Source organism: Vipera berus, assembly GCF_964194415.1.
Source record: "Vipera berus genome assembly, chromosome: 2".
In the NCBI taxonomy this organism is placed as follows: Eukaryota; Metazoa; Chordata; class Lepidosauria; order Squamata; family Viperidae; genus Vipera; species Vipera berus.
Genome location: NC_138203.1, coordinates 267,104,322 through 267,248,500, shown reverse-complemented (window position 1 = coordinate 267,248,500; position 144,179 = coordinate 267,104,322). Strand labels below are relative to the sequence as shown.

The following is a 144,179-nucleotide window of genomic DNA, read 5'->3' as shown; positions in this document are numbered from 1 at the left end:
TAATATGTACAATTATAAATTTACCCCTTTCTCTAAAATTACATCAGAACTCTCTTCTTTCTATAATTTAACCCAGACATGTCAAACACAAGGCCCGGGGGCAGCATCTGGCCCGCGAAGTGGTTTCATGTGGCCCGTGAAGCCATCCTGGAAACAGTGAGGGAACGGCCCCCACTGCCTTGGCCCTGGCCCAGAGACCCTCCTTCTGCCAGAGACCCTCAGATCTGTCCCACTCCTGCCCAGGCCCCCATAGGCACCCTTGATGCGAACGATGTAGAGCTGGCCACACCCACCCAGTAGGCCACACCCACCCAGGCCACACCCACCCGGCCCCCTGAGGGCAACCTCAATGCTGATGCGGCCCTCAATGAAATTGAGTTTGACATCCCTGATTTAACCTATCTAATCATCAAAACTACAAATCATAAGAGATTTTTTTTCTGTTTTATGCAAAAAGTCCAGATCTGCAGAGTACTTTTAATTATGTTGGATTAAAGGAACAAGCATATTGCTTTGTTCAATCAATCTATGCAATTCTTCTCTCTCTTTTTTTTCAATTGTTCATTTTTTCCCCTTTTCTTCTGTGGTGGTGGCATCTAATGTGGACACTGATCCTAAAGGTGGAGGGGAGAGAAACAAGTTCTCCATGGTCCCCCTTCCAAAGAAATCCCCCTGCTCCTCCCTTTTTATTCTCTTCCACTCAACCTTTCTTTTCAATTAGATCAGGGGTGTCAAACTCAATTTCATTGAGGGCCGCATCAGCATGCGGTTGCCCTCAGGGGGCCGGGTGGGTATGGCCAGGGTGGGTGTGGCCTACTGGGTGGGTATGGCCTACTGGGTGGGCGTGGCTAGAGTGCGTATGGCCTACTGGGTGGGCGTGGCCAGCTCTACATCGTTCGCATCAAGGGTGCCTATGGGGGCCTGGGCAGGAGTGGGACAGATCTGAGGGTCTCTGGCAGAAGGAGGGTCTCTGGGCCAGGGCCAAGGCAGTGGGGGCCGTTCCCTCACTGTTTCCAGGATGGCTTCGCGGGCCACATGAAACCACTTCGTGGGCCAAATCTGGCCCCCGGGCCTTGTGTTTGACATGTCTGGAATAGATACACTTTTAAACAATTTGCTGAGCTGCATTTTTCAACACCTCCAATTTTTAAAGGACAATCCTAGAACGTGGAGTCTATTAAATGAAAGCGTACCTGGTGGTTGTGGTGGGGGGTGGGGGTGGCTTAGTTTCCCATTTTGTTAATTTAATTTTTTTTTAAGTAAGATGAGATGGGAAAGTTGATAGGCACCAATTGGATGGACTGGCATTTACCAGTCCTATTCTTAGAACGGGCGAAGAACTTAGTATTTACTGCTCTTCTCTGCTGCCTGCAGATCCAATATAAACTTTCTGGAAACTAATCAAGGAGAGAAGCAAACTAGAAGTAAGCAGAAATTTCCTGACATTGAGAACAATTAACCAGTGGAACAACTTGCCTTCAGAGGTTTTGGGTGCTCCGACACTGAAGGTTTTTAAGAAGAGATTGGACAGCCATTTCTCTGAAATGGTATAGGATCTCCTGCTTGAGCAAGGGGTTGGACTAGAAGACCTCCAAGGTCCCTCCCAGCTCTGTTATTTTGTTATTCTCCACTGTGGGCTCCATTAATAATGCATGGATTTAAGACCTGCATAGTCTTAAAGAAACGTCCCCAAAGTGACTCCCTCGGGGTGGAAAACACCAGGACTCTTTCTCTCCAGAAGAAGATCCTGCTGGCTTTGCATGAAGTTTGGAACTCAGCTCATCTGGAAGGTGACAGAGAGGTAAACGGTGCCAATGAAGGAGAATATTTGTAGCTCAAGGTTGAAATGAGGGGTCCTTGGTGCTCTCTGAGCTTGTTTTCTTGCAAACGTTTCATTACCCTAACTAGGTAACATCATCAGTGCTAGTAAGGCATGCTGTTTGCTGTCAGTTTATATTCTCGTGTCTTGCCTATCTGGGTGGGTGGGTGGGGTGGGTGGTCTTAGGGATTCTTTGGTCAGGCTGTTTACTAATGGCTCTTTGCTAGTTTCTTGATTGGGTTATTTCTTAGTTGACTGTTGGTCTGAAGGTGACCTTGGAGTTAATCTATGCTGATCTGACTGCTGATTACTGGTGGGGAGGTGCCGGAGTCTTTTGCTCTTTTGGGCTGGTTGATTGTTTCTTTTGCATAGTCTATAGACGTTGTTAATATCTATGTGTCTATTGATGGCTGATTTGCCAGAGTGCCAGGCTTCGAGAAATTTCCTGGCGTTTTTGGATTTGACCTGGTCTAGGACTGTCACATTTTCCCAATTGAAACCATGGTTAAATCTGTCTATATGTTGTGAAATTAAAGAATTTTCGTCATGCCTTTTGACTGCCAGTTGGTGTTCATGGATGCGCTCTGCCAGCCTTCTGCCCGTTTGTCCTACGTAGTGGTTGTTGCAGTTCTTACATTGCATGTTGTAGATGACTCTTTTTTTTTCTTCTGGGGTTGCTGGGTCTTTTGGTTTGCTTAGGATGTTCTGAAGGGCTTTTGTTGGCTTGTGTGTTACGCTGATTCCGTGTGGTTATAGCACTCTGCCATTTCTGACATGTTCTTGATGTGTGGCAGTGTAATTCTTTTTACGGTTTGTGTGGGTTGTACTGCATTGGGTTGAGGGGGTCAGGGACTTTTGATGAAGTTGCGTGGGTATCCATTTTATTTATTATTTATTTATTTATTTGATTTGTATACCGCCCTTCTCCCCAAGGACTCAGGGCGGTGAACAGGGACATAAATACCAAAATGCACAAATACAGAAATTGAAAACAAATTAAACCCTAGTGCCCAAATGCAGAAGACAAATTACATTAAAACAATAATTAAAACGAAACCCGTCAGACCAGACTGGATTGCTCAAACAGATAGGTTTTTAGGTCGCGTCGGAAGGAGCGAAGGTCGGGAGCCATCCGGAGCTCAACCGGTAAACCGTTCCACAGGTCAGGCGCACCCACAGAGAACACCCTCCCCCTGGGAGCCACCAGACGGCATTCTCCGAACGGCGGCACCCTGAGGAGGCCCTCTCTGTGGGAGCGCACTGGGCGGAGGGAAGTTGACGCCGGCAGCAGGTGATCCCTAAGGTACTCCGGACCCATGCCATGTAGGGCTTTGAAAACCATTACCAGAACCTTGAATTTTGTTGGAATATGTTATATAGATGTTCTATTTCCTTTTTCTGCTGTTCTGGGTTACTGCAGTGTGTATGGACTCATTTAAATAAAGGCCTTACAAAGCTTCTTTTGTGGACGCTTGGGTTGTTGCTTTGGCAGTGGAGCACCTGGTTGGTATGGGTGGTTTTTCTGTAGACTTGCATTTCTAGTTTGCCATTGTGGTCTCTGCTGATCAAAAGATGGCACAAACTCATTGGAATGTGAGTAGGTTTCTGTCAATGTGCGTTCCTAGGCTAGACGTCAGAATTCCTGGCCGGAAAAGTTAAAGCCCTAATCCATTTATAGATTTCACTTTAAATCATGCTTCCCATCTGTCTCAATTCAAGCAATAACCTCTCCTCTCTTTCTCCAAATGAGCATGTCTGCAAGGCAGTTGATACTGAGATGCAGTTTTAAAGCAATTGCTTTAATTCAATCCTATGATAAAGGAAGTATGAAAAAAGGGAAATACAGAGATGGGAAAGCAGCATGTGGTTGGCACAGAAAGGAAGTGGACAGCCTCCTCACTAAGACTCTCCAAAAATAGGAATCTTCCATCAAAACGCTTTTCATTTTAAAGGGCAACATATGCATTTCAGTCTTTTGACCAGAAACTAAATGATTATAAGAAAACAGAAATGTATTGAGGAACAAAGTGCTTGGCCTGAATGTAAACTCAGATCAGGTCTCCACTTGTCCATTATCATACCAAAATGTTCTCTGGCAACTACTTTGCTTTGTCTCAATAACAGAATAACTAAGTTGGAAGGGACCTTGGAGGTTGAAATGTCGCGTGGTCACACAGAGAGACGGACACTTGAGCTGGGTAGTACTTCTTTATTGGATCAGGAATGAAGCTGGGGCAAAGGGGTTACCTGGCGTCTCTTTATACCTGCCCAGGTGAATCGCGACCAATAGATTCAAATCTGGGCTTCCCGCCAGTGCAGGTGGCCAATGGATTTAAACCCTGGCTTCCCGCCAGAGCTGACCATGCCCTGGGGCTGTCAACGACTTGCTCTATTCAGGTTTTCCCGCCAAAAGCGGTTGTAGCCTGGAGCTGTCCAGCCCCCTACTGTGCTGACATTCCGTGTATGCTTAAAGAGCATACACTACAGAGGTCTTCTAGCCCATCCCCTGTTCAAGCAGGAGACCCTGTACAATTTCAGACAAAGGGTTGTCAATCTCTTCTTAAAAACTTCTGGTGTTGGAGCACCCACAACTTCTGAAGGCAACTTGCTCCACTGGTTCATTGTTCTAACTGTCAGGAAATTTCTCTTTAGTTCCAGATTGCTTCTCTCTTTGGTCAGTTTCCATCCGTTGCTTCTTGTCCTGCCTTCAGGTGCTTTGGAGAATAGGTTGACCTATTTTCATCCCCCTATGAGATAGGCTTAAGTTATTCTTAGCTGTACTAGTGTTAAAATAATATTTCCCCTATTATTCCAGCATCCAATGACAACTGCCAGGTATGTAAAATCTATTATAATTTGCCACTCATTAGATGTAGTCTCCATGTTACAACTGTTTATTTAACGGTGGTTCAAAGTTACGTTGGTCTTTTAAAAAGGGAATTGTGACCTGTACTCTTACTTGACCATTGTACCACCCCCATAGTCAGGTGATCACAATTCAGGCACTTGGCAGCCAGCTTGCATTTAGAACAGTTTGCAGTGTCCTGTGGTCACATGAACATGATTTGCAGCCTTTTTTTTGCTAATATCCAGTAAAAAATGCCCATGGGGGAATTTGATTTACCTAATGACTGCAGTGATTCATTAATGACGTCTGTATAAATCATCATAAAATTGGGACCAATTTTACTTACAACAATGACTTACAACAGAAATTCTGGTCCCATTGTTGATCATAAGTTGGGGACTGCCAGTTTGTCAGAGGCAAAGTTGGGTGATCAATAGTGGGTGGGATCAGAACAGCGCTTGTTGGTCATTTCAGGTTAATCCAAACACAGCTATTCACTCAAGGAAGGGTAAATAGCACATAAACTCAGCAGCAGCTAAAGGTCAGAATCAGAAAATGTATAGCAAAATGCATCTTGTGATAAATTACATCTTTACACCTGCTGCATTTATTTTATCTAAGACCTATGCTGCCTACTATGCTCTGTAGCTCAAACCATAAAACCCATTATCTTCATCTCATGGCAAGCGTCCACTGAAAATTAACTTGAATTTATTTCATATGTGTTTAGAAACTCTACATTAGGATTAAGGCAAAGTTTCTCAACCTTGGGCATTTGAAGAAGTGTGGGTAGTTGAAGTCCACATCTCTTCAAGAGACCGAGGTTGCGAAACATTGGGTTAAGGTATTCAATCAGAAAATTCTGAGTTTTCACCCAAAATTATGTTGATCACTCCTTCCTTAAAAAAACAAAACTTTTATAAAAATGGTAAAATCATTCTAACGTTAAATCCATTAAACACAGTGTAAGAAGACAAAAAACATACCAAAATCTGAGAAGACTATATAATGTTTGTTAGGAAGAAGATAAGGTTCCCTCATCTGGTTGCTTAAGAAGAAATCTCTGGAGCTCTGTATCTATTACATGAACAACATCAGTTCAGCCCTAGCAGGCTCTCCTTGGACCTCTACTGTTCATACTGTGTCAAAGTTAAGATAGGAATTTTTATACTGGGCACACATTTGCAACAGTTTTCATATTTCTCTTAAAGTTTTTTTAAATGTTCAAATAGCACAAATACTATAGAGAAAATATTACAGAAAAAAGGAAAGTCTTTGATGCAGAGATATTGCAATCTAAATTGGCTCATTAATGTACTGCTCCATTTTCAGTGAAATTATGAAGAATTCTCAATAGATAATTACTGGTAGTTTCATTTGTATACATTCATAATTTACAAGATTGGCTTTCTTCCCAACAGTAGAAGATTCACTGAAAAACCCTTCACCATTGAATCTGTTCTGAAACTATTTGTTGTTGTTGTTAGTTGCGAAGTCGTGTCCGACCCATCGCGACCCTATGGACAATGTTCCTCCAGGCCTTCCTGTCCTCTACCATCTTCTGGAGTCCATTTAAGCTCACACCTACTGCTTCAGTGACTCCATCCAGCCACCTCATTCTCTGTCGTCCCCTTCTTCTATTGCCCTCAATCTTTCCCAGCATTAGGCTCTTCTCCAGTGAGTCCTTCCTCCTCATTAGGTGGCCAAAGTATTTGAGTTTTAGCTTCAGGATCTGGCCTTCTAAAGAGCAGTCAGGGTTGATCTCCTCTAGGACTGACCGGTTTGATCGCCTTGCAGTCCAAGGGACTCGCAGGAGTCTTCTCCAGCACCAGAGTTCAAAGGCCTCAATTCTTTTGCGCTCAGCCTTTCTTATGGTCCAACTTTCACTGCCATACATTGCAACTGGGAAGACCATAGCCTTGACTATACGCACTTTTGTTGACAGGGTGATGTCTCTGCTTTTTAGTGTGCTCTCTAGATTTGCCATGGCTTTCCTCCCTAGGAGCAAGCGTCTTTTAATTTCTTGACTACAGTCCCCATCTGCAGTGATCTTGGAGCCCAGGAAAATAAAATCTGTCACTACCTCCATTTCTTCCCCATCTATTTGCCAGGAATTGAGAGGGCCGGATGCCATGATCTTAGTTTTCTTAATGTTTAGTTTCAACCCAACTTTTGCACTCTCCTTCTTCACTCGCAACAAGAGACTCTTCAGTTCCTCTTCACTTTCTGCCATTAGAGTGGTATCATCTGCATATCTTAGGTTGTTGATATTTCTTCCAGCAATCTTAATTCCAACTTTTGATTCATCTAGCCCTGCCTTTCTCATGATGTGCTCTGCATATAAGTTAAATAGGCAAGGCGACAGTATACAGCCTTGCCGGACTCCTTTCCCAATTTGGAACCAATCAGTGGTTCCGTGTCCAGTTCTCACTGTTGCTTCTTGGCCCGCATATAGGTTTCTCAAGAGACAAATAAGATGTTCTGGTACTCCCATCTCTTTAAGAACTTGCCACAGTTTGTTATGATCCACACAATCAAAGGCTTTAGCATAGTCAATGAAGCAGAAGTAGATGTTTTTCTGGAACTCTCTAGCTTTTTCCATGATCCAGCGTATGTTGGCAATTTGATCTCTAGTTCCTCTGCCTCTTCGAAATCCTGCCTGTACTTCTGGTAGTTCTCGATCCACATACTGCTGGAGTCTAGCTTGTAGGATTTTAAGCATAACTTTACTAGCATGAGAAATGAGTGCAATGGTGCGATAGTTTGAACATTCTTTGGCACTGCCTTTCTTTGGAATTGGAATGTAAACTGATCTTTTCCAATCCTGTGGCCACTGTTGAGTTTTCCAAATTTGCTGGCAAATTGAGTGTAGCACTTTTACTGCATCGTCTTTTAAGATTTTGAATAGCTCAGCTGGAATACTGTCACCTCCACTAGCTTTGTTGTTGCTCAGCTTTTCTAAGGCCCACTTCACTTCACATTCTAGGATGTCTGGCTCGAGGTCAGTGACCACCTCATTGTGATTATCAGGGACGTTAAGCTCATTCTTGTATAGTTCTTCTGTGTAATTTTGCCATCTCTTCTTAATCTCTTCTGCCTCTGTTAGGTCCCTGCCATTTTGGTCCTTTATCATGCCCATTTTTGCATTGAACGTTCCCTTCATCTCTCCAATTTTCTTGAAAAGATCTCTGGTCCTCCCTATTCTATTGTTTTCTTCTATTTCTTTGCACTGTTCATTTAAGAAGGCATTCTTATCTCTTCTAGCTATTCTCTGGAATTCTGCATTCAATTGGGCGTATCTTTCTTTTTCTCCCTTGCCTTTTGCTTCCCTCCTTTCCTCAGCTATTTGCAAAGCTTCCTCAGACAGCCATTTTGCTTTCTTGCATTTCTTTTTCTTTGGGATGGTTTTGGTTGCTACCTCTTGTACAATGTTGCGAACCTCTGTCCATAGTTCTTCAGGCACCCTGTCTATCAGATCTAATTCCTTAAATCTATTTGTCACCTCTACTGTATATTCAACAGGGATATGATTTAATTCATACCTGACTGGCCTGGTGCTTTTCCCTACTTTCTTCAGTTTAAGCCTAAACTTTGCAACAAGAAGCTCATGGTCTGAGGCACAGTCAGCTCCTGGTCTTGTTTTTACTGACTGTATAGAGCTTCTCCATCTTTGGCTGCAGAGCATATAGTCAATCTGATTTCTGTGTTGACCGTCTGGTGATGTCCATGTGTAGAGCCGTCTCTTGGGTTGTTGGAAAAGAGTGTTTGCTATGACCATCGTATTCTCTTGACAAAATTCTATCAGCCTGTGCCCTGCTTCATTTTGTACTCCAAGGCCAAACTTGCCTGTTATTCCGGTTATCTTTTGGCTTCCTACTTTAGCATTCCAATCCCCCATGATGATAAGGACATCATTTTTTGGTGTTAGTTCTATAAGGTGCTGTAGGGCTTCATAGAACCGGTCAATTTCATCCTCTTCAGCACCGGTGGTTGGGGCATAGACTTGGACTACTGTGATATTGAATGGTTTGCCTTGGATTCGAACTGAGATCATTCTGTCATTTTGAGGATTGTATCCCAGTATTGCTTTTCCTACTCTTTTATTGACTATGAAGGCTACTCCATTTCTTCTGAGGGATTCTTGCCCGCAGTAGTATACCTGATGGTCATCTGAATTAAATTCACCCATTCCTGTCCATTTTAGTTCGCTGATACCTAAGATGTCGATGTTCAGTCTTGTCATCTCTTGTTTGACCATGTCCAGCTTGCCTTGATTCATGGATCTTACATTCCAGGTTCCTATGGAGAAAAAATCTTTACAGCATCGGACTTTCCTTTCACCACCAGACATATCCACAGCTGAGCGTCCTTTCGGCTTTGGCCCAGTCGCTTCATTCTTTCTGGCGCTACTAGTACTAGCCCTCTGCTCTTCCCCAGTAGCATATTGGACGCCTTCCGACCTGAGGGGCTCATCTTCCAGCGTCATATCGTTTTGCCTTTTGGTACTGTCCATAGGGTTTTCATGGCAAAGATACTGGAGTGGGTTGCCATTTCCTTCTCCAGTGGATCACGTTTTGTCAGAACTCTCTGCTATGACCTGTCCGTCTTGGGTGGCCCTGCACGGCATAGCTCATAGCTTCATTGAATTACGCAAGCCCCTTCACCACGACAAGGCTTTTCATCATTAGATGCTCTTTGGCATTCAGATAAAGCTACAATACAAGCATTTAACACTTGGAAAGGAAGATACAGCCCACTATCCCTCCAAGATGGAGAAGATCTGCACAGCTATTATTTACTTTCTTTTAATGCTCAAGTAGCTTGGCAAGAAGGACACCAAAACATTGCAAAAGACCAGTATACCGAAGATGATCAACTTGATTTCATTGAAACCTCCTAGTAATTCTCTGTCTAGGAAAGCCACAGTGAAACAGATGGCTGTTCGAATGCCCATGTAACCAAGAGCGCTGTAAAACATGGATAGACCCTTTATTGCATTGCAGTATCAACTGTCCAGTCTGGGAATAGTGAGGGTGATAGTTCACAGAGTATATTGAAGTATATTGAAGATGCAGATAGTAGAGTCCTCAGTCTGTTAATATTTTGTCTATAGGTCTGAGACAATAAAGACCCTTGGTTTTGAGTGTAATGGAGGAGAAATTCCACTCCAAGCCATGCACATGAATAACAAAGTCACAGAGTGCAATAGCTGTAAAGTCGCGTGCTTCACATAGAGACGGACACAGAGCTGGGGTAAAGATGAGTTTATTCTGAACAGAACGAACTGGGGAAACAGGGGAGCCTGGCGTCTATTTGTACCTGCCCAGGTGGATGGCATCCAATCAGTTCAAACCTGGGCTTCCTGCCAGTGCAGGTGACAATGGGTGTAGATCCTGGCTTCCCACCAGGCTGACCTTGCCCCTCTGCTGATCTGCACCATCAGCCTCCTGCTGTGCTGTCCTTTGTGTATGCTGGGAGGCATACACTGCAATAGCCATTGGCAAATTCTTCCCCAACCATGTCTTCAATCTGTTTCCTGGCTTTGTAGCTATGAATGTCAACATTACAGCCAGAGTTTTGGCCAGCATAGCAGAGAGATAAACTGAAATGATGATGCTAAAGGCAAATCACTGTCTGAGGTTGGTCAGTGTAGAAAGGAAGATAAGAGGGAAAGCAGGAGGAAGTAGGTTAGCTTCCAGTTGTTGCTTTCGCCAATGGTGTATGTAGGAATTTGATGAAGATTCTCAAAATCAGAAATGTAAGTTGACTTTAGCACAGGTCATAGAAACATGAAGCGATTCCCAGAAGTTCTTCATAAGCTAGGAAGACCATAATCTTGGGGATACATTGATCTCTACTGCTTCTTTAATTTAGAGCACACATGACAGCACTCATGCTTTAGAGCACTCATGACAGTCAACTGCATCTGAAATGTCCAATGGATTTAATATGTCCAGTTTCTTTTTAAAAAAATTCAGGACTGAAATTCCAAGGAAATACTAAGATATCAGTCCTTCATAACTGGCATGTCCACCTTCAAAACCTCATAAGCATTGCAAAATCAGCCTGTAGTTACCTTACATCTGCCAATCTCAAAATTTTGGGAGCACTGAGAGAACATTGTGAGCCAATCAATGTACTTCCCTCTGACCAAATGGATAGTAGAAGGAATATCCTTCCATCAATTCTCTGTCCGGATTCGAAGCTATGCTCTCTTTCCTCTTTTTAACATGTTCACATGGAATGTACATATATAAAGTGTGATGGAGTTTTGATTGCCCCATCATTTTCAATCTGTTAAAATAGATCTTGATGGCCAACAATATGGCAAAGTTATGAGAGAAGTTCCTTTCCAGTAACCTAGAAAGAAATCTCAGTCAATTACCAGCCAACCTGACGTTATTTCCTAGTCTTATTTTTTTTTTGTGCTCTAAAAATATCAGTAAATGTCATGAAAGTTTCACTCGATTCATTCTTTGGGGAGCATATTCCAGTACTTTAAAAATATACACTTTTTAAAAGTAAGATTTAAACTGAAAGGTTTATACATCCTCTCCATGACCAGGTTTTCTTTGTTACCTTCTGGGAGGAGGCTTCATGGTATCGGAAACAGAACAACTAGATTCTGTAATAGCTTTGTATCCTATATTATTGTTGAAAGAAAAAGCAGGGGCTCGCTTTCCAGCTGGGAGATCACACCATGAAGAGAGGGGGGGAAGAAACCCCAAAGCACTGCCGCCATTTGAAATAGATGAGACGAAGCCAGCTACTCGAGCGGAGATCTTTATTTGCAGAAGTGAAGTAGCACTCAGCAGTTTGGTTCTGGGTCAACTGAACAACCAACTGGGTGAGTGGAAGGGTTCTTATATGGTTCTGTGGTTTTGAAGTTTGGGGTTTGTGCAATATGGCCTTTGTGTTCTAAAAGAGTGCTGGGTAACTTCTATTGTGGCTGATGGTCACGTCCTGTGTTGGATTTTGGGTGAGGGGTTCTAATTCTGTCATTCTGCTTTTGTTACTTGTCCAAATCTTGCTGCAAGGGGTTTTGAAAGAATTAGTTTTGAATGGGTTTCTGCCGGTATTATTTGTTTCCTTATGAATGGGGCCGTTCAGGCCGCTTTTAATAAGCTTGTTATCTCTTTAAGTAAGGGCAGGCTGTCTGCGGTTAGTGTTTTATTACAGTGTCTGGTTGAAATATGAGCCCTAGGCAGTTTCTATTAGTGGTTTGGCTTTTCTTTCTCTGGAGGCTTTTCCCTTTTGGTTGATTTTTATAGGAAATATGGGAGGGGGAAATATTGGGGGGGGGTTGTAAATACTTCTTTCAGTATCAACCTTGTTAATTCTCAATACTCTTTTTTCTGCTTTGTATTCAAAATGGACTGTGGTTTTGTGTGTATGCATGTATGTATACAACACACGTAAATATCTGTGTATGGATATATATATATTATTTTAAGAGCGGGTATCAGAATTTCATTTTTTAAATATGTGCCAGTGTTAAAACTGAAAAAGTGACAATGAAGGTTATCTTATCTTATCTAAGTGCAATCAAGTCTTTAATCCATAGAGTGAATGGGCCTATACATTTATCTTTCGAATGCTGCAGTATCATCTTTTAGCTATAATAAAGGCATATAGAATCCCTTTACACTATTCTTTTGTCAAATTCCAAGTACTACATACTTAGTACTACATTCTAGGAATATAGTTAAGCACATGCACTTTATTGTACTAAATCCAAGCTCCATGCCAAATTATGCCCTTTGTGAACCCAGCAATGTTTACCAGATACCTTACAATGAGGCGGCAGAAATTCTTTATCCATTAATGCTGCTATGAAGTTACTTATTCAAGAATTCGTTTAAGCTTTTTAATCCTAATATGCGCCTGTTAAATCATAGTTTTAATTCAGGGCTTTTTTGGTACATTGGCACCTGGCAGGTGGTACACGAGCCTGCCTAGCCTACACAAGAGTAGCAGGGGAGAGAATGAGCTAAAGCTGTGCAGTGCAGGACTTGCCATGAGAGAGGAGCTGCATTAAAGGAGGCAGTTTTGGCTGGAAAGGGAGAGAAAAAAGAGACTCCAGAGAAAGAGACAGACGAGAAAAGGCTTTTGTCGGAGAAGCGGTAAGGAGAAAGAGAGCAGGGTGGAGTCTTTCCGGGAGAAGTGTGTGAGAGAGACAGAGGAAAGGCTTTCTGGAACAATGTGTGTGTGTGAGAGAGAGAGGAAAGGCTTTCTGGGAGAATGTGTGTGTGTTTGTGAGAGAGAGAGAAGAAAGGCTTTCTGGGAGTGTGTGTGAGAGAGTCAGAGGAAAGACTTTGTGGGAGAATGTGTGTGAGAGGCAGAGGAAAGTCTTTCTGGGAGAATGTGTTTGTGTGTGAGAGAGAGAGGAAAGGCTTTCTGGAAGAAGGTGTGTGTGTGAGAGAGAGGAAAGTTTTCCTGGGAGAATGTGTGTGACAGAGTCAGAGGAAAGACTTTCTGGGAGAATGTGTGTGTGAGAGAGAAAGAGGAAAGGCTTTCTGGGAGAGGGTGTGTGTGAGAGAGAGGAAAGGCTTTCTGGAAGAAGGTGTGTGTGTGAGAGAGAGGAAAGTTTTCCTGGGAGAATGTGTGTGACAGAGTCAGAGGAAAGACTTTCTGGGAGAATGTGTGTGTGAGAGAGAAAGAGGAAAGGCTTTCTGGGAGAAGGTGTGTGTGAGAGAGAGAGGAAAGGCTTTGTGGAAGAAGGTGTGTGTGTGTGAGAGGGAGGAAAGTTTTCCTGGGAGAATGTGTGTGACAGAGTCAAAGGAAAGGCTTTCTGGGAGAATGTGTGTGTGAGAGAGAGGTGGGGGCTTTTGCGAGCAAAGGGTGAAAGAAAAAAGGAAAAAAGTGAGAGGGAGAAGGAAAAAAGAAAAGGCATTGACTTTCTCTGTTGCACTAGAAGGAAGCATTAACATTAAACCTCAGATTTTTACTTTTCCATAATATTATAAACTAGCCATTTCTATAAGAACAAATGAATCTAACAGTAAAACCCAAAATTCCCCCCTCCCTTTTTTTTAGTCTTCCAGTTTTTGACACCTTGCTAAGCATTGGTGGTATTCAAATATTGTCATGTCCTAAAAGTGGTACAATCTCTGAAAAGGTTGAAAAGCCCTATTTTAATTGATTGTGAACATGATGTTTCTATGGAAAAGAAGAGGAAATTCCCTTAACTCAGCTCAATAAAACTCTACCTTTTTGTCAATTTGCTTCAACACGTAACTATATGAATTAATAGATTGATTAACTATTGATTTAGATCTTGCCCTGCTGTCCATTGGACTAATAAGCTAATAGACTTTCAGAGCTACTAGTAGTACAGAAATCCAATGCAAAATTATTTCCAGGCACTCACCAAGTCCAACTTCATGATCATCTAAATGGTGCCATCTGCTGGCTATCACCAAAAAGTTTTACTACATGTTTCCAATCTTGTCAATTTCCAAGAAATTTACATCAATGTCCTACATTGGCTATGGAATTCTAGGACTGACACTCCATAATGCTGAACCATCAGTGAAATTGCCAAGAATCAGAAACAGTACTCTAAATTAAGCTATGAAAAACAGAATCAAGTATGAGTTTTTGGAAAAGGAGAACCACGAGGGTTTTGTGTGTTAAAAAAAATTATAGATGGTTGATGTTGCCCTGTACACCGCCCTGAGTCCTTCGGGAGAAGGGCGGTATAAAAAAAAATTAATAAATAAAATAAATAAATGTTATGTATTGATGTAAATTACTTGGGAATAGTTATAAATATACAACTGCCGTGTATGTTTAAACTCCAGACTGCCTGTCTGCAGAATTGTAAGCTTGTGTTTTGGGCGGGAATAACTGCTTTAATTCCATTGGCCGCCACCTATCAGCGGTCCGTATAAATTGAAGTTAAGTGGCTGTTAGGGCTGCTTCTGTGTTAACCTAATAAAAGTGTTGTTACTTTCACCTTTGCCTCGTCAATGCCTCAAAGATCCCAGAACATAACAGTAGCGACAAAGGCTAAGGAAGAAAGAGCCAAGAGTCACTAGGGGTAAGACCAGGCATCAGTGCCCTGGTAGGAACCACATTCCCCTCTCTGCCTACCAGCAAGCCACGCTGGAGGCACCCACATCCTAAGGGACCCGTCCCTAGGATCAACACAGAAGCCCTTAGCAGCACAAGGCATTGAGAGGTCAGTAACAACTAACCATGGCCAAGGTTGGCAAGCTGTTGGAGTTTGATGTGTCCTGAGCTTAATTACTGTCTGGTTCTGCCAGGTTGTTGTTCCTGATAGCTAACTTTTTGGCTGTGATGAGACTTACAATTGGTAGCTGTTCTGGTGTTATTGTAAAATGCAGTCCTTTGGATAAAAAGTTCTTTCTGTTTGAGTAAGCTGTCATACACCAAGAGAGATCTTACCAGCAGTTATAGCAAAAAGGTCATTGATTGCCTGCAACAACTACTGAAGGACAACGCCAATGACAAGGCACAATACTACCACCTTTACCTTTAGGAGGTCACTCCATGCATATAGGGATTCCCGAAAATCCACAAACAGAAAACTCCACTCAGACCAACAGTCACTGGCATGAACTTAGTTACCTAGAAAATTGTAAGACATCCACCCACTTTATTAGCTCCTTTTGGCCAGCAACACCACCTATCACTTCAACAATTCACAGCAAAGTTCAAAAACTAAAAATGGATCCTGATGAAACACTAATTTCTTATGATGCCACTTCACTTTTCACCTGTATTCCAACAGGCCCATGTACCAAGTCAGTCAAGTTTTGTTGTTGTTGCGACCAATGGATCTACAACCATCTCCATCAAAATGCAGATATGCCTCCGATCCTGCATTTGATGGCACAAGATGGCATTCGTTGGTCCAAAAAGCAGTCCCTGCTCCTGTGGGAATAATGTTAGAAAGATGATGATGATGATGATGATGATGATGATGATGATGATGATGATGATGATGATGATTTTTGCAGTTGGCGCACAAAATATTATTACCAATCCTGAGTATCTTCATATTCCCCTTCAGAAAAAATGGTATGTACCTGCCAGTTCTAGAAACAACAGCTCAAATAACAATAATTTGGATAATTACAAGGAAGATATAATGTTTTACAAACTTTTAACAGCTGAAAGAGTGGTGCGGGAGAAAACATGTTTGCAAACACCTCCTTGAATTCTCTTATGCTCCACTGGGAGGCACCAAAGGGGTTGTAACTTAGACTTTCCTAGCCAGATAATAAAGTTTTCGGACAAACCCAAATTATGGCTTTTTAGTGTTTGTTTCTACATTTTCTCAAGGAATACTACCCCATCTGTACCCTCTTCCTCACAGCGCTGTTCTTATGGAGAATTTCCTAATTGCATAAAGAACACCACTTCCTCTCAGCCTTGTTCTGTGAGACTAGACCTCACATAAGCCGCTGTGAGGTACACAATAAATGTACGTGTTATACTTTTTCATTTCTGCTAAAGGAATAGGCATATAGAGGCACTTAGCTAAGATACTTTTAAGAAAGGAAATGTAGTAATATGGAGGAATAGAGAGAAACTATATACACTGAAAGGGACACGGTGGCTCAGTGGGTTAGGACGTTGAGCTTGTCGATCAGATGGTTGGCAGTTTGGCGGGTCGAATCCCGAGTGCCGCGTAGCAGAGTGAGTGCCTGTTACTCGTCCCAGCTTCTGCCAACCTAGCAGTTCGAAAGCACGTAAAAATGCAAGTAGAAAAATAGGAACCACTACGGTGGGAAGGTAACAGCGTTCCGTGCGCCTTTGGCATCTAGTCATGCCGGCCACATGACCACGGAGACGTCCTCGGACAAGCGCTGGCTCTTCAGCTTTGAAACAGAGATGAGCACCGGCCCCTAGAGTTGGAAACAACTAGCACGCAAGTGCGGGGGAACCTTTACCTTTACCTTATATACACTGACTTAAAGGATATTTTTAGAGTAGTGCTGATGAGAGCAGGACACCTCCTCCTCACTCCAAAGAGAAAATGCCTTGGGAAATACAGGAAGAACCCAATACAAACTAGTCTGACTCAGGGGCAGCCTGAGGATAACACACACTGGCTACAAAGTATGACGTCTAAACCACAGGAATGCAGAACCTGCTAACAGCAATTAGGATTGGCAGGATTAGAATAGAGACACTAAAAGGTACACAACGAGAAAATAATCACAGGGGATCCCTCCTGGAGCAAAAATTAACACTTTTTTAAACAGAATTGATAAAGAAATTAACCCAACAATAGACACTGACCAACAAATCAGAAAAGACAAATTTTAAACTCACCAATCAGAAATGACAATTTTGGAAACCATGAAAGGGTGTAACAACTCACGTTTGGAGACCATTCTGTCTAGCTAGCCAGGGATTCGTGCTGAATTGTCACTCAACGTTAATCTCCATGATTAAACCTCTCTTTCCAGTAGCTGGCTTCATGTTCTATTCGTTCTCCTCTGCACCGCTTGTGAGAATCCTGTCTGGAAGAGCCAGAACAGGGGAAGTTCTTCCCAACAGTGAATACTATTGTAGAATAGCATATAGCTTATAAATAACACATTATTCATTTTATATAAGGTTTATTTTTTTTGATAAAAACTGCCTAGAGTTAGTATTTTAAAGTATAACTATGAACCAAAGTGCAGCCATGTTTAACCGAAGCATGGACTCTGCTACACACAGCTTCTAGATGAAAAGCGGGCACTCTTATAGATAAACAAGGCACCTAAACCCTTTAGAGTTGCAGTTATCCAGCTTGGGTAACAGTTCACCTTGTAGATAAAACTACACCCTTAGTTAGCAGGATGTTACAAATCATGCCAGAGATAAGGAAGGGGAGATAAGACAGGAACAAAAGTGGCTTTGGATCTAATAATTGGAGGGTTTGATAATTGTAATGGTTGCTGGCAGTCGGAAAGCATGTGACCAATTCAAACCTATCAACTGGGTTTTAATTGGAAGGATGTGGTGTGATGCACGGGACAGGGTATAAAAGTCAATGCTGAAATTCATTCAGTGTGGCCCTTTATTTGCATATACAAGGGTACACCAGCTTTTGCAAAAGCCTTAATAAAACCTGTTTTGTTTTCCAACACCCCTGGAGTTGAATTTTTATTCCAGAAGCTGTGAATGCTCCAACACTGGAAGTTTTCAAGAAGAGACTGGACGGCCATTTGTCTGAAATGGTATAGGGTTTCCTGTCTGAGCAGGGGGCTGGACTAGATGACCTCCACATTCCCTTCCATCATCATCATCATCATCATCATCATCATCATCATCATCATCATCATCATTATTATTGTTGTTGTTGTTGTTGTTGTCGTTGTCATTGCCAACAGAAAAGGGCCTACTCTGGACCCTGTCAATCAAGGAATTATGGCTGGTGGGGTCCAGGAGAAGAGCTTTTTCTTCCATGGCCCTTGCCCTTTGGAACATCTTGCATCCAGAAGTGAGATCTGCCCCCACTTCATCCTCCTTCAGGAAATGCCTTAAAACATGGCTATGCTGATTGGTCTGGGGCTCTGAAGTGAAGGACGACACACATACCCTCCCCAGATAGAAGAAGAAGCCTTGAGGCAGGAAAAATAATTAAGTCACAAAATAATTAAATCACAACAGTTTAATCCTTTTAAAAATAGCACACAAACCTTATCTGACTCATTCCCAGAACTTATAACCTTAGCCCAAGTGCAAACACTGAATATCACTCATCTTGGCTTCTTGCCATTAAAGACTTATTTCCAGCAGCTCTGCTTCTATTCTATTATTCTTCAAAGTGCTGATCGTTGCGTCCTGGCTGGAAGAATCCTCACTGGGGGTGGGGGTGGGGCAGTTTCCTTTCCACAGTCTGGTGACCATGAAGGGAATCCCAGCTAATCCCAGCCAGTGGACCAGGCCCAAAGAGCCACCACCCTGCCAGTGACACATGCTTTTGTCTGTGGGAAGGGACTCCATGGACCCTGCCCGGTAGGCAACAGTTATTAAAGGGAGTTTTTGAGTCTTGCACTCAACAGTTGTCTGGAAAGAAGGTAAGTACCACCTAAATTACCTTCTTTAGGGATTAGTAAAGGTAAAGGTTCCCCGCACATGCGTGCTAGTCGTGCTTGTCCGAGGACGTCTCCGTGGTCATGTGGCCGGCATGTTGTTGTTGTTAGCTGCGAAGTCGTGTCCGACCCATCGCGACCCTATGGACAACATTCCTCCAGGCCTTCCTGTCCTCTGGCCGGCATGACTAGACGCCAAAGGCGCAAGGAACGCTGTTACCTTCCCACCGTAGTGGTCCCTATTTTTCTACTTGCATTTTTACGTGCTTTCGAACTGCTAGGTTGGCAGAAGCTGGGACGAGTAACAGGCGCTCACTCTGCTACACGGCACTCGGGATTCGACCCGCCAAACTGCCGACCTTCTGATCGACAAGCTCAGCGTCCTAACCCACTGAGCCACCGCGTCCCTTCTTTAGGGATTAGAAAGTGAGAATTGTCATGTGCATGCGTGTATGTATGGCATCCGCCTCTGGCAACAGCTGGATCCCACTCCCTCCGTGTTTTCGCTAGCCACCCCCTGGCCTGCTGCTAGCATATCAAAACCCACGGCTGGCAGGACCTGGAAAAGAAAAAAGAGAGAGTGTGGGACCTTCTGTGAATAGGGAAAGGAGCTGAGTGGGCAGCGAAAGTGTCAAAGGAAATTTTAAAAAAAGAGGGTTTTTTTACTGGTAGACCAGGACCTCCCATCAGAAATTAATAAGCAAAGCCCTGAAGAGGAGGGGGTCTATACCTCTGGGAAGCAAGCGAAGGTCCTCCTGGACTTTAGTGAGTCCAAAAACTGAGGCAGGAAAAGGAAAAGGCCAGAGAAGGAGGTTCCCATACTCACTGCAGGGAGCATCTGGAGTCCTCCCGGACCCCTTTTTGGTCCAAAGATTGATGGCGGAGTTCCTTTGGAGGAGGGGGTCTGTACTCTGTAAAGGGAAGCAGAGTCCTCCCAGACTCTTTTTTGGTCTGAAAACTGAGACGGGACAAAGGGCTTCACTAGGAAGCCCAAAATTTGCTGGGACCCGGTGAAAAGTGAATCCTCACATCGGGAATAGGGAAGCATCGGAAGCTTCCCTAGTTGCAGGGTCATGGTAGGCTCCCCATTGGAAGACTTGGCTACAGTAATGCCTGGGAGAGGAGGAAATTGCCTATCCAGGCAGGTATGAAAAAGAAAAATGTGAAAATTTGTGTAAGAGATGGGCTTTGCTTAGAGATGAGCATGGGAACCAAATTTGGCCAGAGAGTGGTACTTTTTAAATATCAGACTCTAAAAGCACTTAGGATGAGACTGAAGCTGATCCACATACCTTACTGGTATAGCTGGGGTGAACTTTCCAGGTCTAAGGACCCAGTTATAAATAAAACCAAAAAGGAACCTGAAACCCAGATATCTTCAAATGACCCAGAACTAAAAATTGCCTTCAGCAAACCAGCCCTCCCACGCATTCCCCCTTAAATACAGTTCAGGGCGTGGCCTCTCTGTGCCTCCTTCCGAGGTGCCCCATTGCCTTCCTCTGTTTACTCCTGACTGACTGCCTCCTGCGTCGGGCGTCCTTGAACAGGGCCAGCTGTGGGTCATCTTCATCCACGCTGTCAGGCTCACACGGCTGGGTCTGCATCGTGACCAGATGAGAGGAGCCTTGCTGGGGGCTCTCATCAAGCTGTCCAATCCCCTCAGCAAGCTCTTCAACACCCCCCTCCTCCTCCTCTGAGTCGTCCGACCCAACTGCCGAACCCACAGGCTGACCCTGAATCACAACAGATACTAAGTTAAGGGAGTTTCCATTCACAGCCTCATATTCCAATATTTTTGATTAGACATGAAATACAATAATAGTATGTATGTACCGCAGGTGGCAGCTATAACTCAAACAGCTATCTGCATCACACTGACAGGATGCCACGTGCCTAAGGTCTAAGAATGCCACCACCTAACTAACACTGAACTAGCCTGCAATAACACTGGAGCCATCACCTTTTCATACAGCCATATGATGCTTCCTTCAGGATGATTTTTGCTGTGTGGCTTGACGGCTTACTCCTACCTATTGGCAAACTCCACAGGGGGCTCTCGCACATTAGGACGATTTCCCATGCTAATGCCCTCCATGCAGCAATGACAAAAAGGGAGTTTCCACACATTGACTCCTGAGTCACCCTCCTTGGCAAGGCTGAATACGTTGCATTGGCTGTTTCTCTAGTGGGCGTGCTGGGGCTAGTAGCCCAAAATTCTAGCAACATAGCTTGGCATGCACCCTAGCTAAATGTCTAAGTACCAATTCCCATACTCTGGGTGCTTTAAATAAAGAAATAAGGCAAGTAAGAGAAGTAACACCTGAGAACAGGGCAGCTATAAATTACCTCTTGCTGAGTCATAACCTTGGCTGCAAGGAGTTCCAAGGACTTTGTTGTTTCAACTTCACAGACGAATCTGGCCTAATTGAGCAAGATATCAAACACTTAAAAGAACTAGCACAAGACATTGGGCATAACCAACCTTCCTGGGACTAATCATGGCTTTTTCCATGGCTGCCAGATTTTCATTGGCTACAAATCCTCAATGGAACTATAGTCACAGTCACAATGGCGGGGCTCATTATTTACTGTTTCTGCCAGTGCCATGCTTTAAATCAGGGTTCTTCAAACTTGGCCCTTTTATGACTTGTGGACTTCAACTCCCAGAATTCCTCAGCCAGTGTTTATGGCTGAGGAATTCTGGGAGTTGAAGTCCACAAGTCATAAAAGGGCCAAGTTTGAAGACCCCTGTTTTAAATATCAAAGAAACTGCATTACAAGAACCAGCAAACAGGCCAACAAGGCTTCTCTAAGGATGAACCAAATTGACAGCCACTATCAAGTTTGCACTCCACCTGTTGTACTAATTACCGAATCATCTCTAATAGTACAAAATGAGGGATTGAAGAAAGACACCCCCCCTCCCCAGATAGAAGAAGAAACCCCTATGACACTTAATCACAAAATTGAATGGGAAGACTTTGTCTAACAACAAATGGGCAGGTAAAACAGGCAACATGCTAGTCACTGCAACAGAACTTGACACTGTTCCTTCAATGAGCAGATAACGACCTGCTGAAAAAAAAATTCTGAGGCTGAGTCAACCTTTTTCTTCCTCCTGTCTGAGGAAGCTGTAAATCTTTCCTCTCTGACCATTGGACAAGGAAACTGATTCTAACTCCTCCTCCTCAATGAGTTAAACTTACTTAAGCACAACAGCATCCTCTTAATCTGTCATTGGAACCCTTGTTTAAGATTTAGTTTTTCCTCTCTGCTCTAGATAATTTACAGAACCACAGATAGTCAAACATGGTGAATCCTTGCATTGTCAACCGTGGTCATGTTGTCACTGCTGTTGTTGCTGCTCTTGCTTCTGCTGTTCTTGTATTTTGCATTGGTAAGTAATCCAAAAGGGGATGCGGTGGCTCAAAGGGGACGTGGTGGCTAGGTGGGTTAGGATGCTGAGCTTGTCAATCAGAAGATCGGCAGTTTGGCGGGTCGAATCCCGAGTGCCGCGTGACAGAGTGAGCGCCTGTTACTCATCCCAGCTTCTGCCAACCTAGCAGTTCGAAAGCACGTAAAACTGCAAGTAGAAAAATAGGGACCACTCCGGTGGGAAGGTAACAGCGTTCCATGCGCCTTTGGCGTCTAGTTATGCCGGCCACATGACCACGGAGACGTCCTCGGACAAGCGCTGGCTCTTCGGCTTTGAAACGGAGATGAGCACCAGCCCCTGGAGTTGGAAACAATTAGCACGCATGTGTGGGGGAACCTTTACCTAAGTTATCCAAACTTTATTATTGCAGGCTAGCTTTCATTTTTTGGTGAGGTTTTTTTTTCCATTCCTATCCTTTTTTCCTTTTCTGGGGGATGGCAGCAACCAGGATAGTGAAGAGATTGCACTGGCCCTGGAGATCCTCCCTCAGCCACAGAAGCTCCTTGGATGGTTTTGGCCTTTTGACTTCTCTCTCAGCCCAGCCTACCTCGCAGGGTTATTGTGGAGAGAAATGGGGCCATAACTAGCTAAAGGAAAAGGAGCAAATAAATCTAACAGATAAATCAATGCATAGGGGTCTCCCCCTCCTTTATTTCATTTGCACAACAGCCATTGAGGAAGTCTCCAGAGGGAAGGAGGGAGAACAAGAGATTGATAGGCCCCATCCAGATCCAGCATTACAGTGTGCTTGCTGTTCACAAATGCTGAGAATGTTGGCATTGCCCCCACCCCAATTCTGCGACAGGAAGTGCAAGACTTGGTGGAGCAGTGGGCTAATGCCTCCTTAAGTAACACCAGCTGCCTGCAATTAGTGCAGGTTCGCATCCCACCAGGCTCAAGGTTGACTCAGCCTTCCATCCTTCCCAGGTAGGTAAAATGAGGACCCAGATTGTTGGGGGCAATTAAGCTGACTTTGTAATAATGCCGCTTGGGGGGGGGGGCGAAAGCCCTAATAAGCAGGCATATACATAGAATGAAGGCTACTGCTAAGCTTGTAAGCCGCCCTGAGTCATCGGAGAAGGGCGGGATATAAATGGAAATAAAAAAAGACCTTATTAAAAAAAAAATCAAAAATTCTCCTTCCCTCTCCATTCCAAAGGAGACAGAAACAGAGAAGGAAGGTCTTGCCTTTTCCATATATGAGACATGATCCGGTAGTTTTCCCATCATCTTATTATCCATTGCAGCTTTTAATCCCCTGTTCCAAAAGATCAGTATGGTCCTTAGCCAATGAGAGCCGGTACATTTCTGCTCTAGAAGTGCAGATTTCCAGCTTTTCCTTATTACAGATAGTCTTTGACTTATGACCGGTTGCTTAGCGACCATTTGAGGTTATGACGGACCTCCCAAGGGCTAAGTACGACTCGGATTCGAAGTTACAATGGCTGTTCCCCCAAGGTCTCGTGATTGAATTTGGGGCAGCTGGCAATTGGCTTGTATTTGTATCTATTTGCAATGCCCTGCAATCACATGAATAAAATTTACAAGTTTTTTTTTTGCTGGAAACCAATGTTCACTTTGTTTCTGGTAAAAAAAAAACAACCCCAAACCACTCATTGGGGAAAATGGATTTGCTTTACGACCTTGCTTTATGACCACTTAACTTAACGACTTAACTTAACTTAACGACTGTTGCAAAAAAAGGTTGTAAGTTCAGGTTAATCGTATGATGCCTCAACTTACGACCTACTGACTTACATCAGACTTCTGACTTACATCAGAAATTGCAGGCTTCATTACAGTCACATTTAATTCCTCATGCACATTTGTGACTAATTAACTGAGGAGAGTCTTTGTTAGATAATAATCTTTTTTCCCTCTTAGTATCCTGGGTAAATAAGGCAACCTTAAGCATAGAAGAATGTAAATTGCTGTTGGCACCCTCTCAGCATGGGAAACGCCCGTGCCTGCCTGCCTGGATTGGACACCAGATGAAATGTTTCTTCTTCTCAGATGAAGAAAGAAACTGGACTGCTAGTCAAGACTTTTGCTCTTTGTACAATGCCTCTCTGGCCATTATTGAAAAGGAAGAACTGGTAAGAAGTGAAAATATCCTACTGTATTGGTGAGAGATTCAGGACGGCCCTGCTTTCATGTAGGGTCCACCCACATCAATTCTAAAAGGTTAAAACATATGTACACTTGGCAGTCTATAAATATTTCAGAGTGGTTTAATGTTTACCGTTCATTCTCTCAAAAGGATTTTGTGCAGCGTTACAAAGGCAGCACTCCCCACTGGATTGGCCTCAAACGAGATCCAGACCAAGCCTGGAAATGGATCAATGGAAATGCTTCAACGTGAGTCGTCCTTTCTCTCTTATGTCTTCACTTGAGGAGTAGTGAGATGGGCAGCATATAAATTTCATTAATTAATTAAATAAACTCTATAGCAGCCGAATGCTGAAAAGTGGCATGCGGTTTATTGATCATCCAGTGCCATCCTGTTTCTTGCATCAAGCACAAATGCAGTGCGTAGTTTCATGAATGCCAACTTTGTGTCTAAAACTGTGGAATTTGGAGAATGGAAGCAAGCCAATGTGGTGCAGTGGTTAAGTTTTTTGTTTTAAAGAAAATTTTATTAAATATACATTTAAAAACAAAAGTGGAGATGATTCAACTTCCCTAGCTACAACACTACTATTAGTATTATCTTATGTTACAGAAAGAAGTAACAAAAACCTAAAATACAGTCTATAACAGGACAGAGTATAACAAACTGTACATATAACATCTGTCGGTTTTTTTAGTAAACTGTCATTCAGTCCTCAGCGTTATATTTACATATCTTTCAGTTATGTCCATTATATAGATGCTAATAAGAAATCCTTACATTATCAACCAATAGATGTTCATCTCAGCAATCCTCCTTAACTCTAACCAATTGTACAAATTTTGCCAAATTTCATAATAATCCATTTCATTCTTATTTTTGATCTCTAGGGTTAACCTGTCCCTTTCAGCGCAGGATAAAATTTTATCTATAATTTCTTCTTCAGTGGGTGTTTCCTTTCTTTTCCATTTTTGGGCATATGCCAGTCTTGCTGCAGTTAAGATATGTACTAATAAGTAGAGAGATGCTTTACTGAGATTATCGTTAATAATCCCTAATAAAAAGATTTCTGGTTTTAAATCAATTTTTTGTCGTAATATTTCTTCCAACCAATTTTTTATCCGCTGCCAAAAATTTTGCGCTTCTGAGCATTCCCACCACATATGATAGTCCCTGGAAGCCTTCTGTATTTCCAGCACATTGGTGAGATATCTTTTTGTATATATTTTATTAAAAAAATTTAACATAACATTTGTTGTTGTTAGCTGTGAACTCGTGTCCGACCCATTGCGACCCTATGGACAATGTTCCTCCAGGCCTTCCTGTCCTCTACCATCTTCTGGAGTCCATTTAAGCTCACGCCTACTGCTTCAGTGACTCCATCCAGCCACCTCATCCTCTGTCGTCCCCTTCTTCTCTTGCCCTCAACCTTTCCCAGCATGAGGCTCTTCTCCAGTGAGTCCTTCCTTCTCATTAGGTGGCCAAAGTATTTGAGTTTCAACTTCAGGATCTGGCCTTCTAAAGAGCAGGCAGGGTTGATCTCCTCTAGGACTGACCGGTTTGGACGCCTTACAGTCCAAGGGACTCGCAGGAGTCTTCTCCAGCACCATAGTTCAAAGGCCTCAATTCTTTGGCGCTCAGCCCTTATGGTCCAACTTTCACAGCCATACATTGCAACTGGAAAGACCACCTTTATTGTCACACATTTATTGTCATTTTTTAACATGAATCTCTGATTCATTTATACGTGTCCCTCTGATCATTTTGCTGACCTTTTCCATATCCTAGTACAGGGGTAGGCAACCTTGGCTCTTTTATGACTCGTGGACTTCAACTCCCAGAATTCTTGAGCCAGCATGGCTGGCTCAGGAATTCTGGGAGTTGAAGTCCACGAGTCATAAAAAAGCCAAGGTTGCCTACCCCTGTCCTCGTAGAATATGAAATATTTCAATTGCAACTGCATCATTGCTACCTATGGAGGCGTCGTAGCCCCTCGCAGTGCCTTCATAATGTCTTGGGGGCAGAGGACTTCCCTTTCCATTGATCAAGCTCTTTCCAGTGACTTTCAAGAGACCATTTTTTACAACTTTTCATGTCAACGAAACCACTGGTGTTTCTTATCTATTTATCAGTGATGGGCAAAGTCCTCTATAGGACAGAAAAGTAGGGTTAATTTTGAATATGAGGATTGGCGGTCTCCATTTGCAGTAGCTTAAAGGTAAAGGTAAAGGTTCCCCCGCACATGCGTGCTAGTCGTTTCCAACTCTAGGGGCATCATCTCCATTTCAAAGCCGAAGAGCCAGCGCTTGTCCGAGGACGTCTCCGTGGTCATGTGGCCGGCATGACTAGACGCCAAAGGCGCACGGAACGCTGTTACCTTCCCACCGTAGTGGTCCCTATTTTTCTACTTGCATTTTTACGTGCTTTCGAACTGCTAGGTTGGCAGAAGCTGGGACGAGTAACAGGCGCTCACTCTGTTACGCGGCACTTGGTATTTGGCCCGCCAAACTGCGGACCTTCTGATCGACAAGCTCAGTGTCCTAACCCACTTGAGCCACCGCGTCCCTCCCTATTTCTATCCCATAAGGTAAAAGGTAAAGGTTCCCCCGCACATGCGTGCTAGTCGTTTCCGACTCTAGGGGTCGGTGCTCATCTCCGTTTCAAAGCCGAAGAGCCAGCGCTTGTCCGAGGACATGTCCGTGGTCATGTGGCCGGCATGACTAGACGCCAAAGGCGCACGGAACGCTGTTACCTTCCCACCGTAGTGGTCCCTATTTTTCTACTTGCATTTTTACGTGCTTTCGAACTGCTAGGTTGGCAGAAGCTGGGACGAGTAACAGGCGCTCACTCTGTTACGCGGCACTCGGGATTCGACCCGCCAAACTGCCGACCTTCCGATCGACAAGCTCAGCGTCCTAACCCACTGAGCCACCGCGTCCCTCTTCTATCCCATAGTAATTGCCAATTATCTAAGTCAATATTATAACCAAAATTTTTACTCCAGGTTAACATTGTTTTTTTTACCTGTTCTTCTAACAAATCCTGTTCTAATAAATACTGATATATCTTTTTTATCATTCGATCTTCTGTTCCTAGAAGAATTTTGTCTAATTGTGTATGTTCTAATTTTATCCCTGGTTCTTTTTTATCTTTTCTGTATCGTGACTGTATTTGGCAGTATGCCCACCATTCCAACTCTACACCATCTTCTGATAATCTTTTTCTTGTTTTCAGGTCTCCATTTTCGTCTAAGAGATCTTTATATGTAATTACACTTCCTAGATTTATAAATTTGGGGTGCATAAAAATCTCTAATATAGATAGCGAATTGGGAATTTCTATATAGTTAAATTTTTTAATTTTTATCCACACATCTAATAGTGCTCGTCTAATATGATGATTCTGAAAGTACTGATGAGCCCTATATTTTCCATCCCACATTATAGCATGCCACCCAATTTGCATGTCATGACCTTCTAATGCTAGTAGTCTTCTGTTCCTTAAATGTATCCAATCCTTTATCCATACCGTTATTGCTGCTTGATAATATTTTTCCCAATCTGGGAGGCCGAGCCCTCTTTCCTTTGCATCCTGTAATAATTTTAACTTGATTCTCAGTTTTCTACCTTGCCAGATAAATTTAGATGTAATTCTATTTAAATTTTCAAAAAAATCCTTACCTAATTTAATTGGCACACATTGGAATAAAAAGAGTAATTTGGGCAGTATATTCATCTTGATTGTCGCTATTCTTCCCATAAAAGAGAGCTGCAAGTTTTTCCATCTATCTACTATAATTTGGTCCATTAACTTATTATAATTTTCTCTTTTAAGTGTAATACATCTTGCTGATAGTTGGATCCCCAAGTACTTTACTCTTTTAGATGTCTGGATGTTAATTTTTTCTACTAGCTCAGTTTCTTGTAAGTTGGACATATTTTTAACTAGCATTTTAGTTTCTTTGTTGATTTTTAATCCTGCAACATCTCCATAATTTTCCAACACCTGTAATAATCTTGTTCCAGATTCTAAAGGGTCTTCCAGAATGAAAACTAAATCATCCGCATAAGCCTGTAATTTAAATATCTCTTTTCTGATTTCTAATCCTTTAATCATTTTATCTTTTCGGATTATTCTTGTGAGTGCTTCTAAAGAAAGAATGAATAATAAAGGAGACAGTGGACAGCCTTGTCTGGAACCTTTTTGTATTTGAATGCTATTTGTTAATTCTCCGTTTATGATTACTTTTGCCTCTTGCTTGGAATAGATTGCTTTAAACATATTTATAAATTTTTCTCCAAATTCCATCTGTTTGAGTTGAGTCAACATAAAATTTCATTTGACATTATCAAACGCTTTCTGAGCATCAACAAAAATTAATCCTCATGATTTCTCAACATAACCTCTTGCATGGATTGTAATATTGCTTGTATGTCTTTAAGTGAGCTTGCTCTCTCCCGCGGCATCATCTCCTCTATAGATCTTTGCCCTGCTGGGCTTAATTCTGCTGATGAGGCTTGGGTCATCTGCCTTCTTTCAGTCCCAACTCTTGTGAGATTTGGGGTGCTTGTCATCTTTCTAAATGACATCAGCCAACCCTCCCACTTATACACAATCTTTGTCTTTCCCTCCACCACACCTGGGGAATTTATCGTTCTTCCAAGGTTATAATCACTAGTGCCTTATATCTTAACAATACTAGATTTTGTTGCTAACACAATATCCAACCTATTACACCTATTACACTAACGCTTCTAACTTGTTGGAGTAGACTAGACAAACCCAGTTTAAGTGGCCTTTCAGCCACAAAAGGTCCCTGGGGATTATGGGCCGGTCCTTCTTTCTCAGCTGCAAAGCCAGTGTGGTTTGGTGGTAAAGTTGTCCACTAAGAGAATGGAGGCCCAGGTTAAAGTCCCCTCTGAATCATGGAAGATCTCTTGGTGACTTTGGGCCAGATCCTCTCTCAGCCCTACTTGCCTCATGTGTTAGAGGAGGAGCTGTGAGAATCGGTTTGGTGTAGCAATTAAGGCAGCAGGCTAGAAATGGGGAGACTGACCTCAAAAGTGCTTTTCAAAAGGCAACTGGACTTCTTGGAAACATTTCACTTCTCATCCAAGAAGTTTCTTCAGTTCTAGGTTGAAGCTCTTCACCATTGTTGCCCTTATGTTGCAGGTGGAAGGTCCTCGGTGATGGAGGGAATTGTGCCTTTCTGAATGACGAAGGCGGAGCAAGCTCTTCCATGTGCCGTACACTCCATCACTGGATATGCAGCAAACCTGATGAATTCACAAGTCCAAAGATAGCTTGAAGGTATATGGCTTCCAATCTAATCAACTAGAAATATCTCATAATATTGGGCCTTATATGCAGAGAAGGATACATTATTTCTGCTTTGCACACTATAATCCTAGCATATCTACTAGGCATATGATTTTCTTAACTTTTCCTCTCGCTGGTCAGCAATCAAATCCTAGATTGCCTGAGATCTTGTTTGAATAAATAAGGGCCACTGGAGTCAGGATGTAGTGTGAAAAAGATGATGGCTTGAAAATATAAAATAATGAAGAATATAAAATAAGGGATCTTTCCAATAGGAAAGGTTCCCCTTTAAATCCTAGAGGTGCAGCAGCAAAAGCTATAACTCAGGGATCTTCAAACTTGGCCCTTTTATGACTTGTGGACTTCAACTGCCAGAATTCCTCAGCCAGGCATGCTGGCTGAGGAATTCTGGGAGTTGAAGTCCACAAATCATAAAAGGGCCAAGTTTAAAGACCCCTGCTATAACTTCTACAGGTAAGGAACACTGTTTCATAAGAAAAGGCCTCAGTATTTTCCAGACCAGGTCAGCCAGGAATTGATCAAATTAAGCAGAAACAAGTCACCAAAAGTTAGAATTGATTAAATTACCCACAGGATTGTTTAAGCTCCCCCTCTCTTTGCCAGTTTCATTGAGAAACTGACAAATGTAGCAGGAAACTCCTCACAATAATACATTAATGTTTCACACTTGTAATAAATAAGTTTAAGTTTAAGTTTAAGTTTTATTTAATTTGTATACCGCCCTTCTCCTTGGTAGGGACTCAGGGCGGTTCACAGGGCATATATAAAAAAGACAATACAAAAATTAAAAAAGATTAAACCCATGCCCAATTAAAACAGTAATACAAATCTAAAACAACAAATTAAAACCCATAATCCCCCGTCAGGCCAGACCAGCCATTTCAAATAGGTGGGTCTTCAGGCCACGACGGAAAGTTCGGAGGTCTGATGCCGTCCGGAGCTCTACCGGCAGTTGGTTCCATAATGCCGGAGCGCCCACAGAGAAGGCCCTCCCCCTGGGGGCCACCAGTCGGCATTCCTTGACTGGCGGCACCCTGAGGAGGCCCTCTCTGTGGGAACGCACAGGGCGGAGGGGAGTTGATGCCGGCAGCAGGTGGTCCCTGAGGTATCCCGGACCCATGCCATGTAGGGACTTAAAGATCGTAACCAAAACCTTGAACCTCACCCGAAAGACAACTGGTAACCAATGCAGCTCGCGGAGCAAAGGTGTAACATGGGAGTACCGGGAAACTCCCAAGACAACTCTCGCGGCCGCATTCTGTACCAGTTGGAGCCTCCGAGTGGTCTTCAAGGGAAGCCCCATGTAGAGAGCATTACAGTAGTCAAGGCGAGAGGTCACGAGCGCATGAGTGACCGTACACAGGGCATCCCGGTTCAGATAGGGCCGCAACTGGCGCACCAGGCGAACCTGGGCGAAAGCCCCCCTAGTCACGGCCACTATATGATCTTCCAAGGTAAGCCGTGAATCTAGGAGGACTCCCAAGTTGCGAGCCCTATCCACGGGGGGTAAGAGCTCACCCCCCATAGAAAGAGATGGAACATTTTGAATGTCCCGGGATGCCGGAATGTACAGCCACTCAGTCTTGTCAGGGTTGAGTTGAAGTCTGTTCCTCCCCATCCAGACCCGAACCGCCTCCAGGCAACGGGACATCACAGCGAGGGCATCACTGGGGTGGTTTGGGGTCGAAAAGAAAAGTTGGGTATCATCAGCATATTGATGATACCCAACTCCAAAACCACGAATGATCTCACCCAGCGGTTTCATGTAGATGTTGAACAGGAGAGGCGAGAGAACCGACCCCTGAGGAACTCCACAAACGAGAGACCTAGGGGCCGATCTCTGCCCCCCTGCCAACACCGACTGCGAGCGTCCCAGGAGATAGGAGGAGAACCACTGAAGAACTGTGCCTCCCACTCCCAATCCCCTGAGACGCCGCAGCAGGATACCATGGTCGATGGTATCGAAAGCCGCCGAGAGGTCTAATAGGACTAGGACAGAGGAATATCCCCTATCCCGAGCCCTCCAGAGATCATTCACCAGAGCGACCAATGCCGTCTCCGTGCTGTACCCGGGCCTGAAACCCGATTGGTAGGGGTCCAGATAATCCGCTTCATCCAGGACCAGAGGGAGCTGATGCGCCACCACACTCTCGACAACCTTCGCAAGAAAGCGAAGGTTGGAGACTGGACGAAAGTTGTTCAAAACAGCTGGGTCCAAGGCAGGCTTCTTGAGGAGAGGTCTCACCACCGCCTCCTTCAAGACGGTGGGGAAATAACCCTCACTCAAAGAAGCAGATATAACCGCCTGGAGCCAGCCTTGTGTCCTCTCCCTAGCTGAATAAACCAGCCAGGAAGGGCACGGGTCCAACAAACATGTGGAGGAGCTCAATACAAGAAGTTTAATCAGAATAGAGCTGGAAGGGACCTTGGAGATCTTCTAGTCCAGGGCTTTTCAACCAGGGGTACGGGTACCACCTCTGGTACATTAGCACCTGGCAGGTGGTACATGACAATCCTAGAAAAGTGGTAGCGGGGAAGGGGAATGAGCTGAACCGGTGGCAGCACCGCACAAGCCTGAGCAAGAGACGGCTGAAGCTGCAGGGCTGTCAGGGCTCAGCGGAAGCGCCAGAATCAGCACTTCTTCGGGGCTGTCAGGGCCCAGCAAAAGTGCCAGGATCAGTGCCAGGCTCCAGCTGGAGCTCGGCGCTGATCCCGGTGCATCTGCTGAGCCCAGAAGAAGCACCGATCAGCTGGAATGTTGCAGCATCTCCAGGATCTTGTGATTTACATTCAGATGCTTGGCAACTGATTCATATTTATAATGGTCACAGTGTCCCAGGAGCATTTGAAGTGACCAAAACCTGCTGCAGCCACCCAGCAGAGGGGGGGAATAAAAAACCAAACACCCCCCCACCCCACCTCCACTGCCAATCCTGAACAGAAATGCTCACAACAATGAAAACCTCGGACAGGAGGAAGAGCGCCGCCGGGCAGGCAGGCAGGTGTCTTGCTTGGCTGTGCCTTGGGGGGCACTTTTTTCAGATTGTAACTTCGAACAGTCACTAAGCGAACTGTCGTAAGTTGAGGACTACCTGTACTTCATCACTTTTTTCCTTTTTTTAGTCATCAAGTTTTTGACACCTTGTGTTGTGATTCAGGGTCAGCCTGTGGGTTCGGCAGTTGGGTCGGACGACTCAGAGGAGGAGGAGGGGGGTGTTGGAGAGCTTGCTGAGGGGATTGGACAGCTTGATGAGAGCCCCCAGCAAGGCCCCTCTCATCTGGTCACGACGCAGACCCAGCTGTGTGAGCCTGACAGCGTGGATGAAGATGACCCACAGCTGGCCCTGTTCAAGGACGCCCGACGCAGGAGGCAGTCAGTCAGGAGTAAACAGAGGGAGGCAATGGGGCACCTCGGAAGGAGGCACAGAGAGGCCACGCCCTGAACTGTATTTAAGGGGAATGTGTGGGAGGGCTGGTTTGCTGAAGGCAACCGGTTGGATTGTTCCTGCGTCTTAGCTCGTGTTTTAGGGTTGGTGTCTTGTCTTGCTCTTGTTTTATGTGAATAAATTTGGCAGGCTTTGTTCCAGCCTCTTGCCGTTTGTAAAGGGGTCGTCCCTGCTTTTGCTGCAGGGCCGGTGGCAGGCTGGTACAGAACACCTTGCTAGGCGACTGGTGGTACTCAGATGTTGCCGAATCCTAAAAGTGGTACAATGGATGAAAAGGTTGAAATTCCCTGTTCTAGTCCAACCTCCTGCTCAAGCAGGAGATCTTATATCCTTTCAGACAGGAGGCTGTCCAGTCTCTTCTTAAAAACCTCCAGTGTTGGAGCATTCACAATTTCTGGAGGCAGGTTGTTCCACTGGTTAATTGTTCTAACTGTCAAGAAATTTCTCCTTAGTTCTAGGTTGCTTCTCTCTTTGATTAGTTTCCATCCATTGTTTCTTGTCCTGCCTTCTGGTGCTTTGGACAATAGCTTGACTCCCTCTTCTTTGTGGCAGCTCTTCAAATAGCCATACCCAAGTCCTGCAACCGTTCTTCATATATTTGTCTTCAGGCCCTTAATCGTCTTAGTTGCTCTTCTATGCACCTTTTCCAAACTCTCAACATGTTTTTTGTAATATGGTGACCAAAACTGGATGCAGTATTCCATGTGTGGCCTTACTAAGGCTTTATAAAGTGGTACTAATACTTCACGTGATTTTGTGTTTGGTAAGATATTATTAACTTCTGATGAGAAATTAATTAAAAAATTGTATAACTTTTTGTTAACCTTAGAGATGGAAAGTGAACAAATTAAAGGGACAACGACAAGGTGGGCGGAAAACTTTGGTTATAATATAGAATTAGAAGAATGGCAAAAATTGTGGGAGAGAAATTATAAATTGACAATGTCAACTGCGTATAAAGAAAATTTGTATGAAATGTTTTATAGATGGCAATTACCTCCAGCTAGATTAGCAAAAATGTTTAAAAATGTATCAGGCAAATGTTGGAAATGCAAACATAATTTAGGTACATACTATCATAATTGGTGGACATGTGATAAGGTAAAGGCTTATTGGAAAAAAATACATGCTTGGCTAGAAAAAAATATTAGGAGAACATGTAGCATTTAATCCTGAATATTTTTTATTAGGTATAGTACCAGAAAAGATTAATAAGCAAAATTTATACTTGGTTTTACATATTGTAACTGCAGCAAGAATAGGCTATGCGCAATGCTGGAAAAATGAACAAATACCGTCAGAAGAAGATATTGGAATGCGCAGAGATAGATAGATTGACTATGAGACTAAAAGACAAAGAAGAATCAGAATATTATCAAAGCTGGAATTTATTTTATAAATGGTTAGAAGAGAGAAACAGAGAGTAGGACCTGACTATGTATTAGTTCACATGTTGTTTGAAAAACTAACATATGTATGTAGAGATTAAAAAATAATTAAAAAAAATGTTTTTTAAAAAAATATTTCACGTGATTTTGATTCTATGCCTCTGTTTATACAACCAAAGATTGTATTATGTCGTGGGCTCTTAGTTGCAGGAAGGAAGACACGAGGCTGAGTACGGAATAACTCATTCTTTATTCTTGATGGAACCGTACTGAAGCTTGGGCCGCAACCAGCCACAATATATAGCCTAGCCCCTAGGCAGCAGCCAATAGGTTTGAACCCATGCTTCCCACCTGGGGCTGACCAATTGCAGGACTGGAGACGGCCTGTCTGGGTTGCTGGAGAGCCGTTAGGTCCTTCAGCAATGCACGTGGTATACACCACAAGCTCAATACATAACAGATTGTATTAGATTTTTTTGGTTACTGCTGCACACTGCTGGCTCATGTTTAAGTGATTGTCCACTAGGACTCCAAAGTCCCTCCCACAGTTACTGTTTTTGAGCCAGATTTCGCCTAATCTGTACTTGTACCTTTGATTTTTCCTGCTTTGCTTTTCTCCACATTAAATTTAATGTTCTTTTATAGGGCCCATTTTTCAAGTCTGTCAAGATCTTTTTGGATCCTGAGCTTGTCTTCTGGCATATTAGCTATTCCTGCCAGCTTAGTGTTATCTGTAATTTTCATGAGTTCCCTTTCTATTCCCTCATCTAAGTCATTTATGAAAATATTAAAGAGTATTGGACCTAAGACAGAACCTTGTGGTATCCCCATGCTTATTTCCCTCCTTGCAGATGTAGTACCATTGAGTACAGTTTATCAGCCAGTTACAAATCCATCTGGTGGTGATGCTCTCTATCCCACATTTTTCTAGTTTACCAAGAAGTAGGTTGTGGTCTACTTTGTCGAATGCCTTGTTGAAGTCCTCATATACTATGTCCGTAGCATTTCCTTGCTCTACTAATTTAGTCACTTTGTCAAAGAATGAAATAAAATTGGTTTGGCATGATCTGTTTTTAACAAACCCATGCTGACTACTAGTTATAACTTTATTTGTTTCTAGATGTTCACAGATCTGCGTTTTTATTATTTTTTTCCAATATCTTCCAAGGTATTGATGTTAGGCTGATTGGTCTATAGCAGCGATGGCAAACCTTTTAAAAACCGAGTGCCCAAACTGCAACCCAAAACCCACTTATTTATCACCGGGTGCCGGGTAGTCATGGCCCATTGGGTGGGCGTGGCTACGATGGTCACAGCAGACTGGGTGGGTGTGGCCAGGGTGGGCATGGCCACCTTGATGTTGCTCATGAGGAGGGATGCCTGTGGGGGTGAGCAGGGTTGGGGGAGATCCAGGGGGTCTCTGGCAGGTGGGGTGATGGGCAGGAGGCTTGTCCTGTGGGGTGAGGTGAGGCAAGACGGGGCAGGGCAGAGGTGCTATAAACTTTCCTACCTCCCACGTGGGCAATGCCTCTCCTAAGTCCACATGCACCTTCACACATAGTATGGCAATGTGGAAGTATGAGTGTTCAGAGAGAAACTCCTCAAGAAGAGTGCGCACATACTCCCCCCACCCAATCTGGGCTTTTCCAGCCCCACCCTCTGCTCTCAAGTTGCCAAACACCCTGCCTCCATTGAGACTGTGGCAGGGGGGGCGGGACTGGTGGCCTAGCAATGGAGACATGGAAGCAGTAGGCCAGCCAATGTGTGCCGGCAGCAACAACAGTAGCCCATGCAGTGAAAGGGGTGCATGCAGTTTGGGCGATGTCAATGGAAGCGAGGGAGCGGCTGCTTCCTGGAAGACGGGGACCAGAGTCAGCTGCAGCAGGCAGAGGATAATAAAAGCTTAAAATAAAAATAAAAGTCTAAAAGTGCATAGAAAGGATGGCATTTGTGGGCAGAGGGTTACGCAGCAACACTGGCTTGACAATGGTGGAGGAGATGAGGTTTAGGCCGTGCATTTAAAGGAGGGTGAGCCCCACCATGCTTGGGTGGTTCTCCCCAAGAGGTTCCAGCACCACTTTGAGCTCCACATTCTCATGGCCCGCAGAAGTTGCCAAGGCCATGTTGGTGGAGCTGGTGCCCCCAAACAGAGAAAGTGGGTGTCCCGCCAGGCCCGACACCCCCGCTAGCAGCGGGAGCCTCCCGGTTCCTCTGCTCACCGTGATGGGGAAATAGTCCCGGAAGTATCACCAGACAGCCCAGGCGGGGTGGCGCCCCTCGTGAGACAGAGTCTCCCAGTACAGGTAGAGCCAGGCCGCATAGCCGAGCTCCAACAGCCAGCCGTCCCTGAGCAGCAGCACCAGGTAAAACCCTAGGTAGCACTGGGCTATGAGAGAGGCAGTGGGTGACCCTCTCCTCTGCCTCACCATCCTCTGAACAGCAGCAGATTTGGTACTCTGAACGTACTCAGGAGCCCACCACTCCAGCTGCTGCTACCCGTGGATAGCCCCAGCTGAGAGGAAGTGGTAGCACCCTGCAGGGCTGGAGCAGTTGGGGTTTGGGAAGGCAACTCCACGTGAAGCAAGGCAAGCCACTGCCTGCAAGAGCGAAGCTGGGTGCTGTAACTGCCTGCCTGCCCCCACCTCGGGTTCCCTTCACAGCCATCAGCCCACTGTCCCACACTGGCCATGACCACCGGCCAGCGCTGCCTCTCCTGTGACCTCCCCCATGGCTGGGACACAGCCACATTTGCCACCGTCCCATCCTCACCCAGCGCCAGGAAGGAAAAGACCCACTGGAGGACGGTGGCCATTTGGAGGTGCCGCCAGAGGAGCAGGCACAGTGGGACAAACCACAACCACATGGCCAGCATGACAGTGTCGGGCTCCTACAGGTTGTCCGCCAAGTGCAGCTGTAGCTTATCACAGGGGGCAAGCTCCTCCTCCTCCACCTCCGTGAGGTCCTGCCCTTCCCGCCTGTGAGGTGCAGCTGTACTGCTGTGGTGGGGAGGGGGCGCTTCCACGACGGCAGCCCCAGGCTGGCTGGCCTTAGAGACCACATATGCTGGGGTGATGGCGCATGTCCACAGAGACGCCTCTGGCACACATGCCATAGGTTCGCCATCACTGGTCTATAGTTTTCTGGGTCTGTTTTTCCCCCTTTTTTTGATGACGGGAACCACATCAGCTCCTTTCCAATCCTCTAATAATTCCCCAGTACTCCAGGATTTTGGAAAAATATGGTACAATGGTTGTGAGATAACATCTGCCAGCTCCTTCAGAACTCTGAGATGTAATCCATCAGGTCCCGGCATTTTATATTCATCTCTTACCATTTTCTTGCTTATTTTTAATTTTTATTTCGTGTCTATCTATGTTTTTGGTAGGTTGGGCTACAATTTCTTTTTGTGTGTAATCTTGTATGTACTATTTTCATATAAATGATGCTGCATTTCAGTGCTTAGAATGATGGCCTAGACATGGGTCTCTGAAGATAGATCTTTTTAACATTTATATTTTATTGTGTTTTTTTTAATATTGGGGAAATGTTACTATATATTGCAAGTTCATGTATGATATGATATGATATGATATGATATGATATGATGATATGATATGATATGATATGATATGATATGATATGATATGATATGATAGGATTCACGGCTCAGTTTGGAAGATCATATAGGAGCTGTGACCAGGGGGGCTTTTGCCCAGATTCGCCTGGTGCGCCAGTTGCGTCCCTATCTGGACCGAGATGCTCTACGTACAGTCACTCATGCGCTCGTGACCTCCCGGTTAGACTACTGCAATGCTCTCTACATGGGGCTGCCCTTGAGGACCACCCAAAGGCTTCAACTGGTGCAGAATTCAGCTGCGCGAGTTTTGATGGGAGCTTCCCGATACTCCCATGTAACACCTCTTCTCCGTGAGCTGCATTGGCTTCCGGTTGCCCTCCGGGTGAGATTCAAGGTGCTGGTAATGACCTATAAAGCCCTAAATGGCTTGGGTCTGGAATATCTAAGGGAACACCTGCTGCCGGCATCATCCTCCCATCGTCCTGTGCGCCCCCACAGGGAGGGCCTTCTCAGGGTACCGCTGGTTAATGAATGCCGGCGGGTTATTCCCAGGGGAAGGGCGTTCTCTGTGGGTGTGCCTGCCCTATGGAACCAACTACCCACAGAACTTAGGACTGCCCCCGACCTTCGCTCATTTCGCCGGGACCTGAAAACATGGCTCTTCGATCTATTTGGTCCAGACTGTGGGGTTGTTAATTTAACTGGGTTTTAGATTTACTCTTGGGGCTTGAATTTAATTTGTTTTAATTGTTTTTATTTTTTGTATTCATGGTTTTAACTGCCCTGTAAACCGCCTTGAGTCCTATGGGAATATATAGTTTTTAGGGTTTTATGTCTATTTGTAAGCCACAAATGTATTTTATATGTATCAATGTATCAATATATTTTATATGGTTATATTATAAAAGGTAAAGGTAAAGGTTCCCCCGCACATGCGTGCTAGTCATTTCCAACTCTAGGGGCCGGTGCTTATCTCCGTTTCAAAGCCGAAGAGCCAGCGCTTGTCCGAGGACGTCTCTGTGGTCATGTGGCCGGCATGACTAGACGTCAAAGGCGCACGGAACGCTGTTACCTTCCCACCGTGGTGGTCCCTTTTTTTCTACTTGCATTTTTACGTGCTTTCGAACTGCTAGGTTGGCAGAAGCTGGGATGAATAACAGGCGCTCACTCTGTCCTTGACTTACAACCACAATTGAACCCCAAATTTCTGTTAAACAAGACAGCTGTTAAGTGAATATTGCCTCATTCTACAATCGTTCTTACCACAGTTGTTAAGTGAATCACTGCAGTTGTTACCGTATTTTCCGGCGTATAAGACGACCCGGCGTATAAGATGACCCCCGACTTTTAAGAAGATTTTCAAGGTTTTTCGTCTTATACGCCGGAAAATACTTACATGCCCTGCCCTCCCTGTCCGTCGCAGAGGAGGGGAAGGCCCGACTGGCCCCGCCGGCCCTCCCGCTGCTCCCGCGCTTCTGCCGGCCCCCGAGGCACAGCGTTTCCCGGGCGGCAGGCAGCGCCGGAGGGCAGCCGCCACCCCGCCATGGCCGGCGCCCCTCCTGCTTCCCCCCCCCAGGCCTTGAACTTCTCCCATTGGGCGCAGGGCGGGGCAGCTCCACCCACAGCCTCTTTTTTAGAACTCGTGCCGCTTCCCTTACACTGTCAGCCGAGGCGCGCTCGGCCCGGGCTCCCGGTCCCTCTTCCCGGCCGGCTTCCCGCCCTGCCCCTCATGGAGCTGGACTGGGCATGCAGCCTCTCGGTGTGGCTGCTTTTCCTGGGCAGCCTGGCGGTGCGGCTCCTGCGCTCGGACCTGTTGCTGAGCCGGCAGCTGCTGCTGCGCATGGGGCTGCTGGCCGTCCAGCAGGCACTGGGCCAGGCCGTCCTGCCGCTGCCCCTCAGCGCCGCGCTCACGGCGGCTGCCTGCTGGCTCGATTCGGCCAGCACCGCCCGGCGGAAGTGCATCCCCGCGGGGGGGAGAGCGGTGCTGGTGACAGGTGAGTCCGGCGGGCGTGAGGCCCTCCCCTCGGGCCAAGAGCCGACGGGCAGCGCCACCTTCATGTGGGGAGAGCCGCCCGACGCTCCCACCCAGCCGTGTCCCAGAGCCGCGCCGGAGATAGCTCGGTTGCACGGGGCGGCCCGGCTTTGCAAGAACGGGGACACTCGACTGATTTGGTTTTTTTTTTCAGCGTATAAGACGACCCAGCGTATAAGACAACCCCCCAACTTTTGAGAAGATTTTCATGGGTTAAAAAGTTGTCTTATACGCCAGAAAATACGGTATGTTAGTAACATGGTTGCTAAATGAATTTGGCTTCCCCATTGACTTTGCTCGTCAGAAGGTTGCAAAAGGTGATCAGATAAAAGTCGTGGTGGTGCACTGGTTAGAATAGTAATAGAATAATTAGGAGATGTAGTAGCAGCATCAGCCATAAAGGACTCAAGTGCCTATATATTAATGTTCAAAGTCCATCCCCTGTGGAACGGCTTGTGGATACTCCATCAGTAGATGGTTTTAAGAAGAAATTGGACAGCCATTTGTCTGCATTGGTATAGGGTCTCCTGCAATGAGTAGAGGGTAGGACTAGAAGACCTCCAAAGTCCCTTCCAACTCTGTTATTCTGTTGTACAGTCTTTCCCCTCTTATTTACCATATAAACTGGCTGAGCATTGCAGCTGGAAGTGGCAGTGAAAGAGAAGATGGGATTTTTTGTTTATTAATAGGTGTGACCTCTGGTATCCTGAAACAAATGTTTACCTGAATGACCTCTGACCTTTGGCCAATTTCATCCTCTTTGGGAAATCTCTCTCTCTCTCTCTCTCTCTCTCTCTCTCTCTCTCTCTCTGTGTGTGTGTGTGTGTGTGTGTGTGTGTGTGTGTGTGTGTGTAAAAGATTTCCATATCCGAGAATTCTGAGTTACTGATGTTTGCAAGCTTTTTATCAGTTTCACCCAAAGACTTGGCTGAAAGGCTCATGTGGTTCCTTGTACTGCGGCCTGGGGTTTCCGGCAGTAAGCACGGCCAAGATTAGCATGTGGTCTGGCTGGAAGATGTCATGGCCTTTCCCTTCTAACAGTGCAATTCCATAACTTATAATAGCACTCAGTTTACAGTCACGTTTCATCAGTACGCAAGAATTGCAGCTGGGCAAAGTCCTGGTAGCTCAGTTTAGAAACGTAAAAGTAAACAAATGTATTTGAAAACTAACTGGTTTTAGAAAGGAATTTGGGTCCAGGCATTTTGACAAGAAAAAAAAAGTCAGTGGTCAAAACTGCCCAATGAAAGCTCTGAACCTTTTCTCTCACCCTCCATTTATTGATAGAGTGTTATAAATCTTAAAACTTCACGTTGTGTTTTGCTGATTCATTGTGGGGGCGGGGTGTGTGTGTGTGGGGTGTCTTGTGGGAAAAAGCGAAGAGCTGCCAAGAATAGTCAGGCTGTTGGAGCCCAGAGCATGCCTCCTCTGCTTGGTATGAGTTCGGTTGATTTCAGGGTGGCTATTCCCAGACGTGTGTGTGACTACACGGAATCCTAAGCAGGCATGTAACAACGCTATGCACACAAGGCAAAAATTGCAGCTAGGCAAAGTCCTCGTAGCTCAGCTTAGAAACGTAAAACCAAAAAAACCTATTTGGGAACTGGTTTTACAAAGGAATTTAGGCAAGGCATTTTGACTGGGTAAAAAGGGCCACGAAGGTGATCATGAGTGCCCAGTGGAAACTCTGAATCTACTCCAACCCCAAGATGAATTATTAATGGATTGTTGCTCTATAAATCTTAAAACATCTCGTCATGTGCTGATTCATTGGGAGGGGGGTGTTCCTGGCAGAGATAACATACCAAAAGTCATGATGTAACCATATAGTATAAGATTATTTTACATTCATTTAAACTTTGTAAAAAAAATAAAATTGGAAGCTACTATACTTGCTTATATTTTGTTCCTGCTAGTTTGTATATTTTTTTAAAAAAAAACTTTGATAAAGTTACTTGGAAAAAAAAACCCTGATACATTGTTTTGTTTCAGTACAAGGGTGTTTATTCAACATTAAATTTTGTATTCTCATGTTCTTTTTTAATTTTTATTGTTGTGAGCCGCCCTGAGTCCTTAGGGAGAAGGGCGGCATATAAATATAATCAATCAATCAATCAAATCAATTGGAGGGAATGACATATTATTATTCTATCGTTTCATTCATTTAAGGGGCAAAACCCGCTTAACAACTCTCTCACTTAGCAACAGAAATGTTGGGCTCGACAACTACCTGTATTGTAACCAATAAGCTTTTGTTGTTATTTTAAATTCACTGTATCTTAGTGTATTCCAAAGAATACATTGTGCCTCAGTGTTCACTTGAAAGTGATTTTAGTGTGTGTCGATAAGAAGCAACGGATGGAAACTAGTCAAGGAGAGAAGCAACCTAGAACTAAGGAGAAACTTCCTGACAGAACAATTAACCAGTGGAACAACCTGCCTCCAGAGGTGGTGAATGCTCCAACACTGGAAGTTTTTAAGAAGAGACTGGACAGCCATTTGCCTAAAATGGTATAAGGTTTCCTGCCTGAGCAGGGGGTTGGACTAGATGACCTCCAAGGTTCCTTCCACCATTATTATGATGATGATGATGATGATGATGATGATGATGATGATGATGATGATGATGATGATGATGGGTTGCGTGTGTGTGATCGTAAAATGAACCTGGAAGTGCATGTAACAGCATCATTCATTCATTCATTCATCCATTCATTCATTTATAAAATTTATTGGCTGCCCATCTTACTAGAGGGTAACTCTTACAGTTTGTTGTTGTTAACTGCGAAGTCGTGTCCGACCCATCGCGACCACATGGACAACATTCCTCCAGGCCTTCCTGTCATCTACCATCTTCTGGAGTCCATTTAGGCTCACATCTACTGCTTCAGTGACTCCATCCAGCCACCTCATTCTCTGTCGTCCCCTTCTTCTATTGCCCTCAATCTTTCCCAGCATTAGGCTCTTCTCCAGTGAGTCCTTCCTTCTCATTAGGTGGCCAAAGTATTTGAGTTTCAACTTCAGGATCTGGCCTTCTAAAGAGCAGTCAGGGTTTATCTCCTCTAGGACTGACCGGTTTGATCGCCTTGCAGTCCAAGGGACTCGCAGGAGTCTTCTCCAGCACCATAGTTCAAAGGCCTCAATTCTTTGGCGCTCAGCCCTTTTTATGGTCCAGCTTTCACTGCCATACATTGCAACTGGGAAGACCATAGCCTTGACTATACGCACTTTTGTTGACAGGGTGATGTCTCTGCTTTTTAGTGTGCTGTCTAGATTTGCCATGGCTTTCCTCCCCAGGAGCAAGCATCTTTTAATTTCTTGGCTACAGTCCCCATCTGCAGTGATCTTGGAGCCCAGGAAAATAAAATCTGTCACTACCTCCATTTCTTCCCCATCTATTTGCTAGGAATTGAGAAGGCCGGATGCCATGATCTTGGTTTTCTTAATGTTAAGTTTCAACCCAACTTTTGCACTCTCCTTCTTCATCCACAACAAGAGGCTCTTTAGTTCTTCTTCATTTTCTGCCATTAGAGTGGTATCATCTGCATATCTTAGGTTCTTAATATTTCTCCCAGCAATCTTAACTCCAACGTTTGATTCCTTTCCCAATTTTGAACCAATGGGTGGTTCCGGGCCACCCAAGACAGAAAGGTCATAGCAGAGAGTTCTGACAAAATGTGATCCACTGGAGAAGGAAATGGCAACCCACTCCAGTATCCTTGCCATGAATACCCTATGGACAGTACCAAAAGGTAAAACGATATGACGCTGGAAGATGAGCCCCTCAGGTCGGAAGGCGTCCAATATGTCACTACCTCCATTTCTTCCCCATCTATTTGCCAGGAATTGAGAGGGCTGGATGCCATGATCATTTATGGTTAAACCAAGGCAATTATGGAAATTAGTTATATTGATTCTGTAGGAATTAGGTGTATTTTCAGCACATTAGGGGTAAGGCAGGCATGGTGCCAGATTGGTAGATTTGTTAAGTGAACTAAGAGTTAACAATAGAATTTTGTAAGCCACTCAGAATCACTTGTGTGTGAGTTGGGCAGCTATATAAATTTGTTTAATAAATAAAATCAGAACTGAGGAAGCGTCTGGGATGAGAGGCAAAAGGCCTTCAAGGAAGAAATGAAGAAAAGTCCAGTTGCCTTTTAAAAGAACATATTTGGGACAACCAGGGGATAGATGGGGAACCCATCAAATTTGCAAACGACACCAAGCTGGCAGGAATAGCCAATACTCCAGAAGATAGGCTTAAGATACAGGAGGATCTGGACAGACTTGAACATCGGGCGCTATCTAACAAAATGAAATTCAATGGTGAAAAAAGTAAGGTTCTACATTTAGGCAGGAAAAATCAAATGCACAGGTATAGTATAGGTGGTACCTTGCTCAATAGTAGTAACTGTGAGAGGGATCTCGGAGTCCTAGTGGACAATCACTTAAATATGAGCCAGCAGTGTGCTGCAGCTGCCAAAAAAGCCAACACAGTGCTAGGCTGCATTAAAACAGGGATAGAATCAAGATCAAGTGAAGTACTAATACCACTTTACAATGCCTTGGTAAGGCCACACTTGGAATACTGCATCCAGTTTTGGTCACCACGATGTAAAAAAGATGTAAGGCCACACTTGGAATACTGCATCCAGTTTTGGTCACCACGATGTAAAAAAGATGTTGAGACTCTAAAACAGACGTGTCAAACACAAAGCCCGGGGGCCAGATCCGGCCCACAAAGTGGTTTCATGCGGCCCGCGAAGCCATCCTGGAAACAGTGAGGGAACAGCCCACACTGCCTTGGCCCTGGCCCAGAGACCCTCCTTCTGCCAGAGACCCTCAGATCTGTTCCACTCCTGCCCAGGCCCCCATAGGCACCCTTGATGCGAACGATGTAGAGCTGGCCATGCCCACCCAGTAGGCCATACGCACTCTAGCCACGCCCATCCAGTAGGCCACGCCCACCCTGGCCATACCCCTGGCCCCCTAAGGGCAACCGCAATGCTGATGCGGCCCTCAATGAAATTGAGTTGGACACCCCTGCTCTAGAAAGAGTAGGAGAAGAGCAACAAAGATGATAAGGGGACTGGAGGCTAAAACATATAAGGAACAGTTGCTGGAATTGGGTATGTCTACTTTAACAAAGAAAAGGACAAGGGGGAAGTGTTCCAATATCTCAGGGGCTGCCACAAAGAGGGAGGGAGTTAAACTATTTTCCAAAGCACCCAAAGGCAGGACTAGAAGCAACGGATGGAAACTAATCAAGGAGAGAAGCAACCTAGAACTAAGGAGAAACTTCCTGACAGTTAGAATAATTAACCAGTGGAACAACCTGCCTCTAGAAGCGGTGAATGCTCCAACACTGGAAGTTTTTAAGAAGAGACTGAACAGCCATTTGTCCGAAATGGTATACAGTTTCCTGCCTGAGCAGGGGGTTGGACTAGATGACCTCCAAGGTCCCTTCCAACTTGATGATGATGATGATGACTGAGAATCTCTATATAGACATAATAATAATAATAATAATAATAATAATAATAATAATAATAATAATAATAATAATAATAATAATAATAAAACCATGAAACTGTGAAGGAAGCCATAAGGAACAGCGTATAGTATCCAGGTCCTGTCCTGATGTCCACAAGTCAATCTATGGGATAGACAACCTCCTGAATATCTTTGAGAGCTGCTCCTACTTACAGTAGGAGAAATAAACTACCTTGGAGTTTCCCAGCATGGTGCCTTCTGATTAGGTTGGGCTATACCTTCTATTATTCTCAGTCATTGTGTCCAAGAGTAGGAAATATGGTGGCTGTGGTCCAGTCTAGTATTTTCAGAGGACACCAGGCAAGGCAAGGTTCAGCTAGATGGACTGCAAACTCAAGTCCCCTTTGGTGCTGCTATGTAGGAAATTGTCTCCACTGCCTAATTCTGCTTTTATTGCAGGATGGAAGTCGTGGGAAATGGGGGAGACTGTGCGTTTTTTGGACAATGATGTCGTAGCCAGATCAGTGAGATGCAGCACTGAGCACTTTTTCATGTGCAAAAAAACATACTCCTGAGAGGTTATGAAAGAGAACTGGAACTACAGGTAGTCCTCGACTTACAACAGTTCATTTAGTGACCATTCAAAGTGACAACAGCTCTGAAAAAAGTGACTCGCAACCATTTTTCACACAATGGTTGCAGCATTCCCATGGCCACGTGATTAAAATTCAGATGCTTGGCAATTGACTGGTACTTATGACAGTCACAGTGTCCTGGGTTTGTTTTTATATATTATTTATTTATTTATTTATTTATTTTATTGGATTTGTATACCGCCCTATTCCCGTAGGACTCAGGGCCGTTTACAGGGCAGTTAAAACCATGAATACAAAAAATTAAAAACAATTAAAACAATTAAATTAAATTTAAGCCCCAAGAGTAAATCTAAAACCCAGTTAAATTAACAACCCCACAGTCTGGACCAAATGTTTCCCTATATTGCAGGGGTGTCAAACTCAATTTCATTGAGGGCCGCATCAGCATTGCGGTTGCCCTCAGGGGGCCGGGTGGGCGTGGCCAGGGTGGGCATGGCCTAATGGGTGGGCGTGGCTAGAGTGTGTATGGCCTACTGGGTGGGCGGGGCCAGCTCTACATCGTTCGCATCAAGGGTGCCTATGGGGGCCTGGACAGGAGTGGGACAGATCTGAGGGCCTCTGGCAGAAGGAGGGTCTCTGGGCCAGAGTCAAGGCAGTGGGGGCCGTTCCCTCACTGTTTCCAGGATGGCTTCGGGGGCCACATGAAACTACTTCACGGGCCGGATCCGGCCCCCGGGCCTTGTGTTTGACATGTCTGCTATATTGTAAGGTCCCACTTCAATTAACCACCCAAGAAAGCAGAACTCTTGAAACAGGCATTGTCTCAAAGGGATACTTTTATTAGGGATCAGTGACAGTAGGGAAGTCGAGGCCTCGCTATATCCCTTGGCTTTATGTGTTCCTGTTCTGCCATTCTCTTCTTGGGGGTGGGGAAGCTAAGGGGGCTTTGTGGTGCATGTACAACGCTTCCTCTATCTGCTTTGATGTATCATCTTTGGGGTGTGAAAGGAATGCCTTGGGGATTCAACAACTAAATGGAATGGACTTTGGAGAAAACTTTATAAATATAATTAAAACAATTTATCATAGACAAACAGCTAAAGTAATCATAAATGGAGATTTTACAGAACATTTTAATATTAAAAAAGACACAAGACAAGGATGTCCATTATCCCCATTATTATTTACATTAACACTGGAAGTGTTGAATAGAAATATTAGGCAAGACTCAGAAATGAAAGGAATGGAGACAAAAGGTGAAAAATATAAACTACAAGCATTTGTGGATGATTTGGTTTTTATATTATAAGAACTGCTTGAGACGAGCCTCCAGCTTATGAAAAAGACAGAAAAATTTGGAGAAGTGGCAGGACTGAAAATAAATAGGGGAAAGACCAAAGAGGTAATCAAAAACCTCACAGATACAAAAAAATCAACTGTCAGAAAAAACAGACCTTCAAACAGTTAAGAAAATCAAATATTTGGGTATCTATTTAACAGCAAGATCTGCAAGAATAAAAGAAGACAACTACGTAAAATTATTAAAACAAAATTAGACTTGGAAAAATGGAAAAATCTACAACTTTCAATGCCAGGAAGAATGGCAATACTTTAGTTTAAAACATGGGGTACATTTTATCAATGGCTAGAAAAACTGCGAGGCAGAGAGAAAGGAGCGAGAGATCGCTAGCCTTTAGCACCCAAAGGGAACACTTTACACATCAGAATTACCCCAAACCTCGAAACAAGTGGGCAATTTCCTTTGGAAAAAGAAAACTGACAATTAAATATTTTCAAAAAGAAAATATTACGAAGAAAACCCAGACCCCATAAACCTGCCATCACGAGATGTAGATGAACCCAGGAAAGATGGGGATACACCTGCCTACATCTCCTCTCTCTGTACCTGCCAATAAAAATTCCTATTGAAATGCTGCACATTTCAAGAGTTCTACTTTCCTGGTAGGGTGAACAGAGGCAGGTCCTTACAATCACCTCCTGTGACCTTCTGACAAGCAAAGTCAACAGGGAGAGCAGATTCACTTAACAACCGTGTTGCTAACGTAACACCCTCTCACTTCTCGTCCCCTGAAAGCGGTTGTAACCGTTGAACGTGACAAAAATTAAAAACCAGTTGGATGAAATAATCCCCAGTAGATTTATAGGAAAAAGATGTGTGACTTTGTTCCAGGTACTCTCTCTCAGCCCAACCCACCTCACAGGATTGTTGTTGTTGTTGTTGTTGTTGTTGTGAGGAAAATAGAAGGAAGAAGGAAGATGTGTTCACCACCTTGAATTATTTGTCAAAATTATAACGGTGGGATTTAAATAAATAAATAATAAAACCCCAGACAGGCATGTTTCCGTTTATTGTGTTTCAGCTCAGAAAAACAAATTCTGCTTCTTAGCCTTTACTCAACATAAACCTAGCAAAAGTCAACTGCTAATCGGCAGAAGTAATTATTAAAAGACAAAGCCAGACTTGGAGTCATGAAGTAGACAGGCTTAATGTCATATATCCGTATTCATTCTTTCAAGATGGAGTGCATCATATTGTAGTCTGGTCTTTGGGCTACAAAGGAAATGTGAGCTCTTTTTCACCATCTGAAGTGTGAAACCACAAGGAAATATCTCAGAAGGGTTCTTACACTAATGAGAATCCTGAATACCAACCACAACAGAAAGAAAAGTTAGCAGAAGCTTCTCTGTAATGAAGGACTTTGCTTTTATCAGCCTTCCAATGTGGCATCTTCGCTTGGTCTTGAATATCCAAGTTATCTGTCCAACTCACTGAAAAACAACACAGATTTCAGGAAAGTCTCTAATGGTGTGTGAGGTAAAGACATCCTGGAGGCTGTAAGAGGAACTTCCTCATTTTTAGACAATTAATCATTTAATTAATTCTGGAATGATTTGAAATGCTACTTCCCAGGTTTTCTGCCCTAGTGGTTAATGCCACCAGCCAGAAAGCGAGAGACTGTGAGTTCATGAATGCCATTTGGGCGACTTTGGCTAGTCACTCTCATTGCAACCTACCTCAATGGGTTGTTGTTGTGGGGAAAATAGGAGGAGGAAGGTGTGTTGGTGATGTTTGTTAATGTAATTGTTATCTGGAATTGGAATATTCTTTATTGGCCAAGTGTGATTGCACCCACACGGAATTTGTCTCTGGTACATAGGCTTTCAGTTACATACAAATAACAAAGTGATAAGCCATAGATCATAAATCATAAGATACAAACAACAGGTGATAAATCATAAGATACCAATAGGAGAAGGTAGTAGGGAGGATGAGAAAGATGAGGAGAGAAAGATGAGGAGAAGGATAATAGCAATACAGCCTACTATATGGATAAATATCTTTAGGCCTAAGACAGTGCTGTGGGAATTAGGTGTTCAGCAGAGTGATGGCATAGAGGAAAAATCTATCCTTGTGTCTAGTTGCTTTGGCATGCAGTGCCCTATAGCGGCGTCCTGAGGGGAGAAGTTGAAACAGTTTATGTCCAGGATGTGAGGAGTCTGTAGATATTTTCTCAGCCCTCTTTCTGGCTAGTGCAGTATACAGGTCCTCAAAACAAATATTATGGCTTGCTGTGGTGTGGATTCAGTTAGGTAATAAACCAAAAGGAAGATTCCTGAAGGCTTTGCAATGAGAAGTTATTTGGAGGAGAAATGAGAAGGAAAACTCAAAAGGAGAAAGCATCAATTGCCTTGATTTGTTGCTGAAGACTGAAATTCCTCCTTCGCTTCCTCCTTTCTGATAAATGAATTTGCTGCCCTCAACTTGAAACAGAAAGTTCTCTTATATTTTGATAAATAAAAGAAGCCTTAGAAGCAAAGCAGGCTGGTTTCTCGCTGGTCTCACAGCACTTCCTGTGCGATCTTGTGGCCCACCTCCAGATAACAGTGGTTGGGGCTGCTGCTCCTACCAAGTAGAGATGGAACAAAAGTGCTGTTACTCCTTCAGATTAAACTAGTAGCTGGAGTAACAATGAAGCAAGAAGATGCCTTCTACTCAAATTACCGGCCAAAGAGAATGCAAAGGAGACTCAAACAATCTCAGATGCAAGGTAAACTACAGCTTATTTATAGTCATGGGGAGGGGCTTCTAAGTTGATGGTTTTGATGGTCTCAATGCAGACATCTTGGGGATCTCAGGAATAAGGGAAGGAATGTAATTGCCAATTTCTCTTTTGATGAGGTTTCTACCAGTTAGCTTCTCTATTGATGCAATCCATTGTACGATCCCACCTTTCACACATTCAGCCTTTACACTGCTCCACAAGGCACGGCTTCTTATTTTCAGCATGGTAACAGAATAAAAGAATGGGAAAGGACCTTGGAGGTCTTCTAGTCCAAGCCTCTGCTCTATCAGAAGACCTATTGCCATTTCAGACAAATGGTTGTCCCATTTCTCCTTAAAAATCTCGAGTGATGGAGCACCCACAACTGATTAAATGCTTGTCTCTAGGAATGCTCCATAATTAGTGATGAGCACTAAAAAAAAGGTCTGTTTTCCATTCTACTGTGTTTCATGGCATAAATCACTTTATTTTAAAATAACATACTATCTTCCATGCTTTGTCTCCAGGGCTTTCGCATGAGGATATGTATATATGTATGCCTGTATACATATGAGTATATGTATGTACATGTGTGAGTGTATGTGTATATATGTGTGTGTGTGTGTGTGTGCGTGTGTGTGTATCTTTGGTCGTTCGGGTTTTTTCCCGCGTAGAATTGAACCCGAACGACCAAAGATCCACATACAAACACCCGCGAAAACATATATATCTGTCTCCAGTGCTTTTTTTGTATAAGAAAAAGGTGCAGGAACTCACATATGTCATACAACCCGCCTTGCCTACCCTACAAGGTTCCATCCAAAAAAGGTGCTGGAACTCCGTTCTGAGCGTTCTATGACAAAAAAAAGCCCTGTCTGTCTCTCTATCTCTATCTCTATATATCTATATCTACACACACAGAGAGAGTTTTATTTTAATTTTGTGTTTGTGACAGAGAGATCATTTATACATTTACAATGTAAAGTTAACATGTAATGTTTACAGTGTTTTTAGTATTACCAATACAGCAAAATGCCTAGAACAGAATAATTCAGCCTTCCCCACCAAGTCTTTTGGACTATGGTCCCCCACCAACAAAGTCTTTGTTGCCCTGTAGTTATAATCCAAAATATCTGAAGCCATCAAATTGTGGAAGACTGGGGGAAAAAAGATTTCTTTGATACAGAAGGATCATCAGAAACAGTAGGCAGGTATGAACAATGGTTATGAAGAAAGCAAACTTTCTTTGTTACTCTTTTGTAGGAAAGAAAAGGCCAAATTAAATATAGAAAATAACATGGCAAGAGTTATACTTTCAATGTGGAGAAAGGACTTCATGGTTTAAACTAGGCATTCTGTTGCTAGTTCATCCCTTATTTTATAGTAAGGATGAGATTAAATCTTCAAAATGGAAGAAAACAGAATCTTAGCTAGCTGAAAGGTAGTTCTCGACTTATCACCACAATGAGAACCAGAATCTCCATGGCTAAGCAAGCCAGGTGTTAAGTGAGTCAGGCCTGATTTCACAACCTTTTTTTGCCATAGTTGTTACATGATGCTGCAACCATCATAAATGCATGCCAGTTATCAATTGTCCAAATAGAAAATCATGGGCCTTGCTCAGTGGTGGGATTCAAATATGTGAACAACCAGTTCTCTGTGTGGATGCCGTTTCTGGAACTCCGTTCTAGACCTGGGCAACAAAAAATTAGCTACCAGTTCTACTGAACTGGTGTGAACCGGTTGAATCCCACCACTGGTCTGGGGGATGCTGTGACAGTCATAAGTGTGAGAACCAGTTGTAACTCACTTTCTCCAGCTTCAAAATTGTTGAACAGCAACATTGAATGGTTGCTAAATGTATGATTTTAAGTCGAGGACAACCTGTACTTTAGTTGAGCTACGAAAAACACAACTGGAGAGGACTATCACAGGGGTCCTCCTTAAGATTTTACAATGTGGTCTTCAGAGTCCATAATCATGCACAGAGGCCTCAGAGACAGAGAGGTCTCCTGCTGCAGTCCATGAGATGCTGCTAATGGAAGCGGCTCCTTTGAACCTTTCTTCAGCACAGAGCCCAGATAGACTCAGAATAAATGCACGGAGCCCCCAGGTCTGTTCCGAAGGGAACTGGTTTTCCAGATCCTCAGCCAGCCAGAGAACCACTTTCTCTTTTCAGCCTTGAGTTATTTTTTCTCTCTGATTTCACTCTCCAGCTTGGACCACTCACTTCCTCTCCAGTTCCTCCTTCACAGATTTCTGTGAAATTAAAAATAAGGGGAAGTCTATTGGAGCCTCTTCTGCTCTTCAGAATAAGGGTGGGATAGAAGGCCGGATTAAGATCAACTGATGCCCTACAGCAGGGGTGTCAAACTCGCCATGTCACATGATGTGTTGTGACATATCGTGACTTTTTTCCCATTGCTGGAGCTGGGGTGGGTGCGGTTTTGCCATGATGCATCCGGCCTGCAGGCCAGCAGTTTGACACCCCTGCCCTACAACTCAAATGGTGCCCCTCAATTCTTCCATTGCTTAACTGACAAGACATTCAGATTCAAAAATGCTGAACGTGAAGCAAGATTAAAAATTCAGTTTTCTTCCAGACCATTCCCCAGGTTGGACCCCACAACTGTATTAATTTAAAACTTTTATTTATGTATTAATTTAGAACATTTATATGACCACCCAACTCGATCATGGTGAACTCAGGCAGCTTACAGAGTATGTTTATTGAACACTATAAGCAAATTATTTATTTATAATTAGGGCATTAGAAAAATATGGAAATGTTTAACACTTTTCAATGCATTTTAATAACTTTATTATACTGTAAGGGGAAAATGGAACTACAAAAATTTATGGAAAATTAAAGTTGCCAGTGAAAGAGTTAAGGACATGATGGCTAGGAAAAGAAACATACATCTGCTTATTTTGCTTAATTATTAATACAAGGCAGGTGGGATACAAATGTATGTATAAATATATTATTTTGGGGAAAATATTATTCATAATGAAGAGTGAAACATTTACTACCAATTTCTTACACCTCCATTTTTTCCTTTCAAAATATTCTGTGGTGGATATGGTCCTGATATGACTAACTCAAATATATGAGAGGAAAGAAGAAATTTGATGCTGAATTAAACTGTCAAGGCTGAGTTGTGTACATTATTTCCTTTTAAATCTAGATTCATTTTCCATCAATTGCATATTTGTTTGTGACTGTGTTAAAGCCAGCATAGCCAAGCCAGATGTTAAGGTCAACTAACTTAAAATTAGAATTTGTGGGTCATCAACTGGAAATAGTTGCAGAATAGCAGATTATGAGGTAGAAATATGTAGGAACAGCATGCCTCTGAGCATATGGTCCTTCTAGGGCAGGGGTCACGTGACATGTCGCGACATATCACAACTTTTTTTCCATTGCCGGCAATGGGGTGGGCGCGGTTTCACCATGACACATCCGGCCTGTGGGCTGGCAGTTTGACACCCGTTCTAGGAATTTGTAATGGGTCCCAGAACCAAACTCTCAGATTTTTTCAACACTTTTCCTCCAGTGATATTTTTCAGCTGCAAGGACTTGAGTAAGATTTCACTTAGGGGATGATTAATTAGTTACTTTCGTAGTCTCCCTTTTTTCTTGAGATATTAGCAACAATGATGACTAATGCTTTATTCTTGCTGGTAAAGTGAAAAGGGAAGAGTAAACAAAGAGTAATCCACAATGGAAGAAAGCCAGGGAAAGGATTTTTTTTAAAGATTTTTATCCCACCTCACTCTATATAAATATCCACACCTTACATCCTGGAATAAACTGTTTCAACTTCTCCCGTCAAGCCACTATAGCGCGTTACATGCCAAAACAACTAGACACAAAGATAGTTTCTGCCTCCATGCTGTAACTCAGCACTGTCTTATGACTAAAGATGTTTACCCATGCGGTAGGCTGTATTGCTATTATCTTTGTCAGCTTCTGATGATGATGATAACTTTATTGTCACTTTGAATGTACACCAATCAGCATACATCAAAATAAAATTTCGTTGCATACAGCTCTCAAAGGGTCACCACCTCCGATATATACTCCTTGTTCGTGGCCCACTCAAATTTCACATTGTCCATTTTAGTCTCTAGGGAGTGAGCGATGGCAAACAGGACAGATGGAAATGGGGCTCCATGTGGATTAGCCCTCAAATTCGCTTGTATTCTGACAACCTCGACTTCTTTCCTTTTTCTGATCCTGACTCTTCCACCTTTTCCTTTAAGAGGCCTTGCTTCTTTTCGCCCCTGGAGCACGCTGCCGCTGCCACCAAGTCCTCCAAAAGCCTCTCTTTCTTCCTCTGGGCCTGCCGACAGCCTCATCCAGTTCCTTCACTCCATAAGCTCCAGGTCCTCTCCTCTTCTGGAAACAGCCCTGATTTGCAATACAATCCATCACTAGGCCAGCAGTCAGATCTTGCTGCTGGTAGAACAGATTCAAACAGTGCCAACGAGTTTTAACGGTCTCATCAACAGTTCCAAAAGAACTAGAAACTCGCCATGCCAGCAAAGATTGTTGGTCATATGTCGTATGTTATCTTAGTTCCACCATGTTGCTATAACACATTAAAATCTTCCTGATCATGTGGCCTATACTAGCCCTTAATATCCCTCCCAAAACTATTCGCCTTCAAGAGCCAATGCAGTCGCAGCCATTCCAGGCACCGCCATCTTAGAATATATTCTCATCATAATCATAACAGTAAAGTTGGAAGGGACCTTGGAGGTCATCTAGTCCAACCCCCTGCTCAGTGAAGAAACCCTATACCATTTCAGACAAATGGCTGTCCAGTCTCTTCTCAAAAACTTCCAGTGTTTGAGCATTCACCACTTCTGGAGTCAGGTTGTTCCACTGGTTAATTGTTCTAACTGTCAGAAAGTTTCTCCTTAGTTCTAGGTTGCTTCTCTCCTTGATCAGTTTCCATCCATTGCTTCTTGTCCTGCTTTCAGGTGCTTTGGAAAATAGCTTGACTCCCTCTTCTTTGTGGCAGCCCCTGAGATATTGGAACACTGCTATCATGTCCCCCCTCGTCCTTCTCTTCATTAAACTAGACACACCCAATTCCAGCAGCCGTTCCTTATATGTTTTGGCCTCCAGACTCATCTTTCTCATCTTCTCATCTTTCTCATCTTTTCATTTTTCTCACCTCTCAACTTTCCTATTAACTTCTTCTATTGATATTATGATTTATAAATTGTTTGTATCCTATGATTTATAATTAAATCTTATGATTTATGACTTATGGCTTATCACTTGTTGTTTGCAAGTACAGTGAGAGCTTATGCACCAGATACAAATTCCTTATGTGGCCAATAAAGAATACTCTCTTCCTCTCCCTCTCCTCTCCTCTCTCTTTCTCTCTCCATCCACACACAGACACTTACATACATACATAGGATATGTACACACAAATACATACTGGCCACCTACTTCTGGGAGTACAAGTAGTCTCCAACTTATAATCATTCTTTTAGTATTTATTTTATTTATTTATTTATTTATTTATTTATTTATTTATTTATTTATTTATTTATTTATTTATTTAAATTCCATTTATATCCCGCCCTTCTCCGAAGACTCAGGGCGGCTTACAAGCTTAGCAGTAACCATTTAAAGTGTACAATGGCACAGAAAAAAAGGAACTTACAACTGGCCCTCATACTTACAACTGTTACAACATATCCATGTAGGCTTTGGAGGTTACAATCTATCAGAAGCGCCTAAACAGAATACATTATCTCTGCCCCTGTTTGCTTAAAAGGTAAAGGTAAAGGTTCCCCCGCACATGCGTGCTAGTCGTTTCCGACTCTAGGGGCCGGTGCTCATCTCCGTTTCAAAGCCGAAGAGCCAGCGTTTGTCCGAGGACATCTCCGTGGTCATGTGGCCAGCATGACTAGATGCCAAAGGCGCACGGAACGCTGTTATCTTATTAGTTATCTTATTAGTATATCTTATTAGTATAATGTTTGCTTACATTATACTAATAAGATCCCTCCCCTACTATCAATTCTAGAGGAGAGATGTCTCCCATCTTCTACTACACCTGCCAGGGGTACCAGGCACCAGAAGGTACTTAAAAACAATTCCTAGATGGTGACTCACACTGGGCCCTATGGTAACTCCTGTTCTCCCCCTCCTCCACTTGAGGCCTGTATTTTTCCTCATATACTCAAAGCATCTACTCAGGCAATTGATTATAACAGGGGTGTCAAACTCAATTTCATTGAGGGCCGCATCGGCATTGCGGTTGCCCTCAGGGGGCTGGGTGGGCGTGGCCTACTGGGTGGGCATGGCCAGAGTGCATATGGCCTACTGGGTGGGCCAGCTCTATATCGTTCGCATCAAGGGTGCCTATGGGGGCCTGGGCAGGAGTGGGAGAGATCTGAGGGTCTCTGGCAGAAGGAGGGTCTCTGGGCCAGGGCCAAGGCAGTGGGGGCCATTCCCTCACTGTTTCCAGGATGGCTTTGCGGGCCGCATGAAACCACTTCACGGGCCGGATCCGGCCCCCGGGCCTTGTGTTTGACATGTCTGGATTATAAAGTGATTATTATAAAATGTAAAATATGATTACACGATAATACTAAAAGCACATATATTTTTATTTTTAAATTTCCTCACTACTTCCAGTTATTTTCCACAGTCATGTGATCAAAATTTGGGTGCTTGACAATTGACATGTATTTATGATCGTTGCAACATCCTGGGATCATAAGATCACCACCTTCCCAATCAGTTTCCACAAGCAACATCAATAGGAACCCAGATTCACTTAATGATTACATGATTCACTTAACAACTGCAATGATTCACTTTAAGAACCGTTGCAAAAAGAGTCATAAAATCAAATGAGACTCATTTAACTGCTCTGCTTAGCAAAAGCAATACCAATAGAGTTTTGGACCCATTTTACAACCTTTCTTGCCACAGTTGTTCAGTGAATCACTGCAGCTGTGAAGTTAGTAACGCAGCTGTTAAGTGTATACAGCTTCCCCACTGACTTTGCTTGTCAGAAGGTCGCAAAAGGGGATCACAAGGCCTTGGGATGCAGCACTGGTCATAAGTGTGAACCAGTTGCCAAACATCTGAATTTTGATCACGTGGCCATGAACTTCAACGTTCATAACTGTGAAAAACAGTCATAAGTCCCTTTTTTCAATGTCGTTGTAACTTTGAACAGTCACTAAATGAACTGTTGTAACTCGAGGACTGCCTGTACAGAGGCCTTATTTTTCTTGTTGTTTCTTTCCTTATCTCTGTGTTTGCAGATTTCCTGCTGGAACATCCTCGCTGTCATTCCTTTCTGTTAGGATCTGGATGCGCTATAATCCTCATTCTTGTGGCAGCCCTCACAGCACTGGGAATTTGGGGTGAGTTGTCTGAAGCTTAATATTTTCCATGAATGCTTATACTGTAGATACATGAGGAATTTTTGACAAATTTATTTTAAAAATAAATGCATTATTCACAATTTAAAATGCGAAGCCTGGCCATCCGCCAGTGTCTTTGGGCTGCATGCGAGGATTAAAGCGGAGAAATTGAGATTCTAAAACCACAAATAGAAGACGGTCATTTTCCACCCTTACAGGAAACAGGCCAAAGCCATTAAGATAACATGGCCTATTGTTTACAATGGACATACAGTTTTCAAGGGCTTCAAGGCTTTTTTTTGTTTTTAAAGATAGTAAGTTTGGGACTGCAGACTTAAGGAGGAAATTATCATTCCAAACAGTAGCCATTGCAATGGAGAAAGCAACATTGACAAATTATGTGTTCTAAATCACGGGTCCCCAAACCCCGGTCTGTGGACCAGTACTGGGCCACAGCATGCCAGCAACCGGTCAGCACAAACAAGCAAAGCCCCATCCATGGGATGCAGGCAGCACACAAAACCACGCACCCTCTACTCCATGGAAAAACCCTTCTCCGTGGAACCAGTCCCTGGTGCCCAAAAGGTTCTGTTCTAAATGAATCACTGACAGTGTAAATACAGGTAGTCCATGATTTACAATAGTTTATTTAATAATAATAATAATAATAATAATAATAATAATAATAATAAGAATAAGAATAAGAATAAGAATAAGAATAAGAATAAGAATAAGAATAAGAATAAGAATAAGAATAAGAATAAGAATAAGAATAAGAATAAGAATAATAATAATAATAATAATAATAATAATAATAATAATAATAATAATAAGAAGAAGAAGAAGAAGAAGAAGAAGAAGTAGTAGTTGGAAGGGACCTTGGAGGTCATCTAGTCCAACCCCCTGCTAAGGCAGGAAACCCTATACCATTTTAGACAAATGGCTGTCCAGTCTCTTCTTAAAAACTTCCAGTGTTGGAGCATTCACCACTTCTGGAGGCAGGTTGTTCCACTGGTTAGTTAGTGACCATTCAAACTTACAACAGCACTGAAAAAAGTGACTTATGACCGTTTTCCACACTTATAACCGTTGCAGCATCCCCATGGTCACATGATCAAAATTCAGACACTTGGCAACTGACTCATATTTATGACGGTTGCAGTGTCCCAGGGTCATATGATGACTTTTTGCGACTTTCTGACAAGCAAAGTCAAAAGGGAAGCCGGATTCGTGTAACAACCGTGTTACTAACTTAACACTTGCAGATATTCACTTAACCACTGTGTCGAGAAAGGTCATAAAATGGGGCAAACTCACTTAACAACTGTCTCACTTAGCAACATAAATTTTGAGCTCAGTTGAGGTCGTAAGTTGAGGACTATCTGTATGCTCCATTCATGATACGAAAGGAGCTTGAGCAAGTTAGAGTAGAATGGATGGAGATCAAGGTAGTTGATCAGCAGATGGAGAGATGGAGGGAGACAAGGGGAGGGCCAGTCTTCAGAGATGGAACATTGGATATCTGAGACCTTTCTTCCCTTCTTCTGGCTCCTGGACCTAATTGTGGGGATTATTTTTATTTAAATGTGGTTTCAGTTATGTATTAATACCGATATTATGGTGCTGTAAAACTAGGGTACCTCCAACAGTTTTGGAGGGAAACTTCAAAGGATTCAAGTTTGAGTGGGAACAAGCTAGCGTTGTGATTGGTTGACGCCCTAGAGGCAAAATGTATAAATAGCAGGCATGTTGCCAGTGTTTGACAGTTCTGTTCTTGGTTGAATAAACATTTTTGTATAATGCCGGTATGGTCATTGCCTTCAAAACCCACTACACAATAGTTTCCTTTGACTGTGGGTGGGTTGGTGGGTTTTTTGTTTTGTTTTTTGGGGGGTGGATTGTGGTGTTTTGTCTTATATTTTTCATTTCCCCCCCCCCCTAAATTTAAATAATTAATGTTTTAAAAATAAAATTTAAAAAGCCAATTCAATTCAGCTCAACTACATTATATCTTCATGAGATGGGTTCTTTTATTGACTATACAGATTTGAATAGAATTTAAAGAATTGAGATATAAGTCTTCAAAGGAACTACTCTTCACAATTTACTTTCCTGGTCATTAGAAGTGGTAATATTTTTTTTTCATAGAATATAGAATAACAGAGTTGGAAGGGACTTTGGAGGTGTTCTAGTCCAGCCCCCCGCTTCAGAGTCTATACCATTTCAGACAAATGGCTGTCCAGTCTCTTCTTCAAAGCCTCCCGTGAAGGGGCACCCACAAGGTCTGAAGGCAAGCTGTTCCACTGGTTGATTGTTCTCACTGTTATGAAGTTTCTTCTTAATTCTAGGTTGCTTTTTTCCTTGATTAGTTTCCATCCATTGGTGCTTGTCCTGCCTTCTGGTGCTTTGGAAAGTAGTTTTGCTCTCCTCATCTTCATGGCAGCCCCTCAAATACTGGAACATTGTTATCATTCCCGCCCCGCCTACTTCTTTTCACTAGACTAGACATACCCAAATTCTGCAACCATTCTTCAGATGTTTTAGCCTCTAGGCCCCTAATCGTCTTTGTTGCTCTTCTCTGTACTCTTTCCACAATCTCAACCTCTTTTTTATATTATGGTGACCAAAACTGCATGCAGTACTCCAAGTGTGGCCATACTAAGGCTTTGTTAGGCGATACTAATACTTCCCATGATTTTGATTTTGCTCCTAGATTGGGGCTGAAAGGCAAAAGTAATCATAATAGTAGGCCAAGGTGTTCTATTAGACTGGTTTCACCAAAAAACTCTTACTAATATGTGTGTGTGTGTGTGTGTGTGTGTGTGTGTGTGTGTGTGTATTAGTAAGGAAGGCACCAGGAGTGGGGGGAGATCCGGCAACAACGCTGAGCATCCGCGTGCAGCAGGAGGTGTGCAGCCGGCGGGGGGGGCAGGTTGGGGGAGGAAAAATGTTAAAATTGAAACGAACACTGGCCAATACGGCACAATTAGGAATAGGATGGCCAACTGTGGGAGGGTGGAGGGCAGGTGGACTGCTCACATGCTCCATCGCTAAACATCCATCTAGCTATATAAGCGGGTTTCTCTAACCACCGATTACCACTCTGACGATGTCAACAGAGGATTAACAAAAGCTAAGTTGTAGTTATTAAAAAGATTTTTCTGTCCCGGAGTTCAGTGGCTCTATTGTAATTTAATATATATATTTTATTCATTTATTTTTATGTGGCACATAATTATAAATAACATGCATTTATGTGCTTTCTATTTTGAAATTAAGCAGCTAGTTAATTCAATTCATTGTGAAGTATCAAAATGAACCTATTTTTTAAAAATCAACATCATTCAACTACAAGAAACATATAAATAAAATATCAAGATCTACATGGCCTGCTATATTGTTGAAATTGTAATTTAACATCTGAGTGCATGTGGGAGTGGATGTGTATAAATCAGCCTTACAAATCTGACTATGTTGAAAGAAAATTGAAGAGAAAATTGAAATCTAAATAGATTATAACAAATCACTGTGTAAAATGTTTATCTCAAGGATGAAGGTTTCCAGGGGACACTCAAATTTAATGTTTCCTTGCAGATTTAACTATACAGTTAAGTAAAGGTAAAGGTTCCCCCGCACATGCGTGCTAGTCATTTCTGACTCTAGGGGCTGGTGCTCATCTCTGTTTCAAAGCCAAAGAGCCAGCGCTTCTCCGAGGACATCTCCGTGGTCATGTGGCCGGCATGACTAGATGCCAAAGGCGCACGGAACGCTGTTACCTTCCCACCGTAGTAGTCCCTATTTTTCTACTTGCATTTTTACGTGCTTTCAAACTGCTAGGTTGGCAGAAGCTGGGACGAATAACAGGCGCCCACTCTGTTACGTGGCACTCGGGATTCGACCCGCCAAACTCCCAACCTTCTGATCGACAAGCTCATCGTCCTAACCCACTGAGCCACCGCATCCCTTACTATACAGTTAGTTCTTACTAATAAATGATATTTAGTTTGGGGTCCAAAATCTCAATGAATTTTCTTTGGATACTACAAACAAATGGTATCTCTGCTAAACAATGACAATATTGAGAAAACATAGCAGCAGAGTCTAAATCTAGGTGAGATGGGTAGCAAGTGAGTCCAATAAATAAAGTCAAATATAATTTAAAATAAAATAATAAATAAGGTCCATATTTCAAGTGTAGGAATTACCATGTCATACATCTTAAGAAGCAATATTAAAAATGTGGCACAGATATTAATCATGAGCTACTGAATCTGGCAAGGGAAATTCCCTTAGTTCTAGTCAAACACTAAGCATGGGAAATCTGATCTGCAAATGGGCTCTTAATAAGTGCAGGAGAATTTTCCCAAGAGTGCATTTGAACCGAAGACCAGGAAACAATCATACTGATTGATTTATTGACGATTTTCCCTCCACCCAGGCCTGAAGAGATGAGAGATTATGATCTGCCTTTAATGTAAAGGATTACGTAAATCCTCACCCAACAGTGAGGTGTTTGTTTGGAGGGCATGGTCAAAATATAAGCCAATCTAAACACAGACACACAGCCAGTAATTACACAAATGAGGGATTGTATTCTAGACACCATAACAGCTACAGAAATAGTATAATGAAGTTATAATGATATATTATAATATAATGATATTAATTAATGTTATAATAATGTACTAATATAATAGCTACACAAGTGAAAGTTGTATTTATAAAACCAGGCTGTTTTTTCTACCGTGTGTATGTATGTACAGGATAATGTAAGAAATTAAATATTAACCTACAGTACTTAATGTTTTTCTTTCTCAAGTTTCTTTCCTGTGATTGCCTTGTCATTTATTACAGCTCTTTCCTTCTCTCCACTGCTGGCTCAGGAATCCTCTGAGTTTCCTGCTCTTTGCCTGGCTACTAAAAAAAAGGCCTTTACCTCATAAAGTCCCTCTGTGCAGAATCTGAATTTATTCACACAGCCGCAGTCCATCCTCCTGGTCTTTCCTCATTCTCAGAAGGCTCCTCCTCCTCTTGGTTTCCCTCCATTTCCAGGCATGGAATCTCTCTTCTTGGCATTGGCTGGGTTTCTCCTTCACTGTGCTCCACATCCTCCCCAGCAATTTGTTCTGCAGCATTTGAAATACAGGCGCTCCTTGACGTACGACCACGACGGACCCCAAAATGTCTGTTGCTAAATGACACAGTGGTTAAGTGAGTTTCGCCCCATTTTTACGACCTTTCTCGCCACAGTTGTTAAGTGAATGACTGCGGTTGTTATGTTGGTAACAGGGCTGTTCAGTGAATCTGGCTTCCCCAATGACTTTTGCTTGTCAGCAGGATGCAAATGGTGATCGCGTGACCCCGGAACACTGCAAACGGTCAGGCCAAGAGCCTGAATTTTAATCACGTGACCATGGGGATGCTGCAACAGTCTTAAGTGTGAAAAGTGGTCATGTGTCACTTTTTTCCGTGCCATTGTAACTTTGAATGGTCACTAAACAAACTGCTGTAAGTCAAGGACTACCTGTATAACCTTCCCATCTCTACTTTCCCTTTCTATAGGTAGTCCTTGACTTATGACTGAGTGTTTAATGACCTTTTGAAGTTATGCCACGCCTCCCCAGGGGTACTTATGATCCGGTTCTGGAATTCCGAGGGCCCTGCACCCCTGTACTCATGTGACACACACACACACACACACACTGTGGGAGGCTTGGCAATCAGTCAGCATTTATGGCCATTTTCAGTGTCCCGTGGTTACGTAACTGTGTTTGATGACATTTTTCCCCAAAAAAACACCATTTATAATGGCAGTCTTCTCTTTATGACCATGGCATTTGTTTTATGACCATGGTGTTTGATTTAAGACTGTGGCTTTCACTTTACAACCATCACAAAAAAGTTCATAAAATCGGGTCAGTCGCAGTGGTGACCCACTTTACGACCAACACAACTTACAACCATAATAGGCTCCATTAAGGTTGTAAGTCGAGAATTACCCATATAACCACGGTTGAATATTGTGGCACTAAAGGGTATAAAAATTGCTTTGCAACAAGACTTATTAGAGTTTGACAAACAGCTTATTTTGTTCTCAGGAGGTCCAATTATCCGCAGTTAGTGCTTATATTATTCTTATTTTTATGATCTATGAGTAAAGCCCTCTTTGATTTCTTGCTTAACTTCTTACTGTCTCTTTTTATAAATAAAGCTCATATGCACCACTGTACAGAGGCATTTAAAATTGTTCCTCTTTCCTGCCTATGTGCAATTCTTTGTTTTTCTGCCAACAGTTCTGCCTTCTGCTGCAGAGTTGCCTCCTGTTATTTGTTTATTTGGATTTCTTGGCTTTCTAAATATTTTATGGTTCAGCTGACAAGTTAATTTCCCTGGGAAGATATATTTGAGCAGGGGATAGCGCCAAATTTGTATTTGAGTTAGGAGCTTTTAGTTCTACCCATAAAATTCTCCCTAAGAAGTCCCAAAAAACCCACTTGTCTTGGTGTGCTTATGCACTGTTGATCATACCTGTTAATAAATCACTTAAAATTACTTCCATTTTCTCAAAAGATGGTTTCAACATTCCTTTTAGAAAATAAAAGCTGACTCTGATTTTGATTAGGCGTAAGTTTTACATTAAAGGAGTAGTTTGTTTCCTATTCAGATCAGGAGTGTAGAAGGAAAAGTCTTCATCGTCATTCAGTCCAAGCTGGGAATAAACAACATGGCGACTGCTTTAGAAAGAAGGTTGCAGTTTATTGAAGAGGAGAGCCAGACAGGAAGATGGCTCTGGAAGAAAGAGCACATGTAGGGAGTGAGTTTTTATACCCTCTGGGGCTCTTGAGGTTGTTTCCTGTTCCTGTTTGAGGCTTTGTATTTCCTGTTTTATGTACTTTGACTTGAGTCTGAGTGTGCCCCTTTGGCATCTATAGGTTAATCCTATTATGTCCTGTCTTAGAGTTTGGGCGGCGTATGTAGATTTTAGGTGTCTTTGTCTTCCTGGGCTTCTATCTGGGGGCCTCCAACCTTCCTGAATGGATTATTAATCTGCATTTCTACAGAGCTGGTTTCTGCTTGGGGGTATTAAGGAAAACTGGGCATGCTTTTCTGCCTCTTTAAGATCTTTTGAGGAAATATAATATTCTGCCCTTTTAATATTTCCTTCTCTGGGGCAGGGGGGGCTGACTTTCCACAAGAGGAAATTAAACTGTCCTAGTAATCCCTTTCACCTTCCTCACCCTCTTATGTATTGAGCTGTGGGTCCCTTTAATTTTTTTTAGTGTATTTTTGTCACATTTTAACTTTTTCTCCTTGTTGATCCCCTTCCCCCAATTTTTCCTCTTCTGTTGCATTTTAACTTTCTTTGAAGCTTAATAAAGTTGAATAAAAGAAATTACCTTTTTGCTACTAAAAGAAAGCAAAAGAAAGAAAAAGAAAGAAAAAGAGAAGGCAGCCAATGTGGTTCAATTTTTCATCAGTTAATAATGACATAAATTTGGCACAGCTATTGAATTATTTGACTGTATATTGCAGTGAGTCAGACATTATTAGACGCTTTTTGAAAAATTGCCACAGGGAAAGAAATTGGCTATACGATCAAAAATACCAAAGTTCCCCTTAGTTCTTTAAAACGGATGTGAACATTGTAAATGGGGGGATTTAATACTCACCCCCTGTAACTACCCTGAATAGAAAGTTAAGGCAAAAAAAAAAATGCAAGGAAGATGTTTTAAAATAAGATATACACAGTAACCATAATTGTTTGAAAAGCTCCCAATAAGTAAGATTTGGCTGTTCAGCTGATGGACCAAGTTCTCACTCATTCTCACTAACTGTGGCGCTGACTAGGTGCAGATTCAGCCACTTTGCTTGCCATTGTCATTATGGGTCAGCTTCTTCAGAGAGGGAACTAATGACATCACCCCCCCACCCACTCCCAACCCATCATAAATACACTTGCCTTGGTTTCAAGCTCTACTTCAAAATGGCTATTTTGCAATCTGTAATTCTTCCCTCATGTTCTAGTGCAGGGCTTTTCAACCAGTGGTAAGGGTACCACCTGTGGTACATTGGCACCTGGCAGGTGGTACACGACCATCCTAGAAAAGTGGTACCAGGGGAGGGGAATAAACTGAACTGGTCGCAGCACCGCACAAGCCTGAGCGAGAGATAGCTGGAGCTGCAGGGCTTTCAGGGCTCAGCGGAAGTGCCAGGATCAGCGCTTCTTCAGGGCTGTCAGGGCTCAGTGGAAGCGCCAGGATCAGTGCCAGGCTCCAGCTGGAGCTCAGCGCTGATCCTGGCGCTTCTGCTGAGCCCAGAAGAAGCACCGATCAGCTGGAATGTTGCAGCATCTCCAGGGTCTTGTGATTTACATTCAGATGCTTGGCAACTGATTCATATTTATGACGGTCACAGTGGCCCAGGCTCATGTGAAGTGACCAAAACCTGCTGCAACCACCCAGCAGAAGGGAGGGGAATAAAAACCAAACATCCCCCCACCCCACCCCCACTGCCAATCCTCAACAGAAATGCTCACAACAATGAAAACCACGGACAGGAGGAAGAGCGCCGCCGGGCGGGCAGGCAGGGGTCTTGCTCGGCTGTGGCTTGGGGGGGGCGCACTTTTTTTAATGCCATTGTAACTCCAAACAGTCACTAAGTGAACTGTTGTAAATTGAAGACTACCTGTACTTCATCACTTTTTTCCTTCTTTTTTTTTGTTGGTCATCAAGTTTTTGACCCCTTGCTAGGCGACTGGTGGTCCTCGGATGTTGCCATATCTTAAAAGTGGTACAATGGGTGAAAAGGTTGAAAAGCCCTGTTCTAGTGATACCCTTAACTTCAATTGGCTGCAGCATCTGGCCATTGCCCTGGGCACCCTTTTTGTCCTGGGCTGGTAGCTTCTCCATTGATTGGCAGCTGCCACTCTCTTTCTAGCCTTTCACTTATGGTTCATTTTTTTTAAAAAAAAAAGATAAAAGTGCAGAAAAGAGTAACTGAGATGATTAAGGGCCTGGAGACTAAAACATACGAAGAAAGGTTGCAGGAATTGGATATGGCTAGTCTAGAGAAAACAAGGGCGAGGGGGGACATGATAGCAGTGTTCCAATGTTTGAGGGGCTGCCACAAAGAAGAGGGGGTCAAATTATTCTCCAAAACACCAGAAGACAAGACAAGAAGCAATGGAGGGGAACTAATCAAGGACAAAAGGAACCTAGAAATAAGGAGAAATTTCCTAACAGTGAAGACAATTAACCAGTGGAACAGCTTGTCACTGGAGATTTTTAAGGAAAAGATTGGACAGCCCACTTGTCTGAGATGGTATAGAGTCTCTTGCTTGAGCAGGAGATTGGACTAGAAGACCTCCAAGGTCCCTTCCAGCTCTATTCTGTAAAAAACAAAGATCTAACAATGGATTATTAAGTCATTGAACTTTCCTTGCTGCAGTAGAAATCCCAGTGGAAACTCTCGCAAGGCTGCTTCCCTTCCTGGAATGGGGCATTTAGGCACTGACCCTTGGCTGCTCCGACTTCGCTCTCAGCCAAGTGCGGCCATTGGCTGTCAGGAGTTTAATTAATCACTGGCAGAGGTCTAGCGGAGAAGGAAAACCCGCTGGTTTTTTGGCAGAGGTCATTGGATGGGAGCAAAGTAGGTGGGGCCAAGGGTTGGCACCTAAAGCTGCAATCCAGTCAATCTGGAATGAAGTGACAAAGTTTAAAGGAATGTTGTTTTTCTACTACAAATGGTCCTTAACTTACAATCATTTGTTTAAAGTTACAACAGCACTGAAAAAATGACTTCTGACCAATTTTCATACTTACAACAATTGCAGCTTCCCCATGATCATGTGATCAAAATTTGGATGTTTGGCAACTGGCATGTATTTGCAGGTAATCCTCAACTTACAAATTCATTTAGTGACCATTCAAAGTTACAACATTGCTGAAAAAATGATTTATGACCGCTTTTCACACTTACAACCATTGCAGTATCCCCATAGTCACAGATCAAAATTCAGATGCTTGGCAACTGACTCACATTTATGATGGTTGCAAGAACCAGGTGTCATGTGATCACCTTTTGCAACCTTTTGATCAAGCAAAGTCAGTGGGGAAGCCAGATTCACTTAACAACCATGTTATTAACTTAACAAGTGTGGCAAGAAAGGTCGTAAAATGGGGCATATTTTGGGGCTTTATTATGGTCGTCAGTTGAGGACTAGCTGTATGAGAGTTGCACTGTCCTGGGGTCTTGTGACTCCCCACTTGTAACCTTCCCAGCTGGTTTCTGACAAGCAAAGTCAGTGGGGGAAGCCTGATTCGCTTAACAATGACGTGATTCCCTTAACAACTACAGTGATTTGCTTAACAACTGTGGCAAAAAAGGTCGCAAAACGGCAAAACTCACTTCACAACTTTCTCACTTAGCACAGAAATTCTGGGCTCAATTATGGTTGTACGTTGAGGACTACCTGTATGCAGCTGAATGATCGTCTCCTTCTTGCTATAAGTTTTCTATGGACCGACACAGGGATGAAAGAGCATCCTGGTTTTGCTTTGATTATTGTGGCATCAGAGCAAAGAGAGTAGCATAAGGAGAGAAAAAAAAGGAAGAAAGAAAAGGCTGTGTTAGTGTTAAAGGGGAGAACAGTGGAAAGGGAGACAAAGACATCTGTGCAAAGTTTTGGTAAAGCAAACAAAGTAAGTATCTAAAAAGTATCTGAAAGAGTTAAATCAGGGCATCTAGACCAAGGTTTGTTAATCTGACACATTTCGTTATTCTTCCAAATAACTTCATCCCTCAAAATAAAACAAATGTTAGGCAAACAGCCAGAGAGTCATTGGAATCTACTAACTCTTGGCACACCAACCGCAAGGGTTTCTCCCTGCAAAATGTCAATGAAGACTCAGTCATCCAGGTCAAAAGTATCTAAAAAGTTTAAATCAGGGCAACTAGACCCAGGTTTGTTAATCTGAGACATTTTGTTAGTCATCCAATTAACTTCATCTATCAAAATAAAATAAAAAATAGTTAGGCAGAGATTACTTATTATTTTATCTCAGACTATTTTATTTTGACGGATGAAGTTTAGAATAGAATAGAATAGAATAGAATAGAATAGAATAGAATAGAATAGAATAGAATAGAATAGAATAGAATAGAATAGAATAGAATAGAATAGAATAGAATAGAATAGAAATCCTATACCATTTCAGACAAAAGGTTGTCCAGTCTCTTCTTAGGCTGTTGCTAAGCACATTGGTTTGTGCTTAAATTGTAAGCCACCCTGAGTCTTCGGAGAAGGGCGGGATATAAATGGGATAAAAAAAAAGAATAGAATAGAATAGAATAGATACCCAGATACCGAATAGAATAGAATAGAATAGAATAGAATAGAATAGAATAGAATAGAATAGAATAGAATAGAATAGAATAGAATAGAATAGAATCCCCATACCATTTCAGACAAAGGTTGTCCAATCTCTTCTTAAAAACGTCCAGTTTTGGAGCATTCACAACTTCTGGAGGCAGGTAGTTCCACTGGTTAATTGTTTAACTGTCAGGAAAAAGTTACTTGGATGAGTAACGAAACATCTCAGATTAAGAAACTTTGGTTCCAGTTGCCCTGATTTAGCCTGTTTAGATACTTTTGGCCTGGATGATTGAGTCTTCATTTACCTATATGCAAATCAAGGAAAGGCACAGGGACTACTAATGAAAAAAGATCCACCCACACAGAGGCTAGCTAGCAATCCTTGCCTTCCTTGCATTGATAGGAAAGCCAGGAAATTGGGGGACATAGAACAACAATGACTTAGCAGTTTCAGACTGAATTCCCATCTTGGTCTTTATCCATTTCAAAAATGGATTTTATAATGAATTTTATATGGAGGTAAAAAAGACTTCCAGAGTACAGGAATATAGTAAAAGAAGCTTGTTTGTGTTTCTAGTGCCACAGTGCTGCTTCCTGTATGTGCATTTCTTTATATATCTTTCCTTCCATTTGCTCATCAGCTAATTAGAAATCTTTTTTAAAAGCCTTGCAGCTCCAGAGAACCCCAGATGTTCAGGATAAAATTCCTGCAACTGAAACAGCCAGCAATGTGTCAGCAGGAGATAAGTGGAACATGCTGCAGCGATTTCTGTGTAAGACCCATTGTGACAATTCCACAGGTATGGTCCCAGATTTCAAGGGTTGTGCATAGCAACACTAGCACCAGCCAGCTGAAATTGCTTGAAAATGCCACTCATTTTCAGGAGAAAGACTCAACTCAGAGAGGCCTGCTGATCCGAGAAGTCCAGATGGTGGCTGCAACCACATGAGTAACTTTGTGTTGTGCAGCAATAGCGGCCTTTCCTGAACCAGGATTCCCTGCACTCAAGTCATTCAGTTCCCAGTCATCTCACAGCCGGACTATTGTAATGCGTTTTACATGGGGCTACCCTTGAAGAGCATTCGGAAGTTATAACTGGTGCAAAGTGCGGCAGCACAGGCAGTTTTGTTAGGCCCAAGAATGGCCCCTGTAACAACACTGCTCCGCGAGCTCCATTGTTTACCAGTCTGCTTCCAGGTGCAATTCAAGGTATTGGAGATCACCTTATAAGCCCTTTATGGCATGGGCCCAGGTTACTTGAGGGACTGTCTCACCCCACTGGGATTGGCCTTTCCCACTCATGCCAGTAGAAGAGGCCTGCTATGGGTCCTGTCCTCCTATCTTTTCATAAGGGCCTAAAGATCCGGCTCTGCCAGTCAGCCTAGTGCCCCAGTGGAGATGGCTGATCAAGTAATAAAAGATCCCAGCTACCCCCCACTCCACCCCACCCTCCCCATGTGTCCTTGGTTTTAATGTGTGATTTTAACTTTTTATGTTTTAGCTTAGATGTAACTGTAAGGTGCCCAGAGTTACCCTATAGTAAGATGGGCAGCCAATAAATTTTATAAATGAATGAATGAATTAATGAGCGATGCTGTTACACGCACTTCCAGGTTCAGTTTACAATCGCACACACGCAACCCTTGTCAACAGACACACCAAAATCGCTTTCAATTGAACACTGAGGCCCAGTGTATTCTTTGGAATACACTAAGATCCAGTGAATTTAAAATAACAGCAAAACTTTACTGGTTGCAATACAGGTAGTCCTCGACTTACGGCCACAATTGAGCCCAACATTTCTGTTGCTAAATGAGAGAGTTGTTAAGCGGGTTTTGCCCCTTAAGTGAATGAAGCGATAGAATAATAATATGTCAATCACCTCCTATTAATGTTGCATAAACACCCTTGTGCTGAAACAAAACAATGTATCAGGGTTGTTGTTTTTTCAAATAACTTTATCAAAGTTTTTTTTTTAAAAAAAGATAGAAACTAGCAGGAATGAAAATATAAAAAAGTATAGAGCTTCCAATTTTTTTTTTACAAAGTCTAAATGAATGTAAAATAATCTCATACTATATGGTTACATCATAACCTTTGGTATGTTATCCCTGCCAGGAACACACACATCCCCCAATGAATCAGCACATGACGAGATGTTTTAAGATTTATAGAGTAACAATCCATTAATAATTCATCTTATTAATGAATTATTAATAATTCATTAATAAGATGAAGAGCAGATTCAAGATGGTTGGAGCAGATTCAAAGTTTTCACTGGGCACTCATTATCATCTTCGTGGCCATTTTTACCCAGTCAAAATGCCTTGACTCAAATTCCTTTGTAAAACCAGTTCTCAAATAGGTTTGATTGCTTTTACGTTTCTAAACTGAGCTACGAGGACTTTTTGCCTAGCTGCAATTCTTGCATTGTGTGCATAGCGTTGTTACATGCCTGCTTAGGATTCCGTGTAGTCACACACAGTTCCGGAAAATAGCCACACTCTAATGAACCGAACGTTGAGGCATAACCAGTTCTTTGGAATACATGGAGACTCAGTGAATTTAAAATAACAGCAAAATTTTGCTTGTTACAATATATATATATATTACTATATATATATATATATATATATATATATATATATATATATATATATATATATATATATATATATATATATATATATATATATATATATATATATATATATATATATATATATATATATATATATATATATATATATATATATATATATATATACACACACTCTCAGTTTTGACGTCCATATACAAAATCATTCTCATTTGAACCCATTTCTACATATACCTTATTACCAGCCTGTGAAAGGGTTATTAATTATTCTTTTCTATTTAAGGACTATTAATGCAAAGGAGGAGGAGGAGGAAGAGACAGTGTCTTGTTAGCCTATATTTTAAACGGTTGCCTTCCCATTCATGCAAACGACAGTATCTTTAATCTTAATCTCTCCCTCTCTCTCTCCCTCCCTCCCTCTCTCTCTCTCTCACACACACACTCATCCACACTTACCCATATCATTCTCAACTACTAGACCAGGGCTAGACAACTGTGGCTCTTTTAGGAATTCTGGGAGTTGAAGTCCACAAGTCATAAAAGAGCCAAGGTTGCCTACCTCTGTACTAGGCTGCCAGGCCTTAGACAGAGGGATGGAAGCCGCCAAGTGTGGATCCAAAGAGGATTCAAAGAGTGGTTGGGCTTCAAGACTTCTTTTATTCCCACCCACCCACCCCAAGACCTTGCTCTGCTGATTCTTAAAGCTGATAGCTGTGGATGGGACTTCTTTTGTCTGGTTTAGGTGGCATTGCCCACCCCCACCTTAACAACCTGGTTGCTTCTTAACTGCTACCCTTAAGAGATCTTTTCCTGGCTTTTGTCCACCCTGCTTACATGCCTGCTTCATTTTTAGGCATGACAGCTTCAGCCTAGTATCACAGTGTACACTTATTTGCATTTTATATCTCATTTCCAAGTGACCTCATACGTGCTACACAGGGAATGCCAAGGGCTCGATGTAGGCCTGGTCTGGGATAAAGATAATCCTTTGACAACTGTACTCTGATTACTAATATTACAACATAGCATTACAACAGCATATTATGCTATTGAAATAAACTCTGCCTCCACCTAAAGCAATTTGTTCTATGTAATTTACAGTCTACATTAGAATCAAGAACTTTGTTCTAGCGGTGCTTTTAAAGCAAAATAAACTTACTAGTTTTTCTAAACTTCTAAAACTTTCTGGAAGGGAAGCCATTAAAGTAATGATTAAGGCTTACTAAATAACCCTCATCCTTGACTACTTTTTCTCTATGTCTCCTATTAATCCCTGCAGATGAATTAACCATCCATCACAATCTGACTAATCTGTTAGACTTATCACACTGATACTATTTTGGTCTCTGATGGGTATGTCAGTTATGAAACCCAGCTATTTGTATACCTTCCTTCATTACTGCATAGTTTCTGCTTATTTTGATTTCGCTTTCCCATCAATGGCTGACAAGGATGAGGATTAATTAGCAAGTAATACTAATACTAACTAATACTAATTATTAGATAAGGGTTCAGCCTATCGCAAAATGGTTTCAAATGTAATCCATACTCAGAAGTGTTTCTGATTTCAATTAGATTTCCCCCTCCAGGCAAAAAAAAGTTTTCAGATCTGCAATATAATAATCAGGTGCGCCAGTTGCGTCCCTATCTGGACCGAGATGCCCTACGCACAGTTACTCATGCGCTTGTGACCTCCCGTTTGGACTACTGTAACGCTCTCTACATGGGGCTGCCCTTGAAGACCACTCGGAGGCTTCAACTGGTGCAGAATGCGGCCGCGCGAGTTGTAATGGGGGTTTCCCGATACTCCCATGTAACACCTCTACTCCGTGAGCTGCATTGGCTTCCGGTTGCCCTCCGGGTGAAATTCAAGGTGCTGGTTATCACCTATAAAGCCCTACATGGCCTGGGTCCAGGATATCTGAGGGAACACCTGCTGCCGGCATCAAATGCCCTTCGCCCAGTGCGCTCCCACAGGGAGGGTCTGCTCAGGGTCCCGCCGGTAAGAGACTGCCGGCGGGTGACACCCAGGGATAGGGCCTTCTCGGTGGGAGCGCCTGCCCTCTGGAACCAGCTGCCGGTGGAGCTGAGAACTGCCCCCGACCTTCGATCATTCCGCCGGGGCCTGAAGACCTGGCTCTTTGAGCTCTCGGGCCCAGACTGAGGAGGAATTTTTAATTTGGGGTTCTTTTTAACTGACTACAGGGTTAATTTAATATTTTTTAATTTGGTTCTTAATTTTTGTATTTTGGATTTTTAATTCCCTGTAAACCGCCCTGAGTCCTTAGGGAATAGGGCGGTATATAAATATAACTAAATAAATAAATAAATAAATAAATATTAATAATTTATTAAACTGCTGACTGCTGCCCAACTCTGATTCACCACAAACAACAAAAAAATATGAGAAAAATCTATAAAACATAAAGATAAAAAATGGCAAGTGCAGTGAAGCGAGGGGTTGCATTCCCTCTGACTGAAGGCCTGGGTGAAGAATCATGGCTCTTTTAAATAATTAGGTCAAGGACGAAGTCTAATTAACTACTGATCTTTTGTATGAACTAGTCTCTAGTTGCTTAAAAAAAATTCCGTTCAACAAGAACTGTAATGTGAGATCCATATTTTATTCCGTGTTGGTTTATGAGTACAGTAGTCCTCACTCAAAAACTGCTTGTTCAGCAACCATTCAACATTGTGGCAGCGCTGGATGAAGAGACTTATGGCAGCTCCTCAAAGTTGCAACCATTGCAGCGCTCCTGTGGTCATGTGATCCCAATTTGGATGCTTGGCAACCGGCACGCACTTGCAATGGTCACAGTGTCTTGTAGTCATGTAATTGCCAATTGCAACCTTCCTAGCTGGCTTCTAACAAAGTCAGTGGGGAAGCTGGTGGGAAGTTTATGCAACGTCACCTGACTGCAACTTGTTGTCTGTCCAAATTACATTCAGTTTTTTCAATGACGTAACTTTGAATAGTCACTAAATAAACTGTCGTAAGTCGAAGACTACCTGTATTTGGTGTCAGTATGATGCAATAGTTACACCTGATTTCAATAAATAAATAAATATGGAGTCTTTTTTGGGGGGTCTTTTTCAGGGAATTTGAAGCTGTGTCCCAAAGACTGGCAGTTACACGAGAACAAGTGCTATTGGATCTCAAGGAAAAAACAGATCTGGACTGAGAGTAGGGCCGACTGCAGAGCCAAGGATTCTGAACTTGCAGTTTTGAAAGAACAGGCAGAACTGGTAAATACCAACATCCTCTCATTGGATAGGAATCTGTAGACTTGAAAAGATCTGGCTCCACCTTGTATGATCATGTCCATGGGAACAGTTTGGGAACAGTTCAACTCTATCATTATCTAGTGGTTCTCCAGGCTGACAGGTCATCAGGTCTACTTCTTTCGCCTCCAAATCAAACTCAGAAGATTCCTCAACAGTAACCTAAACATATGTTCCAGAGTGTTTGTTTATAAATAGTATTCATGCTGCTGCTTCTTGCTGAGGGATCCTAATGTAAAACCAGCAGCTAGAATATGTAGGCCAGGGGTTGCGAACCTATGGCACGCTTACCACTGGTGGCACGGAGAGCCCTCTCTGTGGGCACGCGCACTGTCGCCCCAGTCCTAGGCCTTCAGCTGTGTTTTATAAAACCTTTTCGCTTTAGGCCTCCACCGCCATGTGCAAAAAAAAAAGGTTCAATCAATCAATCAATCAATTTCAACTTCTCACAGAAAAAAAAAGACCTCGCAAAATTGGAATTGATTGAACTTTTTAGTCCCACCCAGTCTGCTGTTACCACTGCAGACACGCCCACCCAATTGGCCACACCCACCCAACACCCAATGATTCATAAGCGGATTTTCGGTTGCAATTTGGGCACTTGTTCTCTAAAAAGGTTTGCCATCACTGATGTAGGCTATGTAGCTGTGACAAAGTCACATCGCCCCGAGTGCACCACAAGGAAACTAGTCTACATTGCAACCCACAAACATCCCACAAACTTTACATCCTATTGCACCAACATGCCCCATGAGAAGGTTTCCTGGATCCCTGCAAGAACTACATCATCTTGAGGGCACTGCAGTCCAATGGCTAAACAATCTAGATCCAACCATTAGCTTAGCCACTCTAGCTTAGCTTATTTAATTTATGATCAAAGGAAAAAAGAGGCCTGGCTGTCTTTCCCTCAGATGATTTTTAATTAAATTACATTAAGTTTTATTTATAACTTTATTTATCATTTTAACTGTGCATTTTAAAAATAATTCACTGTATTGGTGTTTACATTTTCATACACATTTTATGTGCTACTTTTGTGAATTTTATGTGTTAATGCTTCATTCTCTTATACTGTACTAAATAAACAAAACACTTACAAATATTTTCTTGACAGAACTTCATACAGCGTTTCAGCAACGGGGCACAGCTGTTGTGGATAGGACTCTCTGCAAATTCCAGTAGCCATAAATGGTTGTGGGTGGACAATTCCCAATTTACTAATACAGGGTGAGTATTCCCATGCATTTTATGATTATTCGAGCTGAGAAATATATCTGTTTCCTTCTTCCAGTGTTTTTGGTTTTTCACTTTACAATTTATGTGTCTGTCCCATGATTCTTTACTATACATATACTTTCTGAATGTTGATCAGTATGCAATTTTGTATGCCATCACCAGGAGATAAAGGTAAAGGTAAAGGTTCCCCCGCACATGCGTGCTAGTCGTTTCCGACTCTAGGGGCCGGTGCTCATCTCCATTTCAAAGCCGAAGAGCCAGCGCTTGTCCGAGGACGTCTCCGTGGTCATGTGGCCGGCATGACTAGACGCCAAAGGCGCACGGAATGCTGTTACCTTCCCACTGTAGTGGTCCCTATTTTTCTACTTGCATTTTTACGTGCTTTCGAACTGCTAGGTTGGCAGAAGCTGGGACGAGTAACAGGCGCTCACGCGGCACTTGGGATTCAACCTGCCAAACTGCCGACCTTCTGATCTACAAGCTCAGCGTCCTAACCCACTGAGCCACTGCGTCCTTCTCCCCAGCAGTTAGCTTTTAGTAATAAAAACAAATACATAAAATAGTTACAATTTAAGAAAAGCATGAAACAAGCAATAACAATAAAAATAATAATAAGTCCAGCTGGTTGAAATGTAATAACTTTTTCCTCAGTAATTGGACCTCCAAAGGCCTAGCAGAAAAATAATATCCTTGGATGCCAACAGGGAGAGTACCGCTCCTTGTAAAATGAGGAAAGGAAATAATTTAACTACTAAACTAGTGTTTTTCAAACTTGGCAACTTCAAGATGTATGTAGACTTTCATGGCTGAATTCACTTCTTTGTGTAGTGAAAAGAACAATAAAATCCACAAGCCTAGTTGAACACAGGACACAGTCCCACATGCTACAAAAAGGGTCCAGGAGATGCAAGCTGAGTGTCCCAAGTAGGGCAGGACTCCTCACACCAGGATGGCTTCATCCCTCACTGGACAGGTGGGAGGTGATAAAGTCTACTTTGCTGGGGTGTGTGTAGATAGGTGTCCCACCTGGCTCATAGTTAAGCTAATAATAATAGTAATGAGCAAAAGTAGTAGCAATAGTAATAGGCACTTTGGGTGCAATCCCAAAACAACTGGAGCACCACTTGAACACCACTGGCATTGACAAATTCATCATTGGTCAATTGCAAAAGGCAGCCTTACTAGGAACTGCTTCCATCCTGCGACGATATCTGTAATACCATCAGACATCCACACCTGCCTATCCCAGCTCTTTGGGAAGGACTCAATAGGTGGATAAAAATGCCAAATCCAGTCAGAACATCTGGATGACTATGCAACAACCCATAATAAATCTTATCGATGCCTTAAAGATTTTTCTGACTTTGCAGAATTTAAACTAAATCATAGCCACACTGACTGGATTTGCCCGATATTCTAGGCTAAAATGTGATTGGCTGATGGCTGGCCTTAGTGTGTCATATGAACATATATTTTAATATAATGGCATAATAGTAGTCCTCATCTTACAACAGTTCATTTAGTGACCGTTCAAAGTTACAACTTTGCTGAAAAAATGATTTATGACCACTTTTTCACACTTATGACCGTTGAAGCATCCCCACGGTCATGTGATCAAAATTCAGATCTTGGCAACTGATTCATATTTATGATGGTTGCAGCGTCCCAGAGTCATGTGATCACCTTTTGCGACCTTCTGACAAGCAAAGTCAATGGGGAAGCCAGATTCATTTAGCAACCATGTTACTAACTTAGCAACTGCAGTGATTCACTGAACAACTGTGGCAAGAAAAGTCGTAGAATGAGGCAAAATTCACTTATCAACTGTCTCGCTTGGCAACAGAAATTTGAGGTTCAATTGTGGTTGTAAGTCAAGGCCCACCTGTATAACCACATCTATAATATAACCATATAAAATACGAGGGCAATTTGGAAATAAACCTCCCTTTGAGCATGTGCAAGAAGTAGGCGGGGCTAGTGTTGCCCAACCTATGGCGCCATGCGCAGTAGTTCAGTAGGCAGTGAAGAGTGGAAGGATTGTATTGCAGTTGCCTTGTCTGCTAGATCAGTTGAAAATGAACCTAGCCATCGAAAATCCCGCCAAATGTGAAGTGCGTGCAATAATATGACTCCGGTGTGCGAAAAAACTTTCGGCAGCTGCAATTCATCGCAAACTGTAATGTTTACGGACTAAACGTGATGAGTGAAGGTGTCGTACATCAATGGTGTCACATGTTTAAAGATGGACGAACTGATGTGCACCATGAGGCAAGAAGTGGCCACTCATCTGTAGTCAGCGATGAACTCGTGCAGGAAATTGACCAAAAGGTCCATGAAGTCTGTCGGTTCACGATATCTACACTTTCTTTACACTTTCCCCAAATTTCTTAGACTGTTTTGTACGAGTTAATGACAGAAAATTTGGGATACTACAAGTTCTGTGCTCGTTGGGTACTAAAACTCCTTTCTGAGGAGCACAAAACACAGAGGCGCTGACAATGCACCTTACAATGCTGTTACAGGGTGGCTTCATTCCCAGGCGGGAGATTTTTTTGCAGAAGGAATTTCAAACCATGTAAGATGTTATGACAAGTGCCTCAATTTGAATGGCGATTGTGTTGAAAAGTAATGTAATGTAGTTTTCTAATGTGTATAATAAAAGTTTTGTATCTGCAAGTATCTGTCATTAATAACCAAATGCAGGTCTATTTTCAAATTGCCCTCGTAGATCATGTTGAAAGGACATTTGTGGCATATAAATAGACATAAAACCCTTATATTTATATGGGTGTGTGTGTGTGTGTGTGTGTGAAAGTTGAAAAAAGAATAAAATAATTCTTTGCCCCTTGACAAACGTCCTTGCTTTCTCCCTTATCCTACAGGCTGCCGATCGTAGCCGAGACTCAAGGAAGCAGCTGTGCGATGTTGAAGGGAACCAAAATAATCTCGGAATCTTGTAGTGCTGTGACCAAGTGGATCTGTGAGACAGAAGCTCTGGTGTTGTAAATCATTGAAGAGAAAAACTAGAAAGGACTCTATAATTGTAATTACATTGGTGAGGAATCCAGGTAGTCTTTGACTTACAATTCATTTAGCGACCATTCAAGTTACAACGGCACTGAAAAAAGTGACTTATGACCATTTTTCACGCTTATGACTATTGAAGCATCCACATGGTTATGTGATTTATATTTGGATGCTTGACAACTGACTCACATTTCTGGTGGTTGCAGTGTCCCAGGGTCATGTGATCATCTTTTGCGACCTTCTGACAAGCAAAGTCCATGGGGAAGCCAGATTCACTTAGCAACCATATTACTAATTTAAGAACTGTAGTGATTCACTTAACAACTGTGGCGAGAAAAGTTATAAAATGGGGCTTCTCACTTACCAACATAAATTTGGGGCCCAGCTGTAGTCGTAAGTTGAGGACTACCTGTATTTCATAATGTGCAGTTCATATTAATGAAGTACTATATTGTGCCATGAAAAATTACAGGAAAGTTTGAAAAATTTCTGAAGTTAAAAATGCAAAATTGAATGTCATGTTGGAGAAGACCTGCTTGTTTGATTAGGGCAATGGAGCATGCATACATCTGTTTTTCTGGATGCTTTAAAAAAATATTAGGATTTTTTTTAATGTTGTCATGTTAATTTATGTAGCATAGGTTTTATGGACTTTAAGTCCCAGAATTCCCAGCTTGGTAAGTCCATACATCTTAAAGTTGCACTAACAGCTTCAGAAAAGACACATAGCTGCTCTTCACTTTGGCTTCACAAGGGCACATTTGAACTGTCTGGGTGTTTTTTTTTTGTTTATAATTCTGAATCTTAACCATGTGCAAGTCTAGCTTCTAGTTCATATTGACTGACAATATAATGATTCTATATTATTGCTACCAATGTTATTGAAAGTAAAGATTTGTTGGAAAAACATTGTGATTGAAAAACCAGTCTTTCTGATGCTGGAGAAAGTTATTCATGTTTGCAGTTTTTTGTTGTAATTTTTTAAAAAATATGTTATTTCTTTATTTTTTGTAAGAAAATTTATAAAAAAAAAGAAAGTTCAAAAAATTAAATGTATAAATGAAATACAAACTAAGAAGGTTTTTTTTCTCTTAGTTTTCCCATAATTTTTGTTCTGGATGCCAGGAAAGTTAATGTGTGTAACATCCTTAAGGGTATTGTTTTGGTAGGTCAGCTGGCCCCAGTGATATTCTGATAAAGTATCCTTTATTGACTGTGTCTCCAAATGCTTTGTTTTTTCCCTTTAGGTGAGTATTTTTCTGACAACACTTATAAGAATCAAAGTAGCCAGGAGAGAATCAGGTGTGTCATTATGACAGGATGTAAAATAAAACAATTGCCATTATTTCCAATATACACTACTTTTATCTATTAATTCATTTATTTGCATATCAAATATATATATATCCAAAAGTGATCTGAGCTGCATGCATTACAATAATAAAATAAAGCAAAGCAAAGTATAATTATTATGGCCTTTGACTAGCATTTATAATAAAATAGTACAGTTAAAAAAGCGAAATAATTTATTGGAGAAGGGAAACAGTAATAAAACAATATACCTAATTTAAAAAAAATTAAAATTGCATAGCTTGGTATTTGATATTTGAAATAATATTTGGCCACCTGAATGTCAGGTGTGGGGTTAGCATCCTTTGGAGACGATCTCATTGGAGGGGGGGGGGAAGGCCCCTTTCCTGAGATCCACTAAGGGTAGATCCCTAGCAGCAGCCTTTTCTGCCAGAGCTAATATGTTGGGAAGAGGCAATTGTGGAGAGGTAGCTGCTCACTTAACCCAATCCCATGCCACAAAGGGCTTTAAAGGTTAAAACCAGCACCTTGAATTGGACCCAGAAGCAAACTTGGCGACCAAATCAACTTGTGAAGCAGAGGTGGAGCAGTGGGCTAATGCCTCCTTAAGTAACACCAGCTGCCTGCAATTATTGCAGGTTTGCATCCCACCAGGCTCAAGGTTGACTCAGCCTTCCATCCTTCCGAGGCAGGTAAAATGAGGACCCAGATTGTTGGGGGCAATTAAGCTGACTTTGTAATAATGCCGCTTGGGGTGTGTGTGTGTGTGTGTGTGTGTGAAAGCCCTAATAAGCAGGCATATACATAGAATGAAGGCTACTGCTAAGCTTGTAAGCCACCCTGAGTCTTCAGAGAAGGGTGGGATATAAATGGAATTAAAATAAAAATAAAATAAATAAAATAAATAATGCTGAAATCAGTATAGATCTTATCCAGTGTTTCTCAATTTTTTTCTTCAACACGGATCCCATCTAAATAGTTTTTGTGGCCACAGACTATGGCCATGGACCCCCAAGACTTAAGATTTAAATCATAACATTGTTTTCAAGCCTTCATGGATCCCCTATGATAACATTCCGGTCCCCTAGGGGCTGCAGACCACAGGTTGAAAACCACTGGCCTAAACTACATGAAAATGTAAACAATGTAGAAATGTAATAATGTAAAGTGCAACAGCAGAAACAGAGACTATTTCATGCAGAAGAAAATCCAGAGGAAATCCGCAACTGATTAAATATCTAGTTGATATGCTAGGATTACAGTGTGCAAAGGCAGAAATAATTTATCCTTCTCTGTATATAAGATCCAATCGTTACTACAGTCAATGATAAAAGGTAAATTCCAGCTGAGTACAATGGAAATTATATGTCGTCAAACTATCTTTGGACTTGTGAATTCATCAGGTTTGATGCATATCCAGTGATGGAGTGTACGGCACATGGAAGAGCTTGCTCCGCCTTCCTCATTCAAAAAGGCACAGTTCCCTCCATCACCGAGGACCTCCCACCTGCAACACAAGGGCAACAAGGGTGAAGAGCTGTGTCCCCACTGCATCTAACCATGTCATCATCTTGCCCTAGTAACATCTCTTTTCTGCCATGTCCCCATAGCATTGTTTTCCTGTGAGTAAGAGAGGCTTCAGTCACCCTTAGCTAACTTAATTTGGTGTTCCAATTTGCTTCTTTATTCCAACAACCTCCAAGGGCAATCATAAGGTGTGTAAATCTACTTTTTAAGAAGAGACTGGACAGCCATTTGTCTGAAATGGTATAAGGTTTCTTGCCTGAGCAAGAGGTTGGACTAGATGACCCACAAGGTCCCTTCCAATTCTTATTATTATTGTTGTTGTTGTTTAGACATGAACCTCAGTCAACTGAACATTCAAATTGACTGGCGCTGATGGTTGACACGGGTTGCTGCCAGCATCCTAGGTGTTGGTGTTGGTGTTGGTATTATTATTATTATTGTTATTATTCACCCACTGTCTTGGAAGAAAGTCAGGCAACCAAAGTGACTTGGAGTGGAGAGGTAACAACGGAGGCCCCAAATTTCATTCCAGTATAGTTTTCTGCTGAGTCAAGGATGAGCAAATCTCAACCTAATTCACCAATTGTTGTTGTTGTTAGTTGCGAAGTCGTGTCCGACCCATCGCGACCCTATGGACAATGTTCCTCCAGGCCTTCCTGTCCTCTACCATCTTCTGGAGTCCATCTAGGCTCACACCTACTGCTTCAGTGACTCCATCCAGCCACCTCATTCTCTGTCGTCCCCTTCTTCTATTGCCCTCAATCTTTCCCAGCATTAGGCTCTTCTCCAGTGAGTCCTTCCTTCTCATTAGGTGGCCAAAGTATTTGAGTTTTAGCTTCAGGATCTGGCCTTCTAAAGAGCAGTCAGGGTTGATCTCCTCTAGGACTGACCGGTTTGATCGCCTTGCAGTCCAAGGGACTCGCAGGAGTCTTCTCCAGCACCATAGTTCAAAAGCCTCAATTCTTTGGCGCTCAGCCTTTCTGATGGTCCAACTTTCACTGCCATACATTGCAACTGGGAAGACCATAGCCTTGACTATACGCACTTTTGTTGACAGGGTGATGTCTCTGCTTTTTAGTGTGCTGTCTAGATTTGCCATGGCTTTCCTCCCGAGGAGCAAGCGTCTTTTAATTTCTTGGCTACAGTCCCCATCTGCAGTGATCTTGGAGCCCAGGAAAATAAAATCTGTCACTACCTCCATTTCTTCCCCATCTATTTGCCAGGAGTTGAGAGGGCCGGATGCCATGATCTTGGTTTTCTTAATGTTTAGTTTCAACCCAAGTTTTGCACTCTCCTTCTTCACTTGCAACAAGAGGCTCTTTAGTTCTTCTTCACTTTCTGCCATTAGAGTGGTATCATCTGCATATCTTAGGTTGTTGATGTTTCTTCCGGCAATCTTAATTCCAACTTTTGATTCATCTAGCCCTGCCTTTCTCATGATGTGCTCTGCATATAAGTTAAATAGGCAAGGCGACAGTATACAGCCTTGCCGGACTCCTTTCCCAATTTTGAACCAATCAGTGGTTCCGTGTCCAGTTCTCACTGTTGCTTCTTGGCCCGCATATAGATTTCTCAAGAGACAAATAAGATGGTCTGGTATGCCCATCTCTTTAAGGACTTGCCAGAGTTTGTTATGATCCACACAATCAAAGGCTTTAGCATAGTCAATGAAGCAGAAGTAGATGTTTTTCTGGAACTCTCTAGCTTTCTCCATGATCCAGCGTATGTTAGCAATTTGATCTCTAGTTCCTCTGCCTCTTCGAAATCCTGCCTGTACTTCTGGTAGTTCTCGATCCACATACTGCTGGAGTCTAGCTTGTAGAATTTTAAGCATAACTTTACTAGCATGAGAAATGAGTGCAATGGTGCGATAGTTTGAACATTCTTTGGCACTGCCTTTCTTTGGAATTGGAATGTAAACTGATCTTTTCCAATCCTGTGGCCACTGTTGAGTTTTCCAAATTTGCTGGCAAATTGAGTGTAGCACTTTTACTGCATCGTCTTTTAAGATTTTGAATAGCTCAGCTGGAATACTGTCACCTCCACTAGCTTTGTTGTTGCTCAGCTTTTCTAAGGCCCACTTCACTTCACATTCTAGGATGTCTGGCTCGAGGTCAGTGACCACCTCATTGTGATTATCAGGGACGTTAAGCTCATTCTTGTATAGTTCTTCTGTGTAATTTTGCCACCTCTTCTTAATCTCTTCTGCCTCTGTTAGGTCCCTGCCATTTTGGTCCTTTATCATGCCCATTTTTGCATGAAACGTTCCTTTCATCTGTCCAATTTTCTTGAAAAGATCTCTGGTCCTCCCTATTCTATTGTTTTCTTCTATTTCTTTGCATTGTTCATTTAAGAAGGCATTCTTATCTCTTCTAGCTATTCTTTGGAATTCTGCATTTAATTGGGCGTATCTTTCTTTTTCTCCCTTGCCTTTCGCTTCCCTCCTTTCCTCAGCTATTTGCAAAGCTTCCTCAGACAGCCATTTTGCTTTCTTGCATTTCTTTTTCTTTGGGATGGTTTTGGTTGCTACCTGTTGTACAATGTTGCGAACCTCTGTCCATAGTTCTTCAGGCACTCTGTCTATCAGATCTAATTCCTTAAATCTATTTGTCACCTCTACTGTATATTCAACAGGGATATGATTTAATTCATACCTGACTGGCCTAGCGCTTTTCCCTACTTTCTTTAATTTAAGCCTAAACTTTGCAACAAGAAGCTCATGGTCTGAGCCACAGTCAGCTCCTGGTCTTGTTTTTACTGACTGTATAGAGCTTCTCCATCTTTGGCTGCAGAGCATATAGTCAATCTGATTTCTGTGTTGACCGTCTGGTGATGTCCATGTGTAAAGCCGTCTCTTGGGTTGTTGGAAAAGAGTGTTTGCTATGACCATTGTATTCTCTTGACAAAATTCTATCAGCCTGTGCCCTGCTTCATTTTGTACTCCAAGGCCAAACTTGCCTGTTATTCCCGTTATCTTTTGGCTTCCTACTTTAGCATTCCAATCCCCCATGATGATAAGGACATCATTTTTGGGTGTTAGTTCTATAAGGTGCTGTAGGGCTTCATAGAACCGGTCAATTTCATCCTCTTCAGCACTGGTGGTTGGGGCATAGACTTGGACTACTGTGATATTGAATGGTTTGCCTTGGATTCGAACTGAGATCATTCTGTCATTTTGAGGATTGTATCCCAGTACTGCTTTTCCTATTTTTTTATTGACTATGAAGGCTACTCCATTTCTTCTGAGGGATTCTTGCCCGCAGTAGTATACCTGATGGTCATCTGAATTAAATTCACCCATTCCTGTCCATTTTAGTTCGCTGATACCTAAGATGTCGATGTTTAGTCTTGTCATCTCTTGTTTGACCACGTCCAGCTTTCCTTGATTCATGGATCTTACATTCCAGGTTCCTATGGAGAAAAAATCTTTACAGCATCGGACTTTCCTTTCACCACCAGACATATCCACAGCTGAGCGTCCTTTCGGCTTTGGCCCAGTCGCTTCATTCTTTCTGGCGCTACTAGTACTAGCCCTCTGCTCTTCCCCAGTAGCATATTGGACGCCTTCCGACCTGAGGGGCTCATCTTCCAGCGTCATATCGTTTTGCCTTTTAGTACTGTCCATAGGGTTTTCATGGCAAAGATACTGGAGTGGTTTGCCATTTCCTTCTCCAGTGGATCACGTTTTGTCAGAACTCTCTGCTATGACCTTTCCGTCTTGGGTGGCCCTGCACGGCATAGCTCATAGCTTCATTGAATTACGCAAGCCCCTTCGCCACGACAAGGCAGTAATCCATGAAGGGGAATTCACCAATAGGGAGAAGCAAATTTTAGTGGGTGATAGGCAGATAGTAGTGGATTCATGTATGAACGGTCTATTTGGCTATAGCCAGTTTGGTGTTTCCCAGCAACTTTGAGCTATAACTCACTCGTCCCCTGTGCTCAGAGCTGATGGGAACTGAAGTCCATTTGGAGGCCATCAATTTTCTATATCTGGCTGGTTTCAATCACGTGTGATTAGCGATGTGTCTATTCCTTTCCTGAGCACAAATTCTGACCTAGGACTCCAAGTTAATTTAGAGAGCAGCCATATTGGGGCATTATATTCTTCTTTATATATTTATTTGTTAGACTTAAATCCCAGCTTTTTGTTTAGGAACTAACACACTTATTTTTCCTTATGTCCAATTCTCAGAGATGGTCTGGACAACTCTTAGCGAAGTTTGACATTCTTCCTTCATAGGAATGTGAGAAAGTAACTGGCCCAAGATCACCCAGCTGGCTTTGTGCCCAAGGCATAACTAGAACTCACAGCTCCCAGTTTTTAGCCTGCTGCCTTAACTGCTATGCCAAACTGGCTCTCACAAATGCCTCTTTAACACGTGAGGTAGGTAAGGCTGAGAGGATCTGGCCTTAAGTCAGTAAGGGAACTTCGGTGCCTCAAAGGGGATTTGAACCTGGGTCTCCACTCTTAGTGTGAAACCTTCACTACCAGACCACACTGGCTCTGGGGCCGAGAAAAAAAGGACTGACCCATAATTCCCAGGCACCTTTTATGGCTGAGAGGGGACCTAACCTGGGTTTCTCAAGTCTGGCAATTTAACCACTGCATCACACTGGCTTGTAATAATAATAATAATAATAATAATAATAATAATAATAATAATAATAATAATAATAATAATAATAATAATAATAATAATAATAATAATAATAATAATAATAATAATAATAATAATTTGTTGGAAGGGACCTTGGAGGTCATCTAGTCCAACCCCCTGCTAAGGCAGGAAACCCTATACCATTTCAGACAAATGGCTGTCCAGTCTCTTCTTAAAAACTTCCAGTGTTGGAGCATTCACCACTTCTGGAGGCAGGTAGTTCCACTGGTTAATTGTTCTAACTGTCAGGAAGTTTCTCCTTAGTTCTAGGTTGCTTCTCTCCTTGACTAGTTTCCATCCGTTGCTTCTTGTCCTGCTTTCAGGTGCTTTGGAGAATAGCTTGGCTCCCCCTTCTTTGTGGCGGCCCCTGAGATATTGGAACACTGCTATCATGTCACCCCTCACCCTTCTCTTCATTAAACTACACATACCCAATTCCAGCAACCGTTCCCTATATGTTTTAGCCTCCAGTCCCCCAATCATCTTTGTTGCTCTTCTCTGTACTCTTTCTAGTCTCTCGACATCTTTTTTACATCGTGGTGACCAAAACTGGATGCAGTATTCCAGGTGTGGCCTTACCAAGGCATTGTAAAGTGGTATTAGTACTTCACGTGATCTATCTTCTGGAGTATTGGCTATTTCTGCCAGCTTGGTGTCATCTGCAAATTTGATGAGTTTCCCATCTATCCCCTCATCCAAATCGTTGATGTTGAAGAGCACTGGGCCCAGAACAGAGCCCTGGGGCACCCCACTACACACTTCCTTCCATGTAGATGCGGTTCCATTGAGGACCACACGCTGAGTACGGCCTGTCAGCCAGCTACGAATCCATCTGGTGGTGATGCTATCTAACCCACATTTTTCTATTTTATCAAGTAGTAGGTTGTGATCTACTTTATCAAATGCCTTACTGAAATCCAAGTAAATTAAATCTACAGCATTCCTCTGGTCCACTAGTTTTGTCACTTGGTCAAAGAATGAAATAAGATTTGTCTGGCATGATCTGTTTTTGACAAACCCATGTTGGCTTTTAGTGATAACTTTGTTCGCATCAAGGTGTTCGCTGATTCATTGTTTGATTATCTTTTCCAGAATCTTCCCAGGTATTGAGGTCAGGCTGATAGGTCTGTAGTTTCCTGGATCTGTTTTTTTCCCTTTTTTGAAGATGGGAACTACATCAGCTCTCTTCCAGTCCTCTGGTAGTTCCCCAGTGCTCCAGGATCTTTGAAAGATATAGTTCAGGGGTTCTGAGATCACGTCTGCCAGTTCCTTGAGAACCTTGGGGTGTAATCCATCTGGTCCTGGTGATTTGAACTCGTCTAGGCTGGACAGGTGCTCACTTACCATTTTCTTGCCTATCTTAACTTGCGTTTCTATTGTTTTTTATGGCACTGTTTTTGGTAGGTTGGACTGTTTTTTCCCTTTGTGTAAAGGCAGATGCAAAAAATGAGTTAAATAGTTCTGCTTTCTCCCTGTTGCTTGTCACCTTCTTGCCACTTTCCCCCACTAATGGACCAATCATTTCCTTAACTTTTTTCTTGTTTCTTATATGTTGAAAGAAGCTTTTTTTGTTATTTTTGACTTTGGTCGCAAGCCTTAGTTCATTTTGAGCCTTAGCTTCCCTCACTTCATCTTTGCAGGCACGGGCTATTTGCTGATATTCTGACTTAGTTATGTGCCCCTCTTTCCACTTCCTATACTTGTCCCTTTTGTCTTTCAGTTTATCAGAGAGTTCTTTATGCAGCCATGCTGGTTTCTTTTGAGAGCTGTTATTTTTCTTCTTTGTTGGTATTGTGCTAGACTGGGCCTTTATTATCTCACTTTTCAAAATTTCCCAAGCTTCTTGAGTTGTTTTCCCCTTTAGGATTCTCATCCATGGAATTCTTCCCAAGGTCTCTCTAAGTTTATTGAAATTAGCTCTTTTAAAGTCCAAGACTCTAGTTTGGCTGTATTCTATTGCTTGTGCTTCCATAATGTTGAATTCCAATATTGCATGATCACTTCTCCCCAAGGTTCCTGTGGCTTTGACACTTTCTATCATTTCATCTCTGTTAGTGAGAATTAAATTCAATATGGCTAAGCCCCTAGTTCCCTTCTCTACTTTTTGGGAGAGAAAGTTGTCTGCTAGGTTTGTCAGGAATCTGTTTGATCTTCCACTTGGTGCAGAATTTGTCTCCCAGTTGATATCAGGGTAATTAAAGTTCCACTCTTTTAAGTTCTCTAGTTTTAGACACAAAGTTGGCATTTATGAAAATACGCAGTGCATTTGTGCTTGATGCAAGAAACAGGACTGCACTGGATAACCAATAAACCCCATGCCACTTCTTTTCAGCATTCGGCTCTTATAGAGTTTATTTCATTAATTGAAGAAATTTAGATGCCACCCATCTCACTACTCCTCAAGTGAAGACATAAGAGAGAAAGGATGACTCACGTTGAAGCATTTCCATTGATCCATTTCCAGGCTTGGTCTGGATCTCGTTTGAGGCCAATCCAGTGGGGAGTGCTGCCTTTGTAACGCTGCACAAAAACCTTTTGAGAGAATAAACGGTAAACATTAAACCACTCCGAAATATTTATAGACACCCCCCCTCCAAGTGTACATGTTTTAACCTTTTACCTATTTCCTCAATAATCAAATCACACATATTTAGAGTCGGCCAATAATTCTATCATATTGTTTGATTACACCAGGAGTTACACAGGAGTTCATATAAGGATACAAAGACTGCCTGCCTCCATTTCCCCCAAAGCACATCAGAACATAAATTCAGTATGTCTTCATCTCCTTAAGCCGGCTCCCGCCCCAGAATCTCAGGAGAAGACGCTGCTATTTTAAATAGTTGCAGAGAGCTGCTATTTTGATAGCCCACAGACTTCAAAGCCCCCTTTTAGAGTCAAATCAGAGTGCTAACCAGCCCTAATATCAATGATTTCAATGATGCACGAAGGCAAAACAACTGTGCTGTTTCCTCTCCCTTCCTTTCCCTGAAGGCTTAAAAAGGGTCCCACCCAGGAGAAAAGGGAGCTGTTCCCTTTAAAAGGGACACAGCTATTTCAAAAAGGGAAGGCTGGAGTGTTTACTTGGACTCAGTTCCAGAACACAGAACAAAAAGAAGTGAAAAAGCTAAAGAAGAAAAAAAAAAGCTGGAAAGATGAAATCTGGAAAAAAGTAACTTTGAATGGTCCCTAAACGGGGCGATCATTATACAAGGTCTACCTGTAGCAGACGTGGGCTAAAGACACCGGCCGTAGATCAGAAAGCAACAGATGGTCTTCCTTAATGAAAATCAATTCACATCTTTTTTCAGTCTTCACTAGGGTTACAGGCCAGCACCAAATGAAACCATCATACTGTTGTAAAATAAATTCCCTGCAGGCAGAACTGATGTATGTGGACCCTACATGAAACTGGTACCATCCACAATATAGCAGGATATTTTCACCTCTTACCAGGTCTTCCTTTTCAATAATGGCCAGAGAGGCATTGTGCGAAGAGCAGAACTCTTGAGCAGCAGTCCAGTTTCTTTCTTCATTTGAGAAGAAGAAACATTTCCCCTGGTATCCAATCCAGGCAGGCAGGCACGGGCGTTTCCAAGGCTGAGAGGGTGCCGGCAGCGACTTACAATCATCTGTCTTTAGGGTTGCCTTATTTCCTGAAAATACTAAGGGGGAAAAAAAAGATCATGATCTAACAAACACTGCCCACAGTTAATTGAACACAAATGGGCATGGGGAATACAGCTAGTCCTTGATTTATGACTGTAACGAAGACTGGGAATTTCTGACATAAGTCATGATGGTCATAAGCCGAGGCATCAAATGACTGACCTGATCTTACAAAATTTTTTACAGCGCTCATTAAGCGAATGCAGTGGTCATAAAGCAAACGTGGTCGTAAAGTGAATCCATTTTCCCCGACGAGTGTTTTTTTGTCAGAAATTAGAAGCAAACATGTTCCCAGCAAAAATGTTGTAAATCATAGTCACGTGACCTCAGAATGCTGCAAACATACACAAATATAGGTCAGTTGCTGAGCACCCCAAATGTGATCACAAGATCTCTAGGGGAGGGGTGGGTGGGTGGGAATATCTGTGGTAACTTCGAATCTGTAGCCCTTGAGAGCTTAATAGTAATTTCAAACAGTTGCTAAATGACTGGTCATAAATTGAGGACTACCCATAATAAGGAATAGATAGATAGATAGATAGATAGATAGATAGATAGATAGATAGATAGATAGATAGATAGATAGATAGACAGACAGACAGACAGACAGACAGACAGACAACCTTTATTATAATTTTTTACTGTGGGACAATGGCACACATTAAAAATGAAATTTTATATATATATAATTTATATAATAACTTTAAACATACGAATCCCAGGCATATGTGTGTAATGGTATAAAATCCGTGAACTCTGGGATAATTGTAAAACAGCTGTTTATTGTTTGAAAAACAGTAAAACAATAAAATCAAATCAATTTTAATAAAAACCTAAAAAAAATGGCTGTCTATGGGAATTTCAAACAATAAACAGCTGTTTTACAATTATCCCAGAGTTCAAGGATTTTATACCAACTCGCACACACACAGAAGCTAAGGCGAATACTGAGCTTTTGCAGCAAGGGACTAAGGGTTGCAATGGGTAATAAAATGTGAAAAGTTGGGGGATCATGTCTACATGTATGGAAAAAGCAAGCGCTTCTTTCTCTGTTTCTGCCTCCTTTGGAATGGAGAGGAAATCAGGGAAGGGGAGACTCCTATGCATTGATTTATTCTATCTGTTAGATTTATTTGCTCCTTTTTCTTGGTCAAGGTCCCCCTTTTTTTGCACCATAATCCTGCAAGGTAGGCGGGGCTGAGAGAGAAGGCCCAAGGACATCCAAGGAGCTTCTGTGGCTGAGGGGAGATTACAACCTTTTTACCTACTAGAGGGTGAGCTTTTCACCAGTGTCCTCTGCTTTATGGACCATTCCCCCTTTGGAGAGTAGAAGGGTCCTAACCCTGTTAGCCTTTACTAAGGCCCTAAAACCCTGACTATAGTATCTAAGCTAGTTGAATACTGATTAATACATTACTATGATATTACTTCCTACCCCTTGCAAAACAGGCCCTCTGAAAATTTTTTAAACTACTAAATCTATTTGCAAATTATTGATCTGTCTTCTATATGTTATATAGAAGTAATTAACAGGAAGAATCAGCTGTAACAAACTGTATGTTCTGTATTGCATTTCCTGTAAACTGAATTACTTTGTGTAAGCTGGCCAAAGTCATTTACTGAGATAAGACGGCTATAGTAATCGAACTAACAAACAGATAAATAAACCTGGGTCTCTCCATGGCTAGTCCAACCCCTTCATCAACCTGGCTGTTGTTATCCCTCAGAAGGGGGGGGAAGGAATGCAAAAAAACAACCCCCCCATAAAAATAAAAGCATCGCATATCTTGCAATAGTAAGGTTTGGATAACTTACCAGTACAAAATACAAAAGCAGTCAAAGCAGAAGAAACAAGAGCAGCAACAAGAACGAGGACAATATGACTACAGTACCGAACAAAAAGATTTCTCATTCTTGAACATCTGCCATTCTGCATATTATCTAAGGCAGAAAGAAAAAAACCAAATTTAAAACCAACAAGGTCTCCAATGTCAGGTTAGGAGAAGGTTGACAAGAAGGTAAGAAGGTTCAAATCACATTGTTGGATGGAAGCACCTATCTGGAAGAGAAGTTAGAATCAAGAATTCTCAAGAGTTCTCTTGACCAACCTCCCCCTCTCTTTTCTTGGAAACCAACTGATGACTCAGTTACAATCTCCAGAGGGAAGTTGTTTAATTTCTAATAACTTCCCGGGTCAGGAAAGAGATAAAGATGCACAGGATTTTGAGGTTAAAAAAAAAAGAAAAATACAGTTTTATTGAAAACTCCTCCAAAATATTTAAAGACCTCCCTTTTCTCTGTGCAGGGGCAGAGAGAAGAAATGGCTATTAAGCCAAATCAGTAGACAGGTTTTTCCCATCATGGGCAACCTAGAGATGTGTGGACTTCAACTCACAGAAGTCTTGGCTGGGGAGTTCTAGCAGACCACACACCTCCAAGCTTCTCAGTTCTTCAGGTTGGGCCACACACTACCATAGATGATCCAGAAGCTGGTTTAGATCTCTGCAGAATTCACCCAAAAGCAGAATGATGTAGTCCAGGGGTAGGCAACCTTGGCTCTTTTATGACTCGTGGACTTCAACTCCCAGTGGGCTGCAAGTGGGCAACGGGGTGTGGGAATTCACCCCAAAACTATTCACCCAGAACTATGGGCATGGGAACTTGTGTGTCCCAGGGAAAAACACCAAAACGTTGGGCCCTCTCATACAAAGTGGGGCTAGAGGGCGGGCGAGTCATTCATCGCCATATTGATCAGCTTAAAAAGCGTTTTCCAGAATAGCCACAAAGCGAGGACTTCATCCCAGGTCCCATCCACGGACTGCAAACCAGCAGCCAGGCCGATCAATCCATAGGCTCTGAGGTCCCAAGCAGTCAGAGCAACGGGGAGGTGGCCGTAGGGGGGCAAAGCCCAGGAATGCAACATGGGGCCCCTGAAGGAGAAAGCCAACCAGAACACTACAGCTGCTGTGCTAACTCTGCCAAGCGATTGGGCTCTGGGTTGGGCCCGCCTGAAAGGGCCAGCCAGAGAATTCCGAGTCAGCCTGACTCGCTTGAACTTATGGACCTTGGTCTACCCAGCCTGGTGGGCAAGCTGGTAGGCCAGAGAGTACCTGACTCTCCCAGGTGTTCCACGAGGGTTTGCAAGCTTCCTGCATATCTACAAGATTTTGTTCTGAAATAACAGAGCTATAATGTTGTATGTGTCATTGATGTGCTGCTAGACAGGAGAGTCTCTGTATTAGCCAATAAGGTAAAATGTGTACATTGCATATTACTTTGGTATCTCTGTAAAACTTGTAATTGCTGTAATCATTCCCTTTTGCTGTTATAATGTGTGTACTGTGTACATTCTAGGGAGGAGGGGTGTAATGTATTGGGCTTTGTCTTGCTAAAGAATATCATGTGGGGTTAAATGCTGGAAGGTTGCTCAAGCAGGGAAGCTCGCTAACAGCTCCCAGCTCCTCAGACAACCCGTCTCCAGCGCCACCACTGGCTGCCTCTAGGGCGGCAATAGGTTGCTTTAAACCTATTGGCCGCTGCCTAGAGGCCAGGGTATAAATTGCTGCATTCGCAGCCTTATTTCTCAGTTCAGTTCCTGCAACCCAATAAAGAATGATTCTTGCTGAACTCACTCGCCTCGTCGCGTCAATCACACAACGAACCCTGTATCTAATAACACCCACACCTGATCCATCACAAGGCCTATTGAAAACATGAAGCCCTTAAAAGCAGAAGAACACTGACACTAACAACCCCTAAACTCCACTGGAGACGTTTCCTAGCCTGGTAACGAAACATTTGGAAGCCAACCCACAAGCTCGAAGAACAAGCCTTCACCCTCATCCTACAGATATTCGCCACTATTGCAAAACTGTTATTACTACCTGGTTTCTTCTCCTGTCCACCTGCAAGTCCGTTGGGAGAAAGATGCTGCAGCTCTTGCTCCTCATCCATATTCGGCATTGCTATATTTGTATGATCTGGAATTAGAAATGGAGCTGTCACAAGAAGGAAGGCCAAGATGCTCACAGAAGACGGCAAATTACTGCTAATTTTGAGGAATCTCTTTTTAGAAGTAGGACCCAGCTTTTTAAAAAGTGTACAGCAGAAAATACTTTGTCATGCAAAGGTTCTTCATGGCCATTAATAAATTGGGCAACTATTTATTAGAGAAGGGGGGGGGGGGGAAAATCAACATTCCATTATCTACATTCTGTTAAAAGGGTTGAATTTGATCTTGGCTGATCTTCAAAAGCTAAGAAGGACGGGACCCAGCATATTTTACAGCATGCACGTCCAACCTTTTGGCTTGCCAGGGTCACATTAACTGAAGAGGAATTTTCTTGGGTCAAACATAAAATATATAATATAAAGCATATAAAGGGAAATGCTTGTGGGTCAGGGTTGAAATGAGGGGTCTTTGCTGCTGAGTTTGGCTCTTTTCTTGCAGATGTTTCATTATCCAAACTAGGTAACATCATCAGTGCTAGTGAGGAGTGGGGTTTGCTCCCAATTTATAGTCTAGTGCAGAGATTCCCAACTTCCTGGTCCGCTACCGGGCCGTGGACTGTTTGGAACTGGGCTGTGCAAGCGTGCAGCTGGACTTGTGCTAGTGGCAGGTCAGTGTGCATGAACACACATGCAGTTCAACTTATGTGAACAAGTGGGCCAGTGTGCATACCACTTGCACAGTCTGGTTTCCCACTCCCCCACCCATCAGGCTGTCAAACTCTAAAGATTGGGGACTGCTGATCTAGTGGCTTGTCCTGACAATGTTGGTGAGATTACTCTCTCTCTGTAATGTAGTTCATTACATTTATTTCATAGCTGTCCCCTGCAGCAGACGGAATGCCTGTTCTTGGTCTCATGAAACATTAAAATTCAGCAGGAATTTTTTGAAATCCAACTGGGAACAGTGTATGTGTTTGGATTGCTCTGTGTGGCCATGGCTTGGACATTTCGATCCCTCATTTCAGGAGATTGGCTTCCAGAGCTTCATATTGTAATTACCTGTTTCTTTTTGCTGTAAAAGAATGTTGCTACCAGGGGCCTGCTTCTCAATCATCTCAAATTCATCCACAGCCATTGTTCCTGGATTTGTATGATCTGGAATTAAAAATACACTCAGAAATACAAACACGGGAGAAAAACACCTCCTAAATTACTTACTAGAAATTAGGTCCAGATTCCTTTCCCAAGTCATAATTTCAGCAGAAAAAACTATAGTGGAAATCCAGGCAGGAGAGGATAGTTTCTTTGTAATTTTTCTCTATACACCAATGCCTTTTACTCATTTATTTTTATTCAGTTCAGTGACCCACCCACTATCTCCTATATCCACAATTTGTTTTCATCTAAAAAACTCTCCTTAAATCTTTAGGAAAAAAGTAGGAGAACATATAATTCTATTATTAATATTAACAAAGCACGAACTAAGAATGAAGAATGGGCTTTGCTGGACGAGTGCTCCGCATGAGTGAGCAACATTCAGCAGGACAGCAATCAACTGGATACCACCAGATTGTTGGGAGAAAAAGAGCAGGGCCAAAGAAAACCTGGTGCCAAGCATTTCAGAAAGATCTGAAAAGCATCAATCTTAAATGGAAGGATGTGGAGACTGTAGTTGTGGACCAAGAACTATGGAATATACTTTTAGCTCAATATACAGGATGTGACATTACTATTAACTACTGTGAGATCCCCTTCTTGGATTACTGCCTTGTCGTGGCGAAGGGGCTTGCGTAATTCAATGAAGCTATGAGCTATGCCGTGCAGGGCCACCCAAGGTGGAAAGGTCATAGCAGAGAGTTCTGACAAAACGTGATCCACTGGAGAAGGAAATGGCAAGCATTTCAGAAAGATCTGAAAAGCATCAATCTTAAATGGAAGGATGTGAAGACTGTAGATGTGGACCAAGAACTATGGAATATACTTTTAGCTCAATATACAGGATGTGACATTACTATTAACTACTGTGAGATGGTTGATATGCCTTAAAATATTAGCAGAATCCACAATAGTCTGAGCAGCAGTGTCTCCACTAGATAATTGACAATCAAGCTGAAACTAAGTTAATCAAGTAAAATTAGCAAATTTCCTCAAACCCCCAAAGGATAAAATCTGCAAACAGTGTTAAACGAGGCCTCCCACAGGAACTACATGTTCAGGAATACATACATACAAACACATACACACAATGTATCACCCTAGAACAGGGGTGTCAAACTCAGTTTCATTGAGGGCCGCATTCAGCATTGTGGTTGCCATTAGGGGGGGCTGGGGGGCGTGGGCGTGGCCTACTGGGTGGGGCATGGCCAGCTCAACGTCACTCACGTCGGGGGCACCTGGGTGGGACTGGGGCGGATCTGAGGGTCTCCCGTGGAGGAAAGGTGGGACTGGGGTGAGCGCCAGGGCATGGTCCACTAGAGGAGCTCACTGAGCCTCAGACTGTGCACGGGGCCCCTGGAGGGTGACACGGACTGCCCGGAGCCCTGGGCAGTGGAGGTCAAGTGCCCAGCCTGTTGTGATTCAGGGTCAGCCTGTGGGTTCGGCAGTTGGGTCGGATGACTCAGAGGAGGAGGGGGGTGTTGAAGACCTTTCTGAGGGGGTTGAAGATCTTGCTGATGATAGCCCTCAGCCAGGCTCCTCCCACTTGGTCACCACGGAGACCCAGCTGTGTGAGCCTGACAGCGTGGATGAAGATGACCCACAGCTGGCCCTGTTCAAGGACGCCCGACGCAGGAGGCAGTCAATTAGGAGTAGACAGAGGAAGGCAATGGGGCTTCTCGGAAGGAGGCAGAGAGAAGCCACGCCCTGAACTCTATATAAGGGGAATGTGTGGGGAGGGCTGGTTTGCTGAAGGCAACCGCTTGGATAGTTCGTGTTTCTCAAAGCTCCGGTTTCTTGGTTCGTGTCTTGTTTGTTTTTGTAGTAATAAATTTGGCAGGCGTAATTCCAGCCTCTTGCCTTATTGTAAAAGGGGTTGTCCCTGCCTTTTCTGCAGGGCCGGTAGCAGGCTGGTACAGAACACAGCCCTTGAGCTCCCACGGTATCAGGATCCTACAGCCCAGCTTAGCCTAGCCCCACTTCCCCAAGGGGGTGCCCACCTACACTTACCTCCTCCTCAAGGCTATTGCTGCTGTGCTCGCTCTCCTTGGCCAGGTTTATTTATTTATTTAAAACAATGTATGTAATGTAATGTATTGGGCTTTGTCTTGCTAAAGAATATCAGGAACTACATATGTTCAGGAATACATACATACAAACACATACACACAATGTATCACCCTAGAACAGGGGTGTCAAACTCAATTTCATTGAGGGCCGCATCAACATTGTGGTTGCCTCAGACTGTGCACGGGGCCCCTGGAGGGTGACACGGACTGCCCGGAGCCCTGGGCAGCGGAGGTCAAGTGCCCAGCCCAGCCCATGAGCTCCCACAGCATCAGGATCCCACAGCCCAGCCTACCCTAGCCCCACTTCCCCAAGGGGGCGCCCACCTGCGCTTACCTCTTCCTCAAGGCTATTGCTGCTGTGCTCGCTCTCCTTGGCCAGGTTGCTCATGGTGGGTGCAGAAGGACAAAGTGTGTGGGTCAAAGGGAGGCCCACTCCCTCTCCACGCGAGGAGACCTGGCTTTGTAACCAAAGCATCCTCAGCAATAGGATGGGAGACCACCAGGGGATGGCAAAAGGGCAACAGGGCTGCTGGTGGCCAAGTGCTAAGGCAGAACTTCCCTCAGACCCTCCCTCTCTTTTATTCCAATCTCCTTCCTTCCTTCTCTCCTTTTTTTCTTTCTTTCCTTTCCCTCTTTCCTTCCTCCATCCTCTCCTTCCCTGCCTCCCTCCTTTTCATTCCCATCTCCTTCCTTCCCTTTCTTTCTTCCTGTTTCCCTCCCTCCCTCCCCTCCTTCTCTCTGTGCCCAGGAAGGGATGAGGGAAAGTGGAGAGGTTGGCAGCACTTCTCTCAAAGAAAAAGAGTTGGAAGAGAACTTTGAGGTCTTTAGTCCAAGCCCCCCTGCTCATAACCATTCCAGACAATGTAATATCCAATCTCTACTTAAAAGCCTCCAGTGATGGAGCATCCACAACTTCTGAAGGCAAGCCTTTTCACTGGTTAGTTGTTTTCACAAGTCCTTAGTTCTAGGCTGGTTTTCTTCTTGATTAGTTTCCATCTATTATTGCCTTCTGATGCTTCGGAAAATAGGTTGACCCCTTCTTCTCTGTGGCAGCCCATCAAATATTGGAACACTGCTATCATGTCACCACCCCTAGTCCTTTTCACTAAGCTAGACATACCCAATTCCCACAAACATTTGTCATATGTTTTAAGCCTCCAGCTCCCTAATCATCTTTGTTTACCATCCATCTAGACCAGATGGTCCCCCTGATTTGGTTTATAGAACAGTGGCCACAAGCAGAGCCTTCTCAGAGACAGCACCCCAATTATAGAACTTTCTCCCAAGGAAAATATGAACAGTACATCCCTCACCCGTTTAGAGGCAACTCCAAACACTGTTCAGCCAGGCATATGTAGAATAACAACACATTTTATGGTCACACAGCACTAAAGTAAATTACTACTACTATTTTTCTTTCTTAAAATACACACTTTTAATATCGTTTTAAGCAGTGCTAGTGATGCTTTCCCCTTCATGGATTACTGCCTTGTCGTGGCGAAGGGGCTTGCGTAATTCAATGAAGCTATGAGCTATGCCGTGCAGGGCCACCCAAGACGGACAGGTCATAGCTGAGAGTTCTGACAAAACGTGATCCACTGGAGAAGGAAATGGCAACCCACTCCAGTATCTTTGCCATGAAAACCCTATGGACAGTACCAAAAGGCAAAACGATATGACGCTGGAAGATGAGCCCCTCAGGTCGGAAGGCGTCCAATATGCTACTGGGGAAGAGCAGAGGGCTAGTACTAGTAGCGCCAGAAAGAATGAAGCGACTGGGCCAAAGCCGAAAGGACGCTCAGCTGTGGATGTGTCTGGTGGTGAAAGGAAAGTCCGATGCTGTAAAGATTTTTTCTCCATAGGAACCTGGAATGTAAGATCCATGAATCAAGGAAAGCTGGACGTGGTCAAACAAGAGATGACAAGACTGAACATCGACATCTTAGGTATCAGCGAACTAAAATGGACAGGAATGGGTGAATTTAATTCAGATGACCATCAGGTATACTACTGCGGGCAAGAATCCCTCAGAAGAAATGGAGTAGCCTTCATAGTCAATAAAAGAGTAGGAAAAGCAATACTGGGATACAATCCTCAAAATGACAGAATGATCTCAGTTCGAATCCAAGGCAAACCATTCAATATCACAGTAGTCCAAGTCTATGCCCCAACCACCAGTGCTGAAGAGGATGAAATTGACCAGTTCTATGAAGCCCTACAGCACCTTATAGAACTAACACCAAAAAATGATGTCCTTATCATCATGGGGGATTGGAATGCTAAAGTAGGAAGCCAAAAGATAACTGGAATAACAGGCAAGTTTGGCCTTGGAGTACAAAATGAAGCAGGGCACAGGCTGATAGAATTTTGTCAAGAGAATACGATGGTCATAGCAAACACTCTTTTCCAACAACCCAAGAGACGGCTCTACACATGGACATCACCAGACGGTCAACACAGAAATCAGATTGACTATATGCTCTGCAGCCAAAGATGGAGAAGCTCTATACAGTCAGTAAAAACAAGACCAGGAGCTGACTGTGGCTCAGATCATGAGCTTCTCCTTGCAAAGTTTAAGCTTAAACTGAAGAAAGTAGGGAAAAGCACTAGGCCAGTCAGGTATGAATTAAATCATATCCCTGTTGAATATACAGTAGAGGTGACAAATAGATTTAAGGAATTAGATCTGATAGACAGAGTGCCTGAAGAACTATGGACAGAGGTTCGCGACATTGTACAACAGGTAGCAACCAAAACCATCCCAAAGAAAAAGAAATGCAAGAAAGCAAAATGGCTGTCTGAGGAAGCTTTGCAAATAGCTGAGGAAAGGAGGGAAGCGAAAGGCAAGGGAGAAAAACATAGATATGCCCAATTGAATGCAGAATTCCAGAGAATAGCTAGAAGAGATAAGAATGCCTTCTTAAATGAACAGTGCAAAGAAATAGAAGAAAACAATAGAATAGGGAGGACCAGAGATCTTTTCAAGAAAATTGGAGAGATGAAGGGAACGTTTAATGCAAAAATGGGCATGATAAAGGACCAAAATGGCAGGGACCTAACAGAGGCAGAAGAGATTAAGAAGAGGTGGCAAAATTACACAGAAGAACTATACAAGAATGAGCTTAATGTCCCAGATAATCACAATGAGGTGGTCACTGACCTCGAGCCAGACATCCTAGAATGTGAAGTGAAGTGGGCCTTAGAAAAGCTGAGCAACAACAAAGCTAGTGGAGGTGACAGTATTCCAGCTGAGCTATTCAAAATCTTAAAAGACAGTGCAGTAAAAGTGCTACACTCAATTTGCCAGCAAATTTGGAAAACTCAACAGTGGCCACAGGATTGGAAAAGATCAGTTTACATTCCAATTCCAAAGAAAGGCAGTGCCAAAGAATGTTCAAACTATCGCACCATTGCACTCATTTCTCATGCTAGTAAAGTCATGCTTAAAATCCTACAAGCTAGACTTCAGCAGTATGTGGATCGAGAACTACCAGAAGTACAGGCAGGATTTCGAAGAGGCAGAGGAACTAGAGATCAAATTGCCAACATACGCTGGATCATGGAGAAAGCTAGGGAGTTCCAGAAAAACATCTACTTCTGCTTCATTGACTATGCTAAAGCCTTTGATTGTGTGGATCATAACAAACTGTGGCAAGTTCTTAAAGAGATGGGAGTACCAGACCATCTTATTTGTCTCTTGAGAAACCTATATGCGGGTCAAGAAGCAACAGTGAGAACTGGACACGGAACCACTGATTGGTTCAAAATTGGGAAAGGAGTCCGGCAAGGCTGTATACTGTCACCCTGCCTATTTAACTTATATGCAGAGCACATCATGAGAAAGGCAGGGCTAGATGAATCAAAAGTTGGAATTAAGATTGCCGGAAGAAATATCAACAACCTAAGATACGCAGATGATACCACTCTAATGGCAGAAAGTGAAGAAGAACTAAAGAGCCTCTTGTTGCGGGTGAAGAAGGAGAGTGCAAAACTTGGGTTGAAACTTAACATTAAGAAAACCAAGATCATGGCATCTGGCCCTCTCAATTCCTGGCAAATAGATGGGGAAGAAATGGAGGTAGTGACAGATTTTATTTTCCTGGGCTCCAAGATCACTGCAGATGGGGACTGTAGCCAAGAAATTAAAAGACGCTTGCTCCTGGGGAGGAAAGCCATGGCAAATCTAGACAGCACACTAAAAAGCAGAGACATCACCCTGTCAACAAAAGTGCGTATAGTCAAGGCTATGGTCTTCCCAGTTGCAATGTATGGCAGTGAAAGTTGGACCATAAGAAAGGCTGAGCGCCAAAGAATTGAGGCCTTTGAACTATGGTGCTGGAGAAGACTCCTGCGAGTCCCTTGGACTGCAAGGCGATCAAACCGGTCAGTCCTAGAGGAGATAAACCCTGACTGCTCTTTAGAAGGCCAGATCCTGAAGCTAAAACTCAAATACTTTGGCCACCTAATGAGAAGGAAGGACTCACTGGAGAAGAGCCTAATGCTGGGAAAGATCGAGGGCAATAGAAGAAGGGGACGACAGAGAATGAGGTGGCTGGATGGAGTCACTGAAGCTGTAGGCGTGAGCTTAAATGGACTCCAGAAGATGGTAGAGGACAGGAAGGCCTGGAGGAACATTGTCCATAGGGTCGCGATGGGTCGGACACGACTTCGCAGCTAACAACAAAGTGATGCTTTACAATAGTTGTCTTTGAGAGTTTTCTTGTAAACCACCCTGGATTTCTCAGAAACTTTTAATTTCAAATTAGGTGTTCATTTAATAAATTAGGCAGAAGAAACAAATGTTTACATACATCTAAATCCCACAGAGCTACTGCCTCATAGGCGCATATTACAGAGAAAATAAGGCATTGCATTTCTAGACAGCATAGCCACAGGATGGTGGGAACTGTGGTCCATGACACCCAAAAGACATTAGTTTGGGCAAGGCTGGATTAAATTATAAAAGAGCAGGTGAGGGGAAGTAGGAGCAGGAAACACTTTCCAAGTCTCTGACAAAATAATTGGGGGGGAGGAGCTGATTCGGCCTTTTAATTTCAACTCACATCAATTCCTCTTAACTTCCCATTCAATCCAAAGAGTTCTATTATTGCCTGGATTTTAGGGAGGGGAGGGGAGGAGGCAAGAATAGAACACAAAGCCAATCTGAGTTTGCTCTCTCACCTGCCTGCATACCACCTTCCTTCCCCACGCAGCATGTGTATGTGTGTGAGAGACAGAGAGATCCCCCTTTTTTTGTAAGTTTGCTTACTCTGCAATGCTCCCCATTCCCCCACCTCTCTCTCTCTCTCTCTCTCTCTCTCTCACACACACACACACACACACACACACAAACCCTTCCTGCTTTCTCATCCAGCTGCACCTGAACAGAATGGGAGGAGGTTAAAAAAAAGAGAAGGGGAGGGGGGAGAAAGGTGGAAGCTCCCTTTTTTTGTAACACAGCTTCCTCCTCCTCTTCCTCTCCTGGCTCTCTCTCTGTCTCTCTCTCATACACACACACACACACACACACACACACACACACACACACACACACACACAGAGACCCTTCCTGTTTTCTCCTTCTTTTCACCCTCTCTCTCCAGCCACCACACTGCCAACCACAGGCAGTTCCAGGCTGCGGCTCTGCATGATTGCTGTGTTCCTCTTCCCGTGGTGGCGTGGTGGAGCAGGCGACTGGGAGATGGCCGATGCTCGGCTTGTGCCACTGCCCACTCACATCTCCGCGCCTTTCATCCCACAGGCTGGGCTTGCTCTGGGGTGCTAGGCTTACAGAACACCATGGCCCAGTGATGGCAAACCTTTCAGAGACCGAGTGCCCACACTGCAACCCAAAACCCACTTATGTATCGTCGGGTGCCAGGTGGGTGTGGCCCATTGGGTGGGCATGGCTGCGGTGGTAAACAGCAGACTGGATGGGACTAAAAAGTTCAATCAATTCCAACTTTATGAAATGTTTTTTTTTCTGCAAGAAGTTGAAATTGATTGATTGAACCTTTTTTTTTTGCACATGGCAGTGGAGGCCTAAAGCAAAAAGGTTTTATAAAACCCAGCTGAAGGCCTAGGACTGGGGGATGGCGTGCGTGCCCACAGAGGGCTCTGCATGCCATCTGTGGCATGCATGCCATAGGTTTGCCACCACGGCCATGGCCCAAGCGAGGAAAGGTGTGGCACAGTGGGGTGAAACAGAGCCGGACAAGGAAAAGCCCTGCAAAGCGAGGCCAGGCATGAGGAGGCTGGCCTGGCAAAGCAGAGCCACACGAGAAGCCCGGCAAAGTGGGGCATGGCTGGGCCTGACTGGTTAAGCTGGGAGGGATGGGGCAGGCTGACGCAAATGAGCTGCGGCTGCACACATCCAGCCCGAGAGGGCATGCCATTTCCTGTGCGTGCGCCAGGGCAACGCCAGGTTGGGGTGGGGCAGCGGGGGCCGGTCCCTTGCCATTTCTGGGACAGCCCTGGGGGGGCCCCCAAATCTGACATGTCTGCCCTAGAATCAGCACCAGCCCCAAATTAGTCTTCTGTCACTACCATACTCTTTGCTACCAATCACTGTAACTATTATATATGTAGATTTTAAATGGAAAACTGTGAGAACTATACTTTTCACAAACTTACCTGTTTGAACAAGCCGGCCTGGCCTAATGGGTTTGGGGTATTTTAATTAGTATTTTTTTATTTTTATTTTATTTATTTTAATTCCATTTATATCCCGCCCTTCTCCGAAGACTCAGGGCAGCTTACAAGCTTAGCAGTAGCCTTCATTCTATGTATATGCCTGCTTGTTAGGGCTTTCACACACACACCCCAAGCGGCATTACTACAGAGTCAGCTTAATTGCCCCCAACAATCTGGGTCCTCATTTTACCTACCTCGGAAGGATGGAAGGCTGAGTCAACCTTGAGCCTGGTGGGATGCGAACCTGCACTAATTGCAGGCAGCTGGTGTTACTTAAGGAGGCATTAGCCCACTGCTCCACCAAGGCTAATTATTTATTGTAATGGGCTAGTTCTATTTAATCTTATTTTTAACTTTTGTATATTGTAGTTTTATTGCCCTGTACACTGCCCTGAGTCCTTCGGGAGAAGGGCGGTATAGAAAATAATAAAATAAAATAAAATAAAATAAAATAAAATAAAATAAAATAAAATAAAATAAAATAAAATAAAATAAAATAATAAAATAAAATAATAAAATAAAATAATAAATAAAATAAAATAATAAAATAAAATAATATAAAATAAAATAAAATAAATAAAATAAAATAAAATAAAATAAAATAAAATAAAATAAAATAATAAAATAATAAAATAAAATAAAATAATAAAATAAAATAAAATAATAAAATAAAATAAATAAAATAAAATAAAATAATAAAATAATAAAATAAAATAAATAATTTAAAAAACAACTAATATCCACTGCCATTGCAGAATTTTTTGCCATTGGTAGTAATTAAGTACGCCAACGCATCTTGGATGGGCATGTTGCAAGGCTGCGTAGCCAGTGTCAGCAATGCTATCCACTCAATCCCTCCCATAGCCAGAAACATTTAGCCTGAATTGCTTACTGGAAAGTGGGTGCGGAGTCTTTTCCCACAGAAGAATTCCACTTCTCCGAAGTTGCAAAGGCTCAGCGCGCAGCAGCAGCAGCAGCAGCAGCTCCCCGCTCCGAACACCAAGGAAGCTTTCGCAACTGGACATAAAACCACCCCTGGGAGACCGGAAAGGAGGGAAACAGTCCCCGCCCCCCCCGTTTCCTCCCCAGCCCCAAATACCGGGAGAGCGCTGGGCCAACCCCACTGCAAGTCAACCCCAATTACGGTCACCGTTTTTCCCCGCTCATCTGTCGGTTCAGCGGCCCTTTACAATGCCGCTCCTCTCACCTCAAATGACAGCGGCGTGGCCCAGTTCCCTGGGGGTTTGGTGCTGGCTTAAAAGTTCACAAAAAAAGACAAAAAAATCCTCGAACACAAAGCCCTCCCAAGGCTGCGCAGAGATTCCTCAGATTGCAAAAAAAAAAGAAGCGTTTCAGCTACCTTTAGCGTTTACGTTCCTTCTTCTGGATAAAGGGCCAAGGCGGGTCCGTCTCTAAAGAAGCTTTTTTATTCGTGGGTTGAAACCTCCAAGGCCCCGTCCTTGAAAGGAGACGGGCTTCGGGGGAAGTAACCCGTGGCTCTCCCCACGGAGAGGGAGACGAGCAGCCGTTGTTGTTGGGGTTTTTTTAACTGTGTCCCATTTACAGGGATTTAGATAGATAGAAAAAAGAAACGACCGCTATTCATACCACCCAGTAGAAAGCCGCTCTCTTTCCTTCTGGTCCCTTTAAAGCAGGGGGGTCTTCAAACTTGGCCCTTTTATGACTTGTGAACTTCAACTCCCAGAATTCCTCAGCCAGCGTGCCTGGCTGAGGAATTCTGGGAGTTGAAGTTCACAAGTCATAAAAGGGCAAGTTTGAAGACCCCTGCTTTAAAAGTCTGAATTTTTCCCTGCTTCTCCCCGCCCCCGCCCCCCCCAGACCTGTTTTCTAGCAAACCCCCCCCCAGTCTCTTCTCTGCCAACTCCTGCCCTTCTTCCCTGCCCCTGTTTTTCTCTGAGCAGGAGGGGGAAAAAAGGATAGGCTGAAACGGAATATGGGGTGCATGGGGATGGGGGGAAACCCAGTACGGGCACAAAGGCCCCCCCGCCTCCATCTCCCCCCAAGCCCTCCCCCACTCCCTGAGATGCCCCAGGGTTGCTTTCCGCCCCTTGGGGTCCCCACAGCGGCTCGGGCCGTCTCCGCCCCCCCGCCCCTCTTCTTGCACCCACCCAAGGCCGTCGCTGATTACTCCTTACTTTTCCAACATCTCCAGAGCTCGGGATATCCCAAAAGGGAAGGAGGAGAGGCCGCTCCACTGTGCGGCCGTCCTTTTCTGAGATGCCGGCGAAGCTTCTTTTGCTTTCGGGGCTAGATGCTAGTAGCCTTCCCTCCTCCCGGCGACAGCCAGCGGCTTTGCCGCCTCTGAAAACAGAGTACTCCTTTTTCCCCGCTCCTCGGCGGGGCTGGGGCTCCGGATCCGACTTCATGGCGGACGAAAGAAACAAGAGCCGATTTCGTTTTTCCCAAAGCTCAGCGCCGGTTGTTTTTAGCCGCTTTCCCCGCCTCCTTTTGGGCTGCTTTGACTACCTCCTCCTCCCCCCACCGCCTCCTTCTTGGCAAAAGGGCCAGCGTGCCTGGCGGAGGAATTCTGGGAACTGAAGTCCACAAGCCACCAAGCACTACTCCTAAAAGGAGATCTGGTTCAGTGGCAGAATCTATGGGAGAGAGAGAGGGAGAGGGGGAGAGAGAGAGAGGGAGAGGGAGAGGGGGAGAGAGAGAGAGGGGAGAGGGGAGAGGGGAGAGGGGAGAGGGAGAGAGAGAGAGAGAGAGAGAGAACCAAAACTTTTTTTTCTTTCTCTTTTTATGTACAAGTATATAGGAATATGCTTTGAGGGATGCGGTGGCTCAGTGGGTTAGGACACTGAGCTTGTCGATCAGAAGGTCGGCAGTTTGGCGGGTCGAATCCCGAGTGCCCCGTAACAGAGTGAGCACCTGTTTCTCGTCCCAGCTTCTGCCCACCTAGCAGTTCGAATGCAAGTAGAAAAATAGGGACCACTCCGGTGGGAAGGTAACAGCGCTCCGTGCGCCTTTGGTGTCTAGTCATGCCGGCCACATGACCACGGAGATGTCCTCGGACAAGCGCTGGCTCTTCGCTTTGAAACGGAGATGAGCACTGGCCCCTAGAGTCGGAAACGACTAGCACGCATGTGCGGGGGGAACCTTTACCTCTATATAGGAATTTAGAGAGAAAACCACCACCATTTATACCAGTGTGTTCAATCTTCCCACTAGAAATCTTCGTTCTTTCTCCTGCCTCTTCAAAGTCTCCAACTACCTCTCCCCAGAGTTATTTTCCAGCACCCCTTCACTCTGTTGCTGTCTACCAACTCTTTCCTTTCTCCTCTTCCCTTCCTCTCTGCTTTTCACTGAGAGAGGTAGGTAAGAAGGAAATAGGCTGAATGAATAGCCTGGGCTTAAAGCCTTGCTTTGCATATTTTTAGACAGTGCTTTTTTGTAAAAGAAAAAGGTGCCGGAACTCAAACATGTCATACAACCTGCCTTGCCTACAAGGTTCCATCCAGAAAAGGTGCCGGAACTCCGTTCTGAGCGTTCTATGAGAAAAAAAGCCCTGTTTTTAGATCTGGACTGCCTTCCCTTTGACATTGTGGGATATACATCCCTCTGGTTTGGGGGCTCAGCCCTTTCCAGGGTGCGGCTTTTAGGAGTCCAAGGTGCATCTGCAGGCAGCCATCTCTATTTCCATCTGCCTTGGCTTTTGCATGAAGCACATGCTTCAGTCTGGGCAGGACAAAATAGGGACATGCATCTCAAAGGATAGCCCCACCCTGGTCTCCCCAAATGTCTGGAGAGATTTGTTTTCTTCAATCACCAGCTTTCTCCTCACTCATCCCAAAAGTGAGGTCTTTGGTGCTTTCTGAGCTTGGTTGTTTTCTTGCAGACATTTCATTACCCAGCTGTGGTGCCTAGAGACTCTGGGGGCAGGATCTGGGACAACAGTTTTCAGCTGAAACTTGGTTTTGACCAAGTGGCTTTGGGTATATGGAGCCTCAGGATCCGGGAGTTTAACATCTGTAGGTCTGGATGCGCTTGCACTTCCCCTCGTGCAACTCCTGGAGTCCCTCTGGTTCAAACAGCAGGTGGCAGTTAGAGAGCCTTTTCATAACTTCGGACTGTGCATCAGTTGTGCCCTTTCTTAGATCTGAACTCCTGTGTTCAGTCACTCGTGCCCTGGTCATTTTGTGCTTAAACTATTGCAATGTGCTCTACTGTGGGGCTACCTTTGAAGAGCATTCGGAAGTTACAGCTGGCACAAAATGCAACTGCATGAACAATCTTAGGGGCCCTAAGATTGCCGGGAGAAATATCAACAACCTAAGATACGCAGATGGTACCACTCTAATGGCAGAAAGTGAAGAGGAACTAAAGAGCCTCTTGTTGCGGGTGAAGGAGGAGAGTACAAAAGTTGGGTTGAAACTTAACATTAAGAAAACCAAGATCATGGCATCTGGCCCTCTCAATTCCTGGCAAATAGATGGGGAAGAAATTTATTTATTTCTTTATTATTTATTTATTAATGGGACTTATATCCCGCCCTATCTCCCGAAGGACTCAGGGCGGCTAACAACAATAACATATAATAAGTACAGAGATTAAGATAAAATTAAAATTAAAGTCATCTGTGCAATAAATTAAAATTAAAAATTAAAATAAATTAAAAATTGTAAATATAATTAAAATGCCTGTCAGTCCAGGTCAGCCAGTTGGAAAAGGAGTGTTTTGAGGCCGCGGCGAAAGGACTGGAGATCTTGGGCCATCCGAAGCTCAGGGGGGAGCTGATTCCATAGGACTGGCGCTCCCACAGAGAAGGCCCTTCCCCTGGGGTTGGCCAGCCGACATTGTCTAGCTGACAGTACCCTGAGGAGGCCTTCTCTGTGTGAGCATACTGGGCGATGGGAATTCGTTCCCGGTAGCAGATGGTCCTGCAAGTATCCCGGGCCTAAGCCATGTAGGGCTTTAAAGGTAAGTACCAGCACCTTAAATCTCACCCGGAGGGCAACCGGTAACCAATGCAGCTCATGGAGCAGAGGTGTTATATGGGAGTATCGGGGAGCTCCCATCACTACCCGTGCAGCCGCATTCTGCACCAGCTGAAGCCTCCGGGTGGTTTTCAAGGGAAGCCCCATGTAGAGAGCATTGCAGTAGTCTATACGGGAGGTAACGAGTGCGTGGGTGACTGTATGTAGGGCATCTCGGTCCAGAAAGGGGCGCAATTGGTATACTAGGCGAATCTGCATGGAGGTAGTGACAGATTTTATTTTCCTGGGCTCCAAGATCACTGCAGATGGGGACTGTAGCCAAGAAATTAAAAGACACTTGCTCCTGGGGAGGAAAGGAATGGCAATTCTACAGTAGACAGCACACTAAAAAGCAGAGACATCACCCTGCCAACAAAAGTGCGTAGTCAAGGCTATGGTTTTCCCAGTTGCAATGTATGGCTGTGAAAGTTGGACCATAAAAAAGGCTGAGTGCCAAAGAATTGAAGCCTTTGAACTATGGTGCTGGAGAAGACTCCTGCGAGTCCCTTGGACGGCAAGGCGATCAAGCCGGTCAACCCTGACTGCTCTTTAGAAGGCCAGATCCTGAAGCTGAAACTCAGATACTTTGGCCACCTAATGAGAAGGAAGGACTCACTGGAGAAGAGCCTAATGCTGGGAAAGGTTGAGGGCAAGAGAAGAATGGGACGACAGAGAATGAGGTGGCTGGATGGAGTCACTGAAGCAGTAGGCGTGAGCTTAAATGGACTCCAGAAGATGGTAGAGGACAGGAAGGCCTGGAGCACGGGTCGGCAACCCGCGGCTCCAGAGCCGCATGTGGCTCTTTGAGCTGTCTCCTGCGGCTCCCAGCCGCCCGGTGCGTGCGCACCTCTTCGAACGGGCAGTGGTGCGCGCACACCTCTCCAAATGGAGAGTGGCACCACCCGTTTGGAGAGGTGCGCGCGCACCTCTCCGAATGGGCGGAGGTGCGCGTGCACCTCCCCAAACCTTTGGAGAGGTGCACGCGCACCTCCACGTGAACGGGCAGCGGCGCCGCTTGTTGGGAAAGCTGCCGCGGCCCGTTTGCAGGCTGCCGAAAGCGGCAGCTGTGCAAACGGCCTGCGGCAGCTTTCCCAACAAGCAGCACAGCTGCCCATTCCGAGAGGTGTGTGTGCACCTCTCTGAACGAGCGGAGGTGCGCGCGGACCTCCGCGCGAACGGGCAGCGGCGCCGCTCTTCGGGAAAGCTGTCGCGGCACGTTTGCAGGCTGCCGAAGGCGCTAGCTCTGCAAACGGGCCGTCGCCGTCGTGCAACCGGGAACCGGTTCCATCACACATAAAAAAATGGCAACCGCGCGCATCCACGCATGCGCAAGAAAAACCCGTTTTGCGCATGCGCGTGCATGGACGCACACACGCGGCTCCCACTTTTTTTTATGTGTAATGGAACCGGTTCCCAGTGGCTCTTTTCCTTTTTCAGGTTGCCGACCCCTGGCCTGGAGGAACGTTGTCCATAGGGTCGCGATGGGTCGGACACAACTTTGCAGCTAACAACAATAACAAGTGGTGAGATTCCCCCCCCCCCACACACACACACCCTCTTGGCTTTCTAAAAGGGCCTGAAAACCTGGCTCTGCCAACCAGCTTCCAGTTTTCCTGCCAGCTTCTCTTTTGTGCCTTTTCAGGAATTCTTTTCCTTTGCCCATACACCGATAATCTACTTTATAGTCCAGTCCAGTCAATCCAGTGATCTTCTTGCTAGCAGGGAGAAAGAACGGAGGACGGGGAATCAAATCCTCTAGAGTTTTTCTGCTCTTTTTTCGATTAACTCCTGTATCAACTCACTTTTCCTTGATTGAACTGGATCTCTGATTCTTCTTGCCTCATTCCTCCCTTTTGAGCTCAGCTTCCCGGCTGAGGACAGGAAAAAGCAGTTTATCAACCTGACACTTTAAACCAATGAAATGAATGAATGAACCTTTATTCTCGAAGTATACATTGAGATTGACCGAGCCTCCCTACGTGCCACCTCCCCCCCCCCCACACACACACACAACTCACAGTGACAACAAACCCGGCATCCTGTTACACCACGTGAGCTAATAGCACAACATACCGGCCTCGCAAATAAGTCGTACGTAAATTTGTCTCCCGAGCGTCCCCAGCCAATGAGAAAAAGAGACGGAAGGGAAGAGAAACGAGATTTCTGCTTTCAAAGGATCGAGCGAGCCGCAAAAGAGAGCAGAAAACTTAAACGTTTTCTCCTTTCACTGTTCCGGGGGCCGGCCCGGGGAAGGGAAAGCAGCCACGCCTCGCCCTGCCTTTCCATTGCAAGGAGTTCACACGACGTGCTCCACCACCCCCCCAGAGAAGGAAGAATGCAGTGTAGAAAACCTTCGCGCAAGCCTCCGGTGGCCGAGCGGCGTGGAGTGAGTCGTGCGGAGGTATTGCCCGGGCCTGCCCGAAAGAAGATTCCAGAAGCCCCGGAAGGGTGACGTCACCGAGGCCAGGGGAAATCCACGCTGCCCTGCGCGAATGATTTCGAACTGAATTGAGAGTCTGTGTTGATGGAACGAATGAACCTCGATTGTCAAAGTGCGACTCATGTGTACACTGAGATTGGCTGAGCCTCCCTTCGTGCTCCCGCCCACCCCCAACTCACAGTGACAACAAACCCTCCCCTTCTTATTACACCAGGTGAGCTAATTGCACCCACACACCGGCCTCGCAAGTCAATTCTGCATCAAGTTGATAAAAAATTATTTCCCCGTTCAAAAGCCTAACAGCTGATGTTGAATGATAATAATAATAATAATAATAATAATAATAATAATAATAATAATAATAATAATAATAATAATAATAATAATAATAATAATAATAATAATAATAATAATAATAATATAAAGTTGGAAGGGACCTTGGAGGTCATCTAGTCCAACCCCCTGCTCAGGCAGGAAACCCTATACCATTTCAGGCAAATGGCTGTCAGTCTCTTCTTAAAAACCTCCAGTGTTGGAGCATTCACCACTTCTGGAGGCAGGTTGTTCCACTGGTTAATTGTTCTAACTGTCAGGAAGTGTTTAAGTGATCTTAAAAAGCTAAGAAGGAGCAGAGCCTATCAGACAATCTGAAGGCTGGACTAACTGGAAAGCCTTCGGCAACATTCGCAAACATCAAACCACGCACAACCCAGAGACCCGGATAGGAGACCATAATTTCTGTGTAGTGTTTTTTTTTCCTCTGTACACCAAAACCTTGTTTTATTATTATTATTCCTTCCATTTCAGTAAATATCTCCTCTATCCACAGTTGGTCCCGGTCTCCTAAAATCCTCTCCTGAAACTCTGAGGGGAAAATGTAAGCCAGGACATAGAATTTTATCATTACTATTAATTACGGTGCATGTCACCAAATGTGGACCACAAAGCAACCATTTCCCCCCCCCAAAAAAAATCCCCCAAAACAAAACAGGGAAGCCTTCATACCTGGATGCAAACAGATGCCCTGCAAGAAGCTTCCAACAGCAACAGAATTTTTAAAAAATGGAAGCAGCAGCTTTTATGAAGCACCAAATACCGAGAAGCTCCAGTCCACGAGCCTCGACTGCAATCGCCTCTCCAGGCACCAAACAATCGCGCCCTTTTTTACCGCGCAAGCCCCGCCCACCGCTTCACGGTATTGGTTATTCGGAAGTGTTGTGAGAAGTGCCATCCCGAACGGCTTCCAATTGGCCTGTAGCCGCGGGGGAGGTCTTTGACAGCTGCTGACTGACGTAATTGTCCTGCCCGAGGATACCCAGGTTCTCATCGGTGCAAAAACAAAATGATTGATATCGGGAGCACATGGCTGTCTAGAACTGCATCCAGAAACGATGACCGCTGTGACCAAAAGAGCTTCCGTGCTTACGTAGACCACGAAGTGGAGGAGACAAACATCAAATTACTAAAACCAGCTAAGCGTTTCGATATCTTTTTCATTTGTAATGCAAGGAATTTGGGGAGTTATCCCCTTATTTTTTTTAAAGGTTGTTTACACAGAACAGACTGCAATTGTATTTTAGTATCAATAAAAAGTGAAGAAAAAAGCCTTTTTTTCAAAAGTACATTTAAGCATGCTTTCCCCACCCCCACACACACACCCTCCCAAGTTCTTCCGATCTTGTGTTAAAAGGCAGGAAAGAAACTAACCGAATGGGGAAATCTGACTGGGATGTCACACAAGCTCACAGTAAGTCAACAAATACATCTGCAACCAACCAGGAGCTTAATAATAAAGGCTTATTGGGGTGAGTGATGTGGGACTTAAACATAAAATAAGATGGCGGCAATACTAATCTACATGAGAGGTCCAATCAGAGCATGCATGTTTCTGATATGAATGGCCGGAGAGGTCAGAACAGACATATCAGAGCAGTGGTATAGCACACGTGCATCTTATGTGCAAGCGTGTTTGATAAGCACAGGCAGGGCATATTCAGATGTATCCCAGGTGTGTCAACCTGAGCAAGCATGGTTCCTGTTCTGTCCCAGCCTATGCATGGACCAAGCACCCCAGACGTGACTCATGACATGAGATCATTGTAACGTTAAACCCAGTCCTAATTATTATACTTGTTTGCCAAGTGGCTCCCATTTATTTTGTGAAATCTGTATCCCTTTTGTAAAGTTTTACACTTAGCCTCACAACTGCCCCAGCATTCCTCAGGAATTTAAAAGAGCCAAAAGAAACTCCTGAGCCGAGGTTTCACAAGCAAACAACTTTTATTTTGATCAAAATAGAGTTGGGTGGCCACATCTCTCTTCGTGGCTGGTAGAGAGATGAAGGCAACGACCCGGAAAGATGTCTTCCACCTTTTATACCTTTCCAGAACAAAGAGATCTGGTCTTGGTACTAGGAACCAAAAGGTACAGAAAAATGATTCCTACATGATGACTCATACACAACAACCCAGGCTCCATCACAGCTCCTTTTCCCTCCTCCCCTGACCATGCTCTTTTCATGTAAGCAATCGCCTGTACATAAAGCATGAAACATTTGCTTTTATATAACTAACTTCCCAATATAAAGCTCCTACAAAGCTGCTTGCACATAAACAAAGATGATTACAAGGTATCACTACTAAAATCAATATTACTAACATCAGCCTTAAGCATAATAAAATCCCTTCACTTTTATAATTTTATAATTCTGTGTGGCTTGATCAGTTTTAGAGAAGAGTGTCCATGATTAACAATTAACCAGGGTAGTCATGGCTTGACAGCACTTTGCTCTACTTACGAACTTTTGACTTACAAACTGTCACCAATAGGAACAAGTCTATGCCAACCTAAAAATCTTGGAAATTGGGAGAAAGTGAGAAAGGGATAGTTTATGGTGTGCCGTATAGGCATGTTTGGCAAAACTTTTCTGTCAGGGAATTGCCCAGCCAGTGTCCAAATGGAGACACTGACACAAACTTGTATTTTTCATATAAATAAATATATCTTACATCTATATATACAGGAAACCAGATAGGCAGGCAAACAGGAGCATAATCAGGTAAATCACAGAGCACACAGGGCACATAGAAGAAAAAGGGGGGGAGGGAAACTCCCCCTCCACACCCACAGCAAATAGTCACAGCGCAGGTTGCATCATGCAGGAGCTAGCATGCAGGAGTCAACCAATCAGCTATAACTGTGTGTTCTGTTCTGGCTCACTGCACAACTCCACTACTCCAGCTACTAAATCTTTCCCCATGTGTGAGAGTGTGGGGCTGATGAAACGAGCAGGCTGGAGGTGGGCATGGACCCAGGAAATTACTTAATGAATGAAACCAGGAGTGCTGGGATTGTGGTTGTTGAATGAAGCAGTCATATGAGTATCTTGCTTAATATCCGCTTTGCTCAATAACCAAGATTCTGGTCCCAGTTGTGGTCATAAGTTGAGGAGTTCCTGCAAAGTTGTGTCTGACCCATCGCGACCCCATGGACAACGTTCCTCCAGGCCTTCCTGTCCTCTGCCATTTTCTGGAGTCCATTTAAGCCTACTGCTTCAGTGACTCCATCCAGCCACCTCATTCTCTGTTGTCCCCTTCTTCTCTTGAAGTTGAGTTTCAACTTCAGGATCTGGCCTTCTAAAAAGCAGTCAGTACTATCCTTCCATTACATAATATCAACAGCTATTCATATTTTTAAGTAATAAACACTGATTGTCACCCTTCATCATTGAATATCACACATTCTCTCCAAAATGCAGTGGCGGAAGGGATCTAGCTGTGCAATAATGAAAACACTTCTGTGATTTTGTTTTACTGAATCTCCTGAAGAACATTAGCAGGTAGTTAAGCTATTTGGAAGCAGCTATTAAAGCCATTCTGCCTTTCAAAATCTGAGCTGGTGATTGCTGGATTCCAATTATTGGGGTGTTTCAACATTCAAGTAGGGAAATACGTTAGATCAATCCCAAACATTTTAGACTTTGTTTATTAGACTGGATTGCCCTTTCATTCATCCCATTTCATTGTGGATAACCTGAATTGTTAAATTGCTGTTGACATCCATATTCATAGGCAAATCCCCCAAAACTCTTGAATATAAAATTGTATATTATCACTAAGCCCAACTCTTGGGATATCAGGACAGCAAATACAGTATTCAGCTCTGCAGTCAGCATTCTAGCTCTTTGATTTATCAACTGAATGCCTCAATAAGACAGGTGATTTTATTCTTTTTGTTTTATTTGTTACTTATGGCACTTTAAACTTTAAATTATATAAATAAAATATCTCCCCACCTCTAAAACAGTCCACTAGGGATGAGAGAGAGGGACTTGCGGTACACCGCTGGCTTAACCACTACACCAAAGGGCCTCTCCGTTCTTAATAATGAGGATACAGCAGGGCTTTTCAACCGGTGTTATGCGTACCACTGGTGGTATGCAAGCACCTGGCTGGTGGTATGCGGTGTCACTTTCCTGCCCCTCCACTCCTTCCCAGCACTTGCTGCTGGAAAACAAACTGCTTGGCGACGGCGTGCGATGAGTGCAGGTGCAGAGTGAGGCCCCGCCCTCCCCAGGGACTCATTGTGCAGCAACCGGATTGAACTCTTCTCCTGTGGGATCCGTGTCGTCCTCCCCCCCCTTCTTCTTACTTCAGAAGCAAGCGCAAGCCTGAAGGGGACAGAGCTATCCACTCCCTCAGCAAGTAGGTGTTTGAGACCGCTCGCACCACACTCAACTAGGTAACTACTCAACTAGGTAACATCATCAGTGCTAGAATGGAGTGGGCTTTGATATTACCTAGTTTAGCAATGAAATATCTTCAAGAAAAACAATCAAGCTCAGAGTACACCAAGGACCCTACAGAGGTAGGTGTGTGTGTGTGTGTGTGTGTAAATGGAACTTTGTGTGTATGTATGTACATATGTGTTTATATGTGTGTTGTCACTACTGTCAAGTTTCTGATGTATGAGCTTTTCAAGTGACTCTGAGGCATTGTTTAACTTAAAAGTCCTTTATTAGCCTAATACACCGGCAAATGTTTGCTCGAAGGAAGCTGGAATCTGAGATCTCCGCCCCTTGCACAATATATTAAAACACAACTCTCCACTTTTCTAATTTTGTCATTAATCATATTCTCCAATTAATTTAAAGAATCAGTTTCCCTTCCGTTAGAAGACCCGCCAAAGCCTTATCTTCTTAGTTAGAGATGGCCTTGAAAAGTGCAATCCTACTCATCCCCCCCTCCGAACCTTAAACTAAAACAATACACAAGTCTTAAAGCAATACACAAGTCTTAAAGCAATACACAAGTCTTAAAGCAATACACAAGTTTAACATATGAAATAGCTACTTCTTTGTCTCTTGTCATAGCATGTTAGCAGCGTTGACATCGGCCCTGAGCACCAACCTAACAACCCCCCCTCCTTCTTTTCCCCCTTCTCTCTCTGTGTTGTGGCCTCACTCTCTTCCATCTTCTTTTCCTCTCCCCCCCCCCGCGGGTTTGCGATACCCCTCATGGCTCTCACGTTGCCTCCCGGGGCTCGAGACTTTTCCCCCTGTCCTCTTCCCGAGTTGCCCGGCTTTACGGAGGGGAAAGCAAAGTGCCCAGATGTTGTTTCCTCCCCGAGGAGTCATCCCACAGCAACAGGCGGGAATCGAGGCCATTTGTTTTGACAATGCACACCAGGTGAAGCCATCAGAATGCGGGTGTGGAGGGAAAAATGTGCCCGCCTGACTCCCTCCCACCCCCACTGTTGGGGACTCCATACAGCCAGCCCCGACCTCCGCCGACGAGCTCCAATCCACAGAGAGTTCCCCGCGGGTCGGCGCCGCGCAATGCCGTGCATCCAGGAGGCCGCATCCAGGGCCACCGATCAGCTGGCGACTACATATGGCTGGCCCCAACCTCGGCTGACAGGATCCGGTCAGCGGAGGTCGCGGCCGGCTGTATGGAGTCACCAGCTGGATCAGCGGCCCCGGATGCGGCCTCCCGGGCGCACGGTGTCATGCCAAGCTGCCAGGAGCTCTGGTGACTCCGTACGGCTGGCCCCGAACTCCACAAGCGGAAAGCGAGAGAGATTGCCAGGACTGCGAATCGGCGTGTGCTCATAAATGCCGATCTCGCCTCCTGCGCATGCCGCTTGCTTGCAGAAAGCGAGCGAGCGAGATTGCCAGAACCGCGAATCGGCGTTTGCTCAGAAACACCGATCTCATGCTCCTGCAATCTTCCTCGGTTTCCGCTTGCTTTCTGCGAAAGCAAGCTAAACCGCAGGACCGCCTCTGCGGTTTGCTGCTCTAGCGTGGAGAGGGGGAGGCTGGTCCCCGTTCGGCCCGCCAGCCCCGGGAGAGCCCCGCGCAAGCGCCTTGCCGGCCGCCAAACTCTAGCTTTCGAGCAGGAGTGGCCTTGTCCTGTTTGGCGCCGGGAGCAGCCACTGCCACCTGCCCCGCTTTTCACAAGCCTTGCTGTGCCGCCGCCGCAGGTTTCCAGCAGCGGGAGGCTTCAGGACGAGGGCCTGTCAGGGGTGAAGGAGTTGGGGCTGCTCTGGCAGGCCGCTTCTGTGGCAGTGGGGTATGCTGGTGCCCTGCGTTGTGCTCCGCTGCGGGGGCCGCCCTGGGAAAGGTGGAAACGCAGCTGTAGTCCGGGACGGTCAACCGCTCCGAGCCCTGTCTGGCTGACTTTGTGCCCCCGTCCCCCAAGAGCAGCTGATTGTGAGTTGCTGGTGTGCGCTTCCCCGAGTGTTTTTTAAATTTATTTTTATTCCATTTATATCCCGCCCTTCTCCGAAGACTCAGGGCGGCTTACAAGCTTAGCAGTAGCCTTCATTCTATGTATATGCCTGCTTATTAGGGCTTTCACACACACCCCAAGCGGCATTATTACAAAGTCAGCTTATTGCCCCCAACAATCTGGGTCCTCATTTTACCTACCTCGGAAGGATGGAAGGCTGAGTCAACCTTGAGCCTGGTAGGATGTAAACCTGCACTAATTGCAGGCAGCTGGTGTTACTTAAGGCGGCCGCCTCTGCAGAAGGCGAGGGGGGCGAAGGGCGCTTTGGTGCGTCTTCCATCCCTCCTGTGTGAAGGGCGCCTTCCTGCCCCGCGGTCCACAGCAGCATTGTTGGCGTGCGTGGATTGACTCTGAGCGAATACGAGGTGTTTCTGTTGCTGGAATAAAGCTTATTAAACGAGCTAGCAACCTCCAAGTATCGTTGATAGATCTTCCCCAACTTTCCTCCGGTGCTTCATAAAGAGGTTAAGTGGGCATCAGGTTTCTTGGTAAAAATGGATTTGGAAGCAAGGAAGGAAGGAAATGACAATGGGAGGGAGGGAGGGAAGGAGGAAAGGACAACGAGGGAGGGAAGGAAGAAAGGAAGGAAAGAAGGGACAATGGGAGAGAGGGAGAGAGAGAAATAGAGAGGGAGAGAAAGAGGGAGAAAGAGAAGGAGAAAGAAATAGGGAGGGAGAGAGAAAAAGAAATAGGGAGAAAGAGAGGGCAAAGAGAGGGAGAAAGAAGGAGAAAGAAAGAGGGAGGGAAATAGAAGGAGAAAGAGAGAGAGAGGGAGAGAAAGAGAGGGAGAGAGAGAAATTAAATTAGTAACATGGTTGTTAAGTAAATCTGGTTTCTCCGCTAACTTTGCTTGCCAGAAGGTTGCAAAAGGTGATCACATGACCCTGGAACAATGTGACCATCATAAATATGAATCAGTTGCCAAGCATCCGAATGTGTAAATCACATGACCCTGGGGATACGGCAACGGTTATAAGTGTGAAAAATGGTCATAAATCATTTTTCCAGTGCCATTGTAACTTTGAACGGTCACTAAGCGAATTGTTGTAAGTTGAGGACTACCTGTACTTCATCCTTTTTTCTTTTCTTTTTTTTTTTGGTCACGCTTTTGACACCTTGCTGGGCGACTGGTGGTACTCGGACACTGCCTTATCCTAAAAGTGGTACAATGGGTGAAAAGGTTGAAAAGCCCTGGGATACAGTACATAATCAAAGCACTTAACCACAGCGTTTTTACTTTTCCGTGGTGGTGGAGCATGTAGTATCTCTGTTGCATGAGAATTCCCTCCAATTGAAAGGCAGGGAGAACCATGGCTGCTTTCTCTGAGCCAGCTGGGATGTGGGGGGGGGGGAAAAGAGAAAACAAATTTTCTGCTTTATCTGCTGCTTGCTCAATCCTCTGAAAACAGAGATTGTTCTTCTCAGGGCGGGGAAGTGAAGTTAGAAAAGGGGGAAAGAGGAAAACCTCAATTGCGAAACAAACTGCAGGGCCAAAGTGCAGACGGCCCGCTTGGATTCCCTTCCGTCTCTTTCTCATCGGCTGGGAACGACTCATTAGACAAATTGGCAAATTATCAGGTTGCTAAAATGTTTTTTTTTCCCATTCTCAACCCGGAAGCTGAGATAAAAAGGGAGGAATGAGGCAAGGATCAGAGAGATCCAGTTCAACCAAGGAAAAGTGAGTTGATCAAATAAAGGAGTGAAGGGATTTCATTATGCTTAAGCTTGGTGTTAGTAATATTGATATTAGTAGTGAGACTTTGTAATCATTATATTTGTGTGCAAGCAGCTTTGTAGGTGCTTTATATTGGGAAATTAGTTATAGAAAAGCAAATGTTTCATGCTTTAGGTCAGGGGTCTTCAAACTTGGCCCTTTTATGACTTGTGGACTTCAACTCCCAGAATTCCTCAGCCAGCTGAGGAACTCTGGGAGTTGAAGTCCACAAGTCATAAAAGGGCCAAGTTTGAAGACCCCTGCTTTAGGTACAGGGGATTGCTTACATGAAAACAGCACGGTAACGGGAGGGGGGGAAAGGAGTTATGGATGAAGCCTGGGTTGCTGTGTATGATGCCTAATAAGCAGGCATATACATAGAATGAAGGCTACTGCTAAGCTTGTAAGCCGCCCTGAGTCTTCGGAGAAGGGCGGGATATAAATGGAATTAAAATTAAAATAAAATAAATGAATTGTCATCTGGGAATTATTTTTTGTGCTGTCTTATGCCTGGTACCAAGACCCAAACTTTTTGTTCTGGAAAGGTATAAAAGGTGGAAGACATCTTTCCTGGTTGTTGCCTTCATTTCTCTACCAGCCACGAAGAGAGATGGGGTCACCCAACTCTTATTTTGATCAAAATAAAAGCTGTTTGCTTGCCGAAACCTCGGCTCAGGAGTTTCTTTTGGCTCTTTTAAATTCCCGAGTAACGCTGGGACAATTGTGAGGCTAAGTGGAAAACCTTACTAATGCTAATCAAAAAATAGAAAAATTCTAAAGGATTTGATTCCCCATCAAAGGATTTGATTCCCCATTTGATTCCTTTTCCCTGTTAGCAAGGAGGGGACCGGATCACATGGACTGGACTGGACTTAACCAAATTATTGGTATGGCGAAAGGAAAAGAAGAATGCTTGAAAATTCATAAAAGAGAAGCTGGCAGGAAGACAAAATAAACAAAGCTTCCTTATTGTAAGAGAAAAATAATAATCATGAGAGACAGCCAAGCTAAGTGAGAAAGCAATTTAGATACACAATTTCATCACTTATTCCCTAGATACCACTTTAAGAAAGTTTATTTCAGCCGATACATTTGAGGCACACATACAAGCAAAGCACTGTACCTAATAATTCACCACTATGGTTAAGAGAAAGAGCAAAGAATATATTGTAAATAGTTTGATGATATTTCCTGCCTGCCAAGTGATTTAAACTGTTTGTAACCACTCTATGAGGAAGTAACCAGTGGTGGGATTAAGCCGGTTTGCACCACTTCAGCCCAGGCTCAGAACGGACTTCCGGAAGCAGCATCCACACAGAGAACCGGCTGTTCACATATCTGAATCCCACCACTGGATGTAATCCTGCTGTAATGAATCATTTCATTACTACCTTACCCCTCCCCAGACTTCTTTATTCCAACAGCAGAGCTTTGGAGAACATATCCAAAGCAGTATTTTAGCTCAAGCTAACGTATTTACATCCAAAGCTTCTGTCTGGCAAACCCACATGGAGAGAGTAGAGCAGGTTTCAGCAGCAATCTTTGGCCCCATCAGCATCCCACAACTGTTTCCTAAAAGGGGCTCCAATTCTTGCAGCCTGAAGAATTAAAGAGAGAATGATGTTTTTAGAAAGAGAAGTCCATCATCCTGCCGTGTCCTCCTCCTCCTCCCTTTGTTTTTGGCTGGACTGTTCTATTCCCCATAATCAGCCTTCCAATATTTATATAATAATAATAATAATAATAATAATAATAATAATAATAATAATAATAATAATAATAATAATAATAATAATAATAATAATAATAATGTTGGAAGGGACCTTGGAGGTCATCTAGTCCAACCCCCTCCTCAGGCAGGAAACCCTATACCATTTCAGGCAAATGGCTGTCCAGTCTCTTCTTAAAAGCTTCCAGTGTTGGAGCATTCACAGCTTCTGGAGGCAGGTTGTTCCACTGGTTAATTGTTCTCACTGTCAGGAAGTTTCTCCTTAGTTCTAGGTTGCTTCTCTCCTTCACTAGTTTCCATCCGTTGCTTCTTGTCCTGCCTTCGGGCGCTTTGGAAAATAGCTTGACTCCCTCTTCTTTGTGGCAGCCCCTGAGATATTGGAACACTGCTATCATGTCACCCCTCACCCTTCTCTTCATTAAACTACACATACCCAATTCCAGCAACCGTTCCCTATGTGTTTTAGCCTCCAGTCCCCCAATCATCTTTGTTGCTCTTCTCTGTACTCTTTCTAGAGTCTCGACATCTTTTTTACATCGTGGTGACCAAAACTGGATGCAGTATTCCAGGTGTGGCCTTACCAAGGCGTTGTAAAGTGGTATTAGTACTTCACGTGATCTTGATTCTATCCCTCTGTTAATGCAGCCTAGCACTGTGTTGGCTTTTTTGGCAGCTGCAGCACACTGCTGGCTCATATTTAAGTGATCGTCCACTAGGACTCCGAGATCTCTCTCACAGTTACTACTATTGAGCAAGGTACCACCTATACTATACCTGTGCATTTGGTTTTTCCTGCCTAAATGTTGATCAGACACAACATACAGGGCATCTATTATTTTAACTTTCCTCCAGGAACACAGATAAAGAATTGCTTGAAAGACTAGAAACCTCAGATGAACTTTTGTTTGAAAGAAGACTGATGGATTTGGGGACTAAAAAGAGTTGAAAGAAAAGGGGAGTGGAATTACAAGAAAAAAAAAGAGGGAAAGGAAAGAGTAAAAAAGGTAACTACAAAATAGAAAGAATGATGGAAGTGAACATACTGTATTTGTTATTATTATTCCTTTAATTTTTTTTACACTTTGATTGTACAGATAGTTCTTGACTTACGACTAGTTGCTTAGCACCTGGGGGCTATGTATGGCCAGGACTGGAAATTAAGACAGCTGGGCCTTGCATGACTTAACTTTGGACACTCCGCAACTGAGATGCATTTACAGCTGTTTGCAGCATCCTGCAGTCACATGACTGCATTTTGCCATGTTTTCCCCCACCTCCACCATCGGGGGTTACTTCCAGTTTTTGCCAAAACCAGTCCCACTGCGAACCATTGGCGTTTGCTTAACAATTGCCACAAAAAGATTGTAAAATCAGGTCGGTCGTGTGACTGAGCCGTTTTATGACTGTCATGACTTAGGACCGTGATGGGGCAGCGTTCATTGCAGTCACAAATCGAGGACTACCTGCATTTAAAAATTATATTTAAAAAAAAAAAACTAATGTTTTTTTTTTGCTTATTGCTTTTTATTGGTCTGAGAGACAGCAGAACAGCTGCACGTCACTGGGGTCAAAGGTGGACTTGTACAAGTGTCTCCCTGGCTATAGTCCAACATTTTAACCATTAATAAACTTGAGCTCTAGAATTTTGCCTAAATGCTGGAGGAAATCTGACTGGCCACACTTGAGGAAATGTAAAGCTTTCTTTACTTACACTGTTTCACTCCTTCCTCATCCCACGTGTTGCGCAACGTCCCTGCGTGACCCTTGTGCAAAATACCTTCAGTAAGAGGAGATCTAGTGACAAGAATTATCTGATGCATACAGGTAGTCCTTGACTTACAACCATAATAGGGATCAAAATTTCCACTGCTAAACAAGGCAGTTGTTAAGTGAGTTGGGCTGTCAGAATCCAGTTACTTTTCATTCCTATCTATCTTCTCTGATTTAAAAACCAATCCTTACTATCTCCTGGATTATGCCATATTAAAAAGGGGAAGGGGGTATGCATGGGGTTTTTACTACTTTCACTTCCTGCATACAATACAAAGTACCCTTTTGTTGATCCACTTCGGGGCTGCTAACCATAACAATGTAGCCATCTGCCTTTCATCCTATGCCTTTCTGAAGCTCTTCTCTTTAGCCACAGCGAGGGAAAAGGGGAGGGGGAAAGATGCAACACTTGAAATCGGGGCAATAAGAAGATTGAATGATCATGCTGATGGAACTGGAGTGATGTTATCTTTCCTGAAGTAACACGTAGAAATCTGCCAGTTTGAATCACCCGAAAGAGCTGTGGGTGGGTGGGTGGAGGGATGCTTGGGAACACTTTAAAACATTGAATGGTGGTGGTGGTGGGGATCCCCCAGATCCTGTCTAGCATGCCTTCAGTCAATTTCTCTTAATAAAAATTCCTGTCGGAAGAAACCGCTTCCAAGAGTTCTGTTTTCTTAAGATGTAGATTGAAGTGGGTCTTTACATTAGACAGGATCTGGGGGATCTCCCCCCACCACCAGCATCTGTTTTGTCTTGATTTTTTTTTGAGCAAATCACTGCAGTTGATAAATGAATCATGCAGTCATTAAGTGAATCCGGCTTCCCCCATTACCATTGTTTGTGGGAAGCTGGCTGAGAAGGTTGCAAAGGGCAATCATGACCTTGGGAAGCTACAATACATTGTATATACACACCAGTTGCCAAGCCCCCAAATCTTAATCACTCAACTGGGAGGATGCTGCAATGGTTGTAAGTGCGAGGATCTGTTATAAGTTACTTTTTTTCAATGCAGTTTGTAACTTTTTATCTATTTATTTATTTATTTTATTTTATTAAACTTTTATACCACCCTTCTCCCGCAGGACCCAGGGTGGTTCACAAGGCAATTAAAACAACATCACAATACAAAAATTAATAACAATTAAAATAGATTAAATTATCCTTAATTAAATCTAAAACCCCTATAACTCTGATTAAAAACCCAATTACAATAAGTTAAAAAATTAAAAAATCCTCAGTCCTGGCCGGAAAGCTCAAAGAGCCAGGTCTTCAGGTCCCGGCAGAACGAACGAAAATCAGGGGCGGTCCTGAGCTCTACGGGTAACTGGTTCCAGAGGGCAGGCGCACCCACAGAGAAGGCCCTCCCCCTGGGTGTTGCCCGCCGGCAATCCTTTGCCGGCGGCACCCTGAGAAGGCCCTCCCTGTGGGAGCGCACAGGACGAAGGGAACTTGATGCCAGCAGCAGGTGTTCCCTCAGATATCCCGGGAACTTTGAGGGGTCCTCAGTGCTCTCTGAGCTTGGTTGTTTTCTTACAGATGTTCATCAGCACTGTTACCTAGTTTGGATAATGAAACATCTGCAAGATAGCAACCAAGCTCAGAGAGCACTGAGGACCCCTCATTTCAATCCTGAGCTACAAATACTCTCCTTTAGTTGTAACTTTGAACAGTTGTTAAATGAATTTCTGTAGACTGAAGACCACCTGTACGTGGTTGCTAATATAGTTATAATTAAATGTATCGGGAATGCTTGTGAAGGAATGTAGAAGCGTGTCAGTGGGGGGTTTGAAATAATGCATGTATTTTGCATGCAAAATGTCATGGTGTTCACTGAGAACCTGAATTGCAATAAGCAGAATGCATCTGCAGTTTAGTCTGTTAATGATGAAAGAACCTATGTTTGACCGTGAAAACAGAATGCCATTTTGCAAATCATTCAGAACACTAGAGGAAGTCAATGAATCTGTGTATTTCAGCAGAATATTGACTAAAAATGGGGAAATGGCTTGGTATAAGAATGTGCCTCTGCCCCACTATTCAGTTCCAAGCTATTTTGGAAGTAACTCATCCCTTGTCAGTCTTGCAAGATAATACAGACAAGAAGCAAGCCCAGAAGTACAATATTAGCTTTAACTTTATTAAAAGGTTATATGAAATGAATCTTGCAAGTCTGGAAGTACGCCTCTCCCCTCTCGACTTTACAGTCCACAAACTGGAGGGTTTCCCTGCTGAAATGTTTGTATGTGCACATTCCTTCTATAGATTCAGCTGCCACTTGTCTATCTGTTTTTTTTAAATTTATAGCCTCTTCCTATCAGGCACAAGCACTGAGATCCACCCCTAAATAGCTAAAGCAAGTGACTTTGCGAAGGTTGTTGAGAGTGTGGTGGCGCATCAGCTCCCTCTGGTCCTGGATGAAGCGGATTATCTAGACCCGTACCAATCGGGTTTCAGGCCCGGGCACAGCACGGAGACGGCATTGGTCGCGCTGGTGAATGATCTCTGGAGGGCTCGGGACAGGGGATATTCCTCTGTTCTAGTCCTATTAGACCTCTCGGCGGCTTTCGATACCATCGACCATGGTATCTTGCTGCGGCGTCTCAGGGGATTGGGAGTGGGAGGCACAGTTTTACAGTGGTTCTCCTCCTATCTCCGGGGACGTTCGCAGTCGGTGTTGGCAGGAGGGCAGAGGTCGACCGCGAGGTCTCTCATTTGTGGAGTTCCTCAGGGGTCGGTCCTCTCGCCTCTCCTGTTCAACATCTACATGAAACCGCTGGGTGAGATCATTCGTGGCTTTGGAGTTGGGTATCATCAGTACGCTGATGATACCCAACTTTTCCTTTCGACCCCAAACCACCCCAGTGATGCCCTCAACGTGATGTCCCGGTGCCTGGAGGCGGTTCGGGTCTGGATGGGGAGGAACAGACTCCAGCTCAACCCCGACAAGACTGAGTGGCTTTGCATACCTTCATCCCGGGTTTATTCGGATGTTCCACCTTTGGCTATGGGGGGTGAACTATTACCCCCCGTAGATAGGGCTCGCAACTTGGGAGTCCTCCTAGATTCACGGCTCACCCTGGAAGACCATATAGGAGCTGTGACTAGGGGGGCCTTCGCCCAGGTTCGCCTGGTGCGCCAGTTGCGGCCCTATCTTAGCCGGGATGATTTGTGCACGGTCACTCATGCGCTCGTGTCCTCTCGTCTAGACTACTGCAACGCTCTCTACATGGGGCTGCCCTTGAGGACCACCCGGAAGCTCCAACTGGTACAGAATGCAGCCGCGAGAGTTGTGTTGGGAGTCTCCCGATACTCCCACGTTACACCGCTGCTCCGTGAGCTGCATTGGTTGCCAGTTGTCTTCCGGGTGAGATTCAAGGTACTGGTAACAGTGTTTAAAGCCCTTCATGGCATGGGGCCGGAGTACCTTAGGGAACATCTGCTGCCGGCATCAAGCTCCCTGCGCCCTGTGCGTTCCCACAGAGAGGGCCTCCTCAGGGTGCCACCGATCAGAGAATGTCGATTGGTGGCCCCCAGGGGGAGATCCTTCTCTGTGGGCGCTCCGGAGCTGTGGAATCAGCTACCGGTAGAGCTCCGGATGGCGCCCGATCTTCGCTCCTTTCGTCGCGATCTCAAGACGTTTCTGTTTGTTCAAGCCGGCCTAGCCTGATGGGGATTGGTGGGGTTTTTAGTCTTGTGTTTTAATTTTAACTTGGTGTTTTAGAACTTGATTCCAACTGTTTTAATATGGGCAATTATTTAATCTTGTTTTAACGTTTGTATTTAGTATTTTATTCTGCCCTGTGAACCGCCCTGAGTCCTCAGGGAGAAGGGCGGTATATAAATATTATTAAATTAAATTAAATTAAATTAAATTAAACTTTATTGTTCCTTACTTAAGTTATAAAATCTCCCCAGACTGCTTGCCAGAGAAGATGTCATGTATCTTGGAGAAAGTCAAGTGACATGGCAAACCACTAGCATATAAACTGAAAGCAAACATGAGTGCCTGTAAATGTAACTTAAGTTGGGTAATGAAAAATCTGCACACTCACTAATGATTGTATTACTGATCTATTGTTTAACCCCAATTACCACATTGCCTTCTAAAATGTTATTCTTAAACACTATAAAATCTAATAAAATGTTCTTTTTTAAAGAAAAATCTGCATAAAAGAAACCCAAGCTAAGAGAACATCAAGGACCCCTCAGGTCAAGATTATGCCTCTTGCAGCTGCAAGATTCTAAACTAAGCCCTGGCTTGACCCCTCCTTCCAGCCTAGCTGGCAGTTTTCAAACACACTTCCACTTGTCTCCACTTAGCTTAGAATCTTTATTCATTTTTTCCTCAGAAATGGGCTGCATGTTGTTTAGTGGATAGAATTGTCCACTGCAGGATTTCAATAAGAAGTCTAGAAAGAAATACTCACAGTTTTTCACTCAATGGGGAATCATCAACCCACATCCACTTTCTTGCTGGAAACATTCCTATCAGCCCAATCCATAGTGACTGTGTTTCATCAGAAATACTCTGGATAAAACTCTGTTTAAAAAGGACTTGATTAGAGGTTGCTGAGTTGTGAAACTTTCATTTTACTCGCTACCATTCAGCAGACATTGGTTGCAGTAAAACTGTATTTCAGACCACTATATCTGAAGCAAGCTATAAATGTACAGCATTTGAATAAGTACATCACATAAAAGTTGGATTTAATGACATCCTTTCCCTCCAACTGCTCTTTAAAATTTAAGGTTGGATGTACTGAAGTGATTTATTTAGTGTTAGGCATATGGTGTTAGCCTACAATGTTGGGTTGAAAATATATTAACCATATGTCTTTAAGTTGTTAATTGGCCAATGGGTGTGTAAGTGTTCTCATGGCCATAAGAGGAAGCTAGGAACGTAGCTTCTCTCTCTCTCTGAATTCACTGCTCTCTACTGTTACTGTTTTTGCTCTGCTGTTGGTTTACTACTGTTGTAAACCTGAACTGTGTATTGACCTCTGGACCGGTAAGAAGACTTTGTAGTTTGGATTACTCCTTGGACTGTTGCTATTGTTTATGACCTGGACTGTTTATTTTTGACTGTGCATTTTTATTCTTACACCACCTCAAAAGTAAACTACTCTTTTTGCTTTTACAACTCAGTGTATTCCTGTGTGTGACTTTTACTACTCTCAGTACCCTTCCTTGTCTGTGCAACTCTTTGGTAGCACAAGGAGACCTCTGCACAACAAATTCCTTAACATTTAGGATGGTTACAGTGAAGACATTTAAAAGTATAAATACTCGGCAACCGGGATTACTGTCACTAAACTGTGAAGTCACATGACCCTGTGCTTTATAACCAAATCACTTAGTGATAAAAATTCAGAGAAGAATTACAGAGTTGGAAGGGACATTAGGTAAGGTAAAGGTTTCCCCGCACGTGCGTGCTAGTCGTTTCCAACTCTAGGGGCCGGTGCTTATCTCCGTTTCAAAGCCAAAGAGCCAGCCCTTGTCCGAGGACATCTTTGTGGTCATGTGGCCGGCATGACTAGACACCAAAGGCGCACGGAACGCTGTTACCTTCCCACCGTAGTGGTCCCTATTTTTCTACTTGCATTTTTACGTGCTTTCGAACTGCTAGGTTGGCAGAAGCTGGGACGACTAACAGGCGCTCAACTCTGTTATGCAGCACTCGGGATTCAACCTGCCAAACTGATCGACAAGCTCAGCGTCCTAACCCACTGAGCCACCGCGTCCCTTGGGTGGAAGGGACATTAGAGGTCTTCTAATCCAATCCCCTGCTCAAGCAAGAGACCCTGTACCATTCCAGATAAATGGCAGTTCAATCTGTTCTTTAAACCTCTAGTGACCCACAACTCCTGCACACACAACTTCTGGAGGCAAGCCATTCCACTGGTTAATTCATTCAATCAATCAATCAATTAGCATAGAGCTGGAAGGGACCTTGGAGGTCTTCTAGACCAGGCCCCTGCTCAAGCAGGAGATCCTATACCAGTGATGGTGAACCTTTTAGAGACCGAGTGCCCAAACTCCAATCCAAAACCCACTTATTTATCGCTGGGTGCCAGGTAGGCGTGCCCTACTGGGTGGGTGTGGCTGTGATGGTCATGGAAGATTGTGTAGGTGTGGCCAAGGTGGGCGTGGTCACCTCAATGTCACTCGTGGGGAGGGACACCTATAGGGGGCTGCTTGTTGAAGGGGTCAATTGCCACCTCCGAGGCATGGCGCGGGTGCCCACAGGGAGGGCTCTGAGTGCCGCCTCTCGCACCCATGCCATAGGTTTGCCACTACTGTCCTATACAATTTCAGACAAGTGGCTGTCCAGTCTCTTCTTAAAAAACCTCCAGTGATGAAGCACCCACAATTTCTGAAGGCAAAGCTGTTCCACTGGTTAATTATTCTCACTGACATGGAATTTCTCCTTAGATCTAGGTTCTCTTTCTACCCTATTGCTGTTGCAATCCTATGACTTGTAAGAGTTTCTGGGAAAAAGTCCAAGGAAATACTGTATATGCAATATGATAGCCTGTTAGGTGAAGTGATTTAACTCCTGGACAAGAAACAAAAGGACTATGAATAGTGGTCTTGGACTAGAAAGTTGGCTGGGTGACCTTAGGCCAGTCTCTCTGCCTCTGTCTTCAACCTACATCACAGGTTGTTACTGTGGGGAAAATAGGCAGAAGCATTAGATATACCACTTGGAGCTATACAAATAACAGTGGGATATGCATCTAACATTAAAATATTTGCTGAAAAAGAGACCATCTTTTCCAGTATCACCCATATGTTGAGGGTGATCCTCAATTGTTCCTTATCAGACAGGAAGGAGCTACTATGTGTATCGATGCACATGGCTCAATGGCTGTTTTCTACACCCATCGCGACCCTATGGACAATGTTCCTCCAGGCCTTCCTGTCCTCTACCATCTTCTGAGAGTTCTGACAAAATGTGATCCACTGGAGAAGGAAATGGCAACCCACTCCAGTATCTTTGCCATAAAAACCCTACGGACAGTACCAAAAGGCAAAACGATATGACGCTGGAAGATGAGACCCTCAGGTCGGAAGGCGTCCAATATGCTATTGGGGAAGAGGAGAGGGCTAGTACTAGTAGCGCCAGAAAGAATGAAGCGACTGGGCCAAAGCTGAAAGGACGCTCAGCTGTGGATGTGTCTGGTGGTGAAAGGAAAGTCCGATGCTGTAAAGATTTTTTCTCCATAGGAACCTGGAATGTAAGATCCATGAATCAAGGAAAGCTGGACGTGGTCAAACAAGAGATGACAAGGCTGAACATCGACATCTTAGGTATCAGCGAATTAAAATGGACAGGAATGGGTGAATTTAATTCAGATGACCATCAGGTATACTACTGCGGGCAAGAATCCCTCAGAAGAAATGGAGTAGCCTTCATAGTCAATAAAAGAGAAGGAAAAGCAATACTGGGATACAATCCTCAAAATGACAGAATGATCTCAGTTCGAATACAAGGCAAACCATTCAATATCACAGTAGTGCAAGTCTATGCCCCAACCACCAGTGCTGAAGAGGATGAAATTGACCAGTTCTATGAAGCCCTACAGCACCTTATAGAACTAACACCACAAAATGATGTCCTTATCATCATGGGGGATTGGAATGCTAAAGTAGGAAGCCAAAAGATAATTGGAATAACAGGCAAGTTTGGCCTTGGAGTACAAAATGAAGCAGGGCACAGGCTGATAGAATTTTGTCAAGAGAATACAATGGTTATAGCAAACACTCTTTTCCAACAACCCAAGAGACGGCTCTACACATGGACATCACCAGACGGTCAACACAGAAATCAGATTGACTATATGCTCTGCAACCAAAGATGGAGAAGCTCTATACAGTCAGTAAAAACAAGACCAGGAGCTGACTGTGGCTCAGACCATGAGCTTCTCCTTGCAAAATTTAGGCTTAAACTGAAGAAAGTAGGAAAAAGCACTAGGCCACTCAGGTATGAATTAAATCATATCCCTGTTGAATATACAGTAGAGGTGACAAATAGATTTAAGGAATTAGATCTGACAGACAGAGTGCCTGAAGAACTATGGACAGAGGTTCGCAACATTGTACAACAGGTAGCAACCAAAACCATCCCAAAGAAAAAGAAATGCAAGAAAGCAAAATGGCTGTCTGAGGAAGCTTTGCAAATAGCTGAGGAAAGGAGGGAAGCGAAAGGCAAGGGACAAAAAGAAACATACGCCCAATTGAATGCAGAATTCCAGAGAATAGCTAGAAGAGATAAGAATGCCTTCTTAAATGAACAGTGCAAAGAAATAGAAGAAAACAATAGAATAGGGAGGACCAGAGATCTTTTCAAGAAAATTGGAGAGATGAAGGGAACGTTTCATGCAAAAATGGGCATGATAAAGGACCAAAATGGCAGGGACCTAACAGAGGCAGAAGAGATTAAGAAGAGGTGGCAAAATTACACAGAAGAACTATACAAGAATGAGCTTAATGTCCCTGATAATCACAATGAGGTGGTCACTGACCTCGAGCCAGACATCTTAGAATGTGAAGTGGGCCTTAGGAAAGCTGAGCAACAACAAAGCTAGTGGAGATGACAGTATTCCAGCTGAGCTATTCAAAATCTTAAAAGACGATGCAGTAAAAGTGCTACACTAAATTTGCCAGCAAATTTGGAAAACTCAACAGTGGCCACAGGATTGGAAAAGATCGGTTTACATTCCAATTCCAAAGAAAGGCAGTGCCAAAGAATGTTGAAACTATCGCACCATTGCACTCATTTCTCATGCTAGTAAAGTTATGCTTAAAATCCTACAAGCTAGACTTCAGCAGTATGTGGATCAAGAACTACCAGAAGTACAGGCAGGATTTCAAAGGGGCAGAGGAAGTAGAGATCAAATTGCCAACATACGCTGGATCATGGAGAAAGCTAGAGAGTTCCAGAAAAACATCTACTTCTGCTTCATTGACTATGCTAAAGCCTTTGATTGTGTGGATCATAACAAACTTTGGCAAGTCCTTAAAGAGATGGGCGTACCAGACCATCTTATTTGTCTCATGAGAAACCTATATGTGGGCCAAGAAGCAACAGTGAGAACTGGACACGGAACCACTGACTGGTTCAAAATTGGGAAAGGAGTCCGGCAAGGCTGTATACTGTCACCTTGCCTATTTAACTTATATGCAGAGCACAACATGAGAAAGGCAGGGCTAGATGAATCAAAAGTTGGAATTAAGATTGCCAGAAGAAACATCAACAACCTAAGATATGCAGATGATACCACTTTAATGGCAGAAAGTGAAGAGCCTCTTGTTGCGAGTGCAGAAGGAGAGTGCAAAACTTGGGTTGAAACTAAATATTAAGAAAACTAAGATCATGGCATCCGGCCCTCTCAATTCCTGGCAAATAGATGGGGAAGAAATGGAGGTAGTGACAGATTTTATTTTCCTGGGCTCCAAGATGACTGCAGATGGGGACTGTAGCCAAGAAATTAAAAGACGCTTGCTCCTCGGGAGGAAAGCCATGGCAAATCTAGACAGCACACTAAAAAGCAGAGACATCACCCTGTCAACAAAGGTTTGTATATTCAAGGCTATGGTCTTCCCAGTTGCAATGTATGGCAGTGAAAGCTGGACTATAAGAAAGGCTGAGCGCCAAAGAATTGAGGCCTTTGAAGTCTGGTGCTGGAGAAGACTCCTGCGAGACGCGGCTTCCGGATGGCAAGGCGATGCTGGAGGCAGCCATTTCTTGGCTGTCAGCCTCGCAGCTCCGTAGAGCCGCCGAAAACAGCGCTGATCAGCTGTTCGGCGGCTTGGAAGCCCCCACCTCGGGAGAAGAGGAGGGGGTGAACGTCCAGGTAGGGGTAGAGCTCTCCGGGGCTGCCAGAACTTATAGTTTTGGCGGCGGAAGGTTTGAGCCCCCCCGAAGCCTGGGCATGCTCCGGACTGCGAGGCGCCTCTGCTCCGGGTTTTTTGGAGCAGAACAGGGCGTTCGCAACCATCCCTGCTAGCAAGGAAGAGCTTTTGAGAACGAGGACGCAGGCAGAGCGATGCAGGAGATTTTGGTGAAGATGATGCTTTGATCTTTAACTCAATGGACTTTGCTGAATCTGCATGTGAAAGTGCGTAGTTAACAATAGAGGGTGAAAATGGCGGCTATATCTTCAAAAGTTCCTGCCCTGAGGCAGCAGTCTTCGGTGAAAACTTCATTGTCCTCTGCATCTGAATCTGTATTAGCTTTTACAGCAAAAGATTTGCAGAGTCTGTTGCACGAGACTATGGAAAAGCAAATGCAGCAATTTGTTGAGATAATGGAGAAAAAGTTGGAGGAGAAGTTTACAGAGAAATTAAAAGAAATGAGAGCAGACATCACATCTGCAATAGAGGGCATGGTTAAAAGTATTGAGATTTTGGATGACAGAGTGGAAGATCTTGCTCAAAATGATATTAGATTGGAAGCCAAAATGACAGAAACTGAAAATGTAATAGAGAAAATGAATTATGATTTGATTTCGACACAATATTCTCAGATGGAGTTTGCTTTAAGAATCAGAGGCCTAATAGAAAATCCTAAGGAAAATTTGGAGAAAATGGTTTCTGAGGCTTTGGAAGGGGTGTTGAAGCGACCAGCAGATGAAATAATGCAAGATATAGATAAAATCTTCCGTGTTAATTCGTGGATCGCAAGACAAAGGAAACTACCTAGAGATGTGGTGGTTTATTTTACAAAGAGAATGATTAGAAATGAAGTTATCCAGGCCTCCTACAACATTGATTTTGTAATTGCTGAGCAAAAGGTTCTGATTTTAAAAGAGATCCCTGCAAAGATTTTAAGGAAAAGGAAGGAATTTGCTTTTTTGACACAAGAATTGAGAAGACGTGATATTAAGTTTAGATGGCAAATACCAGTGGGTATGGTGGTGACCTATGAAGGTACGAGGTACTGTTTTACCACGGAGATTCAGGCACATGATTTCTACAGTAATGTTTTAAAAGCAGTCCCCATACCATCTTTGGAATCTACAAAGAAAAAAGGTGAGAGAGAGTCTCAATGTTCCAGAGAGAACCTGCAAGTTGCTGAAGGGTTAACGCAGGCAGATGTGAAAGATACAGGAGTGGGTCAAATTTCATTATCACTGGAGAAGGCCAGAAATTGGAAGAGGCGTGTTACTTCTGGACGAATGAATCAAGCCTGAAGATTTAGTCACATAACTGTAAGAGACAATAATGTAATAAGGATTATGGGAATTGGAATTGCTAGAAGGACTAAATATTTGGGGATATATTTTTTACCCTTATAAAATAATTATGTAATATTTCATGTTGCTTCAGTTCTAAGATGATTATGGAAAGTTAATTGGGAAGATTTGTAGTAGTGTTTATTGATATTCTGTAGGTTATGATTTGTTATTTGGATGAAAAATTTTAAGCTTTTAGTTGGATAGAAGAATAGTTTTATAAAATTGATATAAATTGGTTTTTTTGTGATTGAAGTTAATTTGTAATATTTTTATGGGTAATATTGGAATAGGTAATAGAATATAAGAATGATGTGATTATATAAAAGTTTCTTAAGTTTGGAAAGTAATCTATGGTATTTTAAGTTGTATAAAACATTAGGATAATGTGAATTTAAAGCTTAGTTGGAATGAGGAATAGTTTTAGACAATTGATATAAATTGGTTTATTTGAGATTGTTTTTATTGGGTATCAGATTGGAAGGTATTATTTTGTATTTGAATAATCATTGATATGATATATATATGTATGTTTGGAATTTACCTATATGAGTTAAAGTTTGATAGTTTGAATAGCTTAGGATTGTTTGCATAAGTTAGATCATGATTGTTTGTATTTTTATACCCTGTGTTTTGGTATTAGATTGGAAAGTATTATTTTGTATTTGTATAATTATTTATATATATATATATATATATATATATATATATATATATATATATATATATATATATATATATATATATATATATATATATATATATGTTTGGAGTTTTCTTATATGAGTTAAAGTTCGGTAGTTTAAATAGTTTAGGATTGTTTGCGTAAGTTAGATTATGATTGTTTGTATTTTTATACCCTGTATTTTGCTCTGGGAAGCGGGGGGGGGGGAAAGGGAGGGAGGGGTTGGGGAGGGTTGGGGAGGGGGAAGAGGGTGGGGGGGGAGGGGGTTGGGAGGGGTTTTTTTTCCTTCTTTTTTTTGGTTGGTTAAAGATAAAATGTATTGTAAAACTTTTTAATAAAAAAAAAAGAAATTAAAAGACGCTTGCTCCTCGAGAGGAAAGCCATGGCAAATCTAGACAGCACACTAAAAAGCAGAGACATCACCCTGTCAACAAAAGTTTGTATATTCAAGGCTATGGTCTTCCCAGTTGCAATGTATGGCAGTGAAAGCTGGACCATAAGAAAGGCTGAGCGCCAAAGAATTGAGGCCTTTGAAGTCTGGTGCTGGAGAAGACTCCTGCGAGTCCCTTGGTCAGTCCTAGAGGAAATCAACCCTGACTGCTCTTTAGAAGGCCAGATCCTGAAGCTAAAACTCAAATACTTTGGCCACCTAATGAGAAGGAAGGACTCACTGGAGAAGAGACTAATGCTGGGAAAGATTGAGGGCAATAGAAGAAGGGGACGACAGAGAATGAGATGGCTGGATGGAGTCACTGAAGCAGTAGGTAGAGGACAGGAAGGCTTGGAGGAACGTTGTCCATAGGGTTGCGATGGGTCAGACACGACTTCGCAACTAACAACACCATCTTCTGGAGACCATTTAAGCTCACGCCTACTGCTTCAGTGACTCCATCCAGCCATCTCATTCTTTGTCGTCCCCAGATTCGAACCTGGGCTGATTGCACATTAGGCAATTGTTCTAACCCTCTCAGAAGGGTATGGCTAACTGAGGAGAACAAATGAGTTTGAAATGGCCATATTAGTCTTCCTTTAACTCTTTGTTAGCAATAAAAAAAATACACAAATATGAGCTGTCACTCTTGTGACTACAACCTGTGGATGGCCTTGGGTTAGGCTGAAACAGGAAATAAGATTTGCCCCGTGTTTGAGGCCTAGCAAGGTATTCTATTTTTTTTAAAATTTTATTGAAGTTACAATATTATCCCCTCCCCAACCCGCCCCAGAGCCCCTCCCCCTCCCCCGCTTCCCAAAGCTGAATACAGGGTTACAAATACAAAATAATCATTATCTAACATTAACCAAGGTATTCTAAATATTTAACAAACACTTAACTCATATCTCCCTTGCTTCTCAGCTAACAAAGCGAGAAAGAGCCTGTGGCCTAAGAGTTAGAACAATTGCCTAATGTGCAATCAGCCCAGGTTCAAATAACAGAAGGGTATGGCTAACTGATGAGAACAAATGAGTTTGAAATGGCCATATTAGTCTCCCTTTAACTCTGTTAGCAATCCCAAAAAAAAATTACACACACACACACACACACACACACACATTTGGTAACTCTCCCTCCCATGGACAATCCCTGTGAGGCAGCATTTAAGCATTTACTTAATCAAGATGCATATTTGCCATTCTAGTTAGAAAGCAAGGAATTGTGGGGCTTGTAGTTCCCCTCTCTCTTTTTAATCCATTAACACTGCTCCCTTGGCCTCCTCATCACAAATGTTGACCTACCATTTCTTCCCGTCCCTTCAGCACCAGCATTTGAGCCCCCCTGGCTCTGCAGTCTTCCTGGCTTTTGTCCCAGGTCCCCAGTTCTTTGGAAATCCAGTAGCATTTGCCATCGTAATAAGACCAGTTTCCAGGACACACGTGGCATCTGAAACTCTCTGAAGGCCATATAACAAAGATGCATTTTTTTTACATGAATCAGGCCAGATATGAACTTTTTAAAAGGGATGTGGAGTTTCTAAAGCTGCACAGCAGTAATTCATGCATGGGCCATTACAATGAGATGTAGGTAGTCCTCGATTTATGACCATAATGGAGCCTGCCCATTATGGCCGCAAGTCGTGATGGTCATTTAAGCAAAGTTTTCATATGATGGTCTTGCATAATAACCCCACCCTGCTCTCCCCGATGTGGTCGCTAAGCAATCATGTAGGTTGTTAAATGGAACATGGGCAGCCTCAGGGATGGGGAAGGCCACAGGAGTCATAGTGTAGGTCCAGGTGCACCTGGCCTCCATCCTCCATTCCCCTAGGCACCCTGTGGTCTGCTTCCTATCCTTTGGAGCCCCCATAGCCCTTGGGCTTGCTTCCCACCCCACTGCTCCCCACTCCTCCCCAGTCCCTTTATATTTTGTGCTGCAAATCTCTGGAGGTCTGGAGCTCCCTTTGGTGAAGGAGGGTTCCTGTGAAAATGGTGCCTGCTTCTGGGACAGAGCCATGCGGCCTAGGGATGCTGAGGGGCAGTGCAGCCTGCTGTCCTTCCCCAATGATTGCTCCCGAGCTCCACAGTACACAAGATTAATGAGGGATCAATGATGGGGTGGGGAGGTGGGTGTAGGACCTGGCAGAGTGGGATAGGGAGGAGATGGGAGGGGGGCAAACTGCAATGTCCCTTCAATGTCCCTTGTTAAGGCAAATCCACCTGAATTTTGAGACAAAGAAGGTGCTGCAAAGGCCATAACTTCAAACACTGGGGGCAGAGAATCGTAAGTAGCTTTTGGGGAAGTCTATCATAACTTTGAACAGTTGCTAAGCGACTGATCGTAAGTCGAGAACTACCTGTTTTTGCAGAAATTATACACTGAAACTATTCTAAGGGTATACTTTCAAGTACTGAATCTGAATAAAAATTAAAATCACAGACAACTGAGGAAGGGTGCAAAAATATCAAACGGCAGCTGTAGAAAAGTAATTAACTGTCTACCCCTTTTTACATGAGCTGCCCTTGCATCATATTTAAAAGTGGGGATGAGGGCATCAATTATGTGGTCCTGGCTACTAACTCAACACTTATCCCAATTTAGTAGCATTTTTAATTTTTTATAACAGTCTCTACGTTTTTGCTTGTCTGCTTTTATAAATCCACACTAAGCTAGGTGAATTATCAGAGAATTGTATTTCTTTCTGCAGCCTCCTGACTAGTGTTGCCTTTAATACTTCAGCATTCATGTTATGCATAATTACTGATCTACAACTTGCATGCATGGTGAGGCCTTTTTTAGGCTTTAACAGTACTGTAACATAGGAGATATAAATGCCTCCTTAAGTAACACCAGCTGCCTGCAATTAGTGCAGGTTCGAGTCCCACCAGGCTCAAGGTTGACTCAGCCTTCCATCCTTCCGAGGTAGGTAAAATGAGGACCCAGATTGTTGGGGGCAATAAGCTGACTTTGTAATAATGCCGCTTGGGGGGGGGTGAAAGCCCTAATAAGCAGGCATATACATAGAATGAAGGCTATTGCTAAGCACATTGATTTGTGCTTCTTAGATTGTAAGCCGCCCTGAGTCTTCGGAGAAGGGCGGGATATAAATGGGATTTAAAAAATGATGGAGGGAATATTTCTATATTCCTTCCATCATTTTATATGTCCTATGTTACAGTAGTAGTACAGTAATATATAGTAACAATATAAGATCAATATATCTACAAAAATTCTGTATCTTTCAGCTGGAACTCCACTATGTCCAGGGTCTTCCCCTAGTTTTATACAGAGATTGTATTGTCTTTATAGTACTAATAGAGCTATAAAAAGATTCCTTAAATGCCTCCTAGAGGGTTAATTTAGTGATAGAGTATTTATTTATTTTAAAAGCAAATATCCCTCTTGATATATTCCACAAAATAAGGATTGCTTATTAGAAAAGCTATTGGATATCATATAACTTATAATGTTTCAAGTTGAGAACAACTGGAACTTGGTCCAAGATTTTAATGAAATGGAGGAGTTCACAAGTGAATCTACGAAAGCAAGAAAAATGATAGTCTAATTTAAAACAATTTTCAAGTATATGGGGAAAAAGTATACTGCCTACATTTTGGGTTTTAAAAATGCCAATTTGTTAGCTTAGATTCCAATATGTATGTTTGTAATACTTATCCATTGTGAGAAAAGACAAAGGGTCTTATTTATTTTAAATATCTTGCTGAGACTCTTGGATTAAGTTAACATCACTACCACAGATTACATGTTGATAATTTGCATTATATAATTATGGAAAACATCTATAAAATATTTCAGGAATGTTCTTAATGCAGCCATAAAAAGACCGTAATCTGAGCAATAGAGACTTCAGTTGTCTTTACTATCAAGAAAATAATATATCCCTCAATAACCTAAAGCTCCTATTCCCATCACTTATGGAAAGGCAAGTGATTGTTTACATCTCAGATCTTCCCAAGATCCACTTAAGATAGAATTTTCTCAAAATTCAAGAGATTGGATGTGACATGTTCCCCCATCCTTATCTCACAAGGAGAGAATATTGGCATTACCTGTTGAGTTAACTAGGACTTGTTTACACAAAAATGTCTGCAAGCGAGAGACAACGTTCTCCAATCTGTGCTTAATTTCTGTGCCATTGCTGGTCTCCTGGGAGTCAACAGATTTGTCAAAAGCCTTCGTGTATTGTCTTCTCTGAAAAGCTTGGAATTCAAACAGGGAATAAATAAATTGAGGAAAGGAAGATATTATTGTTAGATACTGGGTTCGTTGCTTCAATGACGAGATGAGGCGAGTAAGTTCAGCAAAAATCATTGTTTATTGCTTGCAGGAACTGAACTGAGAAACAGGGCTGCGAATGCAGCAATTTATACCCTGGCCTCTAGGCGGCGGCCAATAGGTTTAAAGCAAACTATTGCCGCCCTACAGGCAGCCAATGGCGGCGCTGGAGATGGGTTGTCTGAGGAGCTGGGAGACATTAGCCAGCTTCCCTGCTTAAGCAACCTACCAGCAATTAACCCACGTGATGTTCCCTTAACAAGACAAAGCCCAATACATTACATTATAATCCTGTTTCCTGTTTCTCTTTTGCTAACCCATCCTTCATATTTCTTATTTAGTCATCTGATTATGATTTAACTCAGAACATTTTTGTTCTTCTGAAGAGTAGGATGAAACTCTTGAAATACGTAAAAAATAAGATAAAGAAGAGGTAACACAATTACATCCAGGCTTAGGCAAGGAACAAGCAAGCACAAGCATGATTTGGATGTAATAATATAATTTGAAAGCACAAAGGCTGTCGAATTCCAGGTGGCAACTGTTATCACTCACAGTTCTTTCCCTTTTCTGTGTGAACCAATCATATGGTTTCAGCCACCATCTTGGCTTTTATGACACACATACATGGAAGCAAGTGATATCATGTCCACCATAATATCATCATGCAAAGTCATGTGCAGTGACTTTGTGGTATATGTTTAGTCTAGTGCAGAGGTGTCAAACTGCCAGCCCACAGGTAGGATGTGTCACGCAGAGGCCACACTCACCCCAGCTCCGCAAAGGCAAAAAAGTCATGATAAGTCACAATACGTCACGTGACGCAGCGAGTTTGACACCCATGGTCTAGTGGTTAAGATATCAGGCTAGAAACCAGGAGACTGTGAGTTGTAGTCCCACCTTAGGCATGAAAGTCGGCTAGGTGACTTTGGGCCAGTCACTCTCCTTCAGCACAACCCACCTCACAGGGTTGTTGTTGTTGTTGTGGGGAAAATAGGAGGGAGTATTAGGCATGTTCACTGCCTTGAGTTATATATAGAAATAATAAAGGCAGGATAAACAAACAAATAAATAAATATATTTCCTGGCATGTTTTCTTAAACATTTCTCTGAGGAAATGAGTGAAGACTTTGTAAACTATAATAGCTATAATGCCCTATTAGTGAGCAAAAATTACAAACCTTAATGTGGTTCAAAGGAGTTCTTTTCTATGCCATTAAATCCTGGCATTTTGTAAGCCTCATTGGATGAATGAGACTAGAAAACAACTCCATGGGAAAGTCAAAATTATTTATGTTATCTGCCTTTCTGATGTTGTCTGCCTCTTCTGGACTTCAGTCCTTTTTTTTTTTTGCCTGGGCAATAGCTCTTGCATATCTTCATCAAGGAAATCTTCCTTACTGTATATATATTTCAAAACATTCAAATGTTTAGGGCAGAAGGTGAATTTATAGGGACTCACCACAGATACGCAATGCTATCACAGCTGCTACTAAAAGGCTGATCACAACACATGCTGTCCCAGTAATGATCCAACGATAACAACGGTATCTCAGCAGACGATCTACAAAACAACCCAAGGATAGGGAAAGGTTTATTTTGTAATAGATCAAGATTTTCTCGCCACATGAAACAGTAATAATTTCCATATCTTCATTAAATTAACGTGGACATTATCACTTTTTCTCATAACTGCAAGATGGCAAAACTGTCCATCTTAATAAAACAGAATAATTTATCTAGTTTTGTTTTCACTTGGAAACTGCTTCTGGACTCTGTGCTCGAAATGCAAAAAAAAAATGTTAAGTTTTGAGGACTAGATTTAATTTGTTCTGTAGAAATAGAGATAATTACAAATGTGAAGCAAAAGGACGGTTGTAACTTTTCTTGTACTCTACTGCACTGAAAAATTGGAAGTCACTTTCTTGTTTCTTTTTCCTTTATCTTTTGCACTCTGCTCTTTCCTCTTGTCTTTCTTGACTTTTATTTCTATTTGTATTTTAATCTCATAATAAACTTTATATCCTGTGAATGTATATTTATATGTGTGTATGTGTATACATATACATATACATATACATATACACACACATATATACATATACACACACATATATACATATACATATACATATACATATACATATACATATACATATATATACATATACATATATATACATATACATATATATACATATATATATACATATATATATATACATATATACATATACATATACATATATATATACATATATATATATATATATATATATATATATATATATATATATATATATATATATATATATATATATATATATATATATATATATAAGAATTTGAATTTTGTCAAGGCTTTTTGAATGCACCTTGCTAATTAACTCTTTCTTTCCTGGTTTGGCCTGACTCAAGGCTTATCCACAGGATATAGTCAACTTATGACAGCTCATTATTTGTGTAAATTATTCAAATTGCTAATAAAGAAAGAGTTAATTAGCAAGGTGCATTCAAAAAGCCTTGACAAATTCTTAACACATATTTCCCTTGCCTTCTAGCTAATAAAAGAGAGAAAGAACCTGTGGCTCAGGAAGTTAAAACAACTGCCTAATATATAATCAGCCCAGGTTCGAATCTCAGATAAAGGGTATGACTGACTGACGAGAACATAATAAGTTCGAAAAGATCATCTCAGCCTCCCAAAATCTTTATTAGCAATTTGAATAATTTACATATATATGTGTATATATATATATAGGTAAAGGTAAAGGTTCCCCCGCACATGTGTGCTAGTCGTTTCCGACTCTAGGGGCCGGTGCTCATCTCCGTTTCAAAGCCGAAGAGCCAGCGCTTGTCCGAGGACGTCTCCGTGGTCATGTGGCCGGCATGACTAGACGCCAAAGGCGCACGGAACGCTGTTACCTTCCCACCGTAGTGGTCCCCATTTTTCTACTTGCATTTTTACGTGCTTTCGAACTGCTAGGTTGGCAGAAGCTGGGACGAGTAACAGGCGCTCACTCTGCTACGCGGCACTCGGGATTCGACCCGCCAAACTGCCGACCTTCTGATCGACAAGCTCAGCATCCTAACCCACTGAGCCACCGCGTCCCATATATATATTGTATATATATTGTATATATTTATATATACTGCACATGTATACACACACATATTTAGATAGATAGATATAGATATAGATATAGATATAGATATAGATATAGATATAATATAGATATTGATATAGATATTGATATAGATATAGATAGATAGATAGATAGATGATAGATAGATAGATACTCAGGCATGTCAAACTGCCAGCCCGCGGACCGGATGCATCACGATGAAACCGTGCCCACCCCATTGCCGGCAATAGGGAAAAAAGTCGCAATATGTCGCACATCACATGACATCGCGAGTTTGACATGCCTGCATAAATAGATAGATAGACAGATACATAGATAGATAGTTTGACCTTTTCTCAGAGGCAAAGACAAAATCTTTTTTTCACTACTCATAGTATTTCACATTGTCATTGTGTAGCTATGTGTCAACCCACCTTTGATCCAAAAAGCTGAGGGCTGGCTACCTAGAATTTCTTTGTGATTTACAACCCAGTAAAACCTTAGAGGGGGCATTATATGTTTAAATACTTGTTTGAATATGATTAAAATAACAGATGATTTTAGAATGAAAGATATCATTTAGAAATAAAATAGTATTTTTTTTCTTTTTGTGGATATGGAAAATATGAAAATAAGAGGATTGCTATGAATAAAATGTTTAGCTATACAAATGTAATTAATATTGAGAAAATCATAACTGACAAAGATACTTCGAATATTGATGGGAAATTAAACTTTAACAAAAGCATGAGAAACAGATTATTGATTTATGAATTGATATTATTGTTATT

The 144,179-nt window shown here is 43.2% G+C and overlaps 2 protein-coding genes across 2 annotated transcripts; one reads left to right on the top strand and one right to left on the bottom strand.

The window, feature by feature from the left end:
* Positions 1 to 50,136: 50,136 nt before the first annotated feature.
* Positions 50,137 to 79,114, top strand: LOC308662955 (killer cell lectin-like receptor subfamily B member 1B allele A; the record flags this gene model as incomplete). The annotated part of the gene is made up of 6 exons (XM_081319100.1): positions 50,137 to 50,215; positions 57,515 to 57,616; positions 69,656 to 69,790; positions 74,688 to 74,836; positions 75,987 to 76,099; positions 78,991 to 79,114. The coding sequence occupies 6 exons, from the start codon at positions 50,137 to 50,139 to the stop codon at positions 79,112 to 79,114; spliced, it is 702 nt and encodes a 233-aa protein (XP_081175226.1).
* A 1,387-nt stretch (positions 79,115 to 80,501) lies between these two features.
* Positions 80,502 to 105,595, bottom strand: LOC308663604 (C-type lectin domain family 2 member D-like). Its single transcript, XM_081320185.1, has 6 exons — positions 105,064 to 105,595; positions 95,314 to 95,409; positions 94,188 to 94,283; positions 90,088 to 90,299; positions 89,069 to 89,166; positions 80,502 to 81,953 (listed from the first exon to the last, which is right to left on the bottom strand). Exons 1-6 carry the CDS (start codon positions 105,194 to 105,196, stop codon positions 81,818 to 81,820), a joined length of 771 nt encoding a protein of 256 aa, XP_081176311.1. The 5' UTR covers positions 105,197 to 105,595; the 3' UTR covers positions 80,502 to 81,817.
* Positions 105,596 to 144,179: the final 38,584 nt, after the last annotated feature.

Bases quoted from the DNA above. Each gene is read 5' to 3' on its own strand.
- LOC308663604 (XM_081320185.1), bottom strand. From the start codon at position 105,196: ATGTCCAGTTGCGAAAGCTTCCTTGGTGTTCGGAGCGGGGAGCTGCTG. The intron at 94,284-95,313 runs GTAATTACAATA...TTCTAATTCCAG, and splicing joins TTTACAGCAAAAAGAAACAG to ATCATACAAATATAGCAATG. The intron at 89,167-90,087 runs GTAAGAGGTGAA...TTCTCTCAAAAG, and splicing joins TTATTGAAAAGGAAGACCTG to GTTTTTGTGCAGCGTTACAA.